Here is a 144,179-nt window from a genome sequence, read left to right as displayed (position 1 = left end):
AAACTATAATCTTGTTGTGCAGTTCTTACCGTGTATTTGTAGTCATCTTTTGATATTCATGTTATTCATTAATCTCTAATTAGTTGCATCATATTATTGAAAGCATTTTTTAAATTAGTGGTGTAAATAATACACACCATGCAAAGTGCTTCTGTTCTTTGTCATTTGTTGAGTTAAAAGTGTCTCTACTGGAGAGATGTATTAAGTTTATGTGGTTGATTTGAATTCAGTACTTTTGTTTTTTCAGTTTTTCAGTGAAATGTTTGCACTAAATATTTTATTCAGAGTCAGACTATAAAACAAATGAGTTTGAGAAGAGTCAGAAATCTACACTTACAAGCTTGTCCCAGCTTGTTTCACCCACAACTGATAACTGAGTTCCAAGACAACTGGGACTGGAAATTAGATGTGGTTGATGGCTCGGGGAAAACGTAAAAGGACCTTGATTTCAGACTATTTTCTACTATTTCCAGGCCAAAAATACATTTTATAAAATAACAATATTAATTTTAATCACATTACACACGTCAGAATTCCCTCTAGGAATGGTGATGGTTTCCAGGAGCTGACTGTTGACACAGCAAACGTTTAGTCTATATTTCAGTCTGATCATTTAAACACGAAGAGTTCATTTGCAAAACCACGTAAAAGTTAGTCTTAAAATGAATGAAAAAACACCCTTTTGACTGATATTCCCTGAACCACACAATAAAACCTGTTTGATACTCCCTGGACATTTAGGATAATAAATACAAACAGGGAGATGTATTTTAGCTAACATTGACCGTAGAAGATGGACAACGTTTCTCTGCTGTACAAAAATAGAGCCAAAATGATCCCCGATACAGCTGCTGTCATCGTGATGTCACTTTTGGGGCGTTATGTTCTCTATATACAGTGTGTAAAGAGCCCCTCACAAGTTTCCAACAGAGGCAGGTTTAGTTGCCATGTTGATCTGTCCTTAAAACCTTCTGGATCCCAACCTCAAGTAATTGTTACCTAGCTACATGCATAATCCAACATCACCGTCTCAACATGCGGCCTAACCTTGAGGATGTCAGGATCTTTGGCCAGTCGCAGTAGCTTACAGGCTTTGCCCAGGCCGATGCCGTGTATGGAAGCCAGATAGTCACAGCCAGAGAGAATGCACATGTAGCGGAATTTCTCCTCTGTGAAAACGTTCCCCAGAGCGCGACAGCGGCCCAGGTTACTCTGGTCTATCTCCAGGCCGTTGCCCTGCTTGTCCATTTTGAGGATTACCTGCATGATTGGGAAAGACGATTGATTATTGAGTTGGTGGGAATGTGTGAGCCGTGGTTCAGTTCTGTTTGCTTTTGTCTAACATTTGGTTGGCTACTAAAGCACTTGAAAAAAAAAACACTGGCCAAGCACTAGCTACATTGATATATGCTTTATTCACTTGGAGAAATTCAGATGTCCAGTAGGCCACATATTCTGCATTAACATATAATATACATTAGAGACAGTACATAATAGAGTAAGGTAAAGCAGCCTGCACAGGGTAAAAAACCAAAACAAAAAAAGTGTAATATGAATAAATGCATAATTAATAAAAGGTGCCAATTAATAAATACACACAAAATAAGCACCCTCTCTGTTTGAATGGTGCCAACAGCCAGTGACATCACCCTTACAGCCATCAGGTTTCCTCCATATCTACATACATGGATGCAGCTCCCAGCTACATTTCATACCTTTTTGCAGCCGAATGCCAGCAGGTCAGAGTCTTCTGTGATGACAGCCTGGGCCAAACCAGATTTAGTGAGGAAAGCTAGCTGAGCATCGGCTTCATATGGAGCCACAATACAGTCCACCCCTCTCGCCCTCGCTGCCTGGCTCAAAAAAACAACACAAACACACAAAAACACTTCCAACATGAAACACTGCTGGATGCATGTATTTGTGGGCACATTAAACATTATTGTATCCTTTTTAGGAAAAATCAACACGTCACGATGCACACCGTTGTTAATCATACTTTCCTCTTCCCATCACAGTGAATTTTGTGGTTACTTTGAGACAAGACTGTTTGTACGCTTCACATGCTGTTACTCCTGCATTGCTCTGTGTACAATGATGCAGCTTAAATAAATAAATAGTAGCAGATTCAATTGACAAAATGTGAGTCGACTCAGGGTCTTCGACTGATGACTCTCTCTCTCTCATCATTTACTTCAACCTGGCAGGAGACAGGCAGTCCTCACCTTGATGAGGTTATGAGCCATGGCTGGGGTGATGTTAACGCAGCGGGTGAAACACTCTCTGGCCTCAGACACTTTGCCTTCACGTAGCAGCTGTCGGCCTTTCTGAAGGTTGGCTTCTCTGCGCCTGAGGCAGATTAATGAAACAATTAGTGCTATCACAATTAATTGTTAAAAAGTCAGATTTTGAAACACAGCGAGAAAGAAAACTGAAGGCTGTGTTTCTGGGCAATAATATGGACACTTACAAAAAGAAAGGGTCTTAGTAAATGAGTGTTAGCAGCGAAGAGAGAAGTAGGACTGTTTTTTCCATATCTTTGACACCAAGACGTTCAGTGTGCAGGAGTTGTTTGGTCTCACCTGTCTGCAGGTCTGTACATTCCTCTCTGCACCTTCACACATTAACAATGCTGCACTGTTACTGTTTTGGAATGCAGTCCTTCACAATAAACTAAGCTTTGTCTGAGCGTGTTTACCTGGTATGAAAAACCCTGGATTATTGTGTTTGGCACAGGCCATCTGTGTTTCTCAGAAATGCTGAATGGTAACGCAGCACACTTCCATGTTGTTTTCTGATCACATTCCTGTCTTTGTCCAGTACTCTGCGAGATGTTTGTTTCCTACCTGTAGCATCTCCTTTCCTAACTCTGGTCTCAGTATTCGTTGATACAGTTTTCGACCAGGGGAGCCCAGTCTAAAATTGCCCCGCTACTCATCCCCCAGGATAGCAACTATAATCTGTTGACTAGTTTCTAGATTAATCCTTTCTTTGTTGTGTCCCATACACTCTTCCAAAGATATTTCAGAAATAGATATAGACAGAGATAGAGATATAGAGAGAGATAGATAGATTGATAGAGATGGAGTTGACCTCTGATCTTTAGTTACACTCTTTCTTGCTTTGTCGGTAACATGTAAAAAGTGGCATCACATTGTATGGTGCTTATTGCAGTTCAATTCCTTGACTTTGTTGACAATACACTGGAGTTCGCTCTGTGGTGTGCACAGTGCTGCCAACTGGCACTGTTCGGATTGATTTGTTGTGTGCAACTAAACTAATGCTATTGCTGCTTTACTGTCTGTGGAGACGTGGAGCAGTGTGTCTGTATTCAGCCATGATGAATAACTTGCTGTCATTTTCCAGAGTCCACAAGTTAGCTGGGATTGCCTCCAGCTCCCCCTGGTGGATAAGCGGTGTAGACAATGGACAGATAAATCTGCCTTTTATTGTTTATTATTAATCATTTGGTCTAAAAACAGTGAAAAATGATTATCACAACATCTTAGAACCCAAGCTGACATCAAATGGTTTGTCCGAGAGATGGTCCAAAACGCAAAACCTTTCAACGTATTATGTTGCAAAACCAGGAAACGCACAGTCTCTCATCTGAGAAGCAGGAACAGTCTCGGGACTTGTATCAAAACCTGTCTGGGATAAGCATGCGTCGCACATCCATACACAGTCACGGTTAACACTCACTCTCTGCGAGCCTTTTCCACCTCTCGTTTTGAAGGCAGATTGCGTCCATCAAACACCAGGATTGGTTTGACACTAAAGGTCAACAGCATGTCCACAAATTTCATGCAGTACCACACATACCTAGGATCAGACAAGTTAAATTGTCAGTATCAGGACATTTAACCGTCATTATAAGAAGACAACACCGTAAATTAACATATTTCTGAACACACTTTCTTTTCCATTCATCTAGAATAAGAAGAACGCTTACTGTTCAGTTGGTTCTCCTTTAGCGAGCTTCTCAGCACATGAAAATGCTCCTTTGTGCAGCCAACAGTACGTGTCTACAGCCACTGTCTGCCCTTTGTATTTCTTCACGTTGATGGGCTCTGCTGCATCTTTGATGAACTGCAGCAGTCCAGAGATTCCCATTTTCAGCTGCCTACTCGACGCTGTAAAAGAGCCAGGAACAATGCTGCTAAAACCAACTGCTTATGCTTTCAAGGAAAAAAACCTTAAGACCTTTCCACAGAATGAACACACGACTGTCACTGTCCTCCACTAATGTAAGAGGGGCCATGGTTGACTTACTGCATTTAAATCAGTTACCAGAGACATTTGCATAAGTAACAACACAAAACAGCTGCTCCATTCCCCACGTGGGTTTAGAAAGTGTGTGACAGAGGACAGTGTTATCCAACAAGAGGATCTGGATTTCCTGTTTGATGTTCTGGTGACTGGGCCTACTGGACACTATCCTGTTACTGGACAAACAAACTAGCTTCTACTGATTCCTCACATTTAAAAAGGCACAGCATGTCGCCCAAGTACAAAACTGGAACCTGTATCATTGAAGGGCACGCTAACACACGGAATAACACCGACAGGTTAACCGATCACTAGTAGTAGTGATCGGTTAACCTGCCCCCACCACACGAGAGGGCCGCAGCTCGGGGACACCAAGCACCATTTTAACGTGAGATTCCAGCTGACTGGAGGCCTGTTTGGGAGGATCTGTGCGCCGAATTTAGCATGAAACCTAAATACATGTATATATGCTGTGGGGTGGGGGGGGGTGGGGGGTTAGAAGAGCCGTGTATGTTTGTTAATTAGCATGTATACAGTAAACTGTACGTTTTCAATATAGTAATCTCTCCGTACAGTACAGTTAGGAAGAGCGTCCCGTCCTCGTATCGAGTGTTAGACAGAGGACGCCGGTTTAGTGCAGTCTTCAGTCTCTTCATCTTACACAAAGTGCTACTGGTTGGAAAAGAACAAAGTTTATCCGACGGAGCAGTAGCTGGACGAGGAGGACCGTTTCACTCACGCTCGGAACCTTCCATGCAAGGCTAACGGTGGCCTTCCAACATAATGTTAAGTGTCAGTGAATACCGAATTAAAACTTACCCTTTGCTATTACTTCAGCCCACACAGGCAGACATTCGGCTCTGCGGGCAGAGGCTGGAGCCAGTTCAGTTTTAGCGGCAAAACAAGCGCCTGAGTACGGGCAGCTACCATTGGCCGATGGGCTAAGAGGGCAGGCTTAACGGAAGAGAAGAGAAGCGCTCCGAATCCTGACCGGTACGCCCCGTAGGCGTGTCGACAGTGCTGCTACGGCCTGTTTCTTGCTTACTTTGGTACAACTAATTATCAGTCATAACATCTCCCACACCATTTGCCGATGTCTGATCATCGGTGACAGTTTCCTCGTGCCGCGTGTACAGCTAGTTTCCCCGCCCTCGCTTCTTGGTGAAACGCGACACGCCGGTGTTCATGCCGAGCTGCCTGAGCTGACCGCAGGGGTGGACTGCGCTGTTTAAGGGGCGAGCACGAAGACAGCACGTAGTTACAGTGGAGGTCAAAGTTAGAGAACAACCTACAGTTTCCTGCATTTAAAGGTCACTGCTTAGTCCTATTTGAAATGATCCAAACAGGAGTAAAATAGCAGTTTTTTAAGCATATTTCATGAGTTACATATATTCTGAATATTCCACTATTTGAAAGAGAACACTGATCAAAATTAGAGAACACTTTCAGACACCTCCCAGTTATTGGTGTTAATCTGGCACCTGGTGCTAATTTCCTTAATTATCAGACAAACCCTCAGGCAGCAGGTTGTCCAGATGAAGGCCAAAGGGACGACCCTTTCAGCCATAGCAAGAGAAGTTGGTTGTTCCAAATCTATGATTTTTAGAATGTTGCATCTTTACAACATCACAAACTCATTCAAGCCCCCAAAGAAGGCCGGCCGTCCACAAAAGACAAATGCAAGAGAGGACAGGATAATGTGGAGGATCTTAATGGCCGATCGGTTCAACACTGCAGTTGGAATTGCTGGCCAGTTCAGCAGTGAACAGGGTAAGAATCAAAAGGCTAGACTAGTCTTTGCTGAGGAGCAGGTTGTGTGGACAGAGAACTGGTCCAGAGTTCACTTTAGTGATGAAAGCAAGTTTAATTTATTTGGGTCAGACGGGAAACATTATGTTCGTCGTCAAACTGGGGAAGGACTGAACCCAAAGAAGTCCGTGAAAGGTGGAGGAGGAAGTGTCATGGTTTAGGGGTGTTTTCTGCAGCAGGAGGTGGGCCTCTTATACAGCTACAATGTTTATCAGAACCTTGTTCGACATGCGGTTCCTTCCCTGCGTTCATCACCAAATCAGCCAGCAATTTCCATGCAGGACAATGCCCCCTGTCACACAGCAAAACAGGTAAAGCTGTTCCTTGAAGCTGAAAACACTGAAACAATGAAATGGCCAGCCCCTGATCTAAACCCAACAGAAAACCTCTGGAAAATCCTTGGCGACAAAGTTATGGGTAAGAAACCCACTACAGTCACCGCACTGTGGAAGAGACTGGAAGAAGAGTGGAGCAGTGTGAGAGACTAGTGGTGTCCTGTGGCCGCAGATGTGCTGAAGTCATTCAAAGCAAGGGCCTGTACACTTCCTACTAAGTGTTGACTGTTGTAACCTTCAGAAACGTAAGTTGTAATCTTTTTCTGTGCTACAGTCACTGTTGTTCTCTAATTCTGATCATTGTGCAAGTTTTTTTTTTTTTTTTTTTTGGTGAGGTGCCTTGGTTATTTTGCAAAACACTGTTCTAGTAGCTTGGTATAGCCACAACAAAAAAATCCTGCGAGTGTTCATAAATTGTTCTCTAATTTTGATCACCACTGTATATAATGACCATGAAATCTGAATTCAGATTTAAGTCCTACACTCATGAGGAGACAACGTGAATGCTCTCTGAGGCTGACGTTACAAAGGTTGGAGGAAAAACAAGGAGATCAGTGTTTCTGGGCTAAATCCATGAGTATTTCCTCATAACCAAATCCAATTGAAAAGTATGATTTGATTAGGTCATCCACTGTAGGCATATTGCAAAGTTTTTGACTATCTGGTGTCACCACTTTAATCTCAGAGTAACAAGTAATAATTTCTTACCTACAAAAGCGTACGTGTGTGTGTCATTTTGCTAGTAGTTATTAAGTGTAATTATTAATTACAATACCAAAGTGATAGTTTAGTTACTTTGAGACTGAATCAGTCAAATTGGCTCTTTTCAAATCTTTTCCTGGTTTAACAAGGCCCCAATCGAGGTGAACTTTACAATAAGTCCCATTAATTAATATAATCATTAATTATTTATATTTAAACCTTCTGCATATTTTGCTGCTCATGTTGGGCAGAGTACTGAGCCCAAGTCAGTGAAATCATTGCAAACATGTTTTAAACTTCCATTCTTTCTAAAGGCCAGCAGGGGACAACTCTGCTGGTTGCAAAAAGAAGTCAGATTGTATGGAAGAAAATAAACCTATTTCTCACTTAATTTATTACCCCAGTAAACACTTCTCTAATGAGTGAATGGTCTCAGTCACTAGATTCAAGTCTTCTTCAGCACAGCATGATGTTCATTTAGTAAATTATGGTCCATTTAAAATAGACCATATGGGAATGCAGTACTGTCTTGTGACTAAAATCAGAGGTGGCTCATGCCTAAACCTTACCAATCAGGTGTGGGGATCTTCGTGGAATAGTGTGTCACTTCTGGTTCTGAAACTAAACCAGCCACAGTGCCAAACTAGAGGCTTCAAAACAATCCACAAACCAGCAGGTGATGTCACCGTGATGTCACGCATCCCCTTCTTCCATACAGTCTGTGGGTGGGCCATTAGGGGTCATCTGTGTAAGTTGTTGTTTGTGTGGGTGGAAAACAGAGCAGATCAGCTACAGCCCTGAGGAACTCCCACACCCGCATGCTGTAGCCTGTCCTGCAGGAAGTTTGTAAGCCACAGGACCGGTCCTGGGTTTAACAGTAGTCCATAGAGAGACATAAGTAAAGTGTGTTTGTGCACGATATTAAAAGTGACTCCATGAAGTCCATAAATAAAATGATGGTGTAGGAATAAGAGGTCATTCTGGTCATTCTGTACGTTTCATAGTTCTAAATGTGCAATAAAAACCATTACATGATGATTGGCTTTTTGAAATCAGTTGTAGTGTTTAATTGTGTTTAAATGTTTTTTCACATCTAGTTTTGTTATTTTCAGTTTTCATTACCCATAATAACCTCTATGGTCACACACTACACACTTGAGTTTTTTTGGTACAGGTATAATGGTGAACCCTTTCTATATTCAACCAGAACTCCCAGAGCTGCTGAAAAAAGTTGGGTCATGGCATCCCCTCATTCACCTCCACTCCTTCTGCTCCACACACTCACCCCCTGTGTTGCAGTTCACCTCGTGGTATGATGTAGAATTGCAGCTAATTTCCGCATTAAAGCAGCCAGACTGCAGGTACAGTTATCCTCCTTACATTGACCTCCCATCAAATTCAGGATTCATTTTAAGGGTCTTGTTTTTACATGTTGAGCCCTGCATGGTCATCTCTGGGCTGCTTCATCCATACATCACCAGTAGGTCCCTGAGATCCTCTGACCAGGGTTAGCTGTCAGTCCCTCGCACTCAACTAAAAACAAAAGGTGAACGTGCTTTTGAAGCCTTCCTTCAGACATTAGATCTCCAGTCTCAGGTCTCAGGTTTTTTAGGTCTCAGTTGATGATTTTAAAAAGCAGCTGAAAACATTTATTCAACCTCGCCTCCTGCTGTCTAATGCTCATGGGATATGATTGGGGTGTTTTGGTGTGTTTTTATATCTGTTCATTCTCATGGCTGATTGTTTCTTTGATCGTTTTTATGATCTTATTTATGATTTTATCATATTTATTGTTTTTATTTTCTTTTACTCCTGTAACTTTGTTCTGTGAAAAGTGCTACACTATATAAACTTTACTTACTTACTTGCTTAGTTACAGTTATGGAAGTAAGTTTAGGTATCATCCTTATCAGTTCTGGATTATAGTCTAAGTATACCTTTGTTCTTTTTTCTTTAAGTTTGTATTTTGCAGAATCAGAATCAGAATTCTTTTTATTGTCATTGTTCAAAGAAAGCACAACGAAATAGCAGCTTTCGTAGGCAGTGCAAAACAACAGGAAGACGAAATAGTGCAAAAGACATAATATTAAAAAGCAGTGTGTGTTGGAACCTCTGTTGAAGAAACAACACTGTCACGCAAGTATTAGAATGGGAATAAACTTAACATCATGTGACATAATTTACATGATACTGTCATGTGCTAATGGTGCAGGGAGGGGTGTGGTGGGGGGCCTGGTTGAGGAGAGGTTTGTGAGTGAGGAGAAGGACTTTGAGCCAGTGGAGGTTCTGGAGGATGGGGGGAGACATACACTACTCACAAAAAGTTAGGGATATTCGGCTTTCAGGTGAAATTTCAGGATGAACCTAAAATGCATTCTAACCTTTCCAGGTGAACTTAATGTGACCTTCTCTAAACTTTTGAATGCACATGTCCAACTGTTCAGTGTTTCAGTACTTTTTGCACAAGTTGCTGTTCTCTAACAAGAAGCTTAACAGCAACATTCACAACAGGTTTGATCCATGAATCGACCAATACATTTCCTGCTTCAGTTAGAATTGGTATTTAAACAGTCCTTCTCATCATGCTGTTCACATTCTGACATCATGAGACCAAGATGACACCTAACAGTTGATCAGCAGCACCTCGCCATTGCGAGGCTTCAAACAGGAAGTCCTCAGACGGAGGTGTTCACTGAGCTTAGAGGGTCACAGAGTGTCATCAGGAGGTTGTAACAGTGATACAGTGACTGGAAGAGTCACAGAAAGGAGAGGAGTGGACGTCCTTTGGCCACATCCCAATTTGTTGAGACATTTTTGCTGTGGTATACCCACCACTGTTGTTAGATTTTCTTCAAATACATTGTTTAAGATGAATAAAATTACCATTGCATGCTGCTACTTAAATGCCCTACTTTCATGATATAATATCACTGTAGCATTAACTTTTTACATTTTCCATATATTTCACCTGAAAGTCGAATATCCCTAACTTTTTGTGAGTAGTGTAATCAACGGAGTGAGTGTGGGTGAGCAGGTGAGTTCTGGAAGAAACAAGCTGTGTTTCTGAGGTAGAAAAAGGCCGTTCTGGTGATCTGGTTATGTTGTTCAGAGGAGAGGTTACTATTTAAAATGACTCAAAGGTTGTGGATGTGTGGGGAGGGAGACAGAGTGGAGCTATGAATGCTTTCACAGTTGTTTAGATAGCAACAACAGTCAGGTACAAAAAGATTTCTTCAGCTCACCCTTCAGATGCATGCTGGTCCTACACATTTCTGTCTGCTGTATATCAACCTGAGGTACTATGTAGTTTCTCACCAGTGAAAATACAGTAACATATCTTTTATAGAGATAAAATATGTATTAAATATAATATATATTATTTTATTATTATAATAATAAATTGTGTCAATAAAATAGAAAAGTGGCAGATTTGGAAATCTGGAACACGTTTTTTTGTTAGGCTCATATGATTGTTTGGATGATGCCAACAGCATAAATAAAATAAAATTAGATTGAATTCAATTCAATTTAATTCAGCTCTTGCTTGTTTGCAGTGTTTCCTGCAGCCTCATAATCATAATAATCATAATCAATAACGGAGACAGTAAGTCCCTTACATGAACTTCTGTGGTTGGAATCATTTAGCCATTATCTCATTATCTTTATTTACCAGGCAGTGAGAAGACAGAAAGAAAGAAAGAAAGAAAAGGAATTTATGTATTGAAATTAAGATAAAAAGCACTATAAGAGCACATAAGATAAATGTGAATGTTCTCTAAAAACATGAAATCTCAACAGTTTGAGAGTAATTTTGACCCTAAATGATGATGTTGTGACGTGCGACCGTGAACTGCACCCCCATGTGATCATCATTGTTTGTGTCACATGTATGAAATTCTCTCTCACTTACTCTCTTCATGCAACCACCTTGGCTGAAATGAAAGAAGACGCCATCACTATTGCTGTCACCACCTAATTGTTGAAGGATCAGACCCACGGTAACCTTTGAAGTGAAACACCTCAGAGAAAGACCTGACACAAGCTGCATGCAGACGTTTTAATCAGCCCCACATAGCCTTCAAAGAAGTGCAAGTTATGACTGCAATCTGCCCGTCTATGACTCATCCACAACTTCAGGGAGTATTTATCTAAAGCAGAGGAAAGTCTACCTGGCTACAGGCTCAGGACTGAAGTCTAAATTACAGGGCACGCTTGCTGAGAGGGATGCCAGATTGGCAGTTTCTTTGCTCTCAGCTGCATGAGGATTATACACAGCTGCACATACAGTAGTCAGGAGTAAGCAGTTAGACCGTTAGAATGAATCAGGGTGTGTTTTATAATGGAATGAATTACAACACTAGACTCTCTTCACAGCACACATTTTGACTTGTCTAGATGGGACAAGCACAGGTGGAATTATTAACGTTCATGATGTTTGTATAGGTGATTTTACTTGTCCTTTACTTGTGTTCACCAAAGTTATTTTGGCGCTTTCAAGTTTTTCAATTCAGGTTAGTTTCTGTTAGTTTCCAAGACACACTTGCTTGTTTCTGTTTGTTTTTTTAACTTTATTTTTCAGGACAGCACAGTTCAAGACAATTTTTTACAACTGTTTTTTCTCCCTTTTTTTCAAGGATAGAAATAAAGAAAAAAGAAAAGCAGAACAAAAGAAAACCACGAGGGGCAGTTCTTACTCGTTATTTTGCAAGTGGTTAACAAAAAGGTCCACACAGTCAGTTTATTCAGCTTCAAGCTCCTTAAACGCTGTCCATTTCCTCTATTTTTGATGAAAGGTAGACATTTTCAGCCTCAAGTGGTAAGTTAGTCTTTCCATGGTATAAATTTCGTCCATAATGTCCAACCAATGTCCAAGTAACGGGCGATCAGTTTTCATCCAACTCCTTGTGATGACCTTCTTACATGCAATAATCAAGACCTTGAATAAATAAATATCCCCTTGTTCTATTACTTTCTCAGGTATGGCTCCCAAATACATGATTTTGGGGTCTCTTTGAATACTATAATGCAGGATTTTCCCCAGAGTCTCACTCACTTCGTCCCAGAAAGGTTGTATCTTTACACATGACCAGAAAATATGAGTATGAGTGGCGTCTCCATGGCCACACTGCCTCCAACAGTGTTGTTTGTGTCCAGATATTTACCAGTAATGTGTGGTGTCAGAAAGGAGCCAGTTAAATTCTTCATCCAAAAAGACACCAATTTTGTGAATTTCTGTTTTTAATGTTTAAAAATGTTAAGCAGTTCAGAATTGGTTTTGCAATATAAACACAACACTTTGTAGAACTCAACTCAACCACTGTGAACTTTCTAGAAATAACGGCCTGAGACACTAAGTCATTGTTTTGAGAAAGTGTCTAATTATTTGAGATAGTAAGTCATTGTAAGAATGTTTCTCTTTATTTTGAAATATTAAAGTCATTATTTTGAGAGTTTCTCATTATTTTGAGATACTAAGTTGTTATTTTGAGAATTCGTCTCATCTTTTATAGTTACTAAGTTATTACTTTTGAGATATTAAGTCATTACTTTGTGATATTAAATCATTACTTAATCATTATTAAAGTTATTAATTATTTTGAGATACTAAATTATTATTTGAGGAATTAAGTCCTTATTGTGAGATACTTAGCCATTATTTTGAGCTATTATGTCATTATTTTGATAATGATTATTATTAGAATGGCTCCCATGTCCCAGCTTTAAGCCATGACTTGAATGCATCATGAGACGTGTCTCATTTCCCAGCTTCCTCTGCACTTCCGGCTCCGTCTCCACCGCAGGAGTGACAGACGGAACGAAAACAAAATGCGATAGTTTAACTTCACGGAGGAGCTGTGTTCAGTGACAGCATTTCTAACGCTTCACCGACCGCTTATTTAAATGTCATTTCTTTGTACCCGACGCGCGTAGCATTAATAAGAAGCAGCCATGTTCTCTCCCACTAACGGAGATTTCACGTTCGTCTCTTCAACGGAGGCTGAAGGTAGGCTGCTCTGCAGCTAGCAGGCCTTAGCTAAAAGAGCTAACCACTTCCCTGTTTACGTGCTTTAAGTCGTCTTAACGTAGCACAGTCACCCAGGTACACATGCAGCCAGCTCTAAAGTAGTGCTTGTAGCTCCGTGTGGGCCGACACTGCTATGAGGACTAACGTGAGTTAAACGGGCAAGCTGTCGTTACGAAGTACTTTAGTCCTGATACGTGTCGTCCATGGACGGAGCTACAAAACTGGATGCTTTATTGGATCTTGATCAAAGAACCAACATTACAGGTTTAATCAATTTAGTTGTCACTCTTATGTTAATCGGAAACAGTTAATCTATTATCAGTATCGATGAACTGGTTTGAGTATTTTTCTTTATTTAAAAGTTTAAAGTTCTTTGATTTCACATTCTGAAACGTGAACATTGGCTGGTTTCTTTCCACCTCTGAACATCTGTGGGTTGTTGACTAAACACGACATCTGAGGATGTCAGCTTTGGGAAACACTGAGTGACATTTTCCTCCTTTTTCAGAATCAGTTTTTCAGTATTTCAGAAATAGACACTCAGGAAAACAAGGACAATAAAGCTGAATATAAAATGAGCATAAACATTAAATTATACGCACATACTTGCACAGACATGACCATGATGATTGCACACCATGTAATTGCACAGAGAAATTACACAGTGACAAAACAATAAATAGGAAGTATAGCCTGAGATTAAAAGAGCAAAGTAGCAGTGGTGTTGTTAGTGGTGGGTGATGGTGACAGAGACGGCAACAGTGCTACATGTGTAAGGGGATTTAATATAATGTACATCAGAGCAAGGCCAAGTAGATGTTACTAAAATGTAAGAAAAACAGCAGCTGAGTCAGTAACACACACAATGTGATGAGAAGTGTGGAGGGCTGAGGCTTCAAACACAGAGAGGACTTGTGGAAAAGTATGATTTGTCTGCAAGAATGCATCATGTTGAAGCAACTACTCGCTTGAGCTGAGTTATGTTTGCTTTTATTGTCAATTAAGCCAACGATTTCTTCAAGATTTCTTTAATTTGTTGATTGCATTTTAAGTCTATAAAACCAAACCCAGACAAGATTCAATTCACAGGAAAAAGCAGCTCATACAATTAAAAAGCTGAAACCATCAAATGCTTTTTAGTTTTTGCTACAAAATGACTCTGTTATCTGTAATGTTCTGTTGATCGGTAACTAATTGTTTCAGCTCTACTTTTACTTAGCGTTTTTCTACTCAAAGTCTCAATGATGTTTCCTCAAAAAGGAATGAATCTGCTGGAATTAAAACTGTGCCGTCATAAAGTTGGGGGATCTGCGAGAGATAGATTTAAAAACAGACATTCGTGTGTTAATAGGTGAAATGCCCTTTTAAGGTTGGTGCATTTGAACTAAGACTGTTGAGCTCTTTTTTGGCTGCATCATGATTAAGGACCGATGCAGAGTGGTAGTCCATCAGGCCTTTTCTGCAGTATGTGAATACAGTGTTCAAACACTCATCCTGTGTCTGCAGTGTTTACATCCTGGTACTGTTTAAATGTCCAGTGCCACACCTGTCAACCATCACTTGGTTTTCAAACAAGCCTGTTCCCTCACAGAGCTCAGCGGCACCATCAGTGCCCCGGACATAAAGCTAAACATGGGCGTTGACGGCGGAAAAGACCCGTACGCCACCACTTTCCTGAGGCAGCGAGGCTACGGCTGGCTGCTGGAGGTGGAGGAGGACGACAGCGAAGACATCAAACCTCTTTTGTGAGTAGATGCTGCGCTGGCCATGTTTTTAAAACTTTTATCAGACCTTTATCTGTTTTTCAATAAAAGCTCAACTTTTGTCAAATGTCATGTGTTCCCAGCCAGATGGTGGATTATTATTATTATTACAGTGGAAAGCACATATATAGTGATCATGGTTACAGTGAACAACAGCTTTAATGGGTTAAAAAGCTTGGGACAGAATCAGTCCTGTACAAATGGTCCAGCAGGAGAAATAGGTTCCCATGTACCTGCATGCCATTTTTTTCTAACCTGTTTTTCCAGGTGCCTGTAAGACGTGCCTTTATTTTAGGACGAGCCTTATTTTTATAAAAGAGAGCCCGTTTTGCTTTTATCATAATAGATCACAACAGAATATAGTAACTTTCACCAATTTTACAAAGGCCATCACAAAAAAATGATCAGACCCTGATCTCAGTGTGATGATGCGGCAGAGTAAAACATCCCGGTGTGGTAAGAAGTTGGCAGGTTGTGTTGTTAACTGATCAAGAAGAAAGAAGCCACCTGAGTGGCGCTTTGGTTGCGCCATGAATGACACACTTCCTTTGTGCCATAAATCAAGGCTTTGTCCTCCCAGGAGATCGTACCCAGTTGCAAACAGAATTACAGAGTGAAAGAGAGGCTTATAGGGAACAAATCTATTTTTTGGAATGTCCCTTTATTGTTTTCAGGTTCATGGAAGCCAATAAGGGGAGAAAAGAACGTGGGCTGGTGTGAGCCACACATGATACAGAGCAAGGCTTTTTTTTTTAACTTTTCCAAAAATTATCCTTCTTTCTTTAGGAATTTCTTCTGGAGAAGAGTGTAGCCCCAAAAATTCTGAAAATGGTCAACCGATGAACCACCACGCTGCCATTCCATTCCATCCAATCCAATTCAATTCACTTCAGTCGTTTTATTGTCATATGTACAAGTTTGACCACACAATGAAATTCTTGCTTTGCCCTTTCACCTTCAATACCACTTCAGGATAAAACAATAGGTAGACAAATAGATGAATAGAAAAAGAAAGGAGATAAATAAACAGTAGCTATACAAGTAAAAACACGGCGTTGAAGAGTGGAGTGAGCAAACACGTGTGCCACAGTGGGCGCCATGTTGCCATACCCAGAAGCCCCTGTATGAATTTAAATTCTAGTGTAATTTCCAGGAAAATTCCTGCCAGGATCTCAAATTGATAGTCCTCGCCTGACCCTGCCGAATATCTTCCAGTCATCCTCGGGTATACCTAAGCCCTATTCCCTCTCCCATTTCTGTTTAGAATCACTGGAGTTTGGTGGTCTTTATATATTCATGATTGAACATGTTTATTGTGTTAAGGCTTATATGCACCAGTGAATATAGTGGCCAAGTTAGGTTCACTGTCCTCTGTTTATTTGATTTCTTTACTAAAGTTGACTGACCTGGAGACATCTGAAGAAATCTTTTCTCCCAAGGTTGTAAACATTTGAAGGTGGCCAAAAGACATCAAGCCACTGTCACTGTCTACAGAGCAGTAAGCTGTTACACCCATGTGCCCATTGCCTAAAGTGCATATCATATTTTTATATATATGTGTTATAGATTGTACAGCATAGAATTCAGAATGCAGGCTTCGAACCGCCCAGTCAACAGAGGGGGCTGTTGTTCAGGACATGGCATTGTCGATCTGGCTATTCATTCATGACAGCTCACACAGTGGCTGCTACAACATGTGAACATATACACATGTGTTACTCACATCCACTTTGTGCGTCTTCATCATCAACTTCACCCTAACCCTAATATTATGGGAATTTCTGATGAATAAGTGTTTTAAAGGGTAGGGCTGGGCATTTAATCTAAAACGTATCAAAACCAACATTGCATTTAATTCAAATCACTATGTCTTACTGATATATTCCATCACACAGGCTGCCACCTACCCCTGTAAGTACTCTAACCCTGTTGGCCATAGTGCTCGCCCATCACAGTGGGCTGTGTGGGTTGAGTATGCATTGCTTAGTGCAGGTGTACCTTTGCAGCAGTAAAACATAAATGTAACAATGTGTGTGAGTAAATAAATAGTATAGGACCCAGAAGAACAACCTGCTGAAGGAGTCATGAGGTAACACTCCATCACAAGATGTTTTTAGCTGTGCAATAGATGTGACTCAGTCATTGGTTCAGTGCAATAAATGAGGATGGAGAATGTTGTGCACAGGTGGTCGTAGGCAGCCCTATTAAAGGGTAAGTCCACACTGAATCAGAGGGCACCAGCAATAGATGAACACTAAACAAACATGATTCATGTAATGCCACACCCCGATCAGCAGCAGGTGCTGCATCTGACTTCAGTAAAAAGATGTTACTGCAGTCATATTTGTTGCTCTTATGTCTTTTTCTTTTGCAAAGGGATTGAATACATTGTTTTCTCAGGGAGGAGCTGGACATTGACCTGAAGGACATCTATTACAAAATTCGGTGTGTGCTGATGCCAATGCCGTCGCTGGGTTATAACCGGCAGGTGGTCAGAGACAACCCAGACTTCTGGGGCCCTCTAGCAATAGTGCTGCTCTTCTCCATGATCTCCATCTATGGGCAGTTCAGGGTGAGTAGGACACAGTGTGACACCACACCACAGTATCATCTGCTCTTCTGAATGTTTCACACACTGTTCTGAGTATCGTCTGTTCTTTTCCACCTCAGGAAGTTAAAGCATAACACAGGTATTTTAAAACCTGGGCCTGGTTTTACATAGTTTGGGTTCAAAATGACTGGAGAGTGCAATGGTCTACTGAATTTGGTCAGAAAAAGTGCTTATATTAGCTACTGACAGGCTCACATCAGTTACTTTGTTTGTGTCACTGTGTGTTAGAGAAATGTTGTGTTGGATCCAAACTAACCAAAGTCACACAATGGCACAACCAAATGAACTGATTGAGTCAGCAGTAGACCAGCACCTCAGTGTTCTGCAAAGTCAAATGTCAGTGGAGTCAGGTGTCCTCAAAGAGAGCACTATCACAGCTGTTTCTGCTTAAACAATAGGAATCCTTTCTGTAACGCTGTCAGAGAAATCTATATCCTCGGAGAAATCCTCAGGTGCAAACTGCCGACCACAAATGCCAGGCTAATTACTGCCCGCTCATAAAGCGTTGGCCAATATAGGCCCCAATTTAGTTCCAGGGACTCTCAATGCATACAGATAGCAGTTAAGGCAGAATCTCTGATATTAGAGACACATTATGCTCCTGCAGTGGAAAATGATCCAAGATAGAAACTTATGAATACTCACCTGTTCAATCAGAATTCATTTCAAGACATATATTTGTGTAGCTGCTCTTTAGTACATACACAAGATTAGTTATGTGGACAGTATGGTGAGGATGTCACAAAGTGGCTGTAACAGTTTTCAGTGTTGACACTAAGCCGTGCTCTTCTTTCTCAGGTTGTGTCTTGGATCATCACCATCTGGATATTTGGATCACTAACAATCTTCCTGCTGGCACGTGTTCTGGGTGGTGAGGTAAGTGCAGCTGACACCTAGTCATCTTCAGAAACCAGTCAAACACAGTCAGACGGGACTCAAACTTGTTCTTGTAAAACAAACCTTTTCTTATAGAGTCCTGTTGTTCCTCTGAGCAGGTTTCCTTCGGCCAGGTCCTCGGAGTGATTGGATATTCCCTTCTTCCTCTCATCGTTATAGCCCCATTGCTCTTAGTAATCGGAGGCTTCGAGGTGGTTTCTACACTAATCAAAGTGAGTCAAAGACCACACATTAACAAACAGTGTCTGTAAAGGGATTCACTTGTAAAAGCGTTATAGCCAATAATGTGTCATGTGTGTCGTCATTATTGCCTTCTGCATTGCATTGTGGGATATGGATGCCAGTATAGTATCCATTGCTTGCAGAATGTAATAGTTCCCTATTAACCATGTGCACCTCCTGTCTTGTTGGTTTCATTAAAAGGTTTCAGACATAGTAAAACATCTCAGACTGTTTCAGCGTACTAAATAGCATGTTAGTCTGGAGTTTGAGAGGTGGCCTTTGCTTTAAACTGGACGCAGACCTAGGACCAAAATAAAGCCATGTGGTGTCTACAGGTTAATTATTTACAGAGGTGAATTCTCAAGGAGCCAAAGAATTAGCCAAATGTAAGATTGCTTGTAAGACTGATATTAATACAAACTATCTCTGCCATAATCACAACCATATACCATCAGTGTGTTCACACCCAAAACTTGATAGAGGACCTTTAGCAAGTGAAAGATTATCAGGGCTATCAGGATCACCATCAATAGTGTAGTGAGTCCACACACAAGGACAGATCCTGTCTTTGGGCTGAGATGATGGCTACGGTTGGTAAAATAATTCACAATAATCCAGAGCTAGATAAAGCTCTCACAGTGTGACCTCCTTGAAATGATGTGTCATGTGATACTTGTTAGACAGAGATATGATGGATGAATATAATGATGCTTTGTTGTCTGATCTTCCAGCTGTTCGGAGTGTTCTGGGCTGCTTACAGTGCTGCTTCGCTGCTCGTCGGAGATGAATTTAAAACGAAGAAGCCCCTTCTAATATATCCCATTTTCCTTTTGTATATCTACTTCCTGTCACTGTATACCGGTGTGTGACCGGATCAGTTAAAACTGTGGACCTTTTCATGGACAGTGACCCTGGAGCATGGGGGGAAAAAGGCAAACTATGGAACCAGGATTTTTTTTAAAAAAGCTGTTAATTTCTTTTTTAACTCTGTTAAATTCTAGATGTTGGGGATGTTGGGAATATATATATATATCTCACTGTATATAGTTTTGTCCCTTATGTCTCTGGTTAATAAATGCATATGCTTTTACAGCTTAAACTTCAGTATGCAGAGTTGTCACTAGTGCAATACAGTCCCCATAGTCCTGCATTTATTTAGCTGACAGAGCAGGAAATAGTTGCATCCTATTGATTTTTCTTGTTTGTTTTTAACTCTTTGTCCCACTAAAACAGTGGCGCCAAATATTTGTGTGTATGTGCTCAAGGACGATTTTGAGAAAAGAGGCCGCTCCACACAGAGATTGTTGAGCACAATATTCTTTATTGTAATGCACTGTAATGTACAATGACAAGTGTGAATTGATGCTTTTTATTTTTCACAGACTTATTTTCTTAATTTATGCTTTCAGAAGCAGGTCAACTGGGGCAGTTGGAATGATATAAACCATTGTTGACTAAATGTGGCACCTTGTTTTCCCACCCCTGTGTCCTGTCAGCCAGCCATTTAGTGCAGGAATATAATCGTTTGATTAATAATTGCAGTAAATTAATAGTTAATTGTCATTTAAACATCTGGTATTTCCTGACTGCTTACTGCGTTTTATACAGTTAACACAGCTGCTGACACTAATCTGTTCTGTGGTGTTGCACATCAGGGTGGGTCCACCCACATTGGTAGGGTCAGAAATAGCTGTATCCTAATTCCATAATACATAAGTCATTCTATAGATTTTAAGTATATAATGTGACACTGGAAACTAACCAAACATGTACAGCACACTCACACATGCTCAGTGAACAAGTCCACACCCAACAAGCTGATGTTAAAGCAGGTACAGTGTTGACCATGTTCACCATTATAGTGTTGTGTGTTCACATACTGACATTTGCACAATACAGCTGAGGCTGATGGGAGAGTGAACACTTGTCAAGATGTTTTGACAGAGGTCAACCTGGAGATGCTACAGGAAAAGTCAATAGATGAACCAAGTCAGTAGGATTCATCTTCTAGGAAATATTAATATCTGTAAGAACATCTAGTAGTTGTCCAGTGTGGTCCAACAGACTACCATCCTTAAAGCCATGCTGCTAGCTTAAAAACTCCACCATTATGGACCAAAACAATACCTCAGTGCTGTCTTCCAGCGTGATGTGTGTGACCAGTCTGCACATCTTTCAGTTCCACTGGACGGGTTGCTTTGAATTCAGCGCAAAGCTGAATTTTGTGGACACATCAAAAACAAGTGGTGGAGCGGAATATGAGTAACGCAAAGTCCAAGTGATACTGCATGTTTTATCTGGTCTGCCCCAGCATACATATCTAATGATTCCATGGCATGTCCTGTGCTCTGTTCTGAGGAAGCAAAAGGGAGACATTTGTATTCAGATCTGTTGGTTTTACGAATGCACTTCTCATCTGTGTTCTAACCTCAGACGGCCTGTGCAGATGGAGAGCTTTGCATCGAACATGAACATATTGTGTCTTTAGTTGGGCCTCAGCATGCTGAACTCCAAACTAACATCCACTGGGGGAAAGCAGAGGTCAAAGAAGCACTCAGATCTTTTATAATACTCATAACCTTCAAAAGTAATTAAAATCTCTAATTGATCAAGTGCTTCTGAGTGCAAATAAATGATAAAGATAGAGAAGAAAGAAGTTCAGAACCCTATTTTAAGTGTCACTTCTAATCCAAAATGACACTGGGTGTCAATCATTTCCTCCTCAGGCCCCTCCCCAGCTGACATGTCTGTTTCTGAGCTCTGCTGCCTTGCCCTCTTCCTCCTCATCCTCCTCATCTGCTGACAGTCATTTTCAACTAAATCTTTTCTGCCTCCTTTTTCTGAAGTCTGAAAAAAGGCTGCAGATGAGTCCGATGATTAACACACACTTCTAAGATCTTAACATAAAGTAAGGCCTACGTAACCATATCTTTACACACTGGATCACCTACGTCCCCTGCTGCCATAAATGTAATCCCCACCATTTTGGAAAGACAGTTGCGCTTAAAATTATTCAAATGTGCGTGCTGCAACCACCATCTTCAAATCCCACCAGAGATTGTCTATGGGATTCAACTGTGACGGCCACTCTACACTGTGTTCCAAATTATTACGCATATGCTGTTTTTGTTCGTTTTTCCTAAATAGTCAATACAAATGACAGTCGGTATGAATTTTTAAGTCCTCAACAATTATATTATAATCAGGATTTTATTAAACAAAACTTCAGATGATGACAACTGTGTTTTCTTTTTAAATAACTCAAAATACAGTGTTCCAAATTATTATGCACAACAGAGTTTCAAAGCATTCATTATAGGTTATAAAGCATTGGAAACGGAAATCTTTTTTTGAGAAAAAGACATTTTTTTCTCAAAATAAATGCTGTTTCAATCAAAAACATCTTTACAGGTCAAGTTACATGTTAACATAGGAGCCCTTCTTGAATATCACCTTCACAACTCTCCCATCCATTGAACTTGTGAGTCCATGTATATTTTCTGCCTGGATTTCATTTAATTATTCCAGAATTGCCTCCCACAGCTTTGAGGTATACTGCCGTCCACCCTCATAGATCTTCCTTTTAAGGGTGCTCCACAGGTTCTCAATAGGGTTGAGGTCAGGGGATGATGGTGGCCACACCATGATTTTCTCTCCCTTTATGCCCATAGCAGCCAAGGACTCAGTGGTATTTTTGGCAGCAAAATGATTTTACTCCAGAAGGCACAGTTCTTCTTTTTATACCAAGGCAGGAAATGATCCGTTAAGAACTCCACATACACTACTCACAAAAAGTTAGGGATATTCGACTTTCAGGTGAAATATATGGAAAATGTAAAAATGTAAAAAAAAAGTAGAAGCATGCAATGGTAATTGTATTCATCTTAAACAATTTATTTGAAGAAAATCTAACAACAGTGGTAGGTATACCACAACAAAAAATTTTCAATGTCTCAATAAATTGGGATGTGGCCAAAGGACGTCCACTCCTCTCCTTTCTGTGACTCTTCCAGTCTGTATCACTGTTACAACCTCCTGATGACACTCTGTGACCCTCTAAGCTCAGTGAACACCTCCGTCTGAGGACTTCCTGTTTGAAGCCTCGCAATGGCGAGGTGCTGCTGATCAACTGTTAGGTGTCATCTTGGTCTCATGATGTCAGAATGTGAACAGCATGATGAGAAGGACTGTTTAAATACCAATTCTAACTGAACCAGGAAATGTATTGGTGGATTCATGGATCAAACCTGTTGTGAATTTTGCTGTTAAGCTTCTTGTTAGAGAACAGCAACTTGTGCAAAAAGTACTGAAACACTGAACAGTTGGACATGTGCATTCAAAAGTTTAGAGAAGGTCACATTAAGTTCACCTGGAAAGGTTAGAATGCATTTTAGGTTCATCCTGAAATTTCACCTGAAAGCCGAAAATCCCTAACTTTTTGTGAGTAGTGTATGTTGCAGAGGTCATTTTGACACCTTCGGGCACCCTGAAGGGGCCTACCAGCTCACTCCCCATTATTCCAGCCCAAAACATCACTCCACCACCTCCTTGCTGACCAACCACCAGCCTGTTGGGCCATGGTGGCCATCCACCAGCCACCCAGAACTCCATCCATCTGGACCATCCAGTGTAGCACGGCATTCATCAGTGAATAAAACTGTTTGAAAATTGGTCTTCATGTATTTCTGAGCCCATTGCAAACGTTTCTCCTTGTGAGCATTGGTTAGGGGTGGCCGAAATACAGCTTTATGCACAACTGCAAGAATCTGAAGGATCCAGCATTCTTGGGACTCCAGAGGCACCAGCAGCTTCAAATACCTGTTTGCTGCTCAGCAGTGGCTTTTTAACAGCTGCTGTCTTAATACGATGCATTTGCTTGACAGAAATCTTCCTCAATACACCTTTATCTGAATGAACCCGTCTGCGCTCTGAGTCACACACATCTTTTCACAGTACGATGATCTCTCTTAAGTTTTCGTGAAAATTTCCAGTGTTTTCATACCTTTTGCAAGGCATTGCAATATTTCACTCTTTTCATCTGCAGAAAGATCTTTCTTTCTCCCCATATTGCATGAATCCTGTGACTTGCTTAATAATATGGACCAACCTCCTTAAGTAGTTTCCCTTTAATTAGGCTCACCTGTCAAATAAATGATCAAACCTGTCTGAAATTGATGTCAGTGTATTAAACAGACAGGAGAAACAACACAAGCAAAGTTTATTTAACTGAAATCCTACTTGCATAATAATTTGGAACACAGTGTAGTGTCTCCCAGGACTTTTTCTGGAGCCTTGGTGGACTTTGAGGTATGTTTGGGATCACTGTCTTGTTGGACGGGCCAGTGACGCCCGTCAGGGGCGTAGTTAGTGTCAGAGCTGCTGTGGACTGACTGTCTGGTCCGTTGCAGCCTCACCTCCTGGGTCGGTCTGTCCCCACTGCAGCCATTAGTCCATCCTCCTCTCCTCCATTGATGATGTGGCCACCCAGCGTCCACTCCAGGAGCCATGATTCCATCATTTTGACACTGCAGTAGTCATTAAAAGTGGCACATTTGGTTGAATTCGGAGAAACCACCTGTAACATTGTGTTTATATATTTCAATTGTTCTTGTTTGACTAGTTCATTGAACACAGCTGAGTAAATTTTGCCAATAAACCTAATTTGTGAATGAAGTCTGAATGACTTTCAGTGCAACTGTACATGTGCTGTGTTGGCCACAGCCCCACCTTCAAAGTCCTTTTCACAGCACATTAGGACTCAAACAGACTTTATGCATGGTGTTAGAAATAAGACCTTTCTGGTTCTCAGGAGCATTAATGTTTTCAATGCTATTGTATGTTATTTGTGAAACAGTGCACAAACTGTGCAGCAGAGGTAGTTTATTATCTCCAGAGCTGTGGTTGTAGAGCTAAAAGGTGAAATTCCACTTCCTTTTTCTATGCAACCACTGCTATTTCTGCTTGCATAAGCAGTGGAGTCCTACATTTACAACCCATCCAACAGATCTATGGATCCTGGTCCTGGTCCCGCTGATGTGGTTCTCCATCAGCCAATGGATGTGCATCTGTCCAAGGCTACAGCCTGTCCATCCTTGGGAGCTGGATCTCTCCTTCACTGTGGTGCTCCCGGAGGTTTCTCTTTTCCCACTGGGTTTTTTGAGTTTTTCCTTCCCGAAGAAGGAGGGTCATAAAGGGCAGGTGATGCCTCGGACTGATCCATTGGCCTCATCGACTGCTGGACTCTTTATTAGATTGTTTGTTCGCTTACACTTGTTTATTTCAGTGAACTTTGTAAAGCACTATGAGACACTCTGTTGTGATATTGGGCTATACAAATAAAATTGAATTGAATTGAATTGAATTTAGGACTTAAGGTTATGTAAGTAAACATCATGGCATAGACACCTAAAACATTACTTAGCCTTATGCCCTGCTGTACTACACCTGCTACAACTAAGGAAACAGACACTGCTGTATTGAAACTGAAATTCCATGTTTCAGTCAACTTATATTTACGCTTGATGCAGAAGAGCCTTTTACAAGTGTGCCGAGTTCTCTGAAAGCCATCAGAGTATCAGTGGCATTGTCCAAGTTCAGTATTCACTGTTGGAATACAGATATGCAGGAGAGAATTGGGGATAAGTGAAATTGTTTTCTTCTAAAAAAAGAGCCAATAATGCCGTCCTCATACACAGAGAGAGGATAAGATGCAGGAGTCACTTGCTTTAGTCAGATTGTACACTGATGAATGACTTTTAAACACTATTTTACATACAGGAAATCAGAATTAAGAGCTTATTAAACATGAGACTGTCTTGTAGATGAAACCATCAACAGTATATACAGTTGGCTGTAACAGTTAATCGACTGATCCATTAGTCGACCAACAGAAAATTTAGTTGCAACTATTTTGATAACCGTTATAAAACAAGTGTCTCCAGTTCAGTTCAGCTCAGTTCAACATATATTATTGGCAGTGGGTGGGCAAATATGAAACACACATAATCAGTTCATTTACACACACAAAACACAACCCAGAAATACAAATGGGACAAATGTGTCAGAAAGACAAACACAAGAGTCATCAGCAGTGGCCGATCCATAGCTGGCCAGTGGCCTCTGACACCACAAGGGCACACTTCATGTTAAAAAGGAAGAAGTGTAAAGGTGCAATGATCAGTCTAAGTTAAGTGAGCCTTCCTTGTACGATGCCTGTTCACAAGTCTGATGGCTTCTGGAATAAAACTACATTTCCTTCTGTTTGTTCTTCACAGGTGGTCTGAAATGCATTTCTCATGGCAGCAGGTTGAAGTCGTCATAGAGGACATGTGCGGGGTCACTTCTTGTTTTTTTTTATTGAACAGGGACAAATGCATTAAACATTATTTCATACAAAACAGATGTCATGCATACGAGTTTCTAGCCAAGGCTAATTTGCAACCCCTGTCCCTGGTTGGGCCTTTACTGTTAAGACAAAAGTTCAGAGAGTACAAAAACGTTAAAATACAGAACATATAAAAAACAAAGACAAAATAGAGCGAAAACACAAGATAGATAAAGACATGAAACTAACATAGTACAATAGTATGTAAGAATCAATGTTCACAGGCTTGTTTCAGTTTCAGCCATTTTTGCTTGTGTGTTAAAAACCTTGAGCTCTGTCAATGTTTTGATTTCAGATGGTACCTATTACCTTTTACCGAGGAGGATGACGGTCCCACTGTTGTTCTGCATTTCGCTGTCCTACAGTTATTGCCTGTTATACCCCTAGTTCTAATTCTACTGTTTTGTTTGTTTACCAGTTGGCAGACTATTTCTGGGACAAGGTTGTTCACACGCTTTTAGAAATGAGAAGCCTACAAAACTGTCAAAACTTAGTAGATTATATTTTTTTGATCATTTGTCAATCCTTCTTTAAGGATTTGTCCAGTATGCCACCCTCAAACCGTCTTCACATCAAGAATGGGCATTTTTCTGCTCGTGGCACAGCAGCGATGACTTCATCCATGATCCCGTTCAGGGGCAACAACACCTAACACTAAATGATCAGGTTACTCTGGGACTCCAGGTGTGTCCAGTCTAATCTTTGGAACGAGGCAGGATAAGTCCTGAGCTCTATCACGTCTGTCACTTAGCCATTTTCATTTTACTGCTGGTAAAAGCCCAAACTGTACATGTGCCATGTCGCCGTGTTCCACTCCCAGTGGAATCAAACATGTTGACTGAGGCTAATCATTGTAAATGGGACTAATATGATGAACTTTCTTCAGTCCATGGGAAATCCCTAAACATGTCTGGTCTTCAACCATAAGCCGAATTGGAGCAAAAGCAGTGAAAGTGTGTGCTGAACAGCCTACAGCTGTCTCCCTCTCAGTGACTTCAAAATGACTCGCAGGTACAAAGAGTTTTCAGTTGGGGGGGGGTGATAGGAGTAGAATCATACATATAATGCGGGTGGGGTTGACTTTGGTTATAGAGTTAATTGTGTTATGATTACCAGTTAAATCACATCATATCCACATATGACAACACAGTTTGGCAGTAGACTACATGTAATCAAGATTACGTAGTCATTTACAAAAAATAAGTATTAGTACTATTAATAACTATAATCAGCCCAGATTACATTTGGGAAAAAATGCAAGTAGGTTATAGTTACATTACATTGTCCACAATTACTTGATTACATTTTTGATTATGTCTTTAAAATGACATGTTTAAAAACTCCAAAGCTGTTTTTAATTATATATCTTGTGTTTGATGGTGTAGAATACACATTGGCTGTTGGTGTCAGTGCTGTTTCTGTAGGTGTCATTTTATTTGACCAACTGTAAATGCTGAATATACTAAATGCATTTCATTTGCATTGAAAACGTTATGAGATGTTTAAAGACAAAAAGGAGAATGCATGGAACCCAAATGTGTGTGGCTGCGTCCATTATTTTAGGATTAGGTGCAAGATTTTCAGTGCTTGATTTTTAAGTAATCCAAAAGTATTCATATTATCTCACATTTTTTGTAATCCAATGGAACATGCTACTAATTACCATGTAATTTGTATTTGTAGGCTATTTGTGTGACACAGCCACCACTATCAACTAGGCCTAAGTACTGTAACTTCTTTTCTCCATTCCCATTCCTTGTAATACAACGATCTTTTTATTCACCTATTTATTTTATCTTCTTTTATTTACCGTAATAGATCTATTATTCTGTATTGGTGTATTTTGTGGGGTGAACTTGTGATTGTATAAGAGTTTCCAATATAAAATGATCATTTAACAATGAGTTATCACAATTAAATATTAATTAATTATTCATTTCTATACCTGGCTATTTCTCGAATGTTTCTCTGCTAATATGATCAGTACCTCATCTGACACTTCTTCCACTCTGTTGCACAGCTGTAATTCTGGTGTTCCTGTTATTTCGCCCATCTGTTGTTCTCGCTTGCAGTCAGTGTCATCGCGAGAGGTGACGCAGGGCTACGCTAGCTCCGTTTGCCTACCGTGTAACTGACAGAGAGCCAGCCTGGAGTTCCTCAGTGCTGATGGTGAATAGCCACTGCTGCGGTGACGGGCGGAGGAGAAGAAGCCGCAGAAGGAGTCAGCAGTGGCAGAGGAGTGATAGTTCGGAGTTACTTTTATAGATTTAGCAGTATTACGTGTGTCATCGGATCCTCACAAACCCCAGAAGGGAAGGGAAGGGAAAAATAAGGAAAGATGGCGGCCGCGGCCTCGCCGGGCTCCGGCTCGTCCACCTCCTCAGACTGGATTGTACTGAGAGACGGTTGCCTGCGTTGCGACGAGGAGGGCCTGCGAAGCCTTTCATACCACCCGGCCCTCAACGCTATCTTGGCTGTCACCAGCCGCGGCAGTATCAAAGTAATTGACGGCACTTCGGGGGCCATTCTCCAGGCGTCAGCGCTGCACGGTAAGCACCGGTGCCCTCTGCCGAGCCCTGACACCGACAGCTTCAGTCCTGACAAACCGGCCACTGATTGTCAACAGACACTCAACACGACACAGGATGAGCTGGAACGTTAACCTAAGCTAGCTAGCGTTAGCTGTCCCAGGCAGTTCTCTTTGGGCCTAGTTAACGTTAGATTATTCGCCTAAAGGACCCGTTTAGCGTGCTTCTGCAAACACACAACCTTTGGACGTTGAACTGGATGTGGTCAGATTCAAATGAGTGCTTCTCGATCGCCAGTGTTTGCTACTGTTTACCACATTTGCAACATGACAAATCTACCATGCAGGCTAATGTCTAGCTATTTAACTTAGCACAATGCTAACAGTTAACGTTAGCCGGTCACCCGTCTATGTCAGCTTCTGTCATTCTAGTGATCTGTCACGATATGTCGATAAAAGTACAATTCATGTGCTGCACACCTGAAGTAGTACATCTAGTATTACCTAATTAGAGGTAGTACAGAGTGTTCATGGGAGTCACTGTTAGCCACTAAGCTAGCTAGCGGTTCATTAGCTGCTTAACTTTGCAGCCTATCGTGCGCACTGTCAGTCATTTGGAGGCATCGCTGTGATACTGAAAGTAAACTGACTTGATGCTGTAGTGTTGGTGCAATGGGGCCATATTTGCCCGCAGGCCTAACTTTGCTCATTCACACAATTAACCAGCCCGACACTTGTGGTCTTTTTGGTGTTACATGTCGGCACACGGTGTCCTGTCACACTGTCCTGACAGGAAATGTCCTGTCTGCATGCAGAGTCTCCTCTCGGTATGTTTACCGTTTGGGAGGGTTTGAAAGGGAAATGCATGGACACCCTTGGTGTGGGTGTCCTGTGGATGGTGGTCTATTGTTACCATTGTTTACATCTTAAACTATGCTAATCTTCTGATGGATGCCAGTGTTTCTGGAGGAGCTGTCGACCTGACATACTGTTGAGTTAAAGTAAAGATTAAGGCAAAATAATTGTTTTCTAGGATCTGTTTCCTTTTAAAGCATTTACTGTGATGTAGAATCATGTTTGGAAGGGGAATAAGACCACCTTCACTTCACCACTCCACTTTGTGTCAGTGAGGTGTTGACTGTCAACATTGTCTCTACACACGGTTTGATGGTAGAGCTCTTCTGGTCAGTGTGTCTGATGGGCTGCAGCCTACAGTGTTCCAGATGACCTGAACTTAAAGCCTTTTTTGGGGAGTGGAACTTTAAGGAGCTGGACTATGGTTGATGGATTACCTAGAAGTCTGCTGCAAATAGCTAAAATGTATCAAATGTTTCTCATGAGTATGCTGTTTTTGTGGTGGATATTAAACAAATGGTCTTACATCCTCAATGACTGTCAGTTTACTTTATTTTAAGTCTGATTTAATTCCAGTTGAAGTCAGTGTTGGTGTCAGGTGTTGCATCTGGTGGTCATGACAGATAGGAGATTGAGCCCATCTGAGTCCCACGATGGACAGTTATGTCACATCCAAATCTGTTTCAACAACAGGAGCAGCACCTTTACTGTCCGGTGTTGTGAGACTCTCTATCAGATGTCAACAAAACCACAGCTAGAATGGAAAAGGCCTGACATAATGTTTGAATGTTTTTTTTTAAATTTGCATTTTGTGTTTTTTTTCCTGTGAAAAATCATATTTACCCCAAATGCATTTCTGCTACGTCCACCAGGTTCATGCTCCTAAATAACCCAACAGATGGAAACCTGTCAAACAGTGAAGTTTGCTGTCAGATGAATGTGACTGCTGCAGCTCCCCTACTAAGCATGCTCAGAAAGCAGTGCAACTAACACACTAAATCAGTGTTCGCTCAGTCCAACACCAAGTGTGCAGACATGAGTAACTGAATGTTAATTCAATATAATAAGCTTTTATTATCTGACTATTAATTTACATATTGTAATATATATCTGGCTTTGCATACCTGAAATCTTGTTTTGCTTTAGTTTTCATTTACTTTTGGTCCTGTAAATTTGGCTGAGGACTGGACACTGATCTCAAGATGCTGACTAAGTTGGCTTTCATACATATTATAATATCGCATAGGCTATGAGTTCTTAATCACAGATCTCCGACCAACTCAGTGCCTCTGAACCAACAACTGGAATGTAAAGATGGATGATTTTTTTTTACATTTCCTCTTTTCTCTTAATGATGATCTTGGGGGCGTTTACATGCAAGATTGTTGATGTGTTTTTCTCTGACAATGTCACAGTGTGCTGAATATGACTATATGATGATGGCAGTGTGACAGTCCCTGTGGTTCCCAAGGCCACAGCGACCACTGAGGAAAGATCTGAGGTTATGTCCTCAGTATGTATTTTTGTCAGTGCATGTGGGGTTCTGAGTCCCCTTAAGTAGGGCTGTGTGATATGACCAAAATCTCAAATCCTGACGGAGGTCATTTTATATCTAGATGACGATATACAGCATGACATAACCCTTTTTCTGTAAAGTCAGTGAATTAATAGTTTAAAAATGACCACATGGAAGGCCTGTTTCTTATTACATGTGGAATTATATACTGGACCAATGTTTCACCTTTGTGTAAATTTTAAGTCAAGCATGTAACATGTGCCACGCTTACTTTGCTCCATGTTTGTTTTTGTACATTGTGCATCTGTGCCATGTGGAATAATGCAAAATGTTGCTGTAAAGAGTGTGATTTGTGACAAAACAAAGTTAATGATAGAACTTCATATGAAATATGTATGCATTTTTCTGTCATCTCATGATAAACTATGTCTTAACATCACACCCCACCCTGAGGTGCACCCAGTATAACGAGCAGTTGCATATTATGACTTTTTTTATAAGGTCCTCACAGTCCTCAAGTAGTTTTTGTGTGGCAAGATTCACACTACTCACAATGATTGACACAAAAATATGACATATGAAAATATATATATATATATATATATATATATATATATATATATATATATATATATGTTATATATATATATATATATATATATATATATATATATATATATATATATATATATATATATATATGTTATATATATATATATATATATATATATATATATATATATATATATATATATATATATATATATATATATATATGTTATATATTATTGTGATTTTAGGCAATTGGACTCTTGCTCTCTACATGAAAAAAAGATTCAAGTCATTACAATTTTTTTTGCCGATACCAACAAACTGATCTTTTTCAGGCAGTATTTTATTGCTATGCATCAAGGTGCACTTTCTCAGTCTCATAAGTGTGATGTTTGCAGCAGATGCAGACATAAAAGCACGGCTGTTTTAGCACCTGCACTCATTTATCACCAAACCTCTTCTTTTTTAAACATAACAAAAATCACTGATGGAGATGATCACAAGTTACTGCAACTATAATGCTGCAAACACTTATTTTGGCTCAACATAGTGAAACAAATGTATTCCTACATTTTTTTCTGTTGCCTCCAAGTGAAAAGTTTCTGTAAATGTCAGGAGAAAAAATCAGCCTCATTAATTATTGTTAAGTACATTCAGACGGTGGGCAAAAGTGGCCCCAATGTTTTTGCTCATATGTGTATCGGGGAGGTGGATCACCTGAGTAGCGAGTTTTGCCATGAGAGTCTTGTGGAGAGGCGCTGTCAGATGTAGGTAGAAGAAGCCCCCACCTCTTCAAATTTTGGATGAGATCTGTCTCTGTGAAACCATTGAAACACTGGGACCAGTTCACACTTGGAATCTAATATTGGCCAAATTTAAAAACGTGAACAGTCAAACAAAAGAACCAGAGTAATTGTTATTGTCAGTAATTGTTAGGTTTAAACAAATTAGCTAACAAGAAATATTAGATTCTAATTCTTTGCCCCTCTTATTGACCAGAAGGCTGTGAGGTGACAGCAGCATCACAGTGTCTCAGTCAACCAGTGAACTAAAGCCAAGATCATTTCAGTTATGTTCATACTTGTATACTGCATTCAGTCAGATTCAGATTGTTCACACCATGTACGCTTCTGATTGGACAGCTTTGGTTTAACATTGTGACCTACCGGGCACCAGTTTGTTTTGTTAAATGTCAGAATGTGGCCAGTCACGTTTACCTGCAGACGATGTTCCGTAGGTGACGTAGGCCAAGTGACTCAGTCTGGCCTCTAGTCTGGCCGAATGACAGTGTTGTCTGTTCATCACTGAGGGCATATAAACATGTCAATAGAACAGTAATGAGAGATAATGAACTTAATAAGGACCTTTTACATTTTGAAAGATGCTGTGTTCATTGTTTAAATGCCAGTGCCAGAGTGTAGTAAGAGCACAGATGAGGCACAGATTAACTGTCCGATTTTAGTCTTTTTTGTCAAAAGCTTTTAAACAGCTTATAGTTTTTGTGTTGATAATAGACAAACAAACAGGTTTCAGAACACCTTCCCTCAGGACTGCATTTGAAAATTAGCAAGCTTGCTAACAATGGTTTTGGTCGTCCACCAAAGATCGGCGGTTTGATCCCCGGCTCCTCCAGTCTGCGGTGTTGAAGTGCCCTTGGGCAAGACACTGACCCTTGTGAAGCACTGCTTTGGTGTGTGAATGTGTTTAAATGATGGCAGGGTTCGCAACCTGGGGGAATTTACCATTTGCATCATGTGCAAATGATTGAATGAATGGATAACTGAAATGAAACCAAAGTGAGAGATCTTAATAAGTTGTATTCAGGGCAGTTTAAAGGAATTTTAAGCTCAAGTACAATCCTAATGTTGTTCAAATTATGACACTTAAATAAGCACATCTTGTATAATAATGAAGCCATTCAGCACTGCTTATTGTAACGTATAGCCCAGAGGCAATGCTGTGAAGAAGCAAAAACTTGCTGGCTTAAGTCTGTGTTTTCAATTCCACACTGGTAAAGAGCAGAATTTGTGTAATTTAGAAAATCTGATGAATGTGTTTCATGTTTGTATCCATCAATAAATAATCATTAGATAATACAGCGTCTTAAGTTTCATAAATAGTAGATATGTCCAGTTATCCAGACCACCTGCCCACCCCCAGTGGGTGTTTGCTACTACTATTGGCCATTTGTTTCGCCCAGGGAGGTGAGAGAGCCGTGACTAGAGCTAAACTAACACAGCTTGTACTTAATCTCCGGTCGTGGGAAGATGGGCTGGATGAAATGGGACTCGGGCTACCCAAACAGCTAAAACAGTCTGAGACTGTTTGTGCCCACATCTTGTGGCCTGGCTCAGCCATGACGGGCGTACTAACATGCGACGTTGAAAATGGAGGAAAATATTGTTTTTTCAAGATTATTTTTTAAATAATTTAATGAATATTCAAAAATCATGGCCGATCCTTAGTTATTATCTCATCTTCCACTCCACTACTGTGACCAACATGCTGGTATTTTCTGATAATAACTTTGGACCTCTCTCCTTCAAACCTCCTGACATGATGTTCTGTCCTCTGTTCCACAGCTAAACCTGGTGGTCGTGTCCGGTGTCAGTACTTTCCCGCAGTGGATAAGGTGCTTTTTGTGGACGACTATGCAGTGGGATGCAGGAAGGACCTGAATGGCATCCTGCTCCTGGACACAGCTCTCCAGCCTCCAGTGGCCAAGCCTGAGGATATGGTTCAGCTGGAGCTGCCGGTCACAGAGGTAAGAGACGCCTGCATCTGTTACCGTTCAGAGAGACACCAGGAAGCACTTCCAGAGGTGGCTGTTGTCACCTGATATTTAGTCTGGGTCGGTGTATACACTAAGCCTTTTGTTCTATGGTCACACTATTAGCCCTCAGTTGGAATGAACTGCTCATTCTGAGTATATGAGAGGCTTGTTAAAACCTAAAAAACAACAGTTGCTCAGTAGGCTACATTTGTTGTATAACTGCTCCCTCAGATTACTTTAGGATCACACAAGCCTTCGTCACACTCAACCACTCGATAGATACACGAGGAATGTAAAGGTTCAGAAAAGTGTAGTGCCCAGCATTAAAGCAGTAATGGTGCCAAGCTTCATTTTTGAGTGGTTATGACTGTGGTTATTTTTGATCTTTTAGATTTTCAAAAAGAAGCGCTCAGAGTGGCCAAGTCATCCATCAGTTATCTATACCGCTTATCCTTAATTGTTGCACACACCAGTGCCAGCTGACATTGGACGACAACCTGAGCACACCCTGGACTGGTCACCAGTCAATCACAGGGTCAACACACAGAGACAGACAGCCACTCACACTCAAATTCACACCTATGGGCACTATGAGTCACCACTTACCCTAACCTGCATGTCTTTGGACTGGGAGCAAGCCAAAGTACCCGGAGAAAACCCATACAAGCACGGAAAGGGCTATAAAGAGTCGGATTTAGGTCAATTTTATCCTCGCTGCCCAGATCGTCCCTGATACTGATTCTAAGGATCAGCTCTTGACATCCATCAATCAATCAATCTTTATTTATATAGCGCCATTTTATAACAGCGTTATCTCCAGACTCTTTCCATAAAGAGCAGGTCTAGACCAAACTCTTTAATTAAGAGAGAGACCCAACGATTCAGGAATTCAACAATTCCTGAATACATCTCTTCAGTCAACATATGAGTTCAACTGATGGAGAATCTGTTTGGAACAATATGTTTTGCTGACAGTTTGACCCTACTGTACTTCAGTAGATGGTCCTGTAGAACATGGACATGAACACCTTGGCCATGCACTTTGACTGGTCTTATGGACAGATCAACTATCAAACCACTCAGAGTTGTCTACCACGCTGCTTTGCTACATAAGTCAGGTTCCAACAAAGGTATTTACAAGTAAAGGCAGCAAGTTGTTCAGTGGCTCACAGGTTTAGTTTGACTGCATCTACTGACTGATGTGTGACTAGTCACCTTATCAGGCATGCAATGGCTTAATAACCCATAAAACCATTCTGTTATGAAGGCAGTAGCAATGTCACACTAACGTTATTAGTGTAACCAAGATATATGTGTGTGTGTTTGTGTCTTTTCAGGCTCAGCAGATGTTGTCAGCCTGTCAGGAAAAGATTGATGTGTCCAGCACGGAGGGCTATGAACTCTTCATCACCCAGCTCAAAGAAGGCCTGAAGAATACCTCACATGAGACGGCAGCCAATCACAAAGTGGCCAAGGTTAGTCTGACCCCCTCTCAAAAGGTGCTGTCCTTTTCCTGTATGGTGTTGCAGCATTTGGGACTCCACATGAAAAGATCTTGTGAGAGGAAAAACTAAAAATGCTTCACCACCATAGCGAGCTCTTTGGACTAACTCATTATGCTTGTTCCTATGCCTTCGTGTGTTCTCCTTCAGTGCTGTTACTACTGTAGCTGCATTTGAGCAAAATACTGTAGGAGCAGCATTCACTGTAGGTTTGTCTTATTGCTAAAGAACTCAGACCTAAAGCTACCGTAGGGTGGACACAATAACATGAACACCTGTATCATCTATTGCATTCCACAGCAATAGCATACAGGAAATAAGCTCCTATTTGATTATTGTCATCATATGCTCATTTTACAGACAGTGTTTTGTCATGATTTTGGATTACATTTTCTTTACAGTTTCTGTGGTATTATGTGTATTAGTTCATTAAATAAAGGGGATGAAGCACAAGTTCAAATGCAAGTACATTCAAGAGATGTGACACTTCCAAATGTTCATGCTGTGATTAGCGTGGGAAAAAGTTAACATTAAATGTGATGTCATGACATTCAACAAATACCTGTTTTGTGGTCAGGTTAGCATAGCATGCTATGACTACAGTAGATAGAACAGGCATCAGTGTTATTTTCACTTGCCCTGTCGGGTGAGAGGGTCATAAATATATTTCGCCTGCAAACAAACACCGGAAAATAAATATGTAATAAATAAATACATTTTCACTTAGAGCTGTGCAATAAATCAATTTTATCATTTAATTTGGTTCATGGTTTAAGAGGATGTTTAAAAAATGAAAACTGATTTTCACTTAACTTGGGTAGTTATGGTATGAAATTGCCACCTCTTCTCTGAGCTCCTGTAGTTCATACTAACACAACTTGCCTGACGTGGCATTTTACTTGTGTCAGGCAAGCAAACAAGCCTCATAGGCCGAGCCACTGTGGCTGCTCTGCCTCTGTTTCACCAGGATAAGGAGGCTCTCTTCTGGCTACCTAATGAAAACACTAGTGCTGTGCTGTGCTGTGCTGTGCTGTGCTGTGCTGTGCTGTGCTGTGCTGTGCTGTGCTCACGCTACCCTCTAAAGCACTGTTACATAGAACGCTGGTAGCACACCTCCAGTACAATAAGAAAGCTGTCAGTGTAGTTTCTTGGTATAATCTTCCCAGTGTGTGTCAGTTTGTCCAAGTGTTGTGAGTATGTACAGCAGTGGAGGTGCAGATCTCAGCAGCTGTACAAACATGGATCTGAAACATTGTTTTTACTCACTCTAGCCTTGATATCTCACTACTCACTTGTACAACACTTAGTCTACAACTTGCACCAGATGGCACTAATGAGGCAGTGACTGTGTTTGCTGCCGTTGTCGTTTGCTGACTGATGTGTTACTACATAAAACATTGTAATCTGTTAAACCACAGATCCAAGGAGATGTTGTACAGTTGAGTTGCTTTTTGAGGATCTAATGAAGCGCTCTCTTCAGCCTGTGAGAAACTTGAGGAGGTTGTACAGTGTACTGTACAGTGTACTTAGACATTGACCAAATAAGCATGCAGTCTTTTATTTTAAGGAAGAGAATGTTGAGAGGGACAGAAAAAGAAACTGCACCTACATGGATATGTGTTGTCCTGTTTTTTTGAAACGGTTGCAGAATTCAGTGTATACAGCTTGAGTGTATAATTGCAGACATGGCAGGAGGACCAAAGGTTAGAATAAAGAAAGATTAAAACAACAGAATTTAAATAAGCGGCATCAGTCTTGTAAAGCTCACAGTGGGTACGGGTTAGGTGAGGTTTTGGTTGGGCGTAGCTGAGATCGCCTGATGGAGATTTGCACTCTACTGAATTCACTTTTCTACTTGTTAAATTCTAAAAATCATTTAGCATAAAAAAGTCAACCTTTCTCATCACCTCTTCAGTTTTATGTATATTATTCTGTGTTGGTAAAATCAGGCACAGAAAAAGAACCAGCTCACCCTGCATCCCCTCCTATCAGGGTCCTGGCTAGTTACCTCTGTAATTGTGTAGGTGACCTTGTCAGTCCAATGAAACAAGGCTGCGCTCTGAAGCGACACTGAAACAAACTAACCTGATGATGTGAGTAGTGCATATATGCCAGCTGCATATTAATCTAGAGTCACATGACAAGATAAATGTTAATTCCATCTTTGTGTAGCTGGTACAGAGTAAGTAAATGTCCAGCCAAGCCTTCCCGCCTGCAGCTGGCCCCATCAACATTTATTCATCTAGAGAGACCTTCAGTCTTTGTCCTTGACCAAGGAAACATGGCAGTGAGGAGGCTCCAGTGCTTCACTATCTGACTCATTCTGTGTATAATCTGATCATCCATGCAATATCTGAGTCAGTATCGGACTCAACCAAGGATGCCTTCCACCTAGCAAAGTTACTTCTACAGCAAATCACCTGTATTACCACTGGCTTCCCAAACAGCCAGTCTCCGTGTCTCCCCAGGGTCGTTGTTGACTTCTGAGCCAACCCCAGGTTTCATTTGTGAAAAACAACCTGGCTGACCTCCCTTTTAGCACTGTGCCCCACAAGATATGGAGTCTGTAGTACACAGACGTAGGCTGGTGAATGGAGTAAATACCTTCATCATGGAGCTGCTGACTCATGTTTTCATAAGACATTTTGCTGACTGTTGTCCAAGCGTGTAAGCTTGAAATCTGTGTCAAACTAGCATTATTCTTGTGTGGTAATGTTCTGTAGTTTTAAACAGAATATTTGCCAAATGGACTGTTGATACAGTAAATTCTTTCATTCTTAGATATGTTGGTGAATGCACAACAATGAAGAAATGAGCAACGTTACAGAGTTCATTTTACTTTGTCATTTGGACATGATTTTGTATCGATACAAAAATGCCAGCAGACAGCAGCAGTTCTCAGATGCTAGCACTTGTGTGAATGTGTGAAAGAGTTTTAAATGTGTTTTCGTCTTGCAGCAGCATTACTGTATAATGACAACAATAAGTTGTCATCATGTACTGAAATGTCTTTCTGAACTTCTTTTTTTATCATAACCCTTAACATTCACCTCTCTTCTCTCTCTTCCTACTTTCAGTGGGCGACAGTGACCTTCCATCTTCCCCACCACGTGCTAAAGCTTGTGGCCAGCGCCATTGTCAACGAGCTAAAGAAGATCACCCAGAACGTAGCTGCCTTGTCTGTGGCCTCATCCATCATGGACAGGCTGTCCTACCTCTTGTCAAGCGCCAGGCCTGAGCTCGGGGTGGGCCCTGGGCGCTCTGTAGATAGGTGAGCACTTTGTTTTGAGTAATCACACCACTGAACATTTAAACATACCAAGATTTTTGTACAAATGATGCAATCCAGACCAGAATATAGGAAACTCATTGTATACACGTTTCTGTAATGTCCTCCACAGATCTTTGATGTATAGCGAGGCCAACAGGAGGGAGACATTTACATCGTGGCCACATGCTGGGTACAGGTGGGCTCAGCCTGATCCTATGGCCCAAGCAGGGTTTTACCACCAGGTAGGTTCTGAGAGAACTCAGGAACACATTAGTCTGTCGGCATAGACTCAGTTTACATCTCTGATTACTCTCATGCACATTCACAACATCTGCACGCAGTCAAAGGGCTTCACAATACAGCATGTTGGTGCTAATTGATAGGTTATTCACTTGGAGGCAGAAATATGGAACACAATGTAACCATGGAAATAACTCCTGTTAAAATTCATGTGCTTTGATGTAATGCCAACATCCTAAAGTAACATAGTAAGCTTCAGAGGCATCAGTGTCTATACAAAGGAACATTGTTGCCATTAGCAACAACTTATAATGTACAATAATGCAACATCAATACTGGTTACGTTTACTGTGTTTTAACATGTGATGTTCAACTCAGGATTCTCCAGAATAAAAATGAACTGCAGCTGTGAAAGTGTTTCAGAGCTTTATTGATCCCTCCGTCTTTCCACAGCCTGCCTCAACAGGGGACGACAGAGCCATGTGCTTCACCTGCAGTGTGTGTCTGGTCTGCTGGGAACCTACAGATGAGCCGTGGTGAGCAGATAACGACAATGCATTACTGTAGCCACTGTGATGTATTAGTGAAGCCTAACATTGCTCCACTGCTCTCCAGGTCCGAACATGAGAGACATTCTCCCAACTGTCCATTTGTGAAGGGCGAGCACACACAGAATGTCCCGCTGTCAGTGACTTTGGCAACCAGCCCCGCCCAGTTTCCAAATAGCCCTGATAGTTCGGACAAGATCGCCTGCTACGGTTTTGGCAGCTGCCCGCAGTTCCTAGCTGCTGCCACCAAGAGGGGCAAGATCTGCATCTGGGATGTCTCCAAAATGATGAAGGTCAGAGAATCAAACTCATGAGCGCATGAGACAGGATGTCTTGTGCTTTACTTTTAAAGGTGCTGCTGTGAGACAGTAAATGTTGATATTGATCCCAGATTAAAGAGTGTGTGCTTGTGTTCAAACAGGTGCACTTGAAGTTTGACATCAATCCGTATGACCCGGCCATCCTGAGGCAGCTGATCTTGTGTGGTGGTGAGCAAAGCCAGCAGACACTGACCGAGTCTCGGAGACCAACTTTGGCCTGGCTCGAGGAGTCGTCCTCTTGCTCTGATCTGCCCAAGCTAGAGGGAGACAGGTGAAACACACACTCATATAACATACACACGTATACACTAACATCAACTCTTATAAGCATATACACAGTGTAAAATAGATTTTGTCTCACTGTGCGTCTGAGTAGCCTGTGCATTTTGAGTTTTATATGCCTGATGCTGCTCATATGGGGATTCTCGAATCCTTGATTTTAACTCCTGAATCGTTGGGTATCTCTTGATTTAAGAGTTTAGTCTAGACCTACTCTTTAAGGAAAGTGTCTTGAGATAGCATTTGTTATGAGTTGGTGCTATATAGATAAAGATTGATTGATATATGTTGACGTTTGGCCTCCATCTGCAGTGTTATCCACTGATCTGCGCTCTGTTTACAACTGCTATTGTATGTACCTCCATTTAAACTCTAGAACACTAAATAATAGGGATGTGCATTTCAAGCCAAAATACCATTCGATAAAAAACTCACACCACCACTGCTTCTAGATACAGTAGGCATCACTCCTTCAAATTTCTGCCATTTTTTTGCTTTTATGGCTGAAACATGCATTACTTGTGGCATGATGACCCATCCCTACTAAATAATGCAAAAAAGTTTAACAAGCACAACCACGACAAATCGCTGTCCTCTCTGGTTAAAAGTTTCAGTTTGAACCGCACCCATAGACTGTATAAACTACGTGGATGAAACTTCCTGGTCTGAAAAGTGAAACTAATCCTGAAGTGCCTTAAGTCTGTATTTTCTTTTTAAAGACCAGCAGAGGCGGGTAGTGTAATTGTGAGGAAATCTATGAGAAAATGACTGTAACTCTCATTTAGTATATTTCCTAAGTAAACATTTTCCTAATAATTTATGGTCTCAGTTGCTAGTTTCAAGACTCCTTCAACACAGCATGATGTTCATTGTATTAATTATGGTTCCATTTAGAGTAAAATAGATGCTAAAGCAGGGCATGCTTTAGGGACTACCTTGTGAGCAACCAGTCATATGCTAGTCACGCCGAAACTGCACCAATCAGAGACGGTCAAAACAGCAGTCCACAAACAAGTTGGTGACGTCATTCACTTCTCATAGACAGTGTAAGAACACAGCCAGCTGAGTGTGGTTAGTCGCAGTCAGAACCTGTAACCACACCCAACAGTGACGTTATGTGTTCTGTCTTTTTTTCTTCCTTTTCCTCACAAACCAGTAAATAACGTGCTACACTGAGATTTTGCTTTTTTTTAATCTGGGAGCAGCAGTTAAGCGATAACGAGTATCAGCAGTAACTTTATCCATCAAAATGAACTCAAAGCTGCAAATGAATGGAACAGAACCAAAAGTTTATTTAGTTATTTGTTTAACAGCTACTGAACTTCCCAACTAGCTCCCTAATTAACAAATGATATCTAAAACTTCAGTGTTAAGACTTAATATTACTGCTTTACGGGGGTGGTTATGTGTTGGCATTCATTCATTTCTTGGCCAAGATCAGTAACGCCCAGGAATCTATGCTTGTTGCCAGGCAACTGGAGCTTTTGTTTTTTGCATAGTCATTACATTATTGTTGTTAATCATCTCTAACTAGCTGGTGAATAACTTGTCACTCGCGTCAAAGGTGACAATTCAGTAAGAGCAGTACCTCATATTTGGGATATTTCCTTCTCTGTGAAACGGCGTATTGAAAACAGTAAAATAAATTAAACACATGAGCTTCAGATTCCTCTCAGGTCGTGTGAATGTAGTGTTAAAGCGTGGTCAAATCACCTAGAGCGAGGCTGTGCAATGCAGTCCATTTACCATTTACTTACATGAGTCACAACTCATGTTTTTAATCACTTTTTCTCCTACAGTGATGACCAGTTGGAGGACTCAGACAGTGATGAGCATTCCCGATCAGAGTCAGTAACAGGTATGAAAACTCTTCACTGTCTTTGTAATTTCTAAGAGCTGGATGAATCTCATCTGTGGATACAAATCTCTTATTCTCATCATTTTGTTAAAATAGCGTATTCCATCTATGGACATAAAAACGTAACACCCCTTCTTTTGCTTCTGTCCCAGGCCAGCAGTCCCAGTGGGAGAGCATGGATGTGAGTCTAGGGGTGACGGCGCTGAGTGTGCTCCAGCAGCCAGAGAAGCTCCAGTGGGAGGTGGTGGCCAGTGTCCTGGAGGACACGGTCAAGGACCTGGAGGAGCTGGGTGCTAACCCCTCGCTTAACCAAGCCAAGGCCCACAGCCAGGCCAAAGCAAAGGACAAGGTCCCTGACCACCACAACATTCCCTTTCCCTGCCTTCTGGCTGGAGGTCTACTCAGCTATTGCTCAGCATCCAGCACCCCCATGGCTGTACCCCCACCCACAGCCTCAGCTACAACACACAGGACAACAGATGGTCCCCTTAGGACTCAGGGCCCTGAGCCCTTCCAACCAGGGCCTCTACAGGATCAGGGCCCCATGGAGATAGAGACCTGCAACCCCCAGACAGCAGCCCAGGAGCAGGGCTTCTCTAACCTGGCTGGTTCCCAACCTCCAAGCCCCTCTTCTCTGCCGGCTGTGCGCAGGACTATACCTGTGTTACTGCTGTATAGTATCAGAGAGGTGGATGACAAGTCCCCAGGACAGGTGTTTGCTCAGATGAACAACTTAATGAGCAAGGGGCTCCACGAGGAGGGCTTTACTGTGCCACAGATTATAGAGATGGAGTTTGACACACATGAGCAGCTTCTTCTTCAGGATCCCCCCATAACTTACATTCAGCAGTTTGCTGATGCAGCGACGAATCTGGCAGGGTTAGATGGGCATGTGGACAAATGGAGCACACTGGCTGCTGCGACTGTCTCCACCCCGCCTCGTCCCGGAGCACTGGTGCAGTGTTTGAGGCTGCCTAAACAGCTGGAGGAGGAGAATCTTTATGTGGATTCTATCACACCCTGCTGGGACGGTGTGCACCTTCTGGTCGGCCTGCAGCCTTGCAGCACTGAATCCTTGAGCGCTACAAACCAAGTAGAGGCTCTCAACAATCTTAACCGCTTGCACTCTGCCCTTTGCAGCCAGCGTAAAGGAGACCCTCTACTTCCAGTGGCCAATGGAGTGGAAGGCCATCACCCAGGGGGGTCGCCGCCCCTCATCCTTCCCCCAGTAGACCAGCCGCAGCAGCAGCGATCCATGACTGGTGGGAGCGGAGGCTATCTTGCACTCTACAAGCTCAACTACTCCACCCGTATTGTCACCTTGGACGAGGAACCCATCAAGGTGCAGCAGATCTGGGACCCTTGTGATGCCATTACCTCTCATATATTGCTTCCCCCAGATGTGCTTGATAGCAGGGAGGATGACAGTGAAGAGGCTCCTGAGGAGGCTCTTCCCTCTGGCTCAAAAAATGGCTCATCTGCATTTGGAATGGGACCGGTGTGCTCTGCTGGTTCTGGAACTGGGACTGCATGTGGAGCAGCCACAACCTGCAGCAGTGCTACCGTCACCGGCCCCTCCACCTCTGCCTCGGGCCACAAAGAGTGCAAGCGGTTAGAGGTGGCAGGCCTGGGCCACCTGGTGGTGACCACACGGGTTGGGTACATTATGATACTGGACCTGTCCACGTTGGAGGTCCTGGCCAAGGTGGAGCCGCCTAAGAAGGAGGGGTCAGCAGAGGAGACGGACCCCTTTGTCTCAGTGACCTATTGCTCTGGGACCGACCGCCTTTGTGCCTGTACCAAAGGTGAGTCTTTCCTTCGTGGGCCTGGGGTGTCCTACTGGGATGGGTTTAACTCACGCTGATGAAGACTTGTTTGCTTTGTCTGTTTTTTTTAATGTAGATTGAAGTGGTGCATGTGTTTAACTCACAGGTGTTCAGTAATAGTAAGGCCTGTTCATTGACAAACTTTTTGGGGGCTTCCTGTTAAAAGAATAATTTAGAATAAGGCAGGTGTCTGTATTTCTCCTTTTGTCAGTGATTCGATGAAAAGACCAAAACTAACGATGTGTTAGTTCATCTCTGTACTTTCTGACTTCCCTAGCTATCCCACAGCACCAAAGCGTCTCAGTCCGTCTGAAGATGTAGATCTTAACAGAGGAAGAAGGTGTATCAGGCTTTGATACTCACACTATACAGTGTTGTTTGTAGGATCAGTTGTCTTCTTATGAGTTTTGTAATTCTGCTATGGCTAACGCAACAGTGTAAATGATTCGACTCATTCAAAGTTTAAATAGAGCCTGAGCAAATAAACCAAATAATTCCAATAAATTCTTGTTCCCATGGAACAAGAATTCTCCTTGAATATTACAGGACTTTTACAACCCTGGTCTTGCCATTAAAAACTAACCAAGTTTACAGTTTCTGCTGTAAAATTTAAACCTTTTGTGTGGCTCAAAAACAGTTTGCAAGACAATACAAACAAAACATAGAGTAAAGAGACAGAGTGAAGAAAACATTTCAAGACATTAGAAACATTATCAATTTACCAAAAATGTCTTTATATGGACCTATAAAAAGTTCAGTTGCACAACTAAACTGCCAAATGAGTTTGTATAATTCACTGCAGGTGCTGTAAAGATAAATAAGCTGAATTTAGCTCTGAAAAACCAGTGTAAGAATTTGGATCACGTGTGGATTATGTTATGTTTCTCCTCTCCTCTGAAGGTGGAGAACTTCATTTCCTTCAAATTGGAGGTGTGTGTGACGATATAGATGATGGAGACATGTTTATTGATGGCCCCCTTTCTAAAGGGGCTGAACTGCTGCTCGAGGGGGCCAAGCCCTCCTCCAACCCCTCTAGCCCTGGGATCACAGGTAGAGCAGGCCCTCCATCATTCATTGGCCACACTGGACAGACACACATCAGTATTCAGTTCTTTGGCCTCCCTGTGATATACTGTTAACCCTTTGTGCAGGAGTGGACCTCCTGGTGGACCAACCGCTGACCACGGAGAGCTTGATGTCGCTGGTTGAGCTGACGCGCTTCGAGACACTGACCCCCCGTTTCTCGGCCACAGTGCCACCGTGCTGGGTGGAGGTGCAGCAAGAGCAGCAGCAGCGCCGGCACCCACAGCATCTTCATCAGCAGCACCACGGAGATGCAGCCCAACACACCCGCACCTGGAAGCTTCAGAGTGATAGGTTGCTTATATTTTTTCTTTACATTTTCAGGCAAAACAAGTGGGCCGGCATGGCAACATACTTGTACAGGAACAGGGTCTTTCAATGCCATATGTAATGAGTTACATCAGATACAGTGGATGGAAAAGTAATACACCTGCTTGAACAACCTTTCAGATTATTTTGACCTATAGCCTGGAATTAAAATGCAATAATCTATCTCATGTGTACCAATGAATATATCGTCCTGATTAGGGGTACTTTTCTCCTGCTTTAACATTTCTTTACTTATTCAATCTAATATCTGGGGATATATTTGGGGAAATCTTTCTTATGTATGCATTTTAAAAGTGCATAAAAGCCATTAGCACCCGTTATAGTACAGCAAACTGTTGGCCCTTCATGTGCCCAATGTGTAAACTATATGTCCTAAGCCATCATGTAGTGTTCTTGAATGCCTCTCGTGTTGAAATCAAGTTTTGCATGTCTAAGGGCTAACTTGGTTCATTGGTGGGATTTATTGAGATTGTAATCCTGCTTTTGGTATTTAACCACTATAGACTGCAGGTAAATTAAATTGCATTCCTTCAAATACTTCCCACTAGCATCAGGGGCCCTCTAACTGATCCACACATAGTACCTCAAGGTCATCCTAATCCATTCACTAAATTCTAAAGGAACCATGACAGGGAGTGAGTGGAATAGGTACAGCATCTTGTGCATGTGCACATCTCGGTTGTGGTTTGACATGTCTAGTGGCAATATGGACCATCTGTCGAAGTGCTTTAATTGCCCTTAACTGGGTCAGAAGCAATGGAGAGGCATAGAAGTGCTCCTCCTATAACGACTCCTCTACAGTTCTTAAGTTGACTGACTGGTGCTGTTTCTGCAGCTCCAGCTGGGACGAGCATGTGTTTGAGCTGGTGCTGCCTAAGGCCTGCATGGTGGGCCACGTGGACTTCAAGTTCGTCCTGAATGCCAACATCGTCAACATTCCTCAGATCCAGGTCACCTTACTGAAGAACAAAGCACCCGGGCTGGGCAAAGTCAGCGGTGAGAACGCTGCACTGAGATCAATTCTTTCTGAAAGCTTTTAATCACTGTACAGTACTGAATGCATACTTCGGGGACTGTAGATTATTTTTAGACTTTCATATCATATCAGTTCAAATGAATTGGGGCATTTTGTATATGGAACCACAGTCCGTGTCTGATTCTTGCTTCTTACTTTTACCAGAGACAGCAGTGGACAGACAAATCTCCTTCCCCCTCTCCAACGTCCTCCATGCTAACGGCGAGAGGAACGGCCAGCCTCTGTTACATGACTTCACAGAGGACATCCATTTCATGGACATAGAGGAGACATCAGGTAGAGAATAAAACCAGTTTAGTTCAACATCAGTTTTGTTTCAGTCCTGACGTTTTTCTGACACTAACAAATTCAGTTTTATTTATCTTGCACCAAATCACAATAAAAGCTATCTCATGACAGCTTTATATATGCAGCTGGTCCTATTCTTTCATGTACAGAGACCCAACATTCCCCCAGCAGCAAGGAAAAACTTCAGACAGAGCCAGGCTGTAGATGGCCGGCCAAGTGTCTGTACTGGTTAGGCTGAGACCGAGACACAGAGACAGACAGAGCAACAACAATGACAACCACATAACCTTAATTTGTCCAGCAAACAGCTGTTGCTCACTCAAAGTAAATATATTCATCAGTGAGTGCATCCCTGCCGCCAAAGTGACCTTTCCCTTTTATCAGTATTTAAACCAAGACAACCAAATGTCTCAAGATCTTGTCAGAATGAAACATGCTTTGTGTTTGTGCACCTGTAATCATGTAAATGTGAGAAGTTGTAGTTTATGGATGATATTAATTGAATTTCAGTTAATTCTAGCATTGTGAGGTAAACAGTAGAAAGTGGTTGTTCACATTTCTACCAGGAATGTTCGTCTGCACGTTTGGCCACTGCAGCATCTTGCTGGGTGAAGCTGCACTTTTAGCTGTGTTGAATTAGCATTGATGTCTGAAATGTCTCACTCTTACTAATCCTTTTGGGCAGAAGGTTGTTGTTCAACATTCTGAATCTTTTAAATGTGTGTATTGTGCACACCGATTAAGATATTGGTTCATGTGTTTGCTGTAGGCTCCATGCTGTGCCCATTCCTAGAGGACCACAAGGAGGACATCCTGTGTGGGCCAGTGTGGCTGGCCAGTGGCCTGGACCTCTCTGGCCATGCAGGCATGCTCAGCCTCACCAGCCCCAAACTGGTCAAAGGTAACGAGAGTCACATCTACCCGTTTCAGTGAAGTTGGTCATAGCTCCCTGACAGTTAGGCTTTCTCTGCTCAGGAGTCATCCATGAAGTTGTGAGTGTTTCTCAGTTGTCTTCCCTCCACTGCAGGCATGGCAGGAGGGAAGTACCGCTCCTTTCTGGTTCACATCAAAGCAGTGAGTGACAGGGGCATGGAGGAGAGCCCCCGGCCTGTGTTGAGAATGCCCAGTGCCAAGCCCCAGGGCACCAAAGCCCACTCACTGTCTACCCTGCTGCAGCGGGCTCAGGCCTCCAAGGTACAAATCCACAGCTTCTAGTCTTTAGAAAAGATACTTTCATATATTTTCAAGTCAAGATACTTTCATATATTTTCTACATATTTAATCTAATAAATATCAAACCATGCTCATAATGAGCACTGTTTAATGTGAAAAAGCATCATCATTATTGTGTGTTTTCAGGTAACCCAACAACAGACACAGTTACATTAATTTATGTTTTTAATTGTGTGTGTGTGTGTGTGTGTGTGTGTGTGTGTGTGTGTGTGTGTGTGTGTGTGTGTGTGTGTGTGTGTGTGTGTGTGTGTGTGTGTGTGTGTGTGTGTGTGTGTGTGTGTGTGTGTGTGTGTGTGTGTGTGTGTGTGTGTGTGTGTGTGTGTGTGTGTGTGTAGGAGAAGGTATCTGCAGTAAAAACGGAGAGCCCAGCACCTTCAAAGAAAGTAGAAAACATGAGGGGCTGTGACCTGCTTCAGGAGGTTTCAGTCACAATCAGGAGGTTTAAGAAGACGACAATACCCAAAGAAAGGTGAGATCACAGGATGTGTTTGCACTGTTGTCAAGATGTTGTCACACTATACACTCAGCAGTAAGGGTACTAGGGGCAGCAGGAGAACACATCTATCAGAAAAGGTTAGTTCTCACCCCATCATTCAGATCACAGTGGCTCCTTAGATGGTTTGTGTCTCTGCTGTACATATTGCAGAAGTTAACATGTAACCAACCGTCTTTTTGTTCTTCTGTGCTCTTCAGGGTCCAGCGCTGTGCCATGCTGCAGTTCCTGGACTTCCACGAGAAGCTGCTGGACGCGCTGTGTCGGCGGACAGAGGGTAGCCTGGCCACTGAGCACGCCCAAAGCCTCATCCTAGACATCTTGTGCTGGCTGGCTGGAGTGTTCTCCAATGGACCCTGCAGGTACAACTAAAGCTCTAGCACAGCAAATAGAAAAGGTTTTCTACATTTTCCAAAGACAAGTAATACATTGTTTGGCTTCTTTTCAGCTTAAGAGAAGGAAAGGAGGGCCTGTTGGCAAAAACCCGGTCCCGGCTAACAGAAATTGTGCGGATGTGTTTCTTCGAGGGTGGCCGGAGCATAGCGCACAAATGTGCTCGCTTTCTTGCACTTTGTATTAGGTAAGAAACATGGGTGATTTCAGTGATGATGCTTTTAGCCCTTTTCCACTGCAGGAACTTTACAACACCGTAAACCAGGAGCTTCCCATAATCTGAACTCTCAGTTCTTCCTTGTTTTCCTCTTTGTTTTACAAAGCAGAATGGTGTGGAGCTGAGTGCAGATCAATTGTGGGACTTAGAACAGTGGGCAGATGGCACTGAGATAGATTTTCTTTTACATTCACATGTGGAGAGTTGGGAACAGGGGGAATTAACAGGAAAGTCTAACCCCAGTAGGGGGTCGACTGGAGCCAAAAGAGTGTACACGAGAGTGGCACCAGACCAGCTCCCACACACTATCAGTGCTGGTCTTTATCTGCTCCGTACTGTCAGTTAAAAAGAAAAAACTAAAGCTTGCTGTTCAATTTGCTGCTGAATCCAAAGACGGAGAGATGGTTGGATGTTCTCAGCTTTTTTTTCCTTTAAGAGAAAATCTAATGCCCCAGTACAATGTTTGTCACATGCTCCTACTTGGTGGAAAAAAATAGCGCTCCACTGGAATGTGAAACATCATTTTGAAAATGCGACCCAAACATTAAAATAACTACCTGTCCAACACTGCACATTGGTTGTAGATGGAGATGATGATTAACATGCTGCTTTATGTCTTGCTGTAGCAATGGGAAAGGGGACTCAAGTCAGCAGGGTTTTGGTGTGAGTCTCCTGAAGGCTCTGCTAGACAATATGCCTTACTTGCCTGCAGCAGCTACTGGTGGTAAGTAACGGAACAAGAATACAGAACTTAAAGTGCATTCATCACCACCCAGTATTCATTTTCTCACCTCTGCCTCCCCTGTGTGGTTCCAGGCTCGGTGTTCTGGTACTTTGTGTTGCTGAACTATGTGAAGGAAGAGGACCTGGCGGGCTGCAGCACCGCCTGTGCCTCCCTGCTCACTGCCATCTCCCGACAGCTGCAGGACCGCCTCACCCCACTGGAGGCACTGCTGCAGACCAGGTACTTTTACTATTCAGTTCAAGACTGGCTTACAACCTCTACAGTGTAGTGATGCACAAATACCATTTTATTCCACTACCTAACTCATACTAACTAGATGCACGCAGTTCATAATGTTCATTTATACTGTGTGTTGTTACATTAGTGTCCTTCCTTCTGTGATGTTTTTACCTGAAATCAAGCCTCATCTCTCATCTCCTGTCCACGTCCTTCCAGGTATGGCCTGTACAGCTCTCCATTTGACCCGGTGCTCTTTGACCTGGAGGTCAGTGGTTCCTCCTGTAAGAATGCCTTCAACAGCAGCATCGGAGTCCAGTCAGACGAGATTGACCTGTCTGACATTCTCTCAGGTACAGTATTAGCTACGCACTATTCACGTCAAGTCACAGCCGTGTTATTCTGCCCACTATTTTAGACACACACACACACACACACACACACACCTTATTTCCTCAAATAAAAGCCAGTAGTCAAATAAGGGCTAAAAAAATAACTGACATGCCCAAATAAAGGCCTGGGAGAAAAGAAAACTCCTGGTGCCTGTTTGTATGGTTTAGTGTGCATGCCTGTTCATTACACAATTTCATCATTCCAATCAAAAAGAATCAGACATGTTATTTTGAACACTTTGTTGGTCTCTCTCCTGTGTTGCAGTCACTGCAGGTGTCTTTGTGTGTGTATACTCACACACACAGACTGATAAATGTATGTGTGCTTGAATGTTTTCTTGTTGTATGTCCTGTAGGGAATGGAAAGGTAAATAGCTGTGCAGCAGCAGAGGGCAGTTTCACAGCATTAACAGGACTCCTGGAGGTGGAGCCTTTGCACTTTACCTGTATCTCCACTAGTGATGGTACACGGGTGGAACGCGATGACGCCAGCATGTTCACTGGTAACCATTACTTTTTTTTTATTCAAGATTCAAGACCTTTATTTGTCACATACACAGTTATACGCAGTATAATGCTTATTTAGCTATACCTTAACTCATGAACTGTTCATTGTCTGAACTTATTCTCTTGCACTTGTAACTCCAGTGAGTACATTTGGTGTGACACCTGCGGTGGGCGGCCTATCGACAGGAACAGTCGGTGAAGCTTCCACAGCTCTGAGTTCTGCGGCCCAGGTAGCGCTCCAGTCTCTGTCTCACGCCATGGTGTCTGCGGAGCAGCAGCTGCAGGTCCTGCAGGAGAAACAACAGCAGCTGCTGAAGCTGCAGCAGCAGGTGAGAGACCAAGTCACAAATACAAATAATGTTTAGAGAGGCGTTGGCGTCTGTAGGCAGTGCCATGTTACACGGTTAACACTGTTACACAGCCCCTTCTCAACAGCAGAAACTTAACAAAAGAAGCCCTCATTCTGCCATTTAATAGTCAGCACCCACTATTCTGCTGGACAGTCATACCTGGGTTTGATGAAATGATTATCCAGTGGTGGTGGTGGTTTTCTTCTTTCTACTTATCACTGTCTTGCTCTCTCTGTACCTTACTTTTTACCACTGATTGAGCTACCCAAAATGTAAACAGGACTTAAAATATTCTTTGACTAAATGTGTAATACACTTGTGGTGGTTGCAGTAATTTCATTGAAGAAAATATCTCTCCGAGGCTCTGACTGTATAACGGCTTATTAAATGGCTGCCACTCTTGCTCTCCCTTCTCTGTATATGTGAGGGCGCTAAAACTAAATTTGACTTGCGGGTTGACAAACTGAGACATTTCATCACAAATATGTGGCTTACATGTGACTGGATAACACATTTATCGTGCTGTCATAAAACCAGTCAAGTGTTTGTATCTTGTGGTCACTTATCCTTCTCTGTCTGTGTGTCTGAGAACAGAAGGCCAAGCTCGAGGCCAAGCTGCATCAGACCACGTCTGCAGCCGCTGCTGCCTCCGGTGTGGGGCCCATCCACAACTCTGTGCCTTCCAACCCTTCCTCTGCTCCAGGCTTCTTCATTCACCCCTCTGACGTCATCCCCCCAACACCTAAAACCACACCCCTCTTCATGACTCCTCCTCTGACACCACCCAACGAGGCGGTGTCGGCAGCCTTCAGCGCTGAGCTGGCTCACCTGTTCCCCGGCTCTATGATGGACCCTGGGCCTGTCAACCTAGCTGCACACAAGAATTCACAGAAAGCCAAGCCGGTAAGTTGCTTGCAGCTCGATGCTTGGTTAGTGACAGCTGGCCCTCAGCTCACACAGGGCCGGCTATTAACCTACTTTGTACCAAGTAGGGTTGTCACAGAGTTGTCACATGCTGAAGGGAGACAACTTGAAGTGCTGGCACAGAAAGCGGCAGGTTAACTGATCGAAGTAGTAGCAAACCAGTAACTCCTGTGTTCTGCAAAGTAAAATGACTGAATGGAAACTGGTGGCTTTGCAGAGAGCGACATAACGGCCATCTGTAGTTAAACAACAAAGATCTTACAGGTCTGTCTCTTTAGGGATCCTTTCCATAATGCTGTCAGACACTCTGAGCCTGTCAGAGGCGAAAACAAGCACTTTTAGTGGAACTACTGTGATCAGGTGCAGGATTATATTAGTCATTGCAGTCTGTTCCATAGCTGCTGGCTGAGGTGATCTACTGTAGGAACTCCAAAACTTTATATGCCTACCAGTCATTTGAATTCAAAATAATGAAATAGAGCCCAAGTTTAAAAATAACTCAAAGAAATGTTGTGGATAGACAGGGGGAAGACGATACCAAAGATACTCCAGTTACATAAGATGTCACATTGCAAGCAGTACCAATGGTATGAAACGTTGAGCACTTCCTGTCTCCAAAGTTGTTGTGTGGCACATGAATCATTTAGCTGTTGTTCAACAACAGGTTGATAGACTGTCTAGAAACTGTCAGCCTGTTGCTGTTGTTGGCTTACATGCAAGCTTTACAACAATACTAGCTTTGAACCACACCGGGTTGATAAAATGACTTAAAATAATGTATTTATATAATTTCTATTAGAAATCTCTTCAAAGTACACAGAGAACATTTGTTCATCTTTGGTTAATGTTTGTGATCATTGTTATACGGTGCAGAGACGACCTCTGTGTTGTCAAGTGAATTGTCTCCTGATTAGTGTGTCTGAAAAACAGCATTTTATTGTCAGAATGTTGAGAAGATATCCATCCATCCATCCATCCATTGTCTATACCGCTTATCCCTAAGGGTCAGGGTGGCTTGGAGCCAATCCCAGCCAAGAGGTGGGGTCACCCTGGACTGGTTGCCAGTCAGTCACAGGGCTGACACAGAGACACAGACAACCATTAGAAGATATATAGTTTGTGGAAAAATTGGTCCAATATTTATATGTGGGAACACAGGCCCAACCCACGTGGCACAGATACGGGAAAAGAGTCTTAGGTGTGCCGTCCCATTTCTAAACGGTCTCTGGTGAAACTTTGGCTGCCGAAAGCCTTGTGTGGTCATATATGACACTGACTACTTTAAGGCTAACAGGAAACAGATTGTTGATGTATATTGTTATACTGTCAGTCTGATGGAGATGAATGTCAAAAACCTGTGCCAGTATAGGCGGTATGTAAAACCTGAAGGCTCACTATTCAACGAAGCACGCAGAATGCAAGTGCTGACGGTATCACTAGTGAATGGACACACAGCAAGGCGCTTAGAGCAGACAGTTATGTTGTGGTTTGTTGCAGGATGCTTCTTTGTCTCCAGAGTTGCACCTTATGACCATTAAACCAATGAGTGAGTGCATCAGGACATGCTGTTGCTTTTTTAATGGCAATAGTTGTAAGGAATTTGTAAAGATTTAAATATAAATTTAGAAGACTGGAGACTTTTGTTTATATTTGTTTAATTAATTTCTTTATCTGTTTGCAGTTCTAGAAGTTCTGTCATTTTCAGGTTCTACTACCAGCAGCTTAAGCCTAAGGGAATCTTAGTCTGATTTACATTTGTGATTGTAGCTAAAATCGTATGAAAATTCATTCATTCCACATTTATATTTCTCAGTGAGGTATCTAAGAAAGTGCTAACAAAACTCATGTAGTTTAAAGATAGCTACCAAACTCTATAGAGTTGGTGCAATTATTAGCTCTATGCATCACTTCAAGCAAATGGTAACATGGTTTGTTTTTGCTGCAGAGCCCTATGGGCAGTGGTCTGGCTTTGGCCATCTCCCAGGCATCTCACTTTCTGCAGCCTCCTCCACACCAGTCCATCATCATAGAGCGGATGCACTCTGGTATGTCATGTAACAATAACATGGTGAAATAAATGTTTGAGAGAAAAGAAAATGTATCATAATTGTATTTTCAAATCCTGTTGTTCCGTTTGTCAACCGTAAACATGGTCCAACAACGTTGTGAAACAATCATGTTCAATCTGGATTCCTCAATCAAGGAGCTCGTCGCTTTGTCACACTGGACTTTGGCCGTCCCGTCTTGCTGACTGACGCTCTGATCCCGACCTGCGGCGACCTGGCCTCTCTGTCCATAGACATCTGGACACTGGGTGAAGAGGTGGATGGCCGCAGGCTGGTGGTGGCCACAGACATCAGCACTCACTCCCTCATTCTGCACGACCTGCTGCCACCACCTGTGTGCAGATTCATGAAGGTCTGTACTTTGTCTTATTTTGGATAGTTCCAGGATGGCCAACCTGATTTTTTTTGTTCGTGCTTATGTTTGTCCACAACAATGATGTATTCAGCTTTATTTTTGCTTCCTACAACTCTCAGATCACTGTGATTGGGCGCTATGGCAGCACTAATGCTCGTGCAAAGATCCCACTGGGCTTCTACTATGGCCACACTTACATCCTGCCGTGGGAGAGCGAGCTTAAGTTGATGCACGATCCTCTGCGGGGAGAGAGCGATGCGGCCAGCCAGCCGGATGTGGATCAGCACTTGACCATGATGGTGGCACTGCAGGAGGACATCCAGTGCAGGTTACTTGACCTAAAACCTTTTTCGCTTCTTTTTTTGATGGTCTTGACATTTTTCAAAAGCTGCATGCTGCGATCCTTAACAGCATGTGTGTTCAGTCAGTAGTGCATTTGTTGGGGACTATTTTCAGAGGTGTATCTATTCATTTATACTGTTCTTGTTTACCAGGTACAATCTAGCTTGCCATCGGTTGGAGACCCTTCTGCAGAACATCGACCTGCCCCCTCTTAACAGCGCCAACAATGCCCAGTACTTCTTACGAAAACCTGACAAGGTGGTGGAGGAGGACCAGCGGGTTTTCTCAGCCTACCAGGACTGCATTCAGCTGCAGCTGCAGCTCAACCTGGCCCACCACGCTGTCCAGCGGCTTCGCGTGTCACTGGGCGCAAGTCGCAAGTCACTCCCCACAGCGGGGGCCCCGGGGGCTCCAGAACCCAAGGAGCTGGTTCACAACTCCTCTACAGAGCAGCTGAGGACCATCATTCGCTACCTGCTGGACACGCTGCTCAGCCTGCTTCACGCCAACAATGGTGAGCAGGACATGGAAGGGTTTCTCCCCTGAACTGAACTAGATGAACATTGTTCTTCACACTTCATTCATTATTGTGTCTATGTTTTTAGGGAACTCTGTGCCCTTGGTGCTCCAGAGTACCTTCCATGCCCAGGCTTGTGAGGAGCTCTTCAAACATCTTTGCATCAGTGGGACGCCTAAGATCCGTCTTCATGCCGGCCTGCTTTTGGTGCAGCTCTGTGGGGGCGAGCGGTGGTGGGGCCAGTTCCTCTCCAATGTCCTGCAGGAACTGTACAACTCAGAACAACTGCTCATCTTCCCTCAGGACAGGTGGGATCATCAGGGTCTTTACGTTTACTGCATTGAAGATGATGAAAGTATTTTTTATTTATTTTAAAGGTAACCATCAGATTTGAATTTTCAGAAGAAAACAAAAACTGGGGGTGCTGACATTGTTTGTTTGCACTGTTGACAAGGAGCTGTCTCTGGTTGTGATGGGTCAGAGCAGGTTTTGGATTTTTTCAACAAGGGACAAAGCATAGATGTAATTGTAAGAATTGTCATCTGGGTAATTTTACTTTTTTATGGAAAAAAACATTTTAAGATTTTAAAATATATTCAAAAAGACAAATGCTCGACTTTTATTTTGAAGGAAAGTGTACTAAGTCTTCCACATTGTGTTCTCCCAGGGTGTTCATGCTCCTGTCCTGCATTGGGCAAAGATCCTTGAGTAACAGTGGTGTGTTGGAGGGCCTCCTGAACCTCTTGGACAGCCTGTTGTCTCCACTACAGCAGCCACAAGCTGCTGGCCAGCGCAGGACTGAAGGTAAAACAGTGGCTGTGGCAGGCTTACAAATGCATAGCAATGCTTTCCTGACGTGTGACATGTAGGACACATTAAGTTTATCATATTATCTGAAGCAGAAAATCACACAAAGTATTATGGTTATGTTTATTCTTTTAGCCTTCATTAGTCATTTGACAAATGAAGCACAAGCTTTTCTGTGTGTGTGTGTGTGTGTTCCAGGTGTTTTGGACATCCCCATGATCAGCTGGGTGGTGATGTTGGTTTCCAGACTGTTGGACTATGTAGCCATTATAGAAGATGAGGCCTCAGGTGGGAAGAAGCACCTTGGAGGGAAAGAGCGGGAGAGAACTTTTACAGGTGAATGACCTGCAGAATTGTCCTTCAAATCTGATGATTTCATCTTTCATGTGAGACCTACTGTATACACTGTTACACTCAATCATTTTCCTACATTTTGCAATGGGGTGTTTCCACCAAACGCGAGGCAAATTTTTCATGCAACTAAATTACATAAAAAGTCAATGAAGCGACGCGAAATCACAGCGGATGACATAAGTGATGCAGCGCAAATGACGCAAATCAGGCGAATAGTGTCTCACGCGAGTTGAAAATTCAACTTGAGCAAAAGATTTGCCCGCTCCGGTTTCCCACAGAGATGGCTTCAGTGAACGTATCCTGAGGGGAATCTCAGCGCTGACAGGCCGTCCTGTCAGTGCTTCAAACATGGAGCGACCCAGACTGAGTCTGCGGACGCCTGCAGCTCGATGATTCCACTCGCCATGCTACAGACAGCCGGACAGGAGAGGAGATGGCTGGAGAAAAGCTACCTGTTAAATTCTGAAAATGTGCGTAATTGAATTCTGTCCCCACGTCAGTGAACTGATGAGTGTTGTTGTTGTTGGTCTGTCCTTCAGGCATTCAGTGGAGCTTCATCAATAACAGCCTTCAGTCCCAGAACTCCAGCAGGTCAGCTAAAGGCAGCAGCAGCCTGGATCGACTCTACTCCCGCAAGATCCGCAAGCAGCTCGTCCACCACAAGCAGGTAAATGTGTCTCTTTCCAGCACAAACCCGCCTTCAGACCTAGACTCACAAGTGAAATGTGTTCTTTAATAGTCAGATACTACGCAATTAATGAGACTGCACACAGATTCTAAATTTGAAACCCCAGGAAAATGTTTGTCTCATTTGTATTTGGCTTCTTTGCCCATCTCATGAAGCTGCAGCTTGAAAAGGGCTGTTTGAAGCAAATGCCTTTGCAGTGCCTATATTTATCATGCCCTTTTTATTGTAGCAGTTAAATCTATTGAAAGCAAAACAGAAAGCTTTGGTGGAACAGATCGAGAAGGAGAAGATCCAGAGCAATAAAGGCTCCTCCTACAAACTGCTGGTGGAGCAGGCCAAGCTCAAACAGGCCACATCCAAGGTGAGCACTTCATCACTCGCTGCTGCACATACAGTACCGTCACCTCTGCAACTCCCCTCAACTCTATAGAGCTTTTCCGTATTTTCAGCTAATTGTTTTGGTTTTCTTACGGAGCTCTACATTTTTACACTCACTGCTCATCAACTTCTTTTCCAGCAGCTGCTATAAGCCGCTGTATACCTGCCCAGCAGTAAACGGCAGACAGACACAGTCAGCAACTAGCTGGTGAACATAGTGAAGCATTTAGCAGCTAAAGAGGCAGCTATTTTTAACTGTATCACTCAGACTGTTTGTGGTAGACTTTCATTAGCTTTTACATAACCACTTTCAAGTTTAATATTGATCTACCAAACCGGACTAAAGTAAGGCACAGTGTTTACAATGCAGTGGGCAGCTACAACAGACCTTTTGGGCAAGTTAAAGGGCTATTTTACTGTCAAACTGTTTGGGTTAGGGTTCAAACAGCTTCACAGTAAAAAAAGCTAAGTTCCCCTTTGAAATGAACATTATCCCTATTCCAGTACTTGCCTAATGTCCCCCATGTGACGTCAGACTTGACTGATGTTCGCAGGATCATTAAACATTCAATGTGTTGCCCCCTCTAACAATAAAAACACATGTGTTATGACAGTTTTTGCTTATTATTTGATCACTGGTATAAAATGACCAGTCAGTAATGCACAGTATATATCTGCTTCACTTCTGGAGTGTAAATAGTGTGGGGCTGATTTAGAAATACAATGCATGTAGCTCCCCTAATACAATAAAATGATATCTCATAATCTCATGTTTACACTTCATTCCTCCTCCAGCACTTTAAAGACCTGATCCGTCTGCGGCGGACGGCCGAATGGCCCCGCTCCACATTGGACACTGAGTCCACAACAGCCAAAGAAGCCCCGGAAGTAGAACCTCTGCCCTTTACACTGTCCCACGAGCGCTGCATCTCTGTGGTGCAGAAGCTGGCCCTCTTCCTCCTCTCCATGGACTTCACCTGCCACGCTGACCTGCTGCTCTTTGTCTGCAAGGTATTCATTGAATACTTACACATGGACTTCCTAAATTCTGTAATCTCTGCATATCCTTGAATAGATGCTTTTTATTTACTCTCTCAGGTCCTTGCTAGGATAGCCAACGCCACGAGACCCACAATCCACCTGTGTGAAGTGGTGTCTGAGCAGCAGCTGGAACGCCTGCTGCTCCTGCTTGTGGGGACTGACTTCAACCGGGGCGACATCTCCTGGGGGGGCGCCTGGGCACAGTATTCCCTCACCTGTATGCTACAGGACATCCTCGCAGGTGTGTTTAGTTAGTGTGTTTAAATGGCCCCCATATCTGGTCATCGGCTGTAGCTGTAGCAGCTAAACATCAACAAGTTAGTATGGTTATTGTGAGCATGTCAGCAATAACTATTGTCTACTGTTATGTTCCACGTCTTGTGTCTTTTAAAATGTAGTTGTATCTGACTGTTCTCACCTCAACTTTAAGCATTATCTTTTCCATTTGTGCATTTATGTAGATCCATATATGAAAACAACCTGTGGGAGCATTAGTGTAAACTCTGCTGTCCCTCCAGGTGAACTGCTGTCTCCGGGCTCTCTGGATGTCATGGACGAGGTGGCGGTGGGAGAGGAGGCTGGGGCGTCGTCTTCCTCAGCGGGGGCCGACTCGGACGACTCTCTGCCCCAGCCGGCACCCATCCCCCTGGTAGAGAGCATTGATGAGGCCCTGGTGCCTGATATCATCGCAGGTACTACGGGGACCTCCTCAGTATTCCAAAGTGCGTGGGTAGCCCCGTCTGTTCTCCACACATCCCACTACACCACACACACGTTGATATGAACCTACACCTTTTCTCTCTCTAGTCTTTTTTTTGTTTTTTTTTGTTGGTATGATAACATTTTCTCCTTTTTTTCATAGATGCATGTTTACAGTTTTTCTCCCCAGGATTTCTGCTTCTACTACTTCTTTTTCTTCTTCTTCTTCTTGTGTTGCTTTTTCTTCTTCTTCTTATAGTGTAATTATGACTTTCATTAATGTAATGATGACTTTTGCATTATTCCCTGGAAGAAATAACTATTTTTTGATGTAGACACTATCAGTTATTTTACTTATCAAAGTGTGTGTTTGTAGAACTAAAGGAGCTAATAGTTTGATCGGCATTAAAATTGCCCAGTAGCGTGCTAAAGAAATAGTTTCTCTTACTTGTATGTTTTCCGAGAGTGCTTGCTTGGCAATATTAAAGCTGTTTTCATTATCTAAAGGTGCTCCACCTCTGTCATCTTTGGAAAAAGATAAAGACATAGACTTTGACTTGCTACAAGACCTGATGGATGTTGATATTGATCCTTTAGATATTGATTTGGAAAAAGATCCACTTGCTGCCAAGGTGTTTAAGGTATGTTGATTATAATATCGTATTCTTTTCTTTTATTAATATACCTTGTGTATTTATATAATGACTGCAGTTAACTGCCGCATCAGTACTTGCTGGCTGAAATGAACAGCAGTGTAGCTGCAGCGATGATGTGGTATTGGAGCAACTGAGAGGGGGGTGGGATATTAGATTTTGAGATTAAAGTAGTTTAAGATAATAATAAAAGGTAAAGAAGAATAAAATAAAAATTTCAAAAAAGTAACAAAGTATTGCAAGGAAAAAGAATAGTAATATTTCAAGAATAAAGATTTAGGAAATTTAGTTTTACTAGTGTTATTAAAAATTTGCTATTATTGCATAACATAAAGTAGGTACTTTATAAGTTGTAGTAGCTGAAGATGAAGTTAGATTTGTCCAAGAAGAGATCTTAATATTACGAGATAGGAATTGCACAAGAAAAAGCTGCAATATTTGAAGTTAAAACGTGCATTTCATATAATAATACTTTGTAGTAAAATTGTAGAAAAAATATGTAGAAAAGAAAAAACATGATAGAGAGAGAGAGAGAGAGATATCTATATATATCTCTCTATATATATCTATATATATATATAGAGAGAGATATATATATGTATATAGCTATATAAAAAATGTTTTTTCTTTTCTACATACAACATACCTAATATTCCATTGTACAACATCAGCCTGACCTGGCACGTTTGTGTCTGCCTGAATAGTTTTCTTCATTTGTTAACTAAATGATCCAAAAGTTTCCAAATAATTTTTCTTATTTGCTTGATGACGTAATCTAAAAATGCATTCATTAATCACAAATAAATAGAAGTTACCTAAATACCTTTTGATATTTCATCAAAATAGTTTTTCCTTGAAACCTGCCTATAGCTCAGCTTTCCACAGTTTCCTTAAAATAGCTCCCCTTAAAACTGTCAGAATTACAGATCACTTCACTTTTTAAATGCAATCCTTCACTTGAACTCTCACAGAGGCTGCTGTTCCACAACATTTTTGAATGCTAGGCTTTCCTTAAAGAACAGCTTTCCTCGAGCTAAATGTTCAGTTGTGAACAGTTTTTGCCAACAGAGACATGGCGACTTGCATTACTTGCACGGTACTGTGCAAAGTAATGCGCCTTCGTGTGCTTTTGCTAGCTGCCTAGTTAGTTGAATTGGCAAAATCACAGAATATGAACTTGTTGTACATGATGTGGCCATGGTAAAGTGATTAATCTGCTCTCTGTCTGTCTTGTGTTGATGTATTAATGCCTTTTACTTTGAGCAACAAAAACAGCATTATGGGATTTGAGAGCAAGTATAAAAACTGATGGGTCAACAGTAAAGTGACATCCTTATGTTTCTCACCCTCTCCTTCTCACGTCCATTCTCAGCCTATAAGCAGCACCTGGTACGACTACTGGGGTGCTGACTATGGCACATATGGGTACAACCCGTACATTGGAGGGGTTGGTATCCCAGTGTCCAAACCTCCAGTCGCTGCTGAAAAGCCCGGGTCGCAGGGTTTGTCAGTCTCCGTATCGCAGGGTGAGTAGAGGCTGAATTTTGAGGCTGCTCTTGATGTCTCTAAAGAAACTTTTGTTGTCGTTTTGCCTAAAGTTTTACCTTTTCACATCCGGGTTTCACAGCACTGGATGCCCGACTAGAGGTGGGCCTGGAGCAGCAGGCTGAGCTGATGCTCAAAATGATGGCAACTCTACAGGCTGACTCCATTCTACAGGCCCTCACTTCAAGCTCATCCACAGGTAACCACACAACACCAAAGAAAGCAGGACACGGCCATTTAAATCTGCTCATCACTAATGGACTAAGTGCTCAGCAGTCTGAGGGCAAAATATTCTCAGTCGCTGCTGGAGTCTGTGTTGGCGATAGGGATGCAGCGATTTTGAAATCCTGAGCCAGTATCAATAGTGGTGTTTAAAATACTCATTTTGATGTTTTTATTGTGTTTTTCCCGCTTTCAGTGCCATGGACACAAAAAAATCTTCTTCACCGTGGCACACCAACAAAATAGCAGAATTTCATCACACCATCTATGAATGAGCACAAATTCAACCATACACATTTATGAAACATCCCCTAATCTAACCTTCTTCAAACCCTTTTTTAGCCTGCTATACAACTACCTGCTGTAGTGGTGGTTTGTGCTCTCTTGGTGTCCCTTTCTTCTATTTTTAATTGGCTTTCAGGGGATGGTTGTGTGCTTCTTCGTGTCTGTTTTAAAAATGGTTAATGAAAAGTAACCAACACAAAATTTAGCCAGTGCAAAATTGATGTGGTAGATGGTGGATGAACACCGGCCGCTGCTATCAGTGAATGTCATGTTATTTCAGTCAGCAAGGCGATAACGATGTTCAGCAGATACATTGTTGTATTCCTAACTGACAGTTGATGTGTATCATGTGGTAAGATCTCACTTGTTGTCTGGTGTTCAGTGAGCCAGGCCTCCAATGGCACCGATGACTCCCTGCTGAGGGCCCTCCATGGAGGAGGCTCTCCTCCAGGCAGCAGCCTGTTGGTCCAGCCCTCGTCCATCCCCATGCTGAGTGCCTGCTTCAACAAGCTCTTCTCCATGCTGCAGGTCCATCACGTCCAGGTCAGCACACATAAGTACAAATGTCAAACACAAACTGTGTGGGGGCAGCTGTGGCTCAGAGGCTCAGTGGGTCGTCCATCAACCGGAAGGTTGGGGCTTCGATCCCTGGCTATGAGTCGGTATGTCGAAGTGTCCTTGGGCAAGACGCGGAACCCCAACTTGCTCCTGAAGCAGCTTCAGTGTGTGAATGAGTATGAAAGAATAGTCTCCTCCAACTTGAATGAATGATGTGTGAATGGGTGAATGAGGATGTGATGTAAAAGCACTTTGAGTGGTCGAAATGACTAGAAAGGAGCTCTACAAATACAGACCATTTACCATTAAGCATTGGTAAAGAACAATCCAGAAGTAAACAAGGCGCCAGTACTGCATTGGTATCTAATGTGTAAACCTGTGCAATAACACTGTACCTCATGTAATGGATTTTACTTTTTAGTGGGTCAGCCGCCACCCCGGCTCCTCCAAGTCTGCACGTCGAAGTGTCCTTGGGCAAGACACTGAACCCCTACCCGATTTTCTTCTCTTTCAGTTGGAGTCCCTGCTGCAGCTGTGGCTGACACTCAGTCTCAACACATGCTCTGGTGGCAGCGAAGAGAGCGGATCAGACATCTTCCTGTTCAATGCCAGCCGAGTGCCCACCATCCCGCTCAACCAAGGTCAGGACCCCCTCAACCCTTCTGATAGAGCTGAGCAAGCTGACTCTGTTACATTCCTAAACAAAGGCTAGCTTTTTTAAATTGTCTTCTTAATAAATATATTTTCTATCCTGTGTGTGTGTCCAGCATCCATCAGTAGTTTCCTCACCGTGCTGGCATGGTACCCAAACACCTCCCTGAGAACGTGGTGCCTGGTGCTGCACTCTCTCACCCTGATGACCAACATGCCTGCCTGTGGTCAGTATACCACTCTTACTGCTGTCCTTAAACCTTAATTGAACACCAAATAAGGAACAGGCATTGTTAAACACACATATGTTGAGAGGAAAAAAAGAGAAAACAACCTCCCCCCCTAAAAAAAACCTTGATAACTATGATATGAATTGAGTTAATTTTAGCTTTAAGTGGGTTTAAATCAAAATATAGAATATAAACGCAGGTACTTTTCTTTTTCATTATCTTTTAAGGATGGAATTAAGATGTTGCTCCAAAACTTGGAGCAACATTATAAAAAACTGCATTTGTGTATTTAAAATGTACCCATATCCAAAATATGATTACACAGTTATACAAATTAAACCTTGCTTTTAAGAAGTCATACTTTCAGTCTACCTCTCAAAGGAACAAAGGGGACTGGTCCATGTCAGTGAATGTGAAATACAAAGTTAATCAGAGCAGAAGTTACTGATTTCATCCATAAAAAAGGGGCAAAATATTGCAAGTAAATTGTACTTTTATTGGAATTAAACGTCTGCTCGTTGATTTCTAGAGGTTTAATGCTTTGTGGAATGTTTTAGACCAGACAAGCTGTAATTGTCATTCGTCTGGTGTTTAATGATTTATGGAAACCTGTCTTTCAACTTCCAGCCTCCAGCAATGGTATGAACTCTCAGGAAAGCACAGCACAGCAGATGGTGTCCGATCCCACCCTGGTCCACGTCCTGGTGCGCTTCCTGTCCGGCAGCAGCACCAATGGGACAAGCCAGCACAGCTCTCAGGTGGGACCCACCGCCACCCAGGCCATGCACGAGTTTCTGAGCCGCCTGCAGGTCCACCTGTCTTCCACCTGTCCACAGATGTTCAGCGAGTTCCTGCTCAAACTCATGCACATCCTGTCTACTGAGAGGTATGCTGTATTTTCACTCAATAATGTTTGCATGTTCCAGCATATTCAGTCATTTTGAAAATGAGAAATTTCAGGAGATGTACTTTGAGTGATGTTTTGAAATGAATGGTTCATCCCAACCCTTCCAGGGGTCCTTTCCAGTCAGGCCAGGGTCCACTGGATGCCCAGGTGAAGCTGCTTGAGTTTACTCTAGAGCAAAACTTTGAGGTGGTGTCGGTGGCCACCATCTCCTCTGTCATTGAGTCCATCACGTTCTTGGTTCATCACTACATCACCTGCTCTGACAAACTGGTGTCCCGCAGCGGCTCAGACAGCTCTGTGGGAGCTCGGGCTTGTTTTGGAGGTCTGTTTGCCAACATCATCCGGCCAGGAGACGCTAAGGCCGTTTGTGGAGAGACAACACGTGACCAGCTGATGTTTGACCTCCTCAAGCTGGTCAACGTGCTGGTGCAGCTTCCTCTGTCTGGAGACAGAGAGTTTAGTGGACGGCTGCCGCCGGCTGGCAGCGGAGCGGCTGACAGCAGCGTGTCGGATGAGGAGAAGGTCTGTGGCAGCAAAGAAAGCGTGGCTGGTGGATCAGCGTCCAGCCAGGGCCCTCCTGCAGGTGTGGCTGACCTGGTGCTAGCTAATCAGCAGATTATGAGCCAGATCTTGTCAGCGCTGGGTCAGTGCAACAGCAGTGCCATGGCCATGATCATAGGTAAGATGGATCCACAGACAACTATCACCTAGCACGGCAGTTCCCGTCAGCTCGATGTAGAGTTTGTGTCTTTCAACTCAGAGTTTCAGTTTTACCGTCCACAACTTTATGGTTTGGGTTCACGCTCACCACTCCAACAGGCAGCTGCTTTCAGTGTTAAAGCTCTGACTGTAAACTACCTGCCTGCAGCAGAAAAAACACCATTAGAGACTCTCTGGGGAACACAGAGGAGCATTTAGTGTCGGTGAAGACCAAAAACAGGGGTAAAGGAGAGTGAATATTGTATTTGCATTGTCTCCTGAAGCAGACATGTTTGCCAGAGAGACTTTTCTGAGATAGAAATGCTGCATTTACTCCTTTGAATAAAGGACTTTTGGAAGTTAAAACTCCCACGCATGTAGTTAATTTTATTAACTAGGATTATTTGAATGAGAAGATAAATGTAGTAACGTGTAACGTTTTGCAGCCACTGTGGCCAAAAGTGACATTTATTAGGTAGTAATGTCGATTGTAGAGCAATATTTCGCTAAAGTTTGCTGACGTATGCTACCGTTAGCCAACAGAAGCTACTGTTCATTCCAGACTAAGTGAGGCTGTAGCATGAAAACCCCTGAGTGGGTTTGCATTGAACATCATTGTGTTTTATTGCTTTCAAATGTAACTTTTCATCTGTAAGAGGAAGAATGTGTTGATAAATAATAACATTTCCTTTAGTGAGCTAACTCTTCCATTCATTAACCATAGAAATATGAGGAGGATAAATCTCTCCTGTCATGACCTGACACTTTTCTCCAGGAGCCAGTGGTCTCCATTTGACCAAGCATGAGAACTTCCACGGAGGTTTGGACGCCATCTCAGTGGGTGACGGCCTCTTCACCATCCTGACCACCCTCAGTAAGAGAGCCACCTCAGTCCAGGTCATGTTACAGCCCATCCTCACATACATGGCCTGTGGTTACATGGGCAGACAGGTGAGCGTCAGACTGTGGTGTGTGGACTTTGGACTGATGATGATATTAAGATATGTCTCTGCATGCAAACACTTGAATATGTGTTTTTTATTGTACATGTAGGGATCTCTCTCCACCTGTCAGCTGTCCGAGCCTCTTCTGTGGTTCATCCTCCGAGTGTTGGACACAAGCGAGGCTCTCAAGGCCTTCCACGACATGGGTGTGTGGATACAAAACACTTTCTTTTGCTTCTTACCACCTTAACTCGTCCGATTGTGCCATGAATCCATGGTGCATCAGTTGTCATCAGAGGTGTAATCTTTGACTACTATTTTGGATTGACAGCCTTTTTCTCATAATTGTCAAATTTAATGTCAGGGAGCCAAGATTGCAAAGTCTGAAGGCTCACATTCACTTGATGAACATTTCTTTGGGATTTATCTGGAACTAGACCTGCTCAACATTGGACGGGCAAGTCAGGACCCCAGCTGCAAAATGTTGCACAGATGTTAAAGATTTTCCAGAGCTTTAGTTTTAATAGAAGTTGAGACAACAGTACACAAACTTAAGCATAGATTTGACTAGTCTCTAGGAAATTTGATTCATTAAGAAACCATAACTCTCGTGTGTTTTACCAGGTGGTGTGCAATTGATCTGTAACAACATGGTGACGAGCACCCGGGCCATTGTGAACACAGCACGCAGTATGGTGTCCACCATCATGAAGTTCTTAGACTCAGGTCCTGGAAAGGCAGCTGATGGTAACCTGAAAGCCAGAGTGATGACATCAGAACCAGACAACGCAGAGGGACTCCACAACTTTGCTCCTTTAGGTGCTTCCATTTGCTTTGGACCCTGTACCATCCTATGAAACAATATTATTACAGTAACAAAGCTTCTATACAACCTCACACCCACTGTTAGTTCATTCTAAATGATCTATTTGTCCCTTCTCAGGCACCATCACATCCAGCAGCCCAACAGCGCAGCCAGCAGAAGTCCTCCTCCAAGCAACGCCACCCCACCGCCGGGCCCGCTCAGCAGCCTGGTCCTACATCTTCCTGCCGGAGGAAGCCTGGTGTGACCTCACCATCCACCTTCCTGCTGCTGTGCTGCTGAAGGAGCTCCACATCCAGCCACACCTTGCCTCTCTAGCCAGTGAGTTGCATCCACTTCAAAGTAAATTAAAAATGATATAGTTTGAAAAGTACAGAATATTTCCATAACTGTGTTTGCAACCAACAAAATATCACATGGATGCAAACTCAGCTGTCGTTCCTGTATGTCTTCCTGTTTCCCCTTCCTCCTGCCCATCAGCTTGCCCATCCTCAGTCTCAGTGGAGATCAGCGCTGATGGGGTCAACATGCTGCCGCTCTCGACGCCAGTCATCACCAGTGGCCTGACGTACATAAAGATCCAGTTGGTGAAGGCAGAGGTTGCATCTGCTGTATGCCTGAGGCTGCACCGGCCTCGTGATGCCAGCACCCTGGGTCTGTCTCAGATCAAACTCTTGGGGCTGACAGCGTTTGGTAACACCTCCTCTGCAACTGTCAACAACCCCTTCCTGCCTTCTGAAGACCAGGTCTCTAAAACCAGGTACCAAAAACTGATCCAGGAATGAGAGTATGTCCATTTGTATTAGAAGCGGGTGTTGTTGTAACCATTTCCTTTTCTCCATACAGCATCGGATGGCTCCGCCTTCTCCACCATTGCCTGACCCACGTCAGTGACCTAGAGGCCATGATGGCCAGCGCTGCAGCACCCACCGCCAACCTGCTGCAGACCTGCGCTGCGTTGCTCATGTCTCCGTACTGCGGCATGCACTCACCCAACATCGAGGCTGTGCTCGTCAAGATTGGCCTGCAGTCCACTCGCATCGGACTCAAACTCATCGACATTCTGCTGAGAAACTGTGCCGCCTCTGGCACCGACCCCGGCAGTGAGTCACACACAGCTGCATCAGCATTAATCATAGGGCGCACATCCACAGGAACTGTCTGTGAAATCTCCAAATTTAATTGAAGAGGTCCATAGGTTGTTAGAGTTTGAAGGACTTAGATGGATATATTTCAGACGATGCTTTGCTCCAACAGGTGGGAAAATGTTTTTGCACTCCAAGGCCTAACAGATAGATATTTGGTAACGCGTTATTTTACAAATCTGTAATTTACCTTGAATTTCTCAGATCAGTGTAGTTTGGTACAAAATATACTGCAAATAGAGACAGACTTCAGTTGGTAAACAAGAGTCTTTAAGACAGTTCAGCTGTACATGCAAAAATGTGGAAGAAAGTTCAGCATAGTGGAGAATAGTGTTTCCAATAATGAACAAGAAATGCATATTTCAACAAACTTCTTGGTATGACTCCAAATCTGTTCATGCAGATCATGCAAATGAATAACATAATTGCTGTTAGTAATTAAATAGCGGGAAATTAAGGTAATTTCAGAGCAACATCTCTACAAGAGCTCTGCCACATATCTGATCCTGTACCTGCGTCTTTAATACCACACCTGGCCAAACCTGACTGGTACAGACTCAAGACCCAATTATTTTATTTTATTTTGGCTTTTGTTTCATTCATTCATTTACCATTATCTTGCCAGAAAGAGAGAGAGAGAAATTCCTTAAATTGTATTTCAGTAGCCACATGTGACCAGACCTGAAGTTGGATCTCATTCTGTTCTGGCTGTTCTGTTGCATAATGCTTTGGGCTCAGGCCGGGTCATCCTTCTTATAGTCTTTGTTCTGTCTCTGCAGATTTGAACAGTCCTCTGTTGTTTGGCCGACTGAATGGCCTCTCCTCAGACTCTACCATCGACATTCTGTACCAGCTGGGCACCACGCAGGACTCTGGAACCAAAGACAGGTACATCAACAGTCTTTAAGCTCCCCTCGCTAAAAATAACAACCAATGAGAACAGGTTTTCTGTCAAGGTGATTATCCAGACATGGTCACAGTCTGATCATAAAAAGCGTCCTTAGTCTCCATGTCATCTTTCACTGTCATATCGTTGCGTTTGTTGCATATAAATTCAGCTGTGACGCAGCTCACACTGAGGGATTGAGGAGGTGATGCTATGTTCAGAGTTGTTTACCAAAGCTTGCACTGAATTTTAACCCTCCAGGATCCAGGCTCTTCTCCAGTGGGTCCATGACTCTTCACAGGTGGCGGCCCACAAGATGAGCGGCCCGATGGGATACGCTGGCCCATGCGCCGGCTCTTCCTCTGCTTCATCGAGGGAGTACGGCCTCCTCATGCCGTCGCCGTCCCACCTCCACTGTGTGGCAGCCATCCTGTGGCACAGCTACGAGCTGCCTGTGGACTACGACCTGCCTGCACTGCTCAACGTAGAGCTCTTTGAGTCAGTCACGGTCTTTGCTTCTGTTGTTAAGAACATGCATACATGCACACGTACATGCATATATACATACAACTTCATGCTGACTGTACTCATGACATAGTTGTTTTTGAATGAATATTAATGAATGAAATAATAATGTTAATGAATATTGCACAGAGTTTTTGTGGATGTATAGTTCAACATAGATTCATTTATTTCACTACCATGCAGGCTGCTGTATAACTGGTCCATGTCGTTGCCGTGCAACATTGTGCTGAAGAAGGCTGTGGACAGCCTGCTGTGCTCCATGTGTCATATCCACCCCAGCTACTTCTCCCTGCTCATGTCCTGGATGGGGATCGTCTCGGCCCCCAGCGCCAGCCACTCTCAAGCCCAGCACCACCGCCTTGCCATGACCGACGACGGCAAAAAGCAGCATGATGCCGACACCAACGCTGCAGGTCTCACTGACGACTCCAAGCACGCAAGACCACCTATTAACCTGTCAGAGTCCCAGTTAACCACGCTGGCAGCTGCCTCCCAGTCTCCAGGAGCCATAGAGCAGCTGCTGGACTCAGGGTTACCCTCGCTGCTGGTCCGCAGCCTGGCCCAGTTCTGCGTCGGCCTCCTGGCCAGCGCCGACCTGCCTCTGCCCGCTGTTCAGACTGAGAGACGACACCACCATCACCATTACCACTCGTCCTCCTCATCCTCACATGGTCGCCCGCCTCTGGCTGCAGAGCTGGCTGCTCCGGTGCTGCGCTTCCTCACAGAAGTAGGCAACAGTCACGCTATGAAAGACTGGCTAGGGGGACCAGAGGTCAACCCGCTGTGGACGGCGCTGCTTTTCCTGCTGTGCCATTCCAGTGCCAGTGCCAATACAGGCTGTCAGCCTCTGGGCTCTGGATCCGTGGCGGGCCCCCCTCAGTCCCAGCCACAGCCTTCAGGATCACGTTTCTCCCTGGTGTCTCCTGTGCAAACAGGAGGGCTCACCACCCAGCAGAGGACAGCTCTGGAGAATGCCACTGTGGCCTTCTTCCTCCAGTGTATCTCCTGCCATCCAAACAACCAGCGGCTCATGGCACAGGTCTGCTCTTATACTCCACTGTGTTCAAGCTCTCACCTTCCCTGAGACTTCAGAAATTGAGATTTTGACATCTTAGACAGTTGCTTTAGAGTTGAGCAAATAGCACATTTTCAAAACATGAAAACAACTTTTATTTGGAAGTATTGATTGACCTCTGGATTTATTTTAATGCTGTATCTTGTTTTCTGGCTGCAGGTTCTCTGTGAACTCTTCCAGTCTGCACCCCAGCGAGGAAACGTGCCAATCTCTGGAAATATCTCGGGCTTCATTCGGAGGCTTTTCCTGCAGCTCATGCTAGAGGATGAGAAGGTCACAGTCTTTCTCCAGTCTCCCTGTCCGGTGGGTAACTTTCTCTGTTGCTGAATACCCCCCCCCTTATGTGGGGGTGTTCCATTAACACAACTCATGAAAGCTGTGCTTTCCTGAAAAAAAGTATTCCACCTTTTTTTATCCTCCATTATGATTCCAATGTAATGTGACTGGCATTAAGCACAACAGTTAGCCTGCTGCAGGGCAGGGCGGTTTCACATTATCAGTTACCATGGAAACTGAAGAGGGAATCAGCACATAATCAAATATAAAATGATGCCTCATAAATGTTTCTATTAAATGTGCTTGGTGTTGTAACTACTGAAGGAGGACCTAAGGAGAAATAAAATAAAGTTTTTAACTTTTTCCAAGCACATCTAACCCAAGTATTTCTTTGGAGATCATCAGACGGTCCATATAGAGATCAGGCCACAGCAGAACACGTGTCCCCCAACATGATGGTAAAACGGCACAAACGGAGGGTGTGGCCCCAAGCGTGATGACTGATGTAGTATACAAGTGTGACCACAAGGGGGCAGTGCCACAATAAGAAGCAGAAGCCTCTTCTCCTCTCACTGTGGCTGTATTATGTGTTTTATTATGTCTTCTTAATGATGCCTTCATGTTTTACAGCTATGTCTATATATGACAGTATGTTGCTTGGTTGGTTGTTCTCGCTGTTCAGTGGCCCATCCACCACTTTGGCCAAACTGAAATATCTCGACAGCTACCGGCTGAGTTCCCAATAGGTGTTGACATATTGAAATTCGGTTCAGACATTCATGCCCCCACCTGGGTCATTTGCAATTGCTTTGTTGTTGTTTACTTTTTAGCATTTAGTACAGCCTCAGAGCTGCTAGCAGGACTTTGCCTCGCCAAAATCTAACTCTAGATCATTAGAAATTGGACTTCATTCATGGAGGAGAATGGTGAAATTATTAATGTCCATTGATAGTTTAGAATACAAACACACAAGTGCTAAAACTTCTGTATGCCTGCGTCTCAGCTGGACAACCTGATACCATCTCAGCTTTCTTAAATACCCTGGATGTGACCCACATTCAGAAAGTTTACTTCTGTCTTGGGCAGTGATGTGTCTTTAGTGGTATGGATTTGCACTGTGAGCTGAGTAGAAGGAAAGTCCCTCTGAACAAAAAGTTTAGTCTTTTTAATAAATCAGTGCAGAAGTGTAAAGTGTGAGTGCAGGAATTGACTTTTCGCACTGAATGTGTACACTGAAGGATCCAGATAGCACTATATGCTGCTGAGCATCTGTGTCATCTGAAGTAAAGGGAGAAAAAAAAGGATGTGAAGAGGAGCCGACAACCAAACCTTCCACAAACAAGTGACTGATCCAAATCTGCTTAAAAAGAAGAAAAGATCCATATCGGTCCCTTATATTGCTCTGATGCCCTCAACACTTTGTAGTTACTGAAACTTCCTGCAGCGAAGCCGATTGTTCTGTTTTTGTAACATTTTCTATCTATTTCTCTTCTCAGTTATACAAAGGACGCATCAATGCCACCAGCCACATGATCCAGCACCCCATGTATGGAGCGGGCCACAAATACCGCACTCTCCATCTGCCCATCTCCACCACGCTGGCTGAAGTCCTGGACCGGGTGTCTGGTATGTTTTGATACAGGAAACTTGGATCTTCTGCTAGAATGAGCTGCCCAACACAACAAAACACAGAGCAGGAGTTTGATCAGTGCTCTTAGAAGTGTGCTTGTGTAAGCTGTACAGCTAATAGAAAAATCAACTACAAGTGTGTGAAGAAGTAAAACACTCCTTGTGAGAGCCACGAGCACAAAGGACACAGTCCTTCCCTTTTCTGGTGGGCTTTTATGTTGAAACTCATGTTGAGTTTTATTGATCATATCTTAACATGAAAGTGACTTCATGGTATGAAATGACAGATTTTGGCAGATGGTCAGGAACTGTCCAAACCTCTCTGTGCAGGCAGTCAAAGTGTGCGAGACCACAGCAGTTTTCACAGTAAATTATCATCAAACATTGTTTTTTTGCAGCTCCCCTGCCTGCTTCATCAATATTGCGTCGCCCCACAGCTGGAGTGTGTGTCTCAGTGTCCTGCACAAACACACCAGGACCCTTAGCAGTGTTAAACAGGGGAAACCCGCTGCTTGTGTTCTGCTCACCATCCAAGCATGTTATCCCTTTTGGTTGTGTCTTCACATTTTAAACACTATTCTGAAGTTAATGTCTTGTGACAAGCTTCTTACACAACAAACATGGAGTCACAACATCTCACAGCCGTTCACTGAAAATGGTTTTAATGGTGTTTTCAGGGTTTTACCAGCATGTTTCTGTCTGCAGTAATGCAAGATCGTCTGTTTTTTAATTCACATGCAGTAAATGTGTGTCATGGAGCGCAGAACACTGACTTACTGTAACATCGTTGGGATGTAGTGTTAAGACCATATCCTTACCAGGGTTTGAGCCCAGCTCACACACTTGCATCCAAACATTGTCCTTCATGGTTCAACTCTCTCCTCTATTCATTTGTATAAGGGTTAATGTACAGAAACCATCATTATTGCCAAATGAACCCACCCACATTATCCTGCCGGTGTTCATTCTGCAATAATGACCATCACTCGCTGTACATTATCCCCTTCCTTACACAGCTTTGAACTAAATAAATTAAAAATGGAACATAAAATATTGATTTAATTGATTTTTATTGTAACGGTCTGTTATACAGAAATAACAGACTGTAGAATGCTGTAGCTGACCAATCAGAATAAATATAGATCATTACAATGTGTTCCAACGTGTGGACATGCAGACAAAGAAATTACAATTCACATAGCTTAAAATGAGGGGATTGTGAAGATGGTTTCCCAGAGAGCACAGTCTCGACTAAAATCCTGGATCAGTGAATGGGTGTTCTGACCGGGGGCTCTGCAGAAGACTCATCTTAGGGGTCCTGAGGCAATTACCAGTATAGAACATTTCCTAAACAAAGTTTAATTTAGTTTTGATATATTTTAATCTTTGCTTGATTTATTCATGCACTTTTTGTTAACTCATAGTCATATGAAACTGTAGTATGTAGACATAGCTTCATTTAGTCCATGTACAAGTCCAGACAGGTTAGACGCCTCTGTCATAAGCTGGAGTGTCGCTCTTTATGGATCACGTTCTGAGGTTTCCAGCCCACTTTTTTTCAAACATGTAAGACATGTGTTCCCAATAACAGTCCAACTTTACTGAAGTATATTTTCGACCTATACTTCAGTTATTTTGGCCGCCTGTAGAGAGCATGTTTTGGATTAGCACCCCAGTTACATCACTTTAAGTACCAACCTCGCTGACGGTGTGTAACTTGCTTCATGAAGGCTTGATGTGTTGTATGGCCAAGTTTATTTGCAGCCTTCACTCTAACCCAGCTTTAATCAAGGAATTGTTTGTTTTTTTTTAATCATGACAACTGCAACTTAAGTCATAGCCCCCCCCCCCGGTGGTGTTAGCCCCGCGCCCTCCTCCGTAATTCTCTGGACATTCTCTGACCATTAAGGTCGGCAGTGGAGCTCTGATGCTTTGAACTGCAGCATTACCTGTTAGAGTTTAGTCGGCTACCTACATGATGAATGGCTCACGTCTTGGGACCTTGACCAGCTGATAGAAGACATGATACAGTACTGCATGTGTGTGTGTGTGTGAGTGTGAGAGACATATCACCTAATACCTTCTATTACCACACAGATTTTCATCAAACACATCTACTTTTTTAGCTTGACAATTTTTATTTTAAAAATAAATGATAAAATAAATCAATCCGCTTCACCCAAAGAGTACATTAGTCATTTTACTCCATCTCTTCACACAGACACACCCAGCATTACAGCCAAGCTGATCAATGAGCAGAAGGAGGACAAGGAGAAGAAGAATCATGAGGAGAAGGAGAAGATGAAAGCAGACAGCGGCTTCCAGGACAACTACAGTGTTGTTGTGGCCTCAGGTATTTGGATCCATTCCAGACACACACCTCGTCCAATGGCAACCGAGCCATCAACTTATTAGCCAGCCTCTGCTGGCCACTGTATCATGTCCCACCGCCTGCATGTTCATCATATTGAGAGTTGTATACTTAGTTGTTTACTTACAAATAGGAAGCACTAAAAGTACAGTTAGAGCTGTTTAGAAGGAAGTCCATGTGGTGCTTTTCAACAGAAAAATATTTCAAAACATGTTTTAAAGTTAACAAATGGACAAAGTCTACACTTTTTACACACTAATCATGTTGAATTAGTGTACTTCAGAAAAAAAATTTGAGATTTCAATTTAGTCTTTTTTGAATTGATATATATATCATCTAAAATCATTCATGGCATCATTTGAAATGCCTGAAACTGGATTTTGTGCTCTCAGACAGACACTGACTAATGTGATGGAGTTCTTTAGAAACATCTGGCACCGTGTGTTGGGGCCTTCAAAGAGAAGATAACATTACCTTAATATCAGTGCATCCATAACATAGGTCCAAAATCACTCCCTTTTTGCCTCTAGCGCACTACATTTACCGACCCTCCCCACCCTCCAGAGGGTAGGAATGTTTGCACTATATCATGCCCTCAAAAAGCTCCACATTGGAACAAAAAAGTAGTGTCTAGTGTCTAGTGCAATGTTTTGTATTTGATGTTTAAAGAAATGACAGCATTTCCCATTCATTGATGATGCAAAGTGATTATATCAAAGTTTGTATAAAGTTTCATTTGAGACTTTGTGACACTAAATCCTGCGATTATCGTAATTGATTATAGATCTATTGCATATGTTCAAATGATGATCTCTCCTATGATCTGTTTCAGATACCTGGCAAGCACATGGCACAGTGTTTTAGTATTGTAATGATCAGATTTATAGATATGTAGTACTGGCACAATATATAAGCTGTTGATGAAAAACAACCTGCATGTTTCTGTCAGTGAGAACAAAACTAACGGGCCTCTGATGTTTCCATATTGTCTGTTTCTACCATCAGGCTTGAAGTCCCAGTCCAAGCGAGCTCTTTCAACCCCTCCCAGACCGCCATCAAGGAGGGGTCGAGTGATGAGCGACAAATTGACTGCTTCATCTGGTGTGGACCCCTCAGCCAAAACCATAAGTGTGCCTGTCTTCCACCTCTACCACAAGCTGCTTCCAGGTACTACATATACAAACACAAGGACAAGGTTAAAATGCCAACTCAGGTCTGGCTGCAGACACCAAAGTGTCAGACTCAGCTGCCAAAGTTCATGTATTAGTGAAGTGAATTTTTGGGTTTGCCCCATCCTCCCGTCCAGGTCAGCCCCTTCCACCTGAGATGACCCTGGCCCAGCTACTGACGCTCCTGTATGACCGCAAGCTGCCACAGGGTTACCAGTCCATCAACCTGACAGTCAAACTGGGCTCCAAGGTCATCTCTGACCCTGGCCTTTCCAAGACTGACTCCTTTAAGAGGCTACGCACTGAGAAAGGTACCAAAAGCATGTAGCTCTGCAGCACTTAATTTCTTCAAATATTGTGCAAATAATATTCAAGTGTTACAATTCTTTGACTCGGGTTGGTAAACTGTCACTGTTTACCAGTCTTCTAAAATTTGAATTTAATTCCCAATAGGTTCTGATATGTTTGGCTTCTTCCCTTCAGCACGTTCTTTAATTCTAATACTTCTGATGATTAGTCTAACTCTAACTTTAGCTTTACTCCGGATTCACAGCTTGGATCTCTGACATCCTCTAACAAAGGTCTCCATCTCCATTGATAACGATTTATTAAAGGTTATCGAATAGATTTATGGCCTCTTTTCACACCTTCACTTGGGGCAAATACGATTTATTGTTGCTTTTAGTTCTAGTCTGTTTCTTGCTCCTTCACCGGTACAGCACTGTACGGCTAGCATACACTAGCTGGTGAACACAGAGCAGACAGCCAGACACTTTTGGACTTAAAGTCATAAGGTGGCCAAAAACATCACTTTAAATTCATGATAATGTTGCTGCTGTTAATAGGCTCCCCATATTATATCAACTTGTATATCAATGTGATGTTCATTGCTTATTACCATTTGCACAACTTTCCCTCTTAATTCAATTTCAATTTTTAGAAAATAGTTATTCGACATGCACTTCAATTTAGTTTAGTTTTTCCCGCCCATGTTCAGTCTGATAACATGTAGTGGGCGGATGACCTGTCCTGCAGCCAGCCGCCAGACCGTGATTATGTTGTCTGTCTTTATATGCAGTCTATCAGTTTTCAGGCTGTTGAGTCCTGCTCCCATCCACACAATCACTAACTAACTGACTCCATGGTACAATTCGACATGAGGAGTTTTTCTACTGTTCACCAGTCCATCAGCTGCTGGCCTGTTAGGATCCATTGATTGAGCCTGTCTTTGTCCAATGTAAAACTATCTGAAGTGATTGTGGAGCGTTTTAAGACCACTTTTGTAACAAAAAGCATGTGGATAGAAGAGGGAATGCAGGTGCTTTCTAAATGGTTGTGCTGCAGTAAAAATCTAGTCCAGTGGCCATTACTCTCTTCCTGCGTCAAGATTTAATGGAGTTATACTTTGGTCGGGACTCACATCACATCACCTTGGCTATTTCTTGGGCTGCTTGGACAGAACAGCTTTGAAGTCTAAAAGCTTGTGGAGTGGTTTTGAGCTCAAACTGTTCAATCATGGTTGCTCTTGTACTTACCTTCACAGCCCTCTGGGAATTAAAGCTTTTTCATCCTCAGAAGCTGCTTTCCTACAATATTCATGGGATTTTTAGATGTTAATTTAGCATTCATGTATATAAAATTGCTTATAGAAAGATTGTGTTGTGCCAGAGATGCTTTTCAGAGTGTTTTGCGTCTAGAAAGTTTGTTTATCATTTACTGTGACTGTCTTATCCAGTGAGACGGGTCATAAAATGAACTGTATTGCTGAAGGACATTTAGTCCGGACAGGCTGCTGCTGGGATCAAACTGCTGACCCTCCTTTAGCCAGAAGGCAACACCGCCGGTCCACAGAGGTGGTGACTCTAGGACTGGTTATATTTAGCTGTCTGATTCTGCAGGCTTGAGGGCCACCACTAGGTCAAATTAATTTTTAACATCAATGTCTTGTTTTGATGACCTCAGCACTGGTGAATCTGCAGAACTGCTCAGACACATTTTGTTCATTGGCCTGTCTGCAATCCATAGTTTCCATTTTTAAACTGTGGTCTGTGCTGTTTGAATGACTTTTATGATGATAATTTAGTGTCATACATGACACACTTTAGAGTATAGTTGAATGTATTGTGTGTTTTTTACCTCCTTTTTTTCTTCTTTCCCAGTTGTTTCCACATTTGTCAATAGACCTTTTGCATTGAACACAATTTGACTTGTGACAGGAAAAGCACATGTGGAAGTAATAACATGAATGATGGCTCTACTGTAGAGGTCTTCACAGGTGTTTTTTTTTTCAAAATTAAGTCTGACTTCATTATTATGTGTAATAACAGAGTTGATCCATGAAGACCTGTAATCAGGGCTGATCAAAAGAGAAACACACAAATGCTGTATAGTGCCAAGTCTTTCTCCTAATGTTGTATCAGACATGATGAACGTTGTTAGCAGTAGAACAGTGTAGTCCCCAGGGCCATCTCAGGTCCCTCTCCTTTCTGAATGCATCTGAATGGATGTGCAAAATGTGCAGCTTAAATGTGTTGGTATATAGATATATTTGTATTGTCTTTGCAGTTGGATCTCATAATAAACTTCCCTGGTTCATTTGGGTTTAGACCTCTACTGTGCTTCATTGTAATAGTGAGCATGAACCAAAAGAAGCCCTGGCAGTCCTTTGCATTTCCAAGTTTACTGTTTATTGTTTCCGTGGAGATTTTAATCTATAAGTGTGCTGTTGTTGGGACACTAGTGATGTCATATTTATTACAGGTGCTGGGGAGTACTACTGCATACTTTGAAAGAAGTTGCATAAAGCATTTTGTGGTGCCACAGGGAGCTATGGGAGATCTCATAGATGTCCTTAAGTGATGTCACTTGAGTCGGCATCATTTGGGTCTCAAAACTAAGTTTAGTTTAAAAATCTGAGGAATGTGCAGGGGCTTAATGACTAGTAACGCAGGACATCCCAGAACTGGAACTTTGAAGAAGCTTGTAAGGCTTTGGTACAGGAGGATCAGCATGTTTCAGATATGTCAGTGAAAAGGCTGTTTGGTTGGTGTCTTCTCTCTTTTGGCCAGTAAGATAAAAGTCTGGTTCAAGAACAAAGCAGTAAAACTTGATTATTTTTGAGGATGCAGAGGATATAGTCACTTAATCACTTCACCCATAGTGCTTACAGCTCTCCATGCAAGATGATGACGTTATATAGAAAGTAAAGTTGACAGACACTTGGAGAGTAATAGTTATCGATTATATAGCTTCCCTTTTCAGGCTGCAGGAGGCAGTCCGCCAACCCCATGTTGTTCTTCCACCTTGACACTCCCACTGATTTGCCTCTTCCCTTCCAATGAACTGAAAAGTTTCCTATTCTTAAATATATCCACTGCCCAGACACCAACCACTTGATGATGTCAGTTATCTATATTTAGCAAGTATGTCCTTTCTCTTTGTGGCAGCTGAATTCAGATAGCCTCATTACATGAGCTGAGCTGAGACACCCAGCAGCATAGAAAAACTACCAAATAACACAGATTAGTGGCCCTGTTGAGTCTCTTTCTGATCCAGACTTTGCACCACAGATTTCATTGGTGAATTCACTGGCAGCTGAATATGTTCTATAAAGCTGTTGTTTTGCCTCTGAAAGAAACGTGTCATGTCTGGCGTACGCTACATTTAACTACACCACCATCCCCTGAGAAATGGTCCAAAAACTTTTGAGATTTGTCTGTGCTTCCCAGAGAAACCTTTTTACAGCAGATAAATGAAGGGAAGTGGCAGTGACCCCTGATAAAGATGGTGAGGTATTTTCTTTAACTTCACTGCTGAGGCTTTCAGCAGGTGGAAATGCATTTACTTCAGTCTCCTGTGGACATAGGCATACAAAAAAATATGTACCTTTCACAGACCCATTGGCTAACTGCATCAGTATGCTTTAGATAAAGTGCTTGGAGAATCTATAGGTTTGTGAACATCTGTTTGCTTGTTTGTCTCCTAAACAAACTGGTCAGAATAAACATATCCAGATATTGTGTCTCACAAAAGCTTCTTGTAACTGTTAAATTTGGTCCAGTATTTGATCCTCTGGACAGTGTCAGCGTCAGTTAGTCATGTTAGGCCTCATATGAGCTGATTTTATTGTGCTAGACTGTCATTGTTTCCCATGTCTGCTGAAAAGGCAAGGAAAGCAAAGCAAACTGTAACTAGCCATCCTACAACAAAAGAATTGAAAATGTTCACGGGCAAATCGATCAGTGTATCTGTACTTTGTTGGCATGGAAGGAAAATGGTTATGGAAGGGTATGCAAAGACAACAGTCAGTTTCAGTCAGAGAGAATTGTTAAGTCATTTGCCTCCATGGTTTTGCTTGCGTCTGAAAGAGCAAAATCACATGGTAGAAGAAGTGTTTAATTATTCCTCAGGCAAGCTGCCAAACGACCCTCTTGTCCTCGCCCCTCTGGAAACAGGAACATTCTCTAATCCTGTTTTGGAAGTTCAGACAAGTTAATCTCTGTTAGAAACCCTTTTATTCACAATCCCTGTGACTTTTTAATTCATGACCAAGAGAGTATGTGGAGAAGAAAAAAATCCTCTGTGGAGAGCAATGAATCATCCTGCTGATTTTCTCCTCTGTGAGAGATGATGAGGGCCTTTTTGGAAGATGACCTATCAGTCGACTAGAGCTTTATATCATCATAAATCTGCGAAGCCGCGCCATCACACCACAGTGGTGGTAGGCTAGCTCTGGTGCTGGAGTGTGTTGTTTGTTTCAGCCTGACCGCCTGACTTTGTCTCCACTGCCATATTATTACTGTAAACAAGGGCATTAGGACGGCGGTTCATTTCCTCCCTTTTTGATCAACACATAGCACCTTCAAGGGGTGGTACCCTCTGCTGCAAACATTAAGGCCTGTTGATGAACGAAGAGCCACTGATGGAGAGAGCTTGTGGTGGTGATTGGAAACTGATGTTGTTGTAGAACTGGAAGAGAAATGAGTGACAGCTCCAATGCTCCACGGCTGAACACTGCAGAATCAGAGCTTTTGAACCTGTTCAGACCGAGGTGTAGATACTTTATGTGATCATGTCATTCTTCACTTCTTCTTCATATCCATCCATCCATCCATACTGGGGTTACTTTTCCACAGGGATATAAAAGTATATGTCCTGATAAAAACAAGATCATAATATGGGGTAACATGAAATGCCTAGAAAGAGATGATGGTAATGATAAAGGGATGAGGTGTTAAATGAAGGCCACATCAAGTCAGTTTTTCTACAATCCCCAACAGGAATTCAAAAAAGGGAACTGGCTTTTCACAAATAAGCTCCATCATGCATACAATCCCTGCATTTGCTCTGTGGAGAGGGAGGAAATAAGCCAAGTAATAAAAAAAACTTAATAGCACAAACTTGCCAAAATGGTAGTGAAATAAACTACATACATAAATCTGCATTCTGAAATGTAAGTAGCGTACATTACCTTTTAACCTGATTGAGTTATTGTGGGTCTAAAATCACACCCCTTGTTCTCAGTGCCATACGTCAGTTGAAGCTGAATGCCCAGACACCACTCCTACTGCTGGGACCAGCCTCACACACTCTCCAGTGAAGCCCATAAACATCCACTAAAGCATATATCATAGAAGAAAACATGCCTCTAATGAATTCAGATCTTTATTCACAATGACCAGATGTAGACTTGTACTTGAGTGTCAAAGTAATTCACGTGAGTGTTGTCTGTACATCCGTGGTTACAGTGCAAACAGGAGTTGCCTCTGTTTCTAGTTTCCACCTGTTCCACACCCCAAGATACTGTGCAGCGTATTGCATGATGTGTCGCAATAAGTTGGACATTAAAGCAAACAAATGACAAACAAATACAGTGCTGACAAGATGCCAGGCAGTGATGAACATGCAACAGGTCCTCTCTTTGCTCTCCTTGCAGTGGATCACTGTGACATGCTGAACAGCTGTCCCGAAGACGAACCGATGACGCCCAGCGAAGACTGTCTTGACGGCGCCACCGACGAGTCCCTGCTGGAGACCAACCCCATCCAGTCACCGCTGCAGGTCTTTGCAGGCATGGGCGGCTTGGCCCTCATTGCAGAGAGGCTGCCCATGCTCTACCCTGACGTCATTCAGCAGGTAAGTCCAAGCAGGGCTTGTCTTCAATTTTCTTTTTTTTTCCCCAGAAGTCAAGGACAATACAGGGCGCTGTCATTTATTGTGCATTAAAATGTGTGGACCTGCAGTTAGTGTTTAGACAGTAATTAAGTTATTAAAGTGTTTCATTTCACGCACATGGAAACTTCATTTGAACTGCAGCAAACAGAAGTCAGTCTTTCAATCAAAACGGTCCTGAAACAGTCAGTTCAAGGACAAAAACATCAGGCCTGGCCAGTGTCCTTCACACACATTCACAAATGAGCTCAGTAGCTCTCAACTGTATTTTCTCCACATCTATGAAACTTAAACTTAATATCTTGGGGTTTGGGAGTGTTAGTCAAACAAAACAAGGCATTTCAATGTGGTTCAATGTGATATGGACATTTTTCACAATTGTTTGACATTTATAGATTAAGCAATTAATAATGATGATCTATTATGACAGTAATCAGTGGTTGCAGGCCTACTTTCAACTGTATCACATGGCCTTCATCAGTAGATATTTTTCTTTTTAAACCATCATGGATAATGAGCGAAATCATAACAGCTACTGAGCTGGCATGTCAACAGAACATCTGAACATCTGAACAGGCTCCATCCATTGATGAAGACTAAGATATGGTTGAAAGCCCCAGACAAGCTAGCAAGTGGATCTTGAGTTGGGATTATGTTGGCAAAGTAGTCATTCCAAGGTCAAGACTGAACTTTGATACTTCACTTTGATATTATATGCTAAAATGGCTATAAAGTCTGCCAAACAGCTTTCTCCTTGATTAAATGAGGGATGAAACTGGTGCTTTTACTTTGATCCAGAATATGAAATGTTGGTCAATGTCAGCCTTTGTTCGCAGATGAAGTGGAATACTTTAATTTAGTATTTTACATTCAGAGTGTGTAAAGAAGCCAACCAGTCTCTTCTCTACCTCAGGCTTGAATGTGCCACATCATGACACCGCAGAGTTCCTGCTCTCCTAAAGTCACTTGTCAGCGTTGTCTCATATTCGCTCCCCCTACCTTTGCTAAAGTTACCCTCTGTTCTCCTGGATGGGTGCTCACAGGTCAGCGCCCCGGTGGTGCCCTCCGCCACACAGGAGAAGCCCAAGGACAGCGACCAGTTTGAGTGGGTAACCATCGAACAGTCAGGCGAGCTGGTGTACGAGGCACCAGAGTCCATTGCAGCCGAGCCCCCGCCCATCAACAAGCAGCAGTCCCAGTCGTCCTCGTCGTCTTCGTCCTCAGTGCCGACCATGTCACCCATCCCTGCCCACTCACTGGCAGCTTTCGGGCTGTTCCTGCGCCTGCCTGGGTATGCAGAGGTGCTGCTGAAGGAGAGGAAGCATGCCCAGTGCCTGCTGCGCCTGGTGCTGGGTGTCACAGACGATGGAGAGGGCAGTAAGTCTGAGAGCACCAACATACACAGTCACTGTGCTTGTGTGTTAAAAACATTGAGCTTTCAACATTTCAATTATAGAGCTCTTTAGAGTTTCTTGTGTCTGACTCTTTTTCTTTTTTTTAAATATTAATGATCTTTCTTATACTTCAACAACAGAAGTTGCATTTTATTGAATCCAAACCAAAAATGTGTTTAGCTTAAAAGGCCAAAACAAATCGATTTTGTAGGGAATCTTTATTTATAAAGTGAAAAACTGCTCATATTAGGATTTTAGTCTGAATTTATGCTGAAAGACTCCTAAGTTCTCACCCAAAGTAAAAAGTGAACACATCAAAGTGAACACATTTCAGCAGTGTCACATTAACACTGATCCACTGATGCAAACCAATACATTCCTGTTAAATTCAAACCTGAACAAAATGCTCTGTTTAGTTCTCTGATTCAATTGTCTGCTTTTGCATCCCTTTAGGTCACATCCTGCAGTCTCCATCAGCCAACGTGTTACCCACGCTGCCGTTTCATGTCCTGCGAGCGTTGTTCAGCAGCACTCCTCTGACCACTGACGACGGGGTGCTGCTGCGGCGCATGGCTCTGGAAATAGGTGCCATCCACCTCATCCTTGCCTGTCTGTCGGCTCTCAGCCACCACGCCCCCCGCAACCCCAATGCCAGCACCAGCGTCTCAGAGGTATGGCCCACAGCACACATACACGCCAACACGATTAAAAAAAGAGACAAATGAACATAAACACACACTCGCACACCCTTTTTCAATCTTCTTGAGAAAGGCAGTTTAGCTCCTGGTTTTTATGTATGTGTAAGTAAGCATGTTTTGTTTAACATGAGAATATGGAGCCTAAAGTGTCATTGACATTTTTTTTCTGGATTGGGTCTTGTGCCTTGAACATTTGACCAAGAAAAAGATCAAATGTTGTCCGACTCCTGTCAAGCTTTTAGGCGTATTTTTAAGACTGTTCTGGCTATTCTGTAACGCTGCCGGAGTGATTGTTTTGTTGTTCACACTGATGGAGAAACAAGAGGACGAAATCATTGCTGTTATTCATGGCTCTCTGCCTCGCTGGCCTTTACTCAAGGTCTCTCCTGCAAACTTCCCAGTGAGCCCCTGACAAATGGTTTAATTGCTCAGCCTGAATAATAGGAGGCAAATGGAGCTTCGGAGATAAATAGGCGAGTGTCAGAGACATTTGTATTATTGACACCTTGAGGCTGAGAGACAAGGGAAGGGGGTTATCATGAAACTCTTAAACTCCCTGTCATGCCCATTAAACTTACTGAGAAGGTTTCTATAGAGCCATCTGCAGGGCCTCAACAGCACCTGGCTTAAAAAAATAATAAGAAACTTTATTTGTGCTCACGAGTGCTTTACTAGATAAAATAAAAAGGGCGGCACCCACCCAATAGTAGAAACAAATTAAAAACGGTGTAACATTAGAATGCAAAATAAAACAGTACAAAATCAATTGAACAATAAAACAATATAGAAAATGGAATAATCAATAATAAAACAAAAGTTAAGAAAACAAATTATTAAGAAAATGAAAGGTATGTATAGAACTGAAAACGACAAATGTTAGACTGGAGCTGATGGTCGCAGGAAGTGCCAGTTATTATTATTGTTATTATCTTAGTATTCCAGTGTTTGTGTAGTACTGTAAAGAATAGCTTCGCCTCAGGTTTTGAAGAAGCCACAAAAATCAAGTTTAAAATCATGACATGCTATTAAACTTTCTGTTTGTTGCTAGCATGACATCAATAAATACCCATTAAAGACGAGTCTGAGGATATTTAAAAGAAGACCTACGAGCTGGAGAAAGCCCGTATTTCAGTAGAATGGGTGGCATTCACCTTGGTGTTATCAGTATAGAAATGAATATAGCAGTACTGAGTTGGAAAATAATTATTTATGCATAGAATGAATATCATTGGGCCTAATACTGATCTTTGTGGGGCACTTTTGTCTCTCACTTAGTTGGAACCATTGGCAACAACAATCTGAAGAGGCTATAAGTGGCTAAAAGCTTCAAAGAACAGATTTTTACAGATTGCAGAGATTATTAGATTATAAATGCTATTTATTGGTCTATGTAGATCATCAGTGTGTTGGGCTGTCATGGTGAAGGGTGTGTTATCTTCAGGGTTGTGTGCATTTACCCTTGTGTTTCCTGTAATATTTCCCAGTTCCTTAGTAGTAGTTCTGTATGATAAATGAATCATTATTATCAGTTATCTTGTGACGCACATGATGATTAATGGGATTGTAAAGAAGAAACTGTTCTCCTACTCAAATTTGGACTTTTTTGTTTCCTGTCATATACTGAAATGTCGTACCATTTCAGTCCTCCTTCAGTCTGAGAGGTGAAGAGGAGAAAATGTAGTTGAACTGTTCATAGCCTATAGACATATTCAAGCTGACAGGAGAAATCCCTAGAGGCCACTGCTCCATTATAAGGGGTCACATCCAAACAGGTTAGCAAACACTGCCTTAGTCCACTTCTGTTGTAGCGTGGCATTTTAGGGGAACTATGGGATGTATTTCTAAATGTACTAAAGATGTTGGAAATGGCTAATGATAACTTCTGACTTAAGTGTTCAGACTGGTGTGACAGACAGAGAGGAGAAACAAAAAAAGAGCAGCAGCCATATGTGTTGTTGAGTTCCAAAATATTGTGCACAAAACTAGAACTGACCTTGGCTGGCTAACCTGCATAAGAAGAGACGGGCCTCAATGTTCTCAGCCAGACCTACCCTGTTTGTTTCGTTGCCGTGGCGACATATCCAGTCTCATGCTTGCTCCCTGTCCCTCCACCGGATGTGGATTTATGGAGTTGTCAAGGCTAAGGACGGATCATGGGGCAGATGACTTGAATGTGAGCCAAAGACTTGTCAATGTGTTGGTTGGCTGTCCTTGAGCTCCCCCAATCCATGTGGTGCAGTGGGAGTACAGACATGAGATTGGACATAGACACCCACTGTTTTAGTTATGAGAAAAAGGAATACACGTCCCATAAAACATCAGCTTTTATCTTAAATGACATTACTGGTGCCTGTAGATTACACACTACTTTAATCCAGGTTACACCATATGACCATCAAAACAATCCCAAGACTGCTTCATCTGCTCATTTTTCAGCATATTTGAGGACAGAGCAGGCTGTGACCTTTTATTTTGAAGGACAATATTGATTCTTTTTTCTTCAGACTTAATCTACTGATGACTGTAATTCAGGAACTGAATTCCATCAGTCAAATGACACAACCACTGTTTCACACCAGCAGCAGCTTTTCTTGAAGAGGGCTTGAACACTTAGACATGTTTCAGAGCTGCAAACCAAATAATGTGACTGTACTGTAATGAAACACATCAATGCTGCTGTTAATATTGACTTTTTTTTTTTTTTACGAAATCTGCATTTCATGGGTTGAAACTGGCTCAGTGACTCAGAATGTTTGCTGACACTGGCCTTCTAAATAACATTAATGATATGTTATCACTGAGAGAGAGAGATAGAGATAGATCAGCTCTTTCTCAATAGTGCCAGAGCTGAGAGCTCCGGCTTTGGGCAATTACTATGGCTGGATCCGAGGGCTCTAATTGATCCAGTACAGGAGCACAGTCTGTTTCACAGGGAAAGTCCTTCACCTCAAAGAGACTTGTCTCACACAGACCCCAGCCCTCCTTCCCAGCTCCTCGACAACTTTTGAACATTTTTGACATTTATGCAGTGGCTGACATTTGGTTCAGACTTGAGACAAAAACCTAAAAAATATCCCATGATAATGTGGTCAGTTTGAATGGAAATGTCACAGCTTCACATCATATTGAAGATATAAGAAATGCCCAACCCAAAGCCATCTGTCCTTCTGTCCTTGCACATTATGTCATGTCTGTGTGTGTGCTGACAGCCGCAGATATCAAGTTGTCATGGTGGTGGGACCAGTGAGGAGCAGCAGCTGTACTGGGCTAAAGGAACTGGTTTCGGTACTGGATCCACAGCTTCAGGCTGGGACGTGGAGCAGGCCCTCACCAAGCAACGGCTAGAGGAGGAGCACGTCACCTGTCTACTGCAGGTAAGTCGACCCTCATGACGACTGTCCAAGCTAACACATCAGCTTTTGAAGATACTCTGCTGTCTGCTGCATTTCCAAAGAGTTGTAGTATCTGTGGCATGCTGAAACTGTGAACAGAGCCCTTAATAATGGGAACAGGAACAGTGATGTTGTAGGAGGTTTGAGATTCACCCAAACTGCCATATGTGCTTAGAAAAGATCCAGGCTCGCCTTTTCCCCATGTAAAAAGTAGATTCTCCTGAATAAATGTACCTGAAATGTCTCATGATAAAGGTCAGTTTTCCCTGAATAAAGAGCTAGTAGTTGGTTTGTAGTGTAGTAAGTATACCAGGGTGACATGGCATGGTCAAAGACCAAGAGATCATCCCAGTTTGGCCTGGCTCCAGAGTAGCACAGCAGCTCACAAAAACTCTGTGCTGTGTCAATATAAGCACTTCGTCCTACATTATGTCTACATTGTTGTGTTCACTAGGTCTTGGCAAGCTACATCAACCCAGCAGGCTCCAGCAGTTGCCTCAGTGCTGATGCCTCCTCAGCAGACAGCAGAGCCCACAACAGCTCAGCGCTGCCAGCAGTGCTGCAAGAGCTGCTGAGCCAGTCCTGCCTCATCCCTGCCATGTCCTCCTACCTACGCAACGACTCAGGTAGGCTTCCTCTCTTCACACATGAAGGGCGTGATGCACAAAGTAAAAGACGTAGCAACTACTGTTAGCAAGGCTAAGGACGCTAGCGTCTGCTGCGGGTGTGTACCCTGCGTTTTCCACTGGGTGCCACTGGTTGGTTCAGGAGACATTATTTCTCCATGTGCTTCAGTAGAATAGCGGTCTCAAAGCAAGATGGAGAAAAAGGCATATGGTCGAAAGCTGTGGAAAACAGAAGTGGACATTCAGATTCAGAACAGTTTTCTTATCCTGCATTGGGTAATTCATTTGGTACCAATTCACAGTAAGGAAACAATAGAGACACCTACACTTCAAATTACTACTACATAATAATAATAATAATGATAATAATAATAATAAAACACAGTAAATCATTTCTGTAAAAAGGTGAAACATGACAATTTTAGAAAAAGCACATATTTACTGATTAGATTTAAAACCTTAACAGCACCAACAGAGTATCAATAATGACAACTGTGGCACCAATGGGAAATGCTATCAAGAATAATAAGACAAAAAAAGCCAAAGATAAAACCACAATCAGTCTACATCATCTATCTAAAAGTGATCAAGTAAGAGAACTGTGGATTAAACCTGAGAAATACAGAGTTCTTGTATCTGCTTGTTTTGACTTTTTTTAATCTCTCATGCCTGCTTTGGTTGCTTCTGTGTCTGAAGGGGGGGGTAGTGTCCTGAGCAGAGACTTTTTAGCCAGCCAGTTATTCAAGAGATGAGATAAAAGATAGTTTAGAATATCAAGACATTTTGAGGGCTGTTACTATGTGTCCATGCCACAAAATACCATAGATGGTTCATAATAGATTTTACACATACAAAGGAATCACATAAGTATCTATCATGTATGTGGGCTACTCGGAAACGGCTCTCAGTTAATGTGAGCTTGATCTCTTCTGGACCAGATTTAGTCATTTATGGCCATAATGTGTGTTGTTATTGGTGAGAGTTAGAGAATGACTGTCTGTGAAATGGTGATAGGTTTAGAACCTAAAAACCCAAATCCAGGTTTCCTTTTTCAAGAAAGCACACCACTACTGGCAGAGAGTTGTGAAGCCCTTAGCTAGCTTCTCCTGTTATTTGACTCTCATCATAATGTCCCTGGAGTGTGTCACCTCTCAAACAGAGCTAAGTGAATGTTCACCGGAGAAAATAACATTCCTCTTTGTAGACCCAGAGAAAACTCAAAAAATGTCACAACAAATTAGTCATAATATGTTTGTGTCTAAGGGTGTTTTCACACTTGTCTTGTTTAGTTTGGTTGAATTGAACCCTGGAGTATTTACCCCCTTGGTGTGGTTCATTTGGGCCAGTGTGACAGAACCACATCCAGACCAAGACCATGTTGAAGAGGGGGTCTCTGGTACTCCAGTGCATCAACACGTTATTTTCTCATTTGCAAACTGTACCATTTGCCTGAAGTGGTCATTGCAAAGGACAACCAAGGCTGGGATCAACCCACATAGTTATTAGAAAGTGGTGTATTAACCCTTTAATAGCCACCATAGAACAAGCCCGAGCAGATCTTTGCATCTTTATAGGCTGTAGTGCCATTTTTTGGAGTATTTTAATTTGCTACATATCAACACCACCTTTATATCCCAAGTTTTAATAATATGTACAGACTTCTGTCCAGACTGACTAAATAAATTACTACAAGGTGCAATAAAACATAAATAACTGAATATCGTTTTTTTTACACATATTTTTCTAAATAAGAAAACCACATGATAGTTCATGCTCACAATGTGATGACGTGTATTCCAGCGTAGGAAGCGCAGCGGATACCCGCTGTCTGGATTATAACGTTTTTGTTGTGTGTGCTTTATACTGGATTTCTGCAAACACATTAGTGGAAGGAAGCAGCGCTCTGGGACACGCTGAATGCGTGATATGAAAGTGTTACTCTTCGGGTTTTATATAGAAAAAGAATTATTGCTCTATCTTATTTGGTTGCAATTCTAGCGGCATTGAAATATAGATATGCAATGGGGTCACGGTTGCTCCCCTCGGCAAAAAAGAGTGCACTTTTAAGGGCACTTTTCCTGCTCTGAAATCCTGACCAGTTAGAGAGCAGTTTCCTTGTGTATCCGCCTGTGAACACAAACCAAACTCTAGGCAATATTGTAACAAACTGGTCCCTGATCTTATTCAGACCACAGCAAACTATAGGTGTGAAAACGCCCTGAAAAGGTACCCATTACACCATAAAGATCAAAAGACAAAATCACAGGAAAGAAACTGGTGTCAGCCATTGAAATGGCAGCAACACACACACAAGCATGTTTATGTAGAGAAGTGTTCTCATCCTACCAAATGATTTGACTACAGATATTTTTGTCTGGGTTTTCTTTATTGTCTGGGTTTTTCTGCTCATGATGTGAAGGACTGCTAGCTGGTGGCCTTTGATGCTGAAGTGCGCTTGGATGATTCTGGTCTTTGATCTGGGTGATAACTGCAGGCCACAGTTACTCCAGTGCACCCTCTTTCTAGCTCTGAATTACAGGGGAAACTGTCTGCGTGTATGTTCCTGTGTGTTTTTAAGTGTGTGTGGCAGAGATGGTAGATTTTTGCTAAAGGAAACAGCAGATGGAGCTACAGCGTCTTAGACTGAAGCTGAGGTTGTGTATGTTTTGCTTTTAAATCACACTGAAGTCCAAGTAATATAAGTTCAGTGAGCCCCAGCTTTTCAGAGACACCATCCACTCAAAATGTTGTTTTTTTCTGCTCAAGAATGACTCGTCCTTGTACTTCGATCAGTCCTCGCCATGCTCTAGTTTTGTTATAAATAATATTCAGCAAATTGGATCCAAGTGGATTGAAATGTTTTGTCAGAGGAGTATAGGAGCACGGCCCCTTGTGGACTTGGTAAGTGCTTGTCATCTTTGGTGCAGAATAAGATGATACTGTTATCGTGTAACACTGGGTTGAATGCTTATTAGGTCTAAGTGGTGTGGTGCAACTGTAACCAGTTTAAGTTTGCCCGTGCCCAGGTAATCCCTTGTTCCCCCACTCTGCCTTTTCCATCAGACCTCGGGCCGAGGAACGAGCTTCCATCAGAGCTCTCCGTACACAGTGTTCAGGTCAGGTCAGCCCATAGCTTATATCCTGCCTCAGATCCTCGGGGACTTGCTGGTTATTAGTGCTGGGCTGACCCTCTGTCGTCTGGCTGCTGCAGGCACGCTTCAAACTAATTTGCTCACTACAAAGTAACAAGAGACCACAAACATTCACACGAGAGTGTGCGATACGGCCAAACAAATAAAACCTGCTTTGATGGTTTGTTTCAAGCAATTAGCAATTTCTGTAGGGTTGTCCACAGTGTAAAAAGAATACAATGAAACCATGGTCTCCTTACTAGTGTTAAGCTTTCAACCTCATCTCATCAGCTGCAAGTAACTTAACACTAAATCCACTATTTTGAATGAGTGGAAATTGTTATTTTACTATACCAACAATTGATCCCTGTTTTCTTTGATATTGGAGTCGTTTGCCCTTTTACAGTGAAAACCAAGCAAGCAAATGGTTAAAAGGACTTTGAACATGGCTCCTCTTGCTTTTATTCTAAACGTGTTACAGCTGAAGTGATCCGGGGATGAAATCCTAATGCTGACAATCAGACACAGTCGACTCCCAGCAATTCTAATTATGTTTGATCAGGCCCCTTTGGTGTTGAATTAGACTAGAACATGAGACATGAGGATTTTAGCATCAGTGTCTCTGCCTTTCCAGTAGCATTGTGTGCTGTTGCTTATCAGCCCAGAGCCACTTCCAGCTGAGTGTGTGCCACCTCTTTGTGCCTAATGCTGTGCAGTCTCAGTTTGCAGGAGTATCTCTCTTCGTGCATGCTGATGTGTGCTAATGCGCCCCTGGTCTCATAATTAAATAACAGCTGATAAAAAGCATTGTGAGTCTTGTAATTGGTCCTCATTATTTGGTAAATGCCTCTGACACACGCATGTGTGTGTGTGAGACAGAGAGATATGAAGTTTATAGTCCCTTGTTTGGTTATGTATCACTGCATGCTCTGTTGAAGCATAGCCTTAAAAATGACACATTGCCCTTTAAAATCTATGCATTTACTGCTCAATTTAATGACAAATGACATTATACTGTGCTAACTAGCCATTGCACGTAGCTAATTGATGTCGTGGTGCATCCAGGCAGATAAAAGCTGGGGGCTCTTGGACCACCTTCTGTGTGAGAGCCAGTTGCCCAGAAGCTCTGATCTGTCAAATGTCAAGAGCTGCCTGCAATGAAGAACTGGGATACCAGAGAGCCCCCTGCTTCTCTGACCAAGAGCTGCTGCTTGGTAAATAGATGTTGTCTAGGCTCTGTTTGTTGCGCAGCGAGAAGAAAGAATAGGATCAAGGACTCATGTTGTGACTGAGCTTATGCTTCCTGGAGTGATCGTCTGCATTTGTTGCAGTGTGCATGTGTGCTCACAGTGACAGTCTCACACGTGTTTTTAGTTAGTTTATTCTAAAATGTTAAATATCAAGATTTCCATCAGAGCCTGACCGGTAGGATAGCAGCTGGTGTTCTCTACAAATGTGAGCTTCTCACAAATATGATTTATCTTTGCATAATTTGGCTGATAAGTAAATGCAAATGGCAGCGCTAAATTGACGTACATAAATATACTGTTTCAGCTAATTAAAACATTGTCACCAGGACATAGTTTGTCCACTAGAGAGCAATGACAAGTTTATTCTTAAAACTGTCTTAAAATGTCTTAATTATCACACATCTTTGTCACAACTCTTAAACCAAATGGAAGGGTTCCCTACCAAAAATGTTTGTCATATGATTGCAAATCCAATTGCAATATATCATATATATATATATCACAAAGATGTATTTCCAGCACATGTAGAGTAGAAAGAACAAAAACCAGTGACTTCCTCTCAGCCACCTCCCCTGAGCCTGAGAGCAGAGGGAGCAGCAGGGGATGCTCAGTTCTCCTCAGCACCAGGCAATGGTATCAAGTCCTTTTATGTCATCTTTGGACTTTTTCCAGATTCTGGATGAAAGTTCATTGACTTTAGAAATGACAAGATAATCTTCTTGTGCATGCTTGAGATTTCCATCCCATGGTAACTGTGGATGGGTGTGAAACTGAATATTGCCCACAGATGCAACATACAAAGGAATACAGTGCTGTTTAATTTTTTGCCCATATTTGAGATGTTTGAGACATTTATCCACCTTTGTGTCCCTGTGTGTTAGTGCATACTGTGTTATTTCTGTTTAAAGATTTATAGCCATCCATCCTGCCCCTCTCTGGCATGGTAGTTTTACATGGAATAATGCTCAGCTTCAACCTCAGCCTCTGAATTGAATGCAGCCTCACATGACTGAAGCAGCTGCGTAAGGCTTTATCTAAGCATGTAGCGTAGATGTTTTGTTCTAGAATAAGAATAACAACATGTAATCTCGTAAAACAGTGATATAAGGACTGTGACCCATAGATGGCAGTTGCAGCGTAATACCCATGCTGTGCAATACTTTAACGGCAACACTTTGGCAGTGTTGCTCTCAGCTAATCCTCTCTCAAAATTGCTTTGCAAGATGTCCTCCCCTAAAAAGAGTGAGCATCAGGAAAAGTCTTGTAATTTCTTGACTATATGTGAACTTTATGTGGTGAAGAACACATTAAACAATCTGTGATGTGATGAGCCCTCAGAGAATCTTACCAACAGCCCTGCAGAACTTTTTAGCCTCTTTTCTCTCATAGTTTTTGTTAAAAGGGACTTTTACGTTCTACTTCTCTCACTGCTCGGTTCGAGCAGCAGCAGGGAGCTATTTTCTGCACACTGTACTCTGTCTGCCTAACACCAAATGAGTTGGTGCAGGCCAAAACGGAGCTAAAAGAGAGTGAGCGTTTGATTCACATTCATCCAGTGGACACAAACACAACTCCAAGTGAATGCTAGTGTTGCTCTGCTTGATGTTTAAATAGGGAAGGCTCTGTCAAGATGTTAGCCATAAAGGCTTCATGTCAGCTTGTTATAGAGTTCTTTTGCCCCCTGGTGGCCAAAAAAATCAATCTATGCAGTTTTAACATTGTGAAATGGAGTAAAATCAATTAGTTAATGATGAACTGTCTTATATACCTCTTTTAGAGGGACTTACTCTACCAATATATTTAAACCAAGCATCGCTAGCCATATTCAACAGTGTCCATTAAGGCACTAGGATCATTAAAGACCAGCCCATTTCTCTTCATTCCACTCTTCATTCTCGGTCTTATACCTTAATTCTGCCTTCCTCAAATCTGTGCACCTCACAAGCCTCCTGAGGTCCCAGATACTACACTACTTAGGCCACAGTCTTACAGGATGCTTCCTTATGCTCACATATGTACTTCAGCTGTGAGCTACACAAGAATGTTCAGCTCTAGGCCCTAGACAGAGTACATATTTTGGAGATTAACACTAAACAGCTGCAGTAACCGCTGTGAACACGGTGACTTACTTTCTCCCCAATTATTTATTCCACAGAGAAAATAAAATCATAAGGCATATTAAGTTGTTTTTATTAAAGAATCTTTGCCAAAATATCCTTGGTTTATAAACTGGTTTTCATTCCAAGTTTATACCCCCAAGCATCTAATTTTTTGTTGTTTTTGGCTGTCAGTAACTGGAAGTAAGCCTACAGTCTAGACAGAGAGCTCATGTGCAGCTTATGTTATGACATAACATAAGCTGCACAATTGATGGCTTTCTCAAGTCTAGCTTGTCTTTTGCTTTTGGTATGGGCGTTCTGAGTAGAGGTGGACATTAGTGGAAGTGGGTTCATATCGGTCAAGTGAGGAAAAAACACCTTTTTTCTTTGCTGTTTCATTATCCCCAGAACCTGTCAAACAGCACACCAGGCTGATAACACTGATGACCCAACTTAAAACACAAGAGAACCAAGGAGCTTGACAATTAACTCGATTATTGCTGTAATTAACATTCATATATGTGAGGGGGATCAAACAGGCATGTTGTCTAGATGGAAAGAAAAACGGAGCCTCATTTCTCCTAACTATGCCAAACACCTTTTATTTGCCCCTTAGTCTTAGCTTGCCTACACCTTTAGCTCCAGCTGCTATTTCCCCCACTGCTCCACAGCCCCTCAGTCCCGTCAGCTTAGCGCATTGCTCCACATTAATCATTGGTGTCTTGGCAAAGCCTTTTGGGATACATTACAGTTTCCCACCGTTGCCTGGCACTCCATCACAGGAAGCTAAGCCATTAGTGAGAGGTAATACCTTTGAATGTCACCACAATGCTAATTTGTCTTAATTGATGAATGGATTTCTTGCACATTTTGTTTAACACTAAATGGTTTCCAGATCTGATGTGTGATTTTTGTGCATTATATATAGCATCACATCCCCTCTGATATACACCTTGATTCCCCTTTTGACTCGTTCAAGACAGACTTAAACCATTTAAAGTTTTAAAGATTTAAAGTTGATCTGGGCTGCAGCTGGCAACAGCACTGAGGTAATGGCTATTTTGGTCCATTATTCAAGTTCAGGGAGGATATGTTTGATGTTGGAGGGTAATCTGAACATGACTGGCCTGTTGGACGGTGCTTGATAATGATTCATCACCTCAGATGTGATAGAAAGCATGTGCTGGACAGCCATGTGTGTGTCTTGGAGCCTCCCAACAATTGAATAAGTGTGGGTGTGTGTCTGTGTGAATAGCGTGAGTAGCGTCTTACTATTCTAGGTATAGGTAAGTCTTTGTCTATTTTTTCCAGTTGCAATTTCAGAGGTCTTGGTAAGAGAAGAATGCGTTTGACAGAAGTACTTGACCTCACTCACAGAAAAGGAGTTCAAACTCCCAAACACTTACTTCCCCCATCACAAGACATATTATTGAAGTCAGTACAAGGTGAAAGCTAAACAAGCCACCACACCACCTTCATTCATTACCACTCCCTCTCTGTGGATTTGTGGATTTGCAATTTACCTCCGTTCATCCGTGGAAATGTTGATTCTATTACAAAAGGCTTTTCTGTGAGCAGTTGAAATTGGTAGATAGGCACTTTCAAATGGGTGGGTGCACGAGTGAAAGGTGGGGTGCCAGCAGCAGTGATTATCATTGTAATTACAGGAGTTGTGCTGTGCTTATTCTCATTGGCTTATGCGCTAAAACATGCATGTTGGGTTGGATTGAAGACATTTGCCGCTCTGATTTCTCTCACTTCCTTTTCCTCATGTTTTTAGACAATAAGAGCAGTCAGTGACCTGTAAAGGAAGAAAGAGCTCCTTCCATACCACTAGCTGATGCCAGGAGAGGGGAACTATTTTCCTGTGATTACGAACATGCAAGCTTAAAGATGCCATTTGGAACGCAGTCAGGTTCTGAGAAGCCTATTTCCTTCACATGAAAACATACCTCACATCTCCCCACACATTCTCACAGTAATTCTTTCACACACACTCCTTGGGGTTTTTCACAGATTAGGCTCGAGGCTATCCTTATTGATATGCTCTGAAGTTTATTGTTCAAATGTCCCTTATTGCACATTACATCTAGACTTAATTCAAATAATTATAAAAAAAACCTTTTTACTACAGGAAAGGATTGCTGATGCTACCCTGAAATCAACATGAATAAATAAATCAAGAGAATCTTTCAACCTCCCCTCCCACTCAGTTTCCTCTTACATGTAAATTAGCTACATTGTTCAATTTCTCGTTCTTAAAGTTCTTGCCAATTTAACAGAACTGTTTTCTATGAAAAACGTCTTCCTTTCTTTGATTTTGCACATTTTGGAGGTTTCTTTAAGTAGCATTTCTGAAAATACATCTTCCACACAATGTTAAAGTTGTGACAGGTATTTTCTTAAATAGAAATGTATTTATTGTTAAAGGCTATTTGTGTGTTGAGGACATTTTTGAGACCAGATGACAGTGAAGCAGATCTTGGTTTGGGAAAGGGTACTCTTTGACAGGGGCCCTGAAGCGATAACATTTCTGTCCCTGAAGACTGCATGAATGTGGTGGCAAACAGTGTCTCCAGAGCAGCCTCCCAGCATAGTTGTTAGTTCTTTTTCTACTTTTAATCATGTTGTTTAAAATCCCTTCCAGGCAAGTAGCAGTTACGAGCCCACCAACTTCAGTAAGTAAAAATAGATGGAAAAGCATCGGTGTTGTCCACAGGACTTTCTTTTTTGCCTCATGTTTTCAATGAGTCCAGAAGTCCAAGAAAATCGTATAAAGGGGAAGTTTGTATTTCCCATCAGGCCACAGGGGATTCTGTCCTGGCTGGAGGCTTGCTAGTGTCCACCTGGCTGTGTTCGCAGAGGTTCTAGTTCCTGCCATGTCTTCAAGCCCTTCGTTATCTCGCTGGCACATGGCTGTGACTTGGCAATGTGGCCTCTCTGTCTTCATCCTTAGCCAGTCTATCCAATTTCCTCCACCTCTCTCTGAGCAAGTCGTCCATGTCAAACCTCTTTCCTTAACACGTGTCAGTTTCCAATGAACCTGTCCTTCCCCACTGCTCACTTCAACCTTTTCTTGTAGAAGGTGCTTTAGAAATCCTCTATCTTATTTTGGCACTTTACAACGTGGTGTAAATGTAAACAAAAACGATTACAAAGAGGTTAAGGAATGTGCCAATGATGCCTAACATTGCCAAGATGGACTCTTCCTGCTCCTCCTTGATGTCCAGTGCCCGCACGTCCTCAAGGGTGATGACTGTGGTGCCCATGATCCTGATGGTCGCCTAACCTGGCAATGGGGCACTTATCTGGAATAAAAGGAATTATTGAGACCATGTCAGTTGTCATCCATGCCTTGAAAGTAACAATGAAAGTGGGTCTGACTTAACATGCCGCTTTCAAGGCTTAGCATTGCTTCTTTCGTCCTTCTCCTCCTGATAATGTACCAGCTTTTTCACAAAAAACAATCTCCGACAGCTCTGGGTTCAGACGGCTCCACCAAAGTAATCCTTCCACCAGGACAAAATCAATTGTGAATTAACCAAACAATGGCCACACAGAGTGCAATGGAGATTAGTGTTTATGACCTGCCCCAGCTAGACGCCAGCATTCACTCAGCCTCATCCTTGGATTATCTGCAATGAAACTGTTCAATTGCCACCAGGAATGCTTAGTGGTGTTCCCCCATGTCAAAATAGGCATGATTTAATGTTGCTATTTAGAGCCGTCTCACACTCGCCCACCTCTTTTCATATGCCTTTAACCCCCCTCCCCCAGGTTCTTGTAAGTAGTTATTCTGAGTAATTACCACATGCTGTCCCTGTGGAGTCTTAGAAGGTAAGGGCACGGAACTGGAGATGGTGTCGTCTCCAAGAGAAACGTGTGACCAAAAAGGTAAACAGGATCGTTCTTGGCTCGCTTTCAGATGTGAATGGAACTAATATCATCTTCATCCCTTTCATGTCAACATGCAGTTTAGATATTAGATTCACTGAAGTCACTAACATTCTACAAAAAAGACAATTACACACAAATTAAAAGCAATAATACAAAGAAAAATGGCTTACCCTAAGGTGTCTAAGGTGTAAGACAACATCATTCGGCATACTTTTTGGATCCTCACTGGAAAACCATGGCTTTAAGGGCATGCTACATGTGGAGACCCGGGGGAGACAGGGGTAGAGAATGGCCACAGTCCCAGAGCCTGTGAGCGACAGATAAAGTGACGGAGAGAGGAAGAGGAGATAGCAGTGTCACGACGGCTTTGCGGTGCTCAGCGACGCTTCCAGTGAAAACCTCCTTGTGTCACTTCTCCACTCCTCCAGTTTATAGCGCCACCTGTCAGGTTCAACAAACCCCCACCCCCCCCAACTTCCCTTTTGATTTAGTTTGCCCTCACAAGTCTTTACAGTCAGGTTGATATCAGCAGAGGCACTAGCAGCCTCTGTTTAGGGGGTGAGGAAAAACCCTCTCCCCATTTGCCCCCTCCCACCTCCCCACCATTCCTCTCATTCTTCCTGTTTGCTCCTTCTCTTGAGTTTCCTGTCACTGCTTGCCTTAACTCGTCGACACAACTCCTCCGCCTCCCACCCGAACGGTAAATCTACACACCCCCTTGTTCTGTACTGTCCTTCGCGCTTGCTTCAGACTTCTCTGGGGAACAGTGCAATTAGTGCGTTTCAAAAAAGTCTCTTGCCCATCACCAAAGCCCCAGTGCCAAACATGCCAACACTGTGCATGGGAAGAAGAGGCAGGTCCCTGAATTAGCCGAGTCTGGCAGGTGATATTCCAGAAGAGGTGGAAAAGCTATAAAATCCCATGGAGCAGACGTCTGTAGAGAAGCAGAGGCAGAGGCAGAGGCAGCCAGAGCGCCAGACAGTCGCTATGGCATTATGGATCTGCACCTACTGCCAGTGACAGCAGTGTTACGGTAGGTCTCCAACACCAGTTAGTCACCGTGGGAGGACTGTGCATTGCATAACCAAGCAGAATGATGGCAAGAGAGAGAGGACGGATCCTGATAGCCGTGGCAATGAAGGAGAAGGAGCTTGAGAGAGAGAGAGAGAGAGGGGAGAGGGAGGGAGGGAGGGAGGGAGGGAGGGAGAGATGAAGAAAGAGAGGAGGCGGGAGGGGTAAACGACATTGCTCACGCTTACTGTTGTCTCCTCCTCTCCCATTGCTGTGGGGGCTGGTTGAGCACACACACACATGCACACACCATTATAGCTTTCACCTAAACAACACACAAAAGCAAAAAAGCCAAAAAGGAGGTGAAATTAGCCCCGCTGTGCCACAGTCTGCTCTGAGTTCATTCGAGCCCATCATCAGCTGCTGTTGTTCTGGCAGAGCTGCGGAGCGGGGAGGATTGGAGGAGGGGGCAACAATAGGAGGCAGTGGTGAAATAAAGGATGGTTGAGGCTGGGTGGAGGACAAAGAGGGAGGCAGTGGAACAATGTGGGGATCTGTGCACGCAGTTAGATATTTATCTCAAAAGAGTGGCTTCTGAAACAAAGACAGCATGCCTGCTGAGCTGCCGATGGCCTTCTGTTGTCATCTAACTTCCCACCACACTTCCCCTGCCTTTATTTCCTATTGTCACATATTGCTGGACTACATCCTGTCCTTCTCTGCTTTGGTAAATCTACATCAGCACCAAGTTTAGTTACTTATGGTTAGTTTCTCCCAGCTCCATGCTGAATCGTAGAGGTTAATAAATGAGGAAAACTGCGTTCCCGTTCAGTTTCTGCACTTGAGCATAGGTCAGCGCAGTTGGACTGCAGTTCTTAATGTATGTCAACAGGCTTCTGATCCACTCAGCTCATTTCTCCTAGCATTATGACTCACTCCTCCTCTCTTCTTTTCCCTCCCTCACACCATCCTGTCATTTTATTTCTGTTCAGGTGGGCTGCAAATGTGACCCTTCAGCCAAAGGCACAGGATAATACCTTTTACATTCAAGAGAATACATTTGGGTTAGAAGGAAACAAGATGACTCCTGCTGGGCAGGTATCACAATTATTGTTTTTAATGTTGATTCTACAAGAGCTTAATAAATAGACGGGCTATAAGAGTTAATTACGGTGAAACCATCTGTTCATGCTTGATTTGATGGAGCCTTTAATGCTCTTTATGTCTCCCTCTCCATTCTTCATGTTCTTATTGTTACCACAATGAATCACTCGCTACTGACATAAAGAATCTCACTATTTTTCAAAAGTTATGGCTTCACGGATTTGTTTTAAAATTGGTCAAAAGGCTGATCTAAGCCATATTTCAAATAGCTAGCTCTGACTGATGACTCAAAACTATTAATTGATCATCAGAACAGTTGTAGATCAGTTTTCTGCTATAGGGTTGGTTAACTACAAACAACCTGTTTCATCTTTTTATGTTTCCTAAAAGAAACATTTATTGTAAATTAGCTTTAGCTATTGAGCTTTTCTACAAGAAACAAAGGCACACATTTTACCCCAGGTAATTTCTCTTCTGGCCCATTAACTAGAGGCCACTTGCACACTCCCAGGGATACATGCACCAGAATTTGGTGCTCAGCTAATTATCAGTCCTGACCAAGTGAATAGGGGATGAGCCTTCAGCGGCTGGATTTTTGATGAATGCGTGTACAACTGGCTACAGTTAGACCTGACCACTGCTATTGGTCATAGTTCAACCGACCAGCACATTAAGCTGCTTTCCTCTTAACGTGTAGTGTCGTGGTTGAGAGGTTGCCTGATCAAACATACGGATTGAGTCCTCACACACCATGACAAACTATCCTTTCCTGGAAAGTGCAGTGCCTCACAATTCAATTCAATACAACCCTTTTTACGATCTAAATATTACAGAAACAGATGTTTCCCCTGTGCAACGCTGGCTGGGTATAGGCTCTGCTTGGGATTACCTGTAGACATTTTAACCAATAACATTAAAAGTTCAGTGTGCATGGCATATGCTCGTTATGTTGCAAGTGCAAAAGTGATCCTAAATAAATATTCATTCTTTGTACTAATATAAAAGCTTTGAAAATATCTATTTCTACTCAACTCAAATGACAGAGTTGATGGATAAAATGGAAAAGACTCCCATCTAAGTAAAGAACCCAGAATGCCTTTAAAGTAAGTGTTTTGTGCACATAATTAAAAACTTAAATAACAGGAGTGGTTTTATTTTGGTCACAGTAACCAGTTTCAAGTAGGAGTGAGCCAGAGTTTTCCACGCAGAGTATGCTGATCCAAAACTAAGTTACTTGAATAGCTTGGTTTATAAAAGGGATTCTTTGTGCACAAAAATGCAGCCACTGCTCCTTCTGTCCTTTAAAATGGCACAGAGCTTCAGGCACCTTTTCTGGTTGTTCCACATAGTCTTGCTTTAATGCACATTATCTGCAATGTCCACTGAGGCAGACCGTGTGTTGGCGGAGACATGTCACAGTCTTACTATTTCAGCTACTCTCTCCTCTGTTCCGTTGCACTAGAGGGGTCAGGAAGACCTGACACTGTCCAGCAATGAGCTTGAGTCAGAGTAGCCACCCACACGGTGTGACCTGTGTGTACATACCATTCTTCCCCTTGGGAAGTCAATAGACACCCAACCCATTTGTAGCAACCGGCCCACGCATACTCTGTCCTGTTCACCCATGAGTTGAGCCTCACTGGTAACCCGTTTTATGGTTTCTAGCTCTGTTCTTATTGACCATTACAGTAAACAAGTGGGTGTGTGGAGAATGTGGTTTTAGTGAAGACCAATGACAGCATCATTAGTGTCTATTTAACAATGAAGTACTGTTGCCAAGGAGCAAAATTAGCATTAGCAAGGACCACAAATTCCATACCATAAACATTTGTAAAAACTTGCATGGCAATCCCTCCAGCAGTTGTTGAGATATTAAATTCTGTACCAAGGAATCCCCCCTCAAACAAAATTGAGGCAGCTGTGCCCACCGAACTCAGCCACCCCCTGGAGACTGAACCAAAATAGTAGTATTATAATAGATGTTGTAGAACCAAAACAAAAAGATAAAATGGACTAAAGATCTCCATAGAGCTTACCACTAGGGTAAGGGTCGACACGGACCTTTTGGAAATGTTGTGAGGTGTTACACTTTCAAATATTGGTTAAATGGTAAACGGTCTGTATCTGTACAGCTCCTTTCTAGTTATTTACATCACATCCTCATTCACCCATTCACACATCATTCATACAGGAGGATCTAAGCGAGGAGGCTGTTCTGTCACACACATTCACACACTGAAGCTTCAGGAGCAAGTTGGGGTTCAGTGTTTTGCCCAAGGACACTTTGACATCTTGACTTAGGGGGGCCGGGGATCAAACCGCAGATCCTCCCGATTATTGGAAGCTTTAGTCTTTTTGTGTGATAAATTATACTTGCAATTGTCAGACTTTATCAAGAGCTTTACAGTAATGGTGTAGTTTTACATGATCACAAAACCAGTTTTATATTTTTAGCCTCATTTGGCATGTAATAGCTTGTGCACTGCAACATTTAACACATTTTAAATTGTTCCCACTCCTTGAATGATAGCACCAGTGTATTAGAAAATGTTGAGATGCTTTCAAAACAAGTTTATCATTATTGTAGAGTATCCTGTCTCGTATGATCACACACACCAACCAATTAATACTCATTCTACACTAGCAGGCCTTTAGCAAGCCTATTTAGAAATGAGCCACAGACCAAGGAGCTGAATTATGAGCTGCTCTAAAATTATTAGTGTGGTTCCACTCAGAGTAAAAAGGCTTCATCCGAGCAGTGTCAGTTTTTGAAACCTGTTTGGCAGCAGAGATCCTGCCCCCTAAACTGACACTCTGCTATCTAAAATTGGATGTGATTGTCTCTGTTATGGATCTGAATACTTAGTGTTTTCTCATCACAAGCGTCCTTACTTCTTAGTCCTGCTGTGGCACTGTCTTCAGTAATTAATGGTACACAGGTGTCCATTTTTAAACAAGGTCTCTTTTTACACCCTTCTCTGTTCCCTGTGTGGATGCCCCCCTTCCCAATCTAACCAAACACCCTCTGTAAAATACCACATGTCAGTCTGTCAGCAGTAATTACAGGAATCCTCCCCTCTTCACAAGGGACTGAGGGACAGAATAGGCACTAAATTGGATGAAGAGTAAGGCAGCAGTCATGAGTGGCCAGCCAGGTTTGGGGGGTTAATTAGAATTTCTCTGTTTGGTATCTGAGTGTGAGATTTTCTGTGGCCAATTATCAGTGCTTACTATTATTTATAGTTTGAACTATTTGGCCGTTAAGTATTAAAAATGAAATGCTGTTGTGCATCCAAGGAAAAGATCTAAAAAGATATAAACAACACTACACAGTAAGGAGAGACATAACATACAGCACATGTTAGAGAAGTCATGGAATGGATCAAAACCTTCAGTTTGGTGAGTACAGGAGATGGGGGTTGGTCGTCACAGTGCTTCTTACAGCCAAACTAGAGGGCGCTATTTCCTCATGTTGATGGCAAACATTAGGTGTGATGTCATGCTCAATTCAGATGTTTTGGAGGGTCAGTAATTCTTCATGTTGCTGTTGTTTTTGTAATAAAAGCATACAACCTTAGTGAAGAGGTGAGGTGGGGCTGGTTGTCTCACATGTACCATCTGTTGCATGCATTCATAATGAGCTGTTGTGAAATTCTGGCTTTAATAAAAGAGTTTTTGCAACACTGTAAAATTTAATCATTGTACTTATCATTACAGTGAATAATTCCAACAAATACTCCTGATTAACATACATGGTTTGAGCACTTGAACAAATACAATGAGCTTTATAGAGATGGTCATTTAAGATTTGGTGTCTCTAGCTTAGGGAGATGAAGAGTTACAAATGTTTTTTAATATCATATTTCTACTGAATCCCCATCGATAACTGTAGGGCGTTAATAACTTGCTGCTAAAATAAGAATAAGAAGAACCAAAGGGATAGCCATTTCAACCCAAGACCTTAAGCTTCCCGCTAATGTAGGAATGACTATTGGAAGATGTGAGCACAACACAATAAATCTTGTACGAACCTGTGCTGTGATGGTTTCATGGGCAGATGTAATAGTCATCATCTATGTGACAAAGATGGTATTTAGCACAGCACTGTTTGACCAGCTCTAGCAGCATCAAGTGATGTGCCAGACTGGACCCAGACCTCAGTGCTTCACTGCAATCACTCAGCTGTCACAGGTATGCTGAGAGGAGAGGACAGACTGGCTGGCTTCACATACTTAGAGACTCTTATCCCCCTAGATGTGTGTTTGTGCACTGCCGGAGCAGTAATTCTCTTATGTAACATTTAAACAAAGGGTTGATTAATTGATGTGTTGATTGACATAAGAATTAATTTGGAGCTGTTTTGAAAATCAAATGATCATTTGATTTTCTTTTCAAGCAGAAATTCTAGCCACCACCTTAAACGTGAGGATTTGCTGTTTTTCTCTATTTCACACCATTGTAAATTGTAACATCTTTTGGACTGTTCAAAACAAGACTTAGAAATGTCACCTTGAGCTCTCTTAAACTGAGAGAACCATTTTGTAGACCAAAATAATAATGATAATGAAAATAATTAGTTGCAGCCCTAATGTTATATCAATATATCCAGTAGTTCACATTCATAAACCAACATAACTGCTTGTAGTGGTGTTTATGTGCACATAATGTTCTCATTACTCTCATACAACACAAGATTTCCACTGGTGAGTTATCCATTCCCTTTCATACTTCCAGTCAGAGGACGGCTTACAACACTTTGTTTAGATGCGAGTTGTCCGGATAGCATTAGTGGATGGTGATTAAATGGATTAACAGATGATGTTGCAAAGGAATCAGTCTACACGTTGGTGTTATGACTGTGATTATCCCAAAGACGACGTTCATATTCTATCTGTTTTCTCTGCAGTGTTGGTGCCTCCTACATTGGTCCAGTTGGTGTGAATGTTTTGATACCATCTGACAATGTTGGCACTCTAATGACTTGTGCTTTACTTGCATAAGTAAGCCCCAAAAATGGTTTGTTCCATAACTGCTGAAAGCCTAACAGGGGCTTCTGACCATACTGGCAGTGGGCTGACATTGTACCCGTTACTTTGATATATCTGTGACCTTAGTATTGTGTACATTACTGATTTTGCACGGACCCACAGAGGAAAACTTCCTGACACTATTTTGCTGAGGCCGTTGGTTCGACACGAGCTGAGGCTACATGGTCGAACTGGGAGACATTAGAAGCCAACAGTATTTCCTTACATATGCCAAGCTAACTCATTACAGGCTCTCCTGTTCACATCTAAGGGCCCCTGTTAACTATTAATCAAGTCAGAGCATCCAACATGGCTACATGCAGCACCCATCTCTGTATGGCCCCCAGAAGGCCTTAAATCACAGAGAGTGGAGGCTGGCTGTGCATAGCACTGCGATGACTGTGGGTCAGCACGACCAAGATACTCATAGCCAAGACTGATGTCCAGCCTGTTTGGCCTGGTGCTTGTCCTGTGGCTGAGAGAGCAGCCTCCGATTTTTCTGCATACTTTCTGCTCTGCATCACTGTTTGTTGATTGAGTTTCTTGAGTTCTTGAGGGAAAGCTAGTGCATACTGTTATTTTTCCATTTGTATCCCATTTGTTCAAGTGGCTGAATTTGTGATTTTCACCATAAGTGCCATTAGGTTAAAAAAAAAAAAAAACAATGAAATGATTGATTTTCTGTTGATCAGTGTTTCCCAAACACAACACGTTACGTCCTGACATGTTCAAATGTTTTGTTTTGTTCACAACTCAAAGACACTCAATTGACTGTCATAGAGGAGTAAAGAAACCAGAAAATATTCACATTTAAGAAGCTGCAATCAAAGACTTTTGACTTTCTTCCTTAAAAAACGGATTAATTGATTATCTTAAATAGTCTGTGATTAATTTGATAGTTGACAATAAACAGATAAATCATTGCAATTCTATTTTTCCTACATTTTGCTACAGCAGAAGTTTACATCGAAGAATAAAGGCTGTGTGACGAGTAGGAGGCCCAATTCTATTCTTTTGTCCACGGCTCCTTCTTGTATCTAGCCTTGTTTATTAGCCATTTGTCTAAAAAAAAAAAAAGGCTTGTATCTAAAAAGTGTTTGTTGATGTGCTGCCCCTCCCTTTTTATTCTTTATCCTATGTCTGCTTGGCATTTATTACCCACTACGTAGGGAAAAATACTGACATTGACACGGAGCGGGAGGAGGGATTCTGATGAGTTACACCCAGATGCTCAGAATAATTACACACAGGTGTATCTAGAAGGGATTGGGATTCCATGCCAGGTGTCATTCAGAGACACTGGTTAAAGGATTTGAGAACAGATTAAAGCCCTCGGAGGTCAGTGTTGTGCAGATACTGGGAGGACAGTAGGGAGCTGGGAATTTCAATATAAATGTAAAACAGTCTGGGAGCCACAAGCAAGAGCTGGTCTATTTATTTTGAGGCTGACACTTCAAGGCAAGCACATGGATGCACAAGTGCCTCCGCACACACCAGACACCCCCTCTCAGAAAATGATATTGCTTACATGGTCAGCCTCTTAATGCTTACTGCATTGTCTCAACAGACCCTTGTATTTGATTGGCCTCTGTTCTATTGCGGCTGAAAATTAAGCCAACAATGAGTCTTGGATAACATTTGCTAAACATTTTTTATTTTTTTTTAATCTTATTTAAGCTTTGACACAAGCCAACCTCCTCCTATGACTCATCTCTAAACCCCCTCTTTCTCATAGAAACTTTTTATCAGGCTTTGCAAGGATCACTCCAAGGATGTGAGTTTTAAAAAAAGAAGTGTCAGTCCAGACATGAATTTCTACAACTACAGGACAACTACAGACAATAGTTTGAATACTGTCAAACTAAACTTGGAGTCATTGAAGCCCCAGATCACAATCAGTGTAGTTGAGTGACAACAGAACAGTGGTATTTTTCGATAGTTCTCCATGTAATTGGACCCAGTGATTCCAAATCAGTAACAGACATTATTATTACACAGGCCTCATAGAATAAACCTCTTTATATTGGATTTTTGTACTGCTTGTATTTTATATGAATAATTCTGTGGTTTTTCATAGTTTTCATGTAATTTGATGCAGTGACACCAAATAAATACCAGAAATTATAATTCACTGGACAAATAGGACATGCTTCATTATATGCTGTGCCCCTTGAAATATATATTAATATTTTCATTGAAAATTCATGATTTTTTTTTATCAGTAGCTACCATGTAATGTGACACTTCAGTCCAATACTAAAGAGATGTGTCCTATTGATCCAGTGTCATCATTTCTGCCTTACATTAGAGTCACCTTACATTATATAGAAAGTTTATTGTGAGTCTATGAGCTTTTAGTCATTACTTTTAGTCACTGGTCACTTTACCTCTTCACACAATGTCTGTGTAAGCATAGATTCACAGATGTGTACAAAAGTTTTAACCAAGGTGTTAAGGTCAAGTCATGTGTTCATTATAAAGACAACATAAGAATTGTTGAATACAATGTTTTCTTGTAGTATTCCTTTGATGAGAAGCATGAACATCATTTAGCATACGTCTCCAGCTGACTCAGGCTGCAGGGCCGTCCACGTCCTGTTATTTCAGGCCTCAGTTGCAGGCGAGAAGTAGAACTGTCAGGTCTTGTTTGTGAATTTAGACACGACTGAGGTAGACCATTGACTGTCACAGTTACACACACACACACACACACACAGTGTACATATCTCATCAGCAGGATGGGAAATTAACATTTTAAAGTGTGTACAATCACCAGCCACTGACAGATAAATGATCAAACTCGTCAGCCACTCAATAGTGAATCATTATTTTGTGTCTGAAATCTACCAGCCACTTTCATATCTTACCATGATTTGGCTGGTGGTTTGTGCTACATTTCCGCCCTGCTCACTAGTACCAGGCTTTTCATGGCTGCCATCAATACACTCCTTTCCATTCTTTGAATTCATTTATTCTTTTTCAGACTTCCTGCCTCTTTTTGTGAAAACGACCCCAAACTCTTATTATGTCTGGTTAATGGATCCATTTATTAGGGAGAATTATCTACCAAAGCCTTTACGGGTGGCTCAGAGGTTAGAGTGGGTCGTCCCTCAATCGGAAGGTCGGTGATTCGATCCAGCTATGAGTCAGCATGTCGAAGTGTCCATTCCTCCTGAATGAATGATGTGTGAATGGGTGAGTGAGGAGGTCATGTAAAAGTGCTTTGAGTGGTCAAAGCTTGGAAACTGAATCATTTCTTGACAGAGCAGATAGAGCTGGTTTTAGTTCTTTTGCTGTTGCTGGCAATGGTTGAACAAAGCATTTAACACCGGGGACTAGATGTTGAATTTGACGTCTTATTCTGATGGTTTCTCAGCGAAGTTCCAAACACTCCCAGGGATGTTGTTCCCACCCAACCCCAAAAGCACTATGCAGAGGCATCTGGTGGTCTAGTGGGTTAGACATAACTATTACTGCAGTGAGTTTGACTCCTGCTAGGGAGCCTTGTTGAATGTCCCTCGACCGTACTATTTTCTGTCAGTATCTCTACTCTCACTTATCTAATGATAGACAAATGTCAGGAAATACATTTTCACCAAGAATTTTTTGTTTTCCAAGTTTGGGTGTTTGTGATGAAAGTATTTCTATAACCAAATCATGATTTTTACAAGGTTGTCTTTCTGCCATCTACTGTTTTCTGTCGTTTTCAGGATCAAAGTTAGCCACTATCCAATACCATCATACCATCCAAGTTTGTAAGAATAACAAAGTCATGGTTGGTGTTCTTAGTGACTTAAATGTTGGTGAAAAAGGACACCAGGCAGTGCAGAGTAACAAAAAACAGATGAAGAAAGTGACCAAGTGATCAAGAAAGTTCGATACAAGCAATGCCAATCAAAGTTCACTCACTGATTAGAGTGGTGTTCAGCAGTGCTGCAGCTGGTGGGCAGAAGTTACATTCCAATACATTCCAGTGACATTCCAGAGGCAGTACTGTCCTCACAAAAAAGAACTTTCTTGCTCAGACTAAGTCAGTTCTGGGTTAGGATATTACCTCCTTTTCAGCCAGTTTGTATTTTCAGTATTATTTCATTATTTCATGAGCTGTTGTGACTGAAATGTTGGGGTACTGGTAATATATCATAGTTATCACTGTACACGTATCAGTATGAACAGATGAGTGCAATAGGGATCTCTTTTAGAAACACGGACCCTGCAGTTTGTTCTTCCATCATTTGAGCAACTAACACTTTGTACCCTTCGTGTCTCTCTGCAGTTCTGGATATGGCACGCCATGTGCCCCTCTATAGGGCACTACTGGAGCTGTTGAGGGCCATCTCCACCTGCACAGCCCTGGTTCCTCTACTGCTGCCTCTCTCTGGAGACCCAGGGCAGGACGAGGAGGAGGAGGATGACGAACACTCTGAGGGTCAGACGTCTGTTGGGATGCTGCTGGCCAAGATGAAGACATGTGTGGACACATACACCAATCGCCTCAGGTGAGAAGGAGAAAATCCACATGACTGCAGGGTGATTAACAAAACAATTAGTTTTTGCAGGTTTTTTAATGTTCAATACATATTGAATATACCATATCTTATCTTTTGGGCTGAAGCAAACTTCATACATAAGTAATGTCTAATGTATACTTTAATCAACCATGTCCTCACCACTCTAGAAAAACACTCGTTCACTATCCTCGTGTCAGTAATACTGCTGAACTAAGAACCTTTAGATCTATAGATAGCCCTGTTCACACTTTTTATGAAAATGCACCTGGGGTGATGTGAATGGACCCCAAGAGGCATCGAGGACACATGACCAGAAATGTGGTGTTTGTTTTATTGTGGCCGAAAAGGGCTTCAGCTTGGTGGCTTTTTGCTCTTTATGAAGTGCTGCACATTATCCACACACATTACTACATATAACCCAAGAGACGTGTCACACACTTCTACATATAACCCAAGAGACGTGTCCACACCATCTGCAGATGAGGAAGCTCGTCTTCCTCACTCTCAGCTCTTGTAAGCTTCTTAACAACATGCTGTACTCAGGTTTACATACATTACTACTGTATACACACATGCCAAAGTGCTTGATAATGAATGATGCATCTGATGGTATTTTTAGAAAATGTCTGTCATGAATGTTGCAGCAGCCATCCTGTGGCAACACGGTTCATTTAAGGTAGCACTGGAAGAAAATCTTCTAGTCCTTGATAAGTCAATGAGACAATAGTGGATTATTGAAGCTGTCACACATGGTCCAAGTAACATCTTACATCACTGGCACCTCTTAGCTATTATGTCTGCAGCTACTAGCTCATAGATTATAGTCAAAATATTAAAATAACTTACAATTAAAGAACAATTAGCTTTATTAACGACCTAAAGAGAAATGCGTAACTGAGGTAGTGAATGGTTTGTAGGCTGCAGGCATTCATTCCTTAAAGGGTTAGGATGAATGTTATAGGAATAATAAGAGGTCTCTGACATTAGAGCCAGGCAGTATCAGGATAGATGGGTAAATGAGTCTGTCACAGAGGCGTTAGTTTATACAGTACTACATTTTCTGTAAATGAATGGAATGTCTGTTGTTGGTTAATCCAGTAAATGAAATACCTGACATCTTTGCTCACACTTGTCTGATATATCCAGATATGATATATTACATCTCTGAAGCTGCAAAAATTGATTTTGCATTTCTGTGTAAACTGTCATTTCTACCACTCCTACTTAAAATCCATGTGATGATTAATTGTTGTCACCTCGATAATATTAGATAAAACTATGGCTGCAGTCGAATGGTCTTTTTTGCTCAGGAAAGTTCCTAACTGGGTGAACTGACCCAGAAGTATCTCTGTGGCAGCCATGATGAGAGCTGGTCCAGTTCTCTAAATGCTAACCAAAGGTGCTGCAGTGCTCCCTAGAGACTGCTTGCTGCTGTTTTATTGAGCAAAAGATCAGAATTGGAGCTGCTTTAGAATACCAAAAACGTATCGCTTCAACAGTGCCTACTGCAGAGAAGCTCAAGACATCACCTGTTAATACATCTACTAAAGCCATATTGTATAATATGATAATATCCGTTATTCTTTCTCACAAGGGGAGTCTGTTGATGTGTTTTGATCATGTTAGGCTTGTCTACAGCTTGATACACACATATTTGTACTTGATCTCACACCCACTCGCAGGACCTTTTATGAAAGACGAGGCTGAGGGCAAATGGCCAGTCAGTGAGACTGATCATTTTGGGTTGTCTCAGCCAGTTTAGCCTTAGCCTGTCTGCTGTAATTTAGTCCAGTACCAGTAGGGTGGGGGCCAGCTGATAGGCAATCACCTTGTGTGTTTCTATCCCCCTCTATTTGCACATAAAAAAACATGCAGTATGAAGTTCATGAAGCATGTGAAGTCAGTGTATAGAGGAAGACGGCCAGTGCAGCATTTGGTACGTTGTACAATATCTTGACAATCCCCTTGTCTTGTTTTTTTTTGCAATGAGTGATGTTGACCCATAGGAGCAAGAACACTCTTCCAAACACAACTGTACTCTCCCCCCCGTGTCATGAGCCTCATACCAAATGAATGTGGAATGTAGCCACCAATGTATGCTACAGTGTCCTACCTTTTAGATCAACCCAATTTTACATCATGGCTGAATGTGTATTTGTGTGTGTTCCAGGTCAAAGAAAGATAAGAGTAAAGGTGTGATGAAGACAGATAGCTCAGATCCAGAGCCCGAGGGTTTGACTCTACTGGTGCCTGACATACAGAGGACAGCTGAGATAGTCTATGCGGCTACGACCAGCCTACGGCAGGCCAACCAGGGTACGTATCCAATACGCACATGATGCTTTATAGCCAAAGACTTTGCATCAGCATTTGAACTGAAGGCCACAAACTCAGTTCCATGCAAAATGTGTTTTGAGATTTTAAGCATGAATGTTAAGATTTAACATTCAAACAAAACCACATTTTGTATCTCCTCTCTTTCCCTGACTTAAAACCTCTCTTGGCTGGCATCCAGTATTTTTATTTCCTTTTTTTCAACTTGATCTGAATTATTTTAGCAGGTCCCAGCTCTCCTATCTCTCTCTTCATTTTTCTCTCACACCCTCATCTGTTGTCTGTGTCCTGCCCTCTTGGTGCAAGGACAAGAAAATGGGTCTCTAAGTTTAGCTTAGCAAAAAGTCTGAATTCCCACAGTGATGATTGACTGCAGCCCAAAGATTTAATCCTAATCAAGGCCTCGATTGGCCTGTTTTTGAAACCTGACTGTCTTTAGCTGCAGGTCAAACCCACCCTAGGTGTTGCCTTCTAATGTGTCATCTGTGGCTCCTCAAGTCCAAAATGGACTGTGCACTCCTGAGTTTTTGTCTCTTAAATTGCTTCGCACTCCTGGGTACCTTTTCTGAGGCTCTAAAATCGTTGCGGAGCCTCATGGAGAAGATGGATCATCTCTTGAACTGTGTCATTAGATTGGGACTTCTGTTGTCAAGGACAAAGTCTTAACTTGGTTTGTCCATGGAGAAATATAGAAAGGAGATTCTTCTAGTCATCCATTAATCACCTTAAGAAAGCGGCACCATCAATAAAATGTCTGCTGTGTGATGAAACATTACTCCTCCCCCATTACCATGTTGCTACACAGTACACAATATTAATTATCCCCCACACGCCCATTTCTTCCTGCTCCTTCCAGAGAATTTGTATGCTTCGACCACATAAACAGCCGTGTTACTGATCACATAGGTGGGGGGATGCCATTAGATGAGGAGGGAGTGTGCATGTGGGACAGATAAAGATCAATGTCATGTCACTTCACGTAAAGAAATTCATATGATAAAGGCCTCGGGAATTACACATCACTCAGAGTTGTGGATGTGAAGCTTGCAACATGAGGGTCTTGACAGATGTATAATCATTTAATTAGCACAGACGTTTTAAGAAATATGTTTGAAAGAAGCCATAATCAGACAGGAGCAGGACAGCATTGATGAAGAATCAATAGTTTGTGCACACATAGCTGGCTAAGTAAGTTATGATATCAGTGGCCCTTGAGTTTTTATGTGCACCTCTTGTGCTTCTAAGTTTGGACTGAAGTTCTTTCTTTAAATGTTATTTTATAGTAAATAGTAGTTTAACTAACCATTCCTCTACTATAAATTACAACCTGCTGTGTTAGGTTTCATGATGAGATTAGAGCAGGTGGACAGCAGCAGCCTGTATCATTCAGTGCAGGTTGTAAGAAGGGTCCAATTAAAAGCTGGTAGTCATTCAACACAGATGTTGTTGGGTGGTAAACACAGCGGTAACAGCTTGCCTTTATTTTCTTAGCTCTGGCCTTCATCTCTAAAGGTTATGCTGTAGTCACCAACGTAATCAGTGACATCTGGGAACACACAGACATTGCAAGAAACGCACAAAGGCAGGCAGGCTGTGAAAAGTTTAAAAATGAAAACAATAAGATTATGAGACCACTTTACGTGGAAGTAAAACCAAAACTGAGCGCACCCAATCTTATGGCTTGTGCTTGCTGCTCCATCTGGCTTATTTTTAGACCTGTTTTTACAGTGGAAGAGCAACCGATAAAACTGATGACCATAGCAAGAAAAATAAAACCCCAAATGTAATAAACAGCTTCATTTGAAAGCAGTTCTTGCCAGAAAAACATGTTGTATCGATGCAGTTTTTACACCACCTTCACAGGTCAAGTTAAGATTGTTTAATCAAAGTTGTGTCCCCCTGTCTGTCTGCAGTGCTTCTTTATGTGCATGCCTTTTATTGTGTGTGTTAGTGCAAAGATTGCAGCCAGTTGCTCACTAAGGCGTCTGTTCTGATAAATAGTTGTGTGGCGGGCCGGCCTTGCTGCATTTTCACAAGGGAAGACATTCTGAAGCTTCTCTGACATGGTTACTCTCTAAATGCGTCCACCCTGTTGTATTTTTTTATTCTATTCTTCATGGTTTTTGTTTCCACCTCTTTACCAGAGAGGAAGCTGGTGGAGTCATCAAGGAAGGTAGCAAGTCGGCCCAAGCCCCTGTCCATTCTACGCTCTTTAGAGGAAAAATACGTCGCTGCCATGAAGAAGCTGCAGTTTGGTAAGTCGACGTGGTTCCTTTGGAATGTTCCTATATACACATTTATATATGTACATTTTGCTTTTTGTTTTTTTTACACATTAAACATGGTTGCTGCTGATGCTTTGGAGCCTGTTGCTTTTTACTATGTGCACACATCAGCAGAAAACACACCATAATCCACCATTACACTTAAGACTTCCTCCTTTCCCAAAGTACACACATACACACTCTTCTGACTCCATCTCCTGTCTGATACAATCCACAATGTCTTCACTGCCAGAACTCTGAAAGGGAAGCAGGCTACATTCTCATCCTGCTCATCTCTTTTGTCTTGTCCATCACTCTCCTTTCAGTCATGTCATGATTAATTACACCAGTTTTGCTGTGTTGCAATTGATTTTGTAAGCATCTTGATGTCTGAAGTAATTGCAAGTGACATGACTGTATACAGTGTTTTTTCAGTGTGCAGATAGAATAGAAATACAAAGCTCTAGACTATAACTCACTATCACAAAAGAAAAAGTGCTATGCTTGACCACATGAAACACTTAATAGTGCCATATGTCCTTTATTTCTTGCATTATAATTATAGACTGTATGAAAGAAGTGTAGCTTCTGGATCTGAAAAGTGAAGTCAATGGTTAAGTGCCTTTAACCTGCACTCTTTCCAATGGCCTGCAGGGGGCGACTGTGGTGGCTCCAAAGAGAAGTCTGATTGTATTGAAGTCAATGAGTAAATAACCCTACTTCTTACTTGATTTATTACCTCAACAAACACTTTTCTAATGAGTTGATGTCATAGTCGCCTGCTTGAGGGCGGGACTACTTTTCAAACCATGCCTAAACCTAACCCATTAGAGGCTGGGAAAAAACTGATGGTGACAGTGGACATCAGATGGCGACAGTTGTAAAATCAAGATGACAATTGCCAGACCTGACGTTTTAAAACAACAGTCCCCAAAACAAACGGGCGACATCAAGATGGCTACATCTACTTGTTATCTATAGTTTAAGTGTTAACAGGCATAATCATAGTCTTTTGTGTGTAGCTGGATGTAGAAATGGGTCCATTCTTACACAGGACAGTAACCTTGTTTCCATTTAATGTCAAGTGAATGTTAAGTGCTTGGAAAATAGCAAAAAAGGGGGGGGAAATTCTGGTCTTCATTAACTGGTTTGGAGCGAGTAATGTATGCTCAGATCGAGTCAGTGAGGTCTCAGAAGACGCAGGACACTCGCATGCCCAACCCTTAATGACAAGCACACACACAGAGCCGATAAAGACACACACATGACTGTACAGCCAGTAAAAACTTAACAGATTTATTTGGACAACCCACTGGGCCACCAGGATTTGCATCTGCATGCCAGATAGTCATTACACTGGCTGTGTTTCATGCTGTCTGGAGATGAAGACAGAGTTGAATGTTCACTTCGTCAGAGCTTATTCAACAAAGGTGTTTCCATCTCCCAAAACACAGTATTTACACTCTCTCACTGCTTGCTCACTCTGGTCTCCTCTCTGTCTAGACACCTTTGAAATGGTCTCAGAGGATGAGGATGGAAAAGTGATGTTCAAGGTCAACTACCACTACATGTCTCAGGTGAAGAATGCCAGCGACACAAACAGTGCAGCCCGATCCCGGCGCCTCGCCCAGGAGGCCGTCACCCTGTCCACCTCTTTGCCCCTGTCATCCTCTTCAAGTGTCTTTGTCCGCTGTGATGAGGAGAGACTGGACATCATGAAGGTAAAGCACTACTTCAGCCTGTTATCAGCCATGTTTGAGATGCTGTTAAGTCATATGACTCAGGCATTCATGATTGGTTTTGATGACTGTTGTGCACATTGTAGTAAAATGTGTCAGTTATGATATCATTTAACTGTCAGTGCTGTTGTGGTTTGTTTGGGTCGGGTTGTACCCTGTGATTAATAGAAAGTACTAGTTTGAGAGTTGAGCAAGACTGATGGAACACTTGTGTCTTCCATGAGGATTGTGTGTACTGTGTTACTGCGTCTGGTGTTTCTACAATACGACTTGACATCGACAGTTCTTACTCATTCCTGCAGTGACATTTAATAAATGGCTCTCACCCCATAAGTTGATTAATGGCAAAGTCTCCTTTGCTAAATGTCAAAATCCTCATCTGTTTAGCTCGGTTTCTGCAAGAGAACTCTCTAAAGAAAGGCAGCAGCATACCAAGAACAAAATAGAAGCACACGTACACATCACTGCATACATACATCAATGTAACAACAGCAGTTTTTATTTGTTAGTTCTGTAGCTAGTATTAGGTGCATGAAGAACGGAACTGCAACAAAGGAAAAATATATATGACAAAACCTTTAGGCAGCTGAGGCAGTACCATAAAATGTATCCTTGAGCAAAATCTGCAGGGCCAGTTGCCAATCGTCCATTTCGAAGTATCAACAAAGACCTTGAAGCACAAGACGGTAATCATTTTGAATAACCATTGCATGTTTTAGGCTAGCTGTGATCACAAAGGATGGCATAAAAGGAAAGATCTCTGCCCACAGCCAACAGTCCTGTCACAGCATTGCACTGTTTTGTTAAGCAAACATGTTCATACAAACCTACCAACTTTAACCCCCCCTCCCCTAAGTACAGCATGGCCTGATGAGCAGCATCAGCAGATAGGGACAGTGGTTGGCAGGGTGGAAATCTTCTGATCTGTGAGGGGTCAGTACTTCCTTGTACCTCACCTCTGCATCCTTACTTTAGCACCAGAGTAGCTCATTGCACTTATTCAACCCTGTCACAGTGGCAGTTTGTTTCAGTCTGGAAATGCTTGCACACCAGATTTACCCAACTTTGGTTGGAAGTACAATAAAAGTGTTAGGTCAGAATGTTCATGTCAAAATAGACTTCATGCATGAACGGCGCTCAACGCCCTCAAGAAATATTGCAAGTGCCGAGTCATCTCAGTGTTACAAACCCCGACAGCACTACTCCAGACCAAGGCATTTCAGAGAGCGTCTAAATGCCTAAACCAGCCCCAGCAGGCCCTCCTCTGTCAGCGGGTAGTGTTCAGCTTCCAGCCAGACAACTGGACTGGAGGTAGACTCCCAGAAGGCTTTTTGCCTATCATCCATAAAGGTTCTTCAGTTCTCAGTGACTAATGGGGAGTGCCAGGTAGGGTTGATCTGAATGGTGATGTGGTTTCATCAAGTAACTTGCCCCCCTCTTGCTTTGTAAAATTGAGACAAATTCCACCTTTATCATTCTACTTACTTCAAGGAATCCAACAACATGGCATACATTACAGCATAGAGCTGCCCACATCAACCTCAGCAGAGGTCTAATCAGCCAAAATAACTGAGAACACCCGTAGGGGTGCAGCGCCTTTAAACTGCCTTGGCAGGGATGCAACGTATTTCTACCCTTTACTTCTTGATTGTCACTATGAAAGATAAAATAAATGCCACTGTGGTAACCTTAAAGAGTTGTAAAGCCTGATCCCATAGTATTAGAAATCGCTGTGCAGCCTTTTGGCTTCTGATAAAGATCTGTTACTACTGGACTACTTGAATCTTATTTAACATTTCCCATAAATCTGGATGTTCAATGGCGCACCCACCGTGCTTACATGGTTTTATTACAGGGCTGTTATCAGAGCTTTTTAAAATGTTTGATACATTTTTTAACACGTTTTCTCCTCCTATTTATTTGATCTGACACTGCTGTCATTAGCTCCAGAGCAGGTCATCTTAGTGACACGAGATTAAGGGATGATGATGGAAAACATCTCTCTTTCTGTAGAAGGTTTTCCAAACATCAGCCATGCAGAATGGCCTCAGTATAAAGTCACACAGTGACTTGAGTGAGTTTATAAAATCTTTGCCACAATCGTGCATGTGATTTCTATTCATCATAGTTAGCATGCTTCAAAGTCTGTCACAACGAAGCTGTCTTCAGTTTGGTAATGCAGCTGCAGAGTCAGTGAATTTAGACCTTTTCTGTAAGTATTTCTATGTTTACTTACTGGTTGCTCCTGGTTACTCCAGGTTGATTTCCCAGCAGCACAGCTCATGAATAAAAAGATTCTTTCTGCAGCCCATTCTGCAATTTTGGATTTCAAGTTGACACTGTCTGCTATTAGTGATATTATCGGTGATTATTTAGCTTTATTTACATATAATGTAGGTACCTATAACAGTATTCTAAGTGCTTGTGTTACTTTGATTAATGAGTTAATCAAATTTAGAGGAAATAAATTGTTTTTTGCTACAAAGGCCTTGAGCACTGTAGATAGAACCCTTTCTTTCTTTGCTAATTTCACCCTTTAGCCTTGTTGTTAATTACATATTTGTGGCTGTGGAAAAGCTTGAAAGAGAGTCACTAACATTTCTCCATGAGTAGGTTGCTGTTTACCTTTGTTTAATCCATTCTAACTGTTATCAGTGCGCCCACCTTTCTTTAATTAACTTTCTTTCAGTGTGTGATTAATAACTACCCTTTAGCGTTTGTATTAAAGCCTTTTCCCCCTTTGTGTTTATAGGTTCTCATCACAGGCCCAGCCGACACACCATATGCCAACGGCTGCTTTGAGTTTGATGTGTATTTTCCCCAAGACTACCCCAACTCGCCTCCTCTGGTCAACCTGGAGACAACGGGTGGACACAGTGTGCGCTTTAACCCTAACCTCTACAATGACGGCAAAGTGAGTCAAAAAGGCCCCAAAGTCAATGTTTTTCTTCAGTCAAGTAAATCTGAATATAATCAGGGGTTTTCTGAAATCCTTTAAACCTGATTGATGCAAATTGAGTGAGAAATTACACCCCTTCTTCTCAGATTTTTGATTGTAGGAGAATGCATACATACTGTGCATACACATGCATTAGTAGCACCACTTACTCTTTCCTTTGAGAACAGTATCCCTATATGCCTACAAATGCTCATATTAAAACAGTTCATACTACCAGAATTCATTTTGGTAGCATTTACTATTTCTTTCATACAAATCATCGGAATCATTTCAAATATATGTTTTTGTTATGATGTTGAAAAACACTCACAAATAACTGAGTCTACTCCCAAGCTTAACACTGCTATAATTTAATTTGAAAAATGTGAAACGAGCATTGAAACAATGCGGCCTAAACAGGAAAATAAGCTCCATTCAAGCTCACAATGAGCCCATCTATTTCAGTGAAAATTTACTTTATTAAGGCTATTTTCTTAATGGCAGGATTCCTTCAGCCTTTTTTCTAAAACCTGTTTGTCATCAATCCAAACCACAGGGCAGCAGAGCTGATTGGCTGAACACTATTTTGCTGCTCTAGTTTTCGGCCAAGGTTGACTTGTCTGTATTGTATTAGCAAACTTGGGGTTAGTTGTTGCCATACATCATGAAAAATGGATTTTCAATTTGATTGAATTATTTAACATTACATTACTGTTCAGACTCAGAATGTCTCATCAACATGGTTCTTATATTCCTGGACACAGACCCTCTCCAATTCCATTTACATACAGATACTTGTGGTGTGTTAAAAATCAGACAAAAAAGCACAATAACAATGTGACGTGTCCAGTCAGGACTTGCAGTGACTATAAAACGAGTGAAATCATCAAAAAACAGCATAAGATCCAAATCAAAGATTCCCACTGACGTGTAGTGAGCAGGAAAACACGCCTGGTTGTCCATCAAGAACCCAGTTTGAAGTATCACATAAACTAAGTGTATCTGAAGACCTAACCAAATCTGTCAAACATGCAGTTTTTATTTAAACTTTACATTTGAAAATGTACATCCCACAAGAATTTCTTCAAACATGTTAATCTATCACTCTCCCACTGTGGCCTGGCCTTCCATCCATAGAGGATTTGGGGTCAAGGTGCTAAAGCTCACCCCATCTGCTGCACCTCATTACGCAGCCCCCAGCATTCCATGTGTATTTCCATAATGGCCCAGACAACTGCTATAAGGAATACCTGGGCCTTCCCTCATACATGGCACAGCTAGGGGTATGCAAGCTGCCACTCAGCACACTGATGAGGGATGGATGGATGAAAGGAGGAAAGAGAAGGTAGATGGATTATTAACAGCTTGTTGCTGAGGTGTGATAAAATTCAACTTCTTGTCTCACCCAGCTGTGAAATCTCATTGGCACAAATATAGTAGCAGTTTTAACTGAAGGTAAACGGGAACAAAAAAATACTTGATTTCAAAGCTTGCCAACAAAGGATAGAGGAATTCCTCAAGCGTCATTTTAAATACCCATATTTGAACTCTGTCAACAACAAGAATAATCTACCATCAACAGGTGGGCACAGTGACTCCCAGAATCCTGTTGTCATTGAGAAAGGCCCATCTCGAATGACCTTTACAAGTGGGCTTTTAGACAGGAGAGTTATTATCAATCAATCTTCATTTATATATCTTATGTTATAATCTTTGTTATATATTATTAGGGACAGAAGCAATCCAATGGACAGGTATAATGATGAGGATCTAATTAAGAGGTTGTGATTCAGTATGAGAGATCTATTTGAACTTACTGAAGAGCATATTGGCACTAAGACGTGAGAATACCTGTCAAATGGCCTTTTCTTTTTCTTTGATCCCACATAATGTTCCCACACATTAGCACGACGACGGTCATAGCTGGAGTTGCAAGTTTGGTTGGTGCAACTGATGTAAAGTCCATTCTAAAGACTTATCTTAACAAAGACAAGTTGATGCAACCCAGTCCTGAAGACAAATAACTGACATGGGTCTAGCTCCAACATAATGACTGTGTTAGGCTTAAACATAGCTACGTGAGAGGCATGACCTCATTTAGCAGAGTTGATTTCTTAATTTTGTGTGTGTTTGTCTGTGTGTGTGCATCAGGTATGTTTAAGTATCCTCAACACATGGCACGGGAGACCAGAGGAGAAATGGAACCCACAGACCTCAAGCTTTTTACAGGTGAGATGAAGATCCATCATGACAGAGTCACCTGTCTGAACTGACTAGCAGGGCTTCGACTGACTGTGTCACAGGCTGTAGTTTATCACTGCCCTGTCATTATACCGCCTGGGGCTCTTTATTAATGGCCTCGGTGTTTCGACAGCTGACATGACGGATCCTTTTTAAAGTCAAGTTATTACTTGGCTTTGATGACAGTGTGTGGGTGTTAATCAAACCAAACACAAACCAGTATCATTTAAACCTCCAGGTTATGCCTGCTTACACACATCACTCATCGTGAAGTCAGAATCAGTTGGCTTCAATTGCACTTTCAGCTCAGATGCCATCTGTTTTAAGCTTTGATTTAGTAGACTTACCACTTTTTATCCAGAATTTCCTGAGTTTGTAGTCTTGTCCCTTTTTGCATTTCTGTCGTCATCATGTAATTCATTTCTTTTAATTCCTTTCAATTGTGCATTTTAAAGAGGAGTCAGACACACTGAACATGTATTTTAATTTTGTGAAGCCTTGGTGAGATTAGTTGTAGCAAAGTACGGGGGATTTCAAACTAATTGCCCAAATATTCTGAAAAAACTGCTGTTTAGCATTGCACTTGGTGTTAGTACTGGAAGAGCATATGGGAGAAGGAGGCATCACATGACACCAATGCTCAGTGGCTCGTGGATCTAAGAACAGAGCATAGCAATCTCCAAGAACAAGAGCCAGTAACCAGCACAATGGCAGACAACCAAGTGTGTACGGTATGAAGAGCTGGACAGCACTCCATTAACGCCTTGAACGCCAACATTCAGTAGAGCGCTATCAAAGGAACAGCTTGAAATAATTTCCTTCGGGATGAATAAAGTTGATCTTATCTTATCTAAGATACTGTGCTCCCAGGCCTCTGGTAGAGGACACTTGTGTGTGCAATAGATAATGTATAACAGTAAGGGACTACTTGGTTTATACTACTTAGTGTAAATGATGCACAGGCTAATGGATAAACATATATGTTCTTGAACACAGCATGTTGACACACACCCATGTCATTATTTGGTTGTTTGCCATGCACACCCTTGCAATCACTTTCTGTATATATTGATCCAACAACAAGCGAGCCAGAGCCTGTAAGAAATTAATTCCTCCTTCTTTTTTCTATTTTTTTTCTCATTCTCTCATTTGCAGGGTTGGAGAGTGCATAGAGATGTCTCCATTGATTATCATTCCAGTTAGTGTGCTGTGGATCAATAATGGAAAATAAGGGGGTTGGTGAATAGAAGACAGGGGAGTGGGCTGGGATCAAGTGGTCATCAACTGGGGTGGATATCTGGTGTGGAATCTGGCAACCCAGTTTAAGACAGACAGATCGCATCAATTGAAGGTCATTGTTATCCACTTGATGGAGCTTTTTTAAGTGTACATCATCCAGCTCCAGTGTGGCTGTGGCCAGCAGGCATCCCTCCAAGCCCCAAATCGTCATTGTTGGTAATGTAGTGGTTTGGAATGGACCAAATGATGCAAGAGGACAGGAGGATGTCCTCAGTCTCCTTGAGACAGGCCACGGCATTAATTGAGCTGTTAAGAAAGATATATTGAAGGATATATCTTTGTGGGGCCAAAATATTCCTTGTCCCCCACCGCCAAGATTCTTGAAGAGGCTTTGGATGCTGAGCACACTGAGGGGGAGGGGGAGGGGGGTGATCAGATTTCTAACTAGTTGGACACATTAATTGTATTAGTGTGGTTTTCATCTCAGCTCTTCTTGAAACCAGACCAAGTTACTTTTTTCATCATTTAAGTGCTTAGAGTTCACAGTGGAATTTTCTCTCTGGACCATCGTGGAAATCCTGAATATCTTCATCACATAATTCATTTTTTCCCTGCCTCTTTTTTTAATTTGTCATTCTGTAGGTGCTAGTGTCGGTGCAGTCCCTCATTCTGGTGGCTGAGCCTTACTTCAATGAGCCAGGGTATGAGCGCTCCCGGGGAACACCCAGTGGCACCCAAAGCTCACGGGAATACGATGGCAACATTCGGCAGGCCTCTGTCAAATGGGCGATGCTGGAGCAGATGCGCAACCCCTCACCATGCTTCAAAGAGGTAGGAATCAGCAGTTAGCAGGCTTCTCTTGTGTTTGAAAGGATGCTCTGATCTTGTCTCTGACCAAAGAAAAACTCCCTAGCAAAAGTATTGTTTGATTAATTGTTCCTCCCATAGTCAAACTGAGGACAAACTAACATGACTTTTGCTTGATCTGCTGTCAAATATGAAGTACATAGTGATAATAAAAAACAGTCTTAAGTCATTATTCTGAGGATCATCAGAAGCCTCATCGTGCCTCCCACCCATATCCTTGAGTCTGAGGTTGACCTGAAACTGAATGTGTTCTGTATAGAAATGTTGACAATCATACCACAGGTGTGACAACCCACATTCATCAAGAATGTTTCTAACTTATTCTGTTGTGGCTTCTAACTCACCGTTGTCGTGTTCAACTTAGGATATCTACGTTATGGGCAACACTCTTTAAAAGCACCCACAAACTCATCATACTCATTTTTACAATCAATTCAAAATCACTCATTCAAATCAATCAAAGAGGAAGAAGGATGGAGCATCACAGAGTGGTGTGTGTTACGATGAAGCCAGACCAGGACAAAATTATCGCTATGCATTCAATGCATTGTTGTAATTTTAATTGTGAAAAGAAATGGTTAATGGTAACATGTATTACTTGATGATGGGGTTAAAATCTAGAGCTCACACTAAGCAAAAATGGCCTGGACCCAAGCAGAATATGTCTTTAGCTTTATCTAGTTGGGCTTGGGCTGAATTGCAGATCTCAAGCACGAGCCCCCGTCTTCACTACAAGCTAAAAGATGAACTTGGTCCTTAAAAACAAAAAAACAAAAAAGTATATCAATGACTGCCTCTGCAAGTTTTTTCTTTTCACTTCCACTCTCAATACAAAGTACCAATGAAATACTGAATCATTCCCATAACTTATTGGTTGCACATCTCCACCTATTTGTCCAGAAAAGAAGGAAAGAAAAGCCTCCTCTCCTCCCTAAGGGTTGTTTGTGCATGCTGTCTGATAATAAATTCACTACCTATTAATTCCTTAGTAGATGACATTGTCTTGAGGTTGGCCTATCCCTCCTCCCCCCTCTCTTCCTCACCGTCTTTTGATTTCCTGTGATCCCTTAAATGGTCCGTGGTGAGATGGATAGTGCTGCGGAAGATAACAATCTTTCAACCTGCTCATCCAGAGCACGCTCATTCAGAAATGTCAGGAAAGAGGAGTGGAGGAAAATGAGAGGGGTGGAGGGGTGAACGTAGGGAGAAGAGTGAAAAGGATTGCATGGGAAAAACATGACACTAGTGGAATGTCATGCATAGATTTCTGAAGGGACATTTTGGGTTTGCTGTTCTCTTGAGTTATTTAAGCCATTAAATCCAAATTAGTGCTTGAGCTGCACGATTTGAAGAGGAGATGTAATTATGAGTCCTCTAACCAATATTGTGATGTAAATGACTTTTTATAGATTAATCTCCAGACCTATATTAGTGGTCTACATTATATCAAATGAAATACGTGTTTATCGAGCACGAACATGTTTCTGTATGCTATTTCTTGTTTAGTGATCTCAGTTTTCTATCGGGGGGGGGGATGGCCCAGGGGCAGTGGGTAATGTAGGCTAGAGAAGGCTAAACCTTCCCTAAATGTTCTACTGGCTACTGCACATGGATATAGAGATGAAATAATATCACTATATGCTGACATCACTGGAAAGTGTTGGATCAAGCCTTCCTGCTGGGAGTGCTCGTCTCTGTGCCACAGGAGCCAGGGTTACCCAAACAACAGCTGTGTCATTGTCAGAAACCATGAGGCACTTGTGCTTTCTGGAGCCACCAGAAACCCTCCATTTGAAGGCGTGCTAAAAGAAAGGAATCATGGGAACCAAGGGAGAAGCATAGAAGAGACCTCTGGGCCGCGGCCATTGAGGAAGGTCTTGAGTGTTCATGGAGAACCAGAGCGTGCACTGATCCGTGCTCTCCCAAACATCTCCCACAAGGTTTGAATAAGTTCAGGACTCATTTAGAGTCCTGAGTCCAGAGGCCGCTCTCATGGAGCATAGATTTGTGTGGGACCACAGCAGGATATTTCCCAGCAGCAGAGCTGAGCGAACGTTGCTCTGCCGATTTATATAAACTAATATGATAAAGTAACCAAAGCTTGCTATTAAATTTGTGGGATTGTCAAAAGTCAATGTCTAACCAGCTGCCACAGCCATTGCCAGCCCATTTTCTGAAATATCTATGCATGTAACTTGAGAAGTCGGCCTACTTTTATTATGTGCGAAGAACTTAATATTATCTTTCATGGTCGTTAGAATACTTGGGATAGTTGGTCGAATATTAGCCTTTCCTATCCTCAACCACGTAACATCACAGTACTTATTCATGTCTACAAATCATGAAGCTCAAAAGTGGCAATTCATTAATAAGTTTCACACAGGGGTGTGGACTTCAGACGGACTCATGTCACACTTGATGACTTTAGATTTGACTTTACAAAGTCAGAAAAGGAAACTCAACTTGGCCTTAACATCAGTGGCTCGTGACTTCACTTGGACTTGAGCTCCCTGACTTGACTGAAAATACTTCCTACCTTCCACCAAAACCCAAAGATGAAAAAGGAATGGTATTTAAAAAGTGTGGCATGAATCAGTGCATTGACTTTCCTGAATCATTGAATGTCAAGGCTTTTAACTCACATGCTTTGTGTACATTTTCTGACATTATTACTCTGTTGGTGAAATGGAATTACATACTGTGAAGAGAACATTGTGACTTGTTTAGGACTTGAATTGGGACGTGAGTGCAGAGACTTCAGACTAATTTGTGACTTGCCAAACAATGACTTTGTCCCACCGCTGGCTCCCCACCAGTGGTAATAATGATAAACTGTTATTGTAACCTCACAACTGTCACTGGAGGGCGTTTTCACAGACCTGAATCCACAAGTAGAGATTCAGAGCCTTGAAGGCCCAAAACAACCATGTGGTGTGCTTTCAAGTTTAACTGGGAGATTTTGAGAGTTCCGCATGTTCCAACTGATGTTAGACCAATAACATAGAGACATTTGATGGTTGTTCTCTCTTGCTGGGGAAAACCATCTTTGGTTGTGGAGAAATGATTACAGTCACGGACATGCAGACTGCATAACCAGCCAACAGCTAAGAGTTTCATTTAGTAGTTTGGCCAGCTCTCAGAATGAATGTGAATCGTCTACATTAATGTTAATTAGCTACTCATTATGGATGGTGATGTCGCCAGTCGCCTTCTAAACTTTCATCAAACTTTTTACAGCTTATTACAACTAAGGTAATAATGTAAGTTATAATTAGAATTATGACTCTGGTGATTTAAAACTTCAATATTATCAATATCAATATTATTATCAATATTCAAACCCCAACCTGGGCTACAGTGCACTACTATTGACGACACCTGGTACAGACAGGGATATGAGATCAGACAGTGAAAGTCTCACTGGGTCTGAGTTTTGTACGGTAAAATATCATTTATATATGAAGATAAATAAAGATTGATTCATGAAATACCAGTGATTGTCACATTTCAGTCATTTTCTGTAAATCCCAACTGGCTTTAATGACTGTTGAACCTGCCTCTCGTGTCTCTGTAATAACATATCTCCGCTCAGTTTAGAAAAACTTGAGTTTAGTGATGTTTCACAATGAGCATCATCATCATCTGTTCGATTTATTTCAGGGAATTAAGCAGATCCACAAAGGTTTTGTTCAGGATATGTGTGCAATGCTCCGAGTTGGATTATTTGTTTGAGATACATTATTTTCTCCATGTATCTACAGTCAGCGCTGCTTGTATTTCTGTGGAATATGAAGGTAAAATATTTGAAGTCTATTTGGTCTTGGCACAGCCTGTGACGCTGGGAACAGGGGAGAAAGAACTGGGTCCATAGCATCACCGGGCAGTCAGTGAAATGGATCGCTGAACCAAGAGATATTGAGGGGACATAGTAGAATGTGGCAACCCCACCCGCCAGAGCAATCTCACACATACGCACGCAGAAATTCAATTACGCTTGGTGAGATACTCCCATGTGCTTTTCTCACCGCTGGCCTTTTAGCACCTTAAGGTCCTCAGCTGAGACAAACACAGAGGACACAGAGAGGAAAACAACCAGCCATGAATACAATGGATGTAGTAGTCATCGCCTTCACCCAGAATTCTGCTTTTTAGGACAGTCAGAGTTTATGGCTCTCACTTCACTCCTGCATTTTCTCAAATGCTTCATGTTTATATGAAAACATTCATGAATCATCTCTGAAAACTTTCAAAAAATAAGCCATCTAATGTGAGTAGTGTGGAACTTGTGTTTTATGGTTTAATAAATAGATTGCACATGCATAAGAAGTGTTCCTAAAATAAGAAATACATTGCAGTGCTGTCTGACAACATTATGGAAAGAATCTTTTACTTAGCTAGTTACTAGAGTTACTTGTCTACCACTGCCTCCATCAGTTAGCTACTGTGTGACTGAAGTGTTGAACTGTTGGCTCCTCAGGAAACATTGTTAACTGTTGTTTCTGTAAGTTGACAAAAAGAGCTGCGTCAGACCTTTTTGTGTTGTTGAACGTGCTGTGCTACAGAGCTCAGGGTCACACTGCACATAGCTTACATAGCTACAAAGTGTATCCAGGTGAGATACAGGCAGTGTGTCACCAGGTAGATACTATATGAAGCACATGTATCTGTGCCAGTAGACTGCTCTCATGTCCTCCCACAGAGTGGCATCTCAGAGTGTAACCTAGTACAATCACACAGTCAAGTCAGTAGTACAGTACTAATGTTGAACACAAAGCACTTTGGTTTACATCTGCTGTCCTTGGTGCTGAAGACGCAGCAGTGTCTGCTGACGGGTGGTCCCTGCTGCAGCTCGACTGATGCGTCTCAAAACGGATGCTGTCAAGTTTCTCACTTGTCTCTCACTTGCCTGAACACATCCTGTCACTATTCATGAGGAAGCATCTTTAGCACTTTGAATCTTGACACAGAAAAGTGGCGGTTTCATGAGTGGGAGTGAGAGGGATCCTCTCAGAGACCCGTCTTGATGGTCGAGCACACGTGTACCACATCTGCAGGTCTCCATTCTTTGGCCCACAGTGGTTTCTGTTTGAAAACCCAGTACCTCGATATATGTGTGCCTCCCTAAAGCTGTCCCTCCAGGTCTTTGGAGACTGTCTTCCAGAATGACTGAAAATCAATACAGTTGCTCAGCTTGTCCTAGAGGATGCCCTCCACATGACCCAGTTGGCCCCCGTCTTCTTGTAGCTGCCTGATTTTGCTGTACAGCTTCATCAGAAGCCTCCACATCAACCTTTGGTGTTCCAGCTGGTCTCTCCCTGTTGATGAATAACAGCAGGCTCTTACAGTAGCTGGCAACAGATCCACCACTCTCTAACCCTGTCACAGAGTTCTTGCATTTATCCATCATCTTGACCTCATTTTGAACACTGCTGCATCCTAATCATAGAAAATGTGTTGACCATACGAGCTCAGCATGGGATTCAGTAATGGTGCAGGCTTTATGCTGGAGCCAGTGTCTCTCCTACAAACTGGACCAGGATTCCATTTTCTTCTCACACTTTATTTGGTTGATTCTGAAAATTGCCTTTTTTCTGCAGTGTGCTGTAAATTTCTACTTTAGCACTGATGCACCTCCACAGACAGCAGTTATCATTGAGCTGTGCTGACTAGTGGAACTGTATGGCTTTACATCTTCTGCATGTGACCTTATATGCACCCTTTCTGCTATCAGTTGTATAATCTCTCACTGTCTTTTTGGGGATTTTTTAAATGATTTTTTTCACTTTGCTGCTTTTTCGCCAAATTTGAATCATCGTCTCCTGAAATATGAACATTTCAGTTACACAGCCAGTGAATCTGTGTGTGAAGACTGTAAGAGATCTTTTTTGGGACTCCGTGAGACAAATCAACATCAGATTGGTGCAAAGAAACAAAATACACACTCCAAACAAGAGAGGTCTCTTCCATCAGTCAATACAGACCAAAAGAAGCTGAAATAATTTAAAGGAGACTGATTTATCCAGTAGTGTTTCTATAATAAAGTACGGCATCACCCACTGAGTACAATTATGCTCTCCAGGTAAGCACGAAGCTCGTGATGTTTATGGTTTAATGGCCCGTGGTCTTTCCTCTAGTGCCAACCTTAGGCATTTGTAGCCAGTGTATTACACTGTGTCCATCAGCGGATGGATCTTGTGTGGTTGTAAAGGAACTGTAGAAATTGAAACTTTCCATTTTTCATAGCACTTTTTGCAGTTTCAAAGGTCAAGAATATTCTCAAAGTGCTCTAAAAAATGAAAAGTTTGACAAGGTTGGAAACTCCAAAACAAGATAGTAAGTGGACCCTGAGTTGAGGTTGTTTTGTCCAACACTGTGAGGTGTCATGAAAAATTTAAACGTGTAAAAGTGTTGTCCCGCAGGAGTTAAGTCTCCTAGCTGTGATTCTCCTCCCTGTGAAAATAGCAAAATCACTTGATTTATTTTTCCCCTTTGGACGAGCTCACTGATTTCAGCGTGGTCATAGAAAGAAAACCAAATACTGTATGTGGTCAGACATTAGCTCTAATGTGTCTCAGTGTGAAGCAAGGCTTCATTATCAAGGCTAAAATGTCATGATTCCACTATTTTTTAGCTCTTATGAATACTGGATTAGTGGGATCCAATTGCATGGACAAGATTTTATTTTTGGTGTGTGTGTGTGAGAATTCAATGTTAGCACATGCTATTTATAGAGGGAGAGCTAGAGAATGGAGTACAGGCTTGAATTATGCAGCAGCAGATTGTCAGGTGGAATTAAGGACAATGGATCACATGTTAAAATATGGATCATTGTGTGTGTGTGTGTGTGTGTGAGAGTGTGTGAAAGAAAGTGAGAGTATAGCTGTAAATGTGCATGTTTAAGGTAAGTAACAACCTGTGCATGATGTTAGCAAGCTGTGTGTGTGTGAGCAGGCAGCGTCGACATCTGCATAGAGACAGGTGACACCCTTAACTAGCTCCACATCACCAGCGCCATCCCTCCTCTGTGGGTCAGGGTCAATGTCATGGACCAGACCGCCTGATTCATAGCTCTGAGGAGAGGCCGATCATACTGTGCAGGTAGCGCTGGAGGTTGATTCTTCTTCCATATATTCTTGAGCTGACGTCTGGAGGCCGTGCTCATGTGGATTGAGAGCTGCACTTGATGAACCTTCCACAGCTGCAGGATATTGCTGCCTAACACGCTCACGTTTATCTCTCAAATAAATGTGTGCAGAAACACTTTGAGTCGCACACAAAATCCCTCCCATTCACTGCATCCAGTATAACACACTCACACACAAAGTGGTAGGACGCTGTCCTGACAGGGAATTGGATTGTTCTGCTGAGTGCTCTCCATCACTGCATTATTGACTGGTTTCAGAGAGACATCTCTGCCTTGATATAACCATGCCGCCAGACTCCGGTTTATCTTTTCTCTAAGAGTGTGTATCCAGCTGTAGCTGGCGGGTAGGAAGAAGTGTCCTGGGTGCAGGCAGCGCAGCAGATACCATGGCACTGACCAACTGACTCACCAAACTTAAAGTCCAAAATCCACTATTGTTACCTGTAGTTTTGCAAAACCAGGACTTCCTTTAGAGCTTGGAGGTACAAATACAAAGCAATAATACCAAATGAAATTAGTCACGTTATGTGTGTGCGTTTCTGTGTGTGACTGAGCTGCATGCTAACATTAGCATTTAGCTCTGCAATGTTCTGCTGTGCCAAAGTACAGTAGCCTCACCGAGCTGCTAGCATGGCGGCTGTATACTCTTATTCTTGTTGCTATGGTCCCCGTTTCAAACAGGGCGTCAGCGGACGAAAGGGACTGAAGTATCTATAAGGGGTATTGAATAACAGTTCATTTTTGATGCTCAGTAGTACTGAGGTGTGTTGGTCTGTTGTGGTTGTTGTAGTAATAGCAGCATTCCTTCCTGAACTACAGGCTGTATTTATAAGAATTAACCTGCCCTGCATGTCACCTGTTTAAGTGCGTAGAAGGCAGGTACATAACTGGGTAATTAGCTTCACTTGTTATACCTCAGCAAATTGTACACTGCGTATTATATTTAGATTTGACCTCCTCATACAAGTAAATTATTTTATGCAGGGCACTGTTTCCAAACCAGTCCAGTCTGGTAAAGCAACAGCAGATGACCCAACGTGCTGCACAATTGGAACAGCAAAAACCATACGACAACAGGTTCAACACGTGAAAGACAAAAGGGCAAAAGACGGGCATTTAAAAACAGGCAGTGTGGGGGCCAGCCTGACATCCAGAGACAACTCATTCCTAATTTTAGGGGCTACAGCAACAAGATGAACAGTTCGATAAGTTAATGTAATATTGTACCTGGAAGATGATGTTTGTGTAGAACCTGTGTGACTGTGCTGGCGCTGTAGACTTGGATCAGTGGAGCTGTGGACACCAGAGCTGGAGATATTTATGCTCCAGTATCGGAGTGGGTCAGGGTTAGTAGAGCAGCCACCTGAGGCCTCAGCACACCGCTGATGGAGCACAGAAAACCAAGAAGAAGGAACTTTTTAATGGCTGTGTGATTCACTCTCGCCCTTGACCCTTGATGTGTGGAGCGTTTCCTCTGCTCCTCTTCCTCCTTCAGTTGCCCTGTGGAATAATGAGTGGACAGCATTACCTCAAAGGTCACTGAGTTTATCTGGCAGCCGGGGCTCTCCATCAGAGGATCTCGTCTCTGGCTGCACACATGAGCTGAATGTACTTGTGTGTACATTTCCCCGTGTGTGTGTGTGTGTACATTTCCCCGTGTGTGTGTGTGTGTGTGTGTGTGTGTGTGTGTGTGTGTGTGTGTGTGTGTGTGTGTGTGTGTGTGTGTGTGTGTGTGTGTTTTAAGACATGCATTCCCTGAAAGGTCATTTGTCAAGACGCTCTAATCCAATGTTTGCTCCGTGATCAGAGATGGGTTTGCATATAGAGCTTCCTTCCATACTGTGATCGATGGTCATGTCCAAATACCAAAAGTTAAATGGCTGCTGGCCCTCGCCGCATGGAACCCCAGGGAGAACGAGTACATGTCTGAACATGTCCATGCATAATGTCGGGCATGTGCTTCATAGTTCTAATCATGGGCTGTATAGAGACCTCGTGTCTCGACTCCCATACCTTGTGTTGTTCTCAGGAAAGCTTGAGCAGCTGCTGATCTTACCATGTTTACCACACATCCGTGACCTTGAAACATTCCCTCTCGGCTAGGAACCGTCGGCCACCTTGCTAATGCCAAGGGAGTGGGGGGTTGGGCTGGGCTGGGCTGGGCTGGGCTGGGCTGGGCTGGAGGAAAAATAGACAGAGGAAGAGATGTGAAGTAGCTGCAAAGATGAAATGAAGATGAGGAGAGCAGAGGGAGATTTAGAAGGAAGAGAGAGATTAAAGCACTCCCCAAAGCCTTTCTGCTACCTCTTTGCCTCTCCTCCTTGTAAACAGCAAATCAGCAGCCAACATAATAACTAATCCACTCCCTCCACCAGTAGAGCAGCAGCTACAGACACATCCACTACAGCGCTCGCTGCATACTGATGGCTCGGCCCTGGCGACTGTTGCTAGGAAGTCGACTGCAGAAGGCAGGAAAGCAGGGGACTTGGGTGTAGATGATTGGCATCAGCCATCAGACAGTGTTATGCATGTGGTGAGAGAGTGACTTAAGCACCCTTGATAATAAGCAGCCCTTCACTAATGGATGGAGGAAGAGGGAAGTTGATCTGTTGATTGTTGAGACTGTAAAAGAGGGTTTTGTGTGCTGTGCGTGTCATGTGCTTCGTTAGGTGCATTGTAGAGGGAGTGAACGAGCTGATTCATCAACTGTTCCAGCGAAAATGAAAATAAAAATCTGGATTATCATCTGGTAAAATGTAAGATCTTAGAAACTATAGTGGTGATGACATGGAGGTTTGGTCGGATTGCATTTTGTACAGCATCGGTGTCACTGCATCACTTGGTACACAGACGAGCTGTCATGTATAGTACATGTGTGGATTCTCTTCTTGTGTGGTACTATTAATTCTGTACTAAACTATTAATAATTTGACTCTTTTACCAAAATAAATCCTCTTTAAGTATCTTTAAAAAGAGCTCTTTAAATTAAAAAAACCCGTTTTACTTATAGAGCCTTTTTACAGATACTTAAAGAGGATTTATTTTGGTAAAACAGTCAAATTATGACCATGAACTAACCAGCTCCATTCATGTAAAAACAGACAAATGAGAGCACCCTCGATTAGTTAATCAGGAAAAGCTCCCAAAAAAAAACTTTAACAGAGAAAAAAATGGAGATAAAACCGTGAGACCACGTCATGACTGTCATCTTCCCCCAGAAACCATCACAAAGAACAGAATTAATAGTTGGTGTTTCCTAGCCATGCTCGGGGCTCTGTGAGGCTGTACTTGGACCTAACTGCTAAAGTCACTATGCTAATCATAGGTGACTGACGTGCTGATCAGATCTGAGCAGAAGCGGTGGATTGAGACCAGCTGATATCTCTAGAGTCCCACTACTGGTGTAGCAACAATAATAATCTATTCATCTTCTATTCACTCAGATATGACCATTGTAGTGTTTGTGTAGTTTGTGTTGTGCAGACTGAACCTGAACCAGATCTGATCTCAGCACTTACCAGAAGTGCATGTGTGAATTACAGTCCTGAAGCTTTGGGGGGGGCACTGATTATCTGCAAAAGCTGAAACACTGCATTTATTTCTGCTCTGTTAACACACACATGTTCTGTCTTACATCTCTTGCTATAAACCCCATCCATAATGGATACTAATGAAATGACAATAAAATAAGCTGCAGTTAGCTGTAAATGACGGGCTTGTCAGGCAATAAATGTCACAGCCACACTCCCAGAGACTAAAGAGAAGTTTGTCACAGTAACTCTTGTGTACAGGACAGAAGGATTCCTCCGCTCTGCTGTCCTGAGGTTGAACACCGTTGTGCCTTGTGTTTGCAGGTGATCCACAAACACTTCTACCTGAAGCGAACCGAGATCATGTCTCAGTGTGAGGAGTGGATCGCTGACATCCAGCAGTACAGCAGCGACAAGAGAGTGGGCCGCACCATGTCCCATCATGCTGCTGCACTAAAGGTACGGTCTGTATGATGGGCTGTTACGTGCAGTGTGGAACTGAGGTTCATACAGACAGCCCTCACATTACTTCAGTGCATGTAAACACAGCTTGTGTCCCACTAATAAACAGTGAATTGGATGCGGGGGACAGGGGCCCTCGACAGGCTGCTTTAATTCATGTCCCCAGCTGACACACACAGGAGCTCACAACATACAGACACACACACACTGAAACAGAACCAACACCCTCCTGTGTTCTGGGCAGCTCTTCAGTCTTCTCCCTCTGGCAGTAAATAAGCACAATTAATCCCCACTGTAAGTGAAGCAGCTCCACTGATAAGAGGCCTGAGCACAGCGGGCTGTTGTCCCAACAGCTGCAGGCTTCTTGTCATTTAGCTTCAGTGAAGAAAAGGAGGCAGAGTGGGAGTCAAAGAAACATTCTTTTTACTTCCAGACAAACTATACTCTCTGCCAGCTAAGTTTGAAGGTTTTCTAGAAGTAAATATTTTTCCTCTGAGGGTTGGCACTGCAGAGACACCACCCTGGGTGTCATTTTACTGACAATGTTATGATCAAATCCGTCAAGGATTTACTGACATGGCCTTAAGACCCACACACCTGAACACATTCACACCTGGAGCTCAAGGTTAAAGTTGAAGGTCTTGCTCAAAGGCACCTCGGTGGTGGTTAAGAGCCCTGTCCTGTTGCTGAATGCCACATTTATGTTTGATTAATCACACCTGAGCAGCCAATACAACAGTGAAGAACATTTACATGTTTACATTCTTCTCCTCTCCACCATCTTCTGTCAAGTCACCAAGCATCAGTTGTGCTATTAAGGCCACTAAGACTAAGCAAACGTGTGTGTATGTGCACGCAAAGACAGGTGGAACTACGTCTGAACTTTTACCTGGTAAATACTGGATGTAAGTCAGTAACTGTGGTTCATCACTGAAGAGTACTGATGTCTGTCTCCTATAAATGGGCTGAACTGTCTGCAGGAGTGTCTCCAGCCCTGCCAGCAGCTCTGTGAGGCTGTACTCAGAGGCACTAGTGTCGGCATGCTAACGTGTTCAAAATGACAATGCTGCTGTTCAGGAGGTCTAATGTTTACCATGCTGACCATTTGAGTTTAGCCTGTTAGCATGCTAACATTTGCTATGAAGCATGAAGCAAAGCATAGCTGAGGCTCATGGGAACGTTGTTCGTGCTGCAGGTTTCTCATGGTGGCACTAAAGTCAGGGAATCACCAAGTCAGTAGAAGTTATCCTCTGGGGAACATGACTGTCTACCAAAAGGGCCCACAGACCATTGCTGGCTCTGGCCTAAATACTCACTAGAGCACCAAATGTGGATTAATCCTCTGCTGAAAATAGTTCCCAACAAATACTCTAGTTCCTGCTATTAAGGAACGTTTGCTAAAAACTAGAGCAAGCAGCTGTTTTAGAAATGACTCAAAAAGAAACTACACATTTCTTTCTTCAGTAGGAAGCAGTTGGTTTGGAGCTGAGAGCCACTGACAGAGTGGAACACAGAAAGCACTTAGAGACGGACAAACACGCCGATGGTTGTTCTTGTCATGTGATCTGTTGACTAAAGGACAAATATGGAATATTGCCAGACTTAACATGTAACAGTTCAATGGACCACATTAATAATCTGTAACGAATGTGGTCTATTTGTTTAATGTCTGACTGGATGCTAAGCCTGCCTCTGTGTGTGTGTATGTGTTGTGCGTGCAGAGACACACAGCTCAGCTCAGAGAGGAGCTTCTGAAGCTGCCCTGCCCCGACGGTCTGGAGCCCGACGGCGACGAGTTCTCAGAGAGGAGCGCCGCCCTCATCCTCAAAGAGCTGCCCAGTCAGGACGCAGAGAAGCCAGGCGGCAGTCAGGACAGCCACTGCAGCGAGGGCCAGCTATGAGTACCTGCCCCTGCCCCCTCCACTCCCCTCCCAGCATCTCCACCCCACCCCCCACCCCCTCTCTCCTCTTTATGATTATTACTCTTGAAAAGACTCGATGGCTTCAGACCACAAGCCTCCACTTTGTCAATATTTGTATGTAAAGATCTAATAGCAGAATAGCAGAGAAGGAGGTTGTGGGGAAGCAGAACGCAATGAGATGAACTCTGAACTATGCTACGCCCTTATTGAAAACAGTCGACAAAAACTTTTATTTACCTGTAAAAGAGTGTAAACATTTTGTGCTTTTTCCAATTGTGAAATAACCACTGATTGGTATGTTATTAAACTTGTTTATGTATACATAATGGCAGAGGAAAATTACAGATTATATAAGGGAAACTACCTTCAGAGAAGAATGTTTACTGAATGTTCATTTCTGTTTTTTTTTCTTTTGGACTGTTAGAGAGAGAACAGTTGTAACCAAGGATATATTGGTCATTCTTTAAGGATACTATTTAAAAAAAGCCAAGAGAAAAAGAAAACTCACCCGTAACAGAATCTGAGATAAAACCCTCTCTGGTCACCCGTTGCTTCATTTGACTTCTCTAGGATCATATCCACTTGAATAAAGGCTGAGATGGACGTTCTTATATGCTATGTTATCCCTTTTACAGGCTCCAAATTAAAAAGCACCATGCTCTGGATAAACATTTGTTGCCTCTCAGAACTTCTCCATGACCGTTCTCCATTGACATGACTGTAGATCTGACTGAGTGTCAGAGCCACATGGGAAATGTATTTTGTAGGCTTGTGCATGTGTATGTGTGTTTTCTGTGCGTGTGCAACAATCCCCAGTGAGATACAAAGCTGTGATGTGCCTTTGATCTACACCATACCACCAAATACTCCAACAGAGTACCTTTACTGATTTCTTTGCTATTTCTACAAAATTAATAACTGCTCCGTCTGACATAAAAACTGCTTTGATCTTTTTTTATTATGTTCAACTCCAGTGAAGAAAAAAATGCACTTTCTATTTTACTCTCTCCTTAGAACAGTCACATACTCCTTTTGCTAGGACATTAAACGGAGCTTGAAATTATGGATTGATTGTGCGAATGCTTCTTTCTGCGTTTTAACAGGACATTGGCACGTTGCCTCGACGACAAAGAGAGAAGGAAGAGAGATCTTGGATAGGAAACGAGCTGCTGCAGTAATGATGACGTCGTCGTGTGTCAAACGGGTGGTGTGATAGTGAAATGATTTGATTGTTGGTCAAGAATGAAAGAAAACCACTCTTACATAATACAATATCCATCTGCCATTTTCAGTCCGTTCTAGTTTTATTTAAAAGTGAAGTCGGCGATTCTAACCATTACACTCTTCTGTCAAATTCGGCCAATATCTCCTCACAGCAGCTGTCTGCTCTGTGTGGGTGCTGAAGAGCTGTCCCGTGTTTGAACACAGTCCTGGCCTGTAAATGGGAAACAAAGTGGCCACACAACACTGGCTGCTTTTCAGTAGCAGTTCTACTTCCCCTCAGCCCTCAGTGTTAATGGAACGGCGTACATCGGATGGAGGCCACTTGGAGAGCAGAGGGAAAGTGGACCTGGGGAATTTTAAAGGAATGCACTTTCCCTTGTACACATGAATCTGGATCTGTCCATTAAGGATGTACCAAATAATAGCATTGGATTGTGGGTGATGTACACCTTTGCAGTGACTACTGTGAGACTCCGCCTGACGAAGTTCACATCAGTTTTTCAGAGAAATGGAATGACATGACGGCAGCAGGGATTCAAGTCAACGAGGGCACGTTGAAAGACTGGCCGGCGTCGGCTCCCAAAACGGGAATTTCCTTGACCCCGGGGTCAGCGTTTTTTTCCAATCCACTGTTTTGGCTGCCAGTTGTTTGCTGGCCGATTTACCACATTAAAAGTGATCAATAACTGTTTTCCAACGGGTTTGGAGGTGGATGAGGCAAAAAAGAGGCAGTTTGGTGTCGGCTCCCAAAACGGGAATTTCCTTGACCCCGGGGTCAGCGTTTTTTTCCAATCCACTCTTTTGGCTGCCAGTTGTTTGCTGGCCGATTTACCACATTAAAAGTGATCAATAACTGTTTTCCAACGGGTTTGGAGGTGGATGAGGCAAAAAAGAGGCAGTTTGGTGTCGGCTCCCAAAACGGGAATTTCCTTGACCCCGGGGTCAGCGGTTTTTTCCAATCCCCCCTCCTCCACTGTTTTGGCTGCCAGTTGTTTGATGGCCGATTTACCACATTAAAAGTGATCAATAACTGTTTTCCAACGGGTTTGGAGGTGGATGAGGCAAAAAAGAGGCAGTTTGGTGTCGGCTCCCAAAACGGGAATTTCCTTGACCCCGGGGTCAGCGTTTTTTTCCAATCCCCCCTCCTCCACTGTTTTGGCTGCCAGTTGTTTGATGGCCGATTTACCACATTAAAAGTGATCAATAACTGTTTTCCAACGGGTTTGGAGGTGGATGAGGCAAAAAAGAGGCAGTTTGGTGTCGGCTCCCAAAATGGGAATTTCCTTGACCCCGGGGTCAGCGGTTTTTTCCAATCCCCCCTCCTCCACTGTTTTGGCTGCCAGTTGTTTGATGGCCGATTTACCACATTAAAAGTGATCAATAACTGTTTTCCAACGGGTTTGGAGGTGGATGAGGCAAAAAAGAGGCAGTTTGGTGTCGGCTCCCAAAACGGGAATTTCCTTGACCCCGGGGTCAGCGTTTTTTTCCAATCCCCCCTCCTCCACTGTTTTGGCTGCCAGTTGTTTGATGGCCGATTTACCACATTAAAAGTGATCAATAACTGTTTTCCAACGGGTTTGGAGGTGGATGAGGCAAAAAAGAGGCAGTTTGGTGTCGGCTCCCAAAACGGGAATTTCCTTGACCCCGGGTACAGCGTTTTTTTCCAATCCACTCTTTTGGCTGCCAGTTGTTTGCTGGCCGATTTACCACATTAAAAGTGATCAATAACTGTTTTCCAACGGGTTTGGAGGTGGATGAGGCAAAAAAGAGGCAGTTTGGTGTCGGCTCCCAAAACGGGAATTTCCTTGACCCCGGGGTCAGCGTTTTTTTCCAATCCACTCTTTTGGCTGCCAGTTGTTTGCTGGCCGATTTACCACATTAAAAGTGATCAATAACTGTTTTCCAACGGGTTTGGAGGTGGATGAGGCAAAAAAGAGGCAGTTTGGTGTCGGCTCCCAAAACGGGAATTTCCTTGACCCCGGGGTCAGCGTTTTTTTCCAATCCCCCCTCCTCCACTGTTTTGGCTGCCAGTTGTTTGCTGTCCGATTTACCACATTAAAAGTGATCAATAACTGTTTTCCAACGGGTTTGGAGGTGGATGAGGCAAAAAAGAGGCAGTTTGGTGTCGGCTCCCAAAACGGGAATTTCCTTGACCCCGGGGTCAGCGTTTTTTTCCAATCCACTGTTTTGGCTGCCAGTTGTTTGCTGGCCGATTTACCACATTAAAAGTGATCAATAACTGTTTTCCAACGGGTTTGGAGGTGGATGAGGCAAAAAAGAGGCAGTTTGGTGTCGGCTCCCAAAACGGGAATTTCCTTGACCCCGGGGTCAGCGGTTTTTTCCAATCCCCCCTCCTCCACTGTTTTGGCTGCCAGTTGTTTGATGGCCGATTTACCACATTAAAAGTGATCAATAACTGTTTTCCAACGGGTTTGGAGGTGGATGAGGCAAAAAAGAGGCAGTTTGGTGTCGGCTCCCAAAACGGGAATTTCCTTGACCCCGGGGTCAGCGTTTTTTTCCAATCCCCCCTCCTCCACTGTTTTGGCTGCCAGTTGTTTGCTGTCCGATTTACCACATTAAAAGTGATCAATAACTGTTTTCCAACGGGTTTGGAGGTGGATGAGGCAAAAAAGAGGCAGTTTGGTGTCGGCTCCCAAAACGGGAATTTCCTTGACCCCGGGGTCAGCGTTTTTTTCCAATCCCCCCTCCTCCACTGTTTTGGCTGCCAGTTGTTTGCTGGCCGATTTACCACATTAAAAGTGATCAATAACTGTTTTCCAACGGGTTTGGAGGTGGATGAGGCAAAAAAGAGGCAGTTTGGTGTCGGCTCCCAAAACGGGAATTTCCTTGACCCCGGGGTCAGCGTTTTTTTCCAATCCACTCTTTTGGCTGCCAGTTGTTTGCTGGCCGATTTACCACATTAAAAGTGATCAATAACTGTTTTCCAACGGGTTTGGAGGTGGATGAGGCAAAAAAGAGGCAGTTTGGTGTCGGCTCCCAAAACGGGAATTTCCTTGACCCCGGGGTCAGCGGTTTTTTCCAATCCACTGTTTTGGCTGCCAGTTGTTTGATGGCCGATTTACCACATTAAAAGTGATCAATAACTGTTTTCCAACGGGTTTGGAGGTGGATGAGGCAAAAGAGAGGCAGTTTGGTGTCGGCTCCCAAAACGGGAATTTCCTTGACCCCGGGGTCAGCGTTTTTTTCCAATCCACTCTTTTGGCTGCCAGTTGTTTGCTGTCCGATTTACCACATTAAAAGTGATCAATAACTGTTTTCCAACGGGTTTGGAGGTGGATGAGGCAAAAAAGAGGCAGTTTGGTGTCGGCTCCCAAAACGGGAATTTCCTTGACCCCGGGGTCAGCGTTTTTTTCCAATCCCCCCTCCTCCACTGTTTTGGCTGCCAGTTGTTTGCTGGCCGATTTACCACATTAAAAGTGATCAATAACTGTTTTCCAACGGGTTTGGAGGTGGATGAGGCAAAAAAGAGGCAGTTTGGTGTCGGCTCCCAAAACGGGAATTTCCTTGACCCCGGGGTCAGCGTTTTTTTCCAATCCACTCTTTTGGCTGCCAGTTGTTTGCTGGCCGATTTACCACATTAAAAGTGATCAATAACTGTTTTCCAACGGGTTTGGAGGTGGATGAGGCAAAAAAGAGGCAGTTTGGTGTCGGCTCCCAAAACGGGAATTTCCTTGACCCCGGGGTCAGCGTTTTTTTCCAATCCCCCCTCCTCCACTGTTTAGGCTGCCAGTTGTTTGCTGTCCGATTTACCACATTAAAAGTGATCAATAACTGTTTTCCAACGGGTTTGGAGGTGGATGAGGCAAAAAAGAGGCAGTTTGGTGTCGGCTCCCAAAACGGGAATTTCCTTGACCCCGGGGTCAGCGTTTTTTTCCAATCCCCCCTCCTCCACTGTTTTGGCTGCCAGTTGTTTGCTGTCCGATTTACCACATTAAAAGTGATCAATAACTGTTTTCCAACGGGTTTGGAGGTGGATGAGGCAAAAAAGAGGCAGTTTGGTGTCGGCTCCCAAAACGGGAATTTCCTTGACCCCGGGGTCAGCGTTTTTTTCCAATCCACTCTTTTGGCTGCCAGTTGTTTGCTGGCCGATTTACCACATTAAAAGTGATCAATAACTGTTTTCCAACGGGTTTGGAGGTGGATGAGGCAAAAAAGAGGCAGTTTGGTGTCGGCTCCCAAAACGGGAATTTCCTTGACCCCGGGGTCAGCGGTTTTTTCCAATCCCCCCTCCTCCACTGTTTTGGCTGCCAGTTGTTTGATGGCCGATTTACCACATTAAAAGTGATCAATAACTGTTTTCCAACGGGTTTGGAGGTGGATGAGGCAAAAAAGAGGCAGTTTGGTGTCGGCTCCCAAAACGGGAATTTCCTTGACCCCGGGGTCAGCGTTTTTTTCCAATCCCCCCTCCTCCACTGTTTTGGCTGCCAGTTGTTTGCTGTCCGATTTACCACATTAAAAGTGATCAATAACTGTTTTCCAACGGGTTTGGAGGTGGATGAGGCAAAAAAGAGGCAGTTTGGTGTCGGCTCCCAAAACGGGAATTTCCTTGACCCCGGGGTCAGCGTTTTTTTCCAATCCCCCCTCCTCCACTGTTTTGGCTGCCAGTTGTTTGCTGGCCGATTTACCACATTAAAAGTGATCAATAACTGTTTTCCAACGGGTTTGGAGGTGGATGAGGCAAAAAAGAGGCAGTTTGGTGTCGGCTCCCAAAACGGGAATTTCCTTGACCCCGGGGTCAGCGTTTTTTTCCAATCCACTCTTTTGGCTGCCAGTTGTTTGCTGGCCGATTTACCACATTAAAAGTGATCAATAACTGTTTTCCAACGGGTTTGGAGGTGGATGAGGCAAAAAAGAGGCAGTTTGGTGTCGGCTCCCAAAACGGGAATTTCCTTGACCCCGGGGTCAGCGGTTTTTTCCAATCCCCCCTCCTCCACTGTTTTGGCTGCCAGTTGTTTGATGGCCGATTTACCACATTAAAAGTGATCAATAACTGTTTTCCAACGGGTTTGGAGGTGGATGAGGCAAAAAAGAGGCAGTTTGGTGTCGGCTCCCAAAACGGGAATTTCCTTGACCCCGGGGTCAGCGTTTTTTTCCAATCCACTGTTTTGGCTGCCAGTTGTTTGATGGCCGATTTACCACATTAAAAGTGATCAATAACTGTTTTCCAACGGGTTTGGAGGTGGATGAGGCAAAAGAGAGGCAGTTTGGTGTCGGCTCCCAAAACGGGAATTTCCTTGACCCCGGGGTCAGCGTTTTTTTCCAATCCACTCTTTTGGCTGCCAGTTGTTTGCTGTCCGATTTACCACATTAAAAGTGATCAATAACTGTTTTCCAACGGGTTTGGAGGTGGATGAGGCAAAAAAGAGGCAGTTTGGTGTCGGCTCCCAAAACGGGAATTTCCTTGACCCCGGGGTCAGCGTTTTTTTCCAATCCCCCCTCCTCCACTGTTTTGGCTGCCAGTTGTTTGCTGGCCGATTTACCACATTAAAAGTGATCAATAACTGTTTTCCAACGGGTTTGGAGGTGGATGAGGCAAAAAAGAGGCAGTTTGGTGTCGGCTCCCAAAACGGGAATTTCCTTGACCCCGGGGTCAGCGTTTTTTTCCAATCCACTCTTTTGGCTGCCAGTTGTTTGCTGGCCGATTTACCACATTAAAAGTGATCAATAACTGTTTTCCAACGGGTTTGGAGGTGGATGAGGCAAAAAAGAGGCAGTTTGGTGTCGGCTCCCAAAACGGGAATTTCCTTGACCCCGGGGTCAGCGTTTTTTTCCAATCCCCCCTCCTCCACTGTTTAGGCTGCCAGTTGTTTGC

The 144,179-nt window shown here is 42.6% G+C and overlaps 3 protein-coding genes across 7 annotated transcripts in view; 2 read left to right on the top strand and 1 right to left on the bottom strand.

The window, feature by feature from the left end:
• exo1 (exonuclease 1) overlaps positions 1-5,138 on the bottom strand; it is an 11,486-nt gene extending 6,348 nt beyond the window's left edge. The window contains exons 1-6 of the mRNA XM_070841184.1: positions 5,089-5,138; positions 3,953-4,133; positions 3,703-3,822; positions 2,226-2,349; positions 1,716-1,853; positions 1,048-1,260 (exon numbers count right to left, since the gene is read on the bottom strand). Of these exons, the coding sequence (XP_070697285.1) occupies positions 1,048-1,260; positions 1,716-1,853; positions 2,226-2,349; positions 3,703-3,822; positions 3,953-4,113 (756 nt within the window). The 5' untranslated portion in view covers positions 4,114-4,133; positions 5,089-5,138. The remainder of the gene's footprint in view (positions 1-1,047; positions 1,261-1,715; positions 1,854-2,225; positions 2,350-3,702; positions 3,823-3,952; positions 4,134-5,088) is intronic.
• Positions 5,139-12,907: 7,769 nt separating this feature from the next.
• Positions 12,908-20,202, top strand: yipf4 (Yip1 domain family, member 4). Its single transcript, XM_070840915.1, has 6 exons — positions 12,908-13,119; positions 14,732-14,885; positions 17,304-17,475; positions 18,313-18,390; positions 18,510-18,623; positions 19,365-20,202. The coding sequence occupies exons 1-6, from the start codon at positions 13,065-13,067 to the stop codon at positions 19,500-19,502; spliced, it is 711 nt and encodes a 236-aa protein (XP_070697016.1). The 5' UTR covers positions 12,908-13,064; the 3' UTR covers positions 19,503-20,202.
• A 7,963-nt stretch (positions 20,203-28,165) lies between these two features.
• On the top strand, positions 28,166-138,185 carry birc6 (baculoviral IAP repeat containing 6). 5 transcript variants are annotated; one of them, XM_070840542.1, is made up of 73 exons: positions 28,166-28,566; positions 34,050-34,231; positions 35,578-35,715; positions 38,820-39,013; positions 39,144-39,255; positions 39,707-39,789; positions 39,869-40,094; positions 40,223-40,392; positions 42,200-42,258; positions 42,411-44,063; positions 44,985-45,134; positions 45,236-45,461; positions 46,333-46,493; positions 46,678-46,809; positions 47,591-47,722; positions 47,849-48,015; positions 48,390-48,523; positions 48,748-48,909; positions 48,996-49,127; positions 49,784-49,881; positions 49,974-50,121; positions 50,338-50,471; positions 50,867-51,013; positions 51,159-51,346; positions 51,962-52,270; positions 54,237-54,336; positions 54,495-54,709; positions 54,832-55,040; positions 55,207-55,568; positions 55,660-55,879; positions 56,239-56,375; positions 56,577-56,714; positions 57,272-57,399; positions 57,653-57,781; positions 58,594-58,809; positions 58,897-59,080; positions 59,358-59,561; positions 60,046-60,179; positions 61,564-61,717; positions 61,819-61,935; positions 62,626-62,786; positions 63,316-63,442; positions 63,569-63,679; positions 64,310-64,568; positions 64,697-65,268; positions 66,064-66,239; positions 66,342-66,438; positions 66,857-67,051; positions 67,176-67,376; positions 67,536-67,815; positions 67,902-68,158; positions 68,980-69,088; positions 69,348-69,584; positions 69,795-70,650; positions 70,846-70,989; positions 72,459-72,588; positions 74,813-74,944; positions 75,968-76,129; positions 76,269-76,442; positions 82,043-82,266; positions 83,346-83,679; positions 84,150-84,367; positions 87,604-87,768; positions 88,241-88,412; positions 110,208-110,430; positions 112,613-112,758; positions 114,921-115,031; positions 116,544-116,761; positions 119,532-119,693; positions 121,869-121,946; positions 123,840-124,028; positions 135,063-135,197; positions 136,922-138,185. In XM_070840542.1, the coding sequence occupies exons 1-73, from the start codon at positions 28,356-28,358 to the stop codon at positions 137,099-137,101; spliced, it is 15,030 nt and encodes a 5,009-aa protein (XP_070696643.1). In that variant the 5' UTR covers positions 28,166-28,355; the 3' UTR covers positions 137,102-138,185. The 5 variants fall into 5 exon arrangements, with proteins under 5 accessions (XP_070696643.1, XP_070696645.1, XP_070696646.1 ...); XM_070840544.1 differs by having other exon boundaries at positions 57,650-57,781; positions 59,358-59,531; positions 82,067-82,266; XM_070840545.1 differs by having other exon boundaries at positions 57,650-57,781; positions 60,136-60,179.
• The last annotated feature ends 5,994 nt before the right edge of the window (positions 138,186-144,179 follow it).

This window comes from Pempheris klunzingeri, chromosome 12 (genome assembly GCF_042242105.1).
Source record: "Pempheris klunzingeri isolate RE-2024b chromosome 12, fPemKlu1.hap1, whole genome shotgun sequence".
In the NCBI taxonomy this organism is placed as follows: domain Eukaryota; kingdom Metazoa; phylum Chordata; class Actinopteri; order Acropomatiformes; family Pempheridae; genus Pempheris; species Pempheris klunzingeri.
This window is presented reverse-complemented; position numbering and strand designations above follow the sequence as displayed.

What these genes read in the sequence shown, in the direction of transcription:
- yipf4 (XM_070840915.1), top strand. Translation starts at nt 13,065, where the DNA reads ATGTTCTCTCCCACTAACGGAGATTTCACGTTCGTCTCTTCAACGGAG. An exon ending in GAAGACATCAAACCTCTTTT is followed by an intron (nt 14,886 to 17,303) that starts GTGAGTAGATGC and finishes TTGTTTTCTCAG; the next exon opens with GGAGGAGCTGGACATTGACC. An exon ending in TGGTTTCTACACTAATCAAA is followed by an intron (nt 18,624 to 19,364) that starts GTGAGTCAAAGA and finishes CTGATCTTCCAG; the next exon opens with CTGTTCGGAGTGTTCTGGGC.
- birc6 (XM_070840541.1), top strand. Translation starts at nt 28,356, where the DNA reads ATGGCGGCCGCGGCCTCGCCGGGCTCCGGCTCGTCCACCTCCTCAGAC. An exon ending in CCGATCAGAGTCAGTAACAG is followed by an intron (nt 42,259 to 42,410) that starts GTATGAAAACTC and finishes CTTCTGTCCCAG; the next exon opens with GCCAGCAGTCCCAGTGGGAG. An exon ending in GCTACAGGACATCCTCGCAG is followed by an intron (nt 59,081 to 59,357) that starts GTGTGTTTAGTT and finishes CTGTCCCTCCAG; the next exon opens with GTGAACTGCTGTCTCCGGGC.